Source organism: Cetorhinus maximus, chromosome 21, assembly GCF_964194155.1.
Source record: "Cetorhinus maximus chromosome 21, sCetMax3.hap1.1, whole genome shotgun sequence".
Taxonomy (NCBI): Eukaryota; Metazoa; Chordata; class Chondrichthyes; order Lamniformes; family Cetorhinidae; genus Cetorhinus; species Cetorhinus maximus.
In genome coordinates, this window is record NC_135899.1 from 52,354,301 (window position 1) to 52,498,479 (window position 144,179).

At 43.9% G+C, this 144,179-nt stretch overlaps 3 protein-coding genes across 4 annotated transcripts; 1 reads left to right on the forward strand and 2 right to left on the reverse strand.

The window, feature by feature from the left end:
- Positions 1-4,477: 4,477 nt before the first annotated feature.
- On the reverse strand, positions 4,478-37,184 carry cdca8 (cell division cycle associated 8). 2 transcript variants are annotated; one of them, XM_078566282.1, is made up of 11 exons: positions 37,121-37,184; positions 31,982-32,090; positions 28,334-28,462; positions 22,960-23,000; positions 17,391-17,478; positions 13,004-13,086; positions 11,539-11,612; positions 5,916-6,002; positions 5,461-5,578; positions 5,203-5,289; positions 4,478-4,613 (listed from the first exon to the last, which is right to left on the reverse strand). In XM_078566282.1, the coding sequence occupies exons 2-11, from the start codon at positions 32,082-32,084 to the stop codon at positions 4,578-4,580; spliced, it is 846 nt and encodes a 281-aa protein (XP_078422408.1). In that variant the 5' UTR covers positions 32,085-32,090; positions 37,121-37,184; the 3' UTR covers positions 4,478-4,577. The 2 variants fall into 2 exon arrangements, with proteins under 2 accessions (XP_078422408.1, XP_078422409.1); XM_078566283.1 differs by lacking the exon at positions 5,916-6,002.
- An 8,014-nt stretch (positions 37,185-45,198) lies between these two features.
- LOC144695883 (large ribosomal subunit protein uL15) lies at positions 45,199-45,697 on the reverse strand. The gene has a single exon (XM_078566953.1). The coding sequence runs from the start codon at positions 45,672-45,674 to the stop codon at positions 45,228-45,230; it is 447 nt and encodes a 148-aa protein (XP_078423079.1). The 5' UTR covers positions 45,675-45,697; the 3' UTR covers positions 45,199-45,227.
- A 1,115-nt stretch (positions 45,698-46,812) lies between these two features.
- Positions 46,813-68,289, forward strand: airim (AFG2 interacting ribosome maturation factor). Its single transcript, XM_078566955.1, has 5 exons — positions 46,813-46,864; positions 51,025-51,313; positions 54,090-54,269; positions 61,765-61,883; positions 63,762-68,289. The coding sequence occupies exons 2-5, from the start codon at positions 51,042-51,044 to the stop codon at positions 63,809-63,811; spliced, it is 621 nt and encodes a 206-aa protein (XP_078423081.1). The 5' UTR covers positions 46,813-46,864; positions 51,025-51,041; the 3' UTR covers positions 63,812-68,289.
- Positions 68,290-144,179: the final 75,890 nt, after the last annotated feature.

Here is a 144,179-nt window from a genome sequence, read left to right on the forward strand (position 1 = left end):
GCTCCAAAAACAGTCAAGAAGCTTGACAGCGTTAAGGACAAAGCAGCCCGCTTGTTTGACACCACACCCACAAACATTCACTCCTTCCACCACCGACGCACAGTGGCAACAGTGTGTACCATCTACAAGATGCACTGCAGGAATTCACCAAGGTTCCTTCAACGGTACCTTCCAAATCCACGACCGCTACCATTTAGAAGGACAAGGGCAGCAGATAGATGGGAACACTACCACCTGGAAGTTCCTCTCCAGGTCATTCACCATCCTGACTTGGAAATATATCGCTGTTCCTTCACTGTTGTTGGGTCAAAATCCTGGAACCCCCTTCCTAACAGCACGGTGGGTGTACCTACACCACATGGACTGCAGCAGTTCAAGGTGGCAGCTCACTACCACCTTCTCAAGGGCAACTAGGGATGGGCAATAAATATTGGCCCAGCCAGTGAAGCCCACATTCTGAGAATGAATAAATAAATAAATTGCTCACTTAAGGGCCTCAATTGGCAGCAGGGCAAGAAGGCCGTCCATGTGACGTCCCGCCCCAGACTTAATCAGGGCACAGACAGGGTCCCCACCCTCAACCCACAAACTCACCTCAGGGATGGGCATATGCCTTAGCGTATGCTGTGTCCTCCTAGGCTCTCCTGATAAGTCATTCAGCCTGATAATACGGAAACAGGCTTCAAGAACTGTGGTCCTCAAACTGTGGCCTCGTGTTCACATTTTTTTCAGTCCTTCGCTGGTGGTCATGTCTTCAGCTTTCTAAGCTTTAATTCCTTCTCTAAACCTTTCCATCTTTTAAAGTGCTCCATAAAACCATTATTTTGACATTATGGAAATTAGCTGGCAACAACTTAAATTACTGCATTTCCCAGTTCAAACTATCCTCTCAGTTTGGAAAGGGAGGGAAAAAAACTCAACAATCACTTACCTATTCATCAAATTAATGTCGCGGGGCTTCAGCTCTCAGGTCTTGCTGTCTTTGGCTCCTTCTCACAGACCACTCCTTTTATATAAAAAGATCCTCCTTCACTGTACCAAATTCCCAGAGTAAAGGACTCCGCCTCATTGCACTCAGTCAAGCCTTTTGTGCCACTGAACGTGTGGCTGCTAAAACTCCTGTATTTGTACTAGCTGACATTCCAGTGACCTGAGTCAGCTACTGCTGGCTAGGGAACAAGTTCTAAACTAGCTACCTAATTCATTAACTCTGCAGCATTTTGCTTTCACTAACCCTGTAGCTGCCTCTCAGCAGGGGAGCTTGTTTTTCACTAAGCCTGAAAGAAACAAGTTACTGTTAAGTTAAATTAAATGCCAAAAGCAAACTTGGCTAGATTCTAGAAAGAGATCAACCCTTAATATTCCCTCACTTACCAAATTTCCAGATTTAAGCCCTCACCTTGCTGCACTCAGACAAAGCTGCACCTTTGTGCTTACTTAAATGAGGCATTTCAGTGCAACATGAAGGTGAGACAGAAGAGAAGGGTCCAAGATAAAAAAAAGCAAGTTAAAATAAAAAAGTCCGGGCCTGGCGCAGCAGATAAACTGCACTATTAAAGGGATACAGGAAATTTCAGGTTACCTAGGGTGACACAGATTAGGAAGAGAGAGTAAAGAACAAGAGAGAGTCCAAAGCTAAAGTCAGATGTCATCTGATGGAACATAAACATCTCTGCAAGTAACTGACCTGCCTACTTTTTTCTGGTTTTATTTTTCATTCAGAGTTCCTTTCAATGTGTTAATACAGTAGAACTGTCAGTGCAAAAGTACAATACTGCCACCTACAAGTGAATCAGTGCAACATTTTAGCTCTAGGCTCCTTCAGCTCCATTCATTTCAGCTGAGATCTATTAATCTGGGGCTTCTGGTGCTGTCCCAAACTGATCAATTTCATAACTTGGATGCACACCAGAGATGATCACTTGTGCAACATAAGGTGTGGGATGCTCCGTGAATACCCAAGCTCTAAAAGAACAAGGTTTAAAAAAAAATCCACTCTGCCAGTGGTACTCCACTTCAGTCCTGGGCTTACTGCAGAATCAGTGTGTGGCCTGGGATTACCAACTACATAAAACATATCACATTTCCAGTTTTAGCCCTGGACATTGAAAAACAAGTATGGTGAAGTTCCTGGTATATTTTAAGCAATTTCTGCAAACAATTTCTTCTTTGTCAGGGGATAGTTACAGCACAGAAGCCTATTCAGTCCACACTGCCCTTAGAAGGTTCTCTACAAGAGCAACATAGCTAGACCCAATCCTCTATGCTTTTCTCTGCAACCCTGCAAATTGTTTCTCTTCAGGTGCTTATACAATTTCCATTTGAAAGCCACAATTGAATCCATCTCCACCACACTCAGGTTGTGCATTCCAGATCCTAACCACTCACTGCATAGGTTTTTCTCATCTCACCACTGGTTCTTTTGTCATTAATCTTAAATCTGCGGGAACAGTTTCTATATAAACTCCCTAATGATTTTATCAAATCTCTTCTCAACCTTCTCTTCTCTACAGAGAACATCCCAACTTCTCCAATCAATCCACCCAACTAAAGCCTCTCATCCCTGGAACCATTCTCAAAAATCTTTACTTCACCCTCTAAAGCCTTCACATCCTTCCTAAAGTGCAGTGGCCAGTATTGTACAAAATACTCCATATGAGACTGGACCAATGTTTTATAAAGGTTCATCACAACTTCCTTGCCTTTGTGCTTTATGCCTCTATTTATAAATCCCAGAATCCCATATGCCTTTTTAACTACTTTCTCAACCTGCTTCAACGATTTGTGTATGTATACCCCTAGTCTCTGTTCCAGCACACATTTCAGAATTGTCTCTTATTTTATATTGCCTCTCCTCATTCTTGCTACCAAAATGTATCACTTCACACTTCTGGCATTAAATTCTCTCTGCGCCGTGGCCACCATCTCCATCTCATCAATGCCCTCTTCAAGTTTATCACCATCTTTAAAGTTCACTATACTAAATTTTCTGTCATCTGCAAATTTTGAAATTGTGCCCAGCACACTCAAGTCTAGGATATTAATAAGTCATCAAGAAAAAGTGATCCTAGTACCGATGCCTGTATACCTTCAAACAGGCTGAAGATCAATCCTTTGCCACTACACTGTTTCCCGTTACTCATCCAAATTCCTATCTACGCTGTCATTGTCCCTTTTCTTCCACAAGCTTCAATTTTGCTGGCAAGTCTCTTATTTGGCACTTTATCAAACACCTTTTGGAAGTCCATAACCACCACATCTACCATATTAGTCAACAACCCTCCGTTACCTCAAAAACTCAAATCAAACTAATTAAACATGATTAGCCTTGAACAAATTGTGGTGACTTTCTTTAATAAATCCACACTTGTTCAAGTGACTTAATTTTGTGCACAGAAGCATCATTTCAAAAAGCTTTCCCACCACCAAGGTTAAACTGACAGGTCTTTAGTTGCTGAGTTTATCCTTACACCCTTATGAACAAGTGTACAACATCTGCAATTCTTCACTCTTATGGCCAGTGCCTCCACAATTTCCACCCATACTTCCTTCAGTATCCTTGGATGTATTCCACTGGTGCTGGTGAATTAACTGACTTTTAAGTATAACCAGCCTTTCTAATACCTCCCTCTATCAATTTTTAGTTCTTTGAGAGTCTCCACCACCTCCTCTTTCATTATCATTTCAGCAGCATCTTCTTCCTGGGCAAAGGCATGCAATTCATTCAGTACCTTAGCCAATGTCCTCTGCCTCCATGCATGGGTTGAGAAGAATTTTTAAAGGCAGGGAGGTGAGGAGGTTTTAAGCAGCCCAGAAATGCAAGTTGCTTCAGCAAGTACAACTGTTACAAATTTGAAGACTGCAATTTGAATACTTTTCATACAGGGAGAACTATGGCAGAGCTTTCCAGGGAACAAAAATGTCACTGATGTAATAATTTAGAGAATGTGAGTTCAAATCCCATAATGATAATTTTGTAATTTGAACGCAGTAAAAATAAATACATAAATAAATTTTTAAAAGCTGGTATCAGTAAGTGACCATGAAGCTGTCATCGCAAAAACCCAGCTGCTTCACTAGTGAAGGAAACCTGCTACCATTGCCTGGCCAGGTTTACATACAATTACAGTCCCAGAAAAAGAAGTGTGAAGATTCCAACTGCTCACAGAAGTGGCCTAGAAAGCAAGCTAGTTATATCAAACCGCTGAGTGTCTTCACCACATGGACTGCAGCAGTTCAAGAAAGTGGCCCACAACCACCTTCCTAAATAAGGCATGGCAATAAATGCTGGCCCTTAATTGCTCTGAAAGTAGAAAAAGGTTCATATCATAAGGAATGTAGGCACATGAACCTGTTAGAATACAGATGCTGCATGAAATTCAGATGCAAGAACAGCTTCTTTGTGCACAGTGGTTGACTTGAACCAACAGTGGGTTGTTTCTGATTATAAAAACGAGTATTTATTAACAAAACACAGTTTTAACAAAAACAGTTTTAATCACCATCAAACCATATTATAATCATGTCATACTTTAAACAAGCATTCACACAAATAGAATGCTGGCATCTCCAGTGTTTCATTTTCTTGTCTTCAAGATTTCATTGAGCTGATGCTGCAAGGTAAAAGCAAATGCAAATTATAATGCTGCACTTAAGTGGCATTTATTTCACACTTCTCCAAACTCTCCTTTGCCCACCCAACAAAATTACAATGAGAACTTCTCTCAATTTAATCTTTTGACTATAGAAGCAGCAGCCCAAGTTATGCATTTTTGACATCTATGTGGATGTTACTATATACCTCAGCACCCTAGGTTAGCAGATCTCCTGGGGATGGCTAGAAGGAAAATAAAGGGAGTGTTCATGGCTTCTGTTCCTGGCCATCTAAAGCTTTCATCCTTTAAAGATGGTCCATTTTACACGTTGATAAATTGTTTGTGATGTTTTGAAAGCAGGGCCCAACAATGGAAATTCCTAAATTTATGGAAGGCCCTTCCAAACACAGAAACAACATTTCTTTATATAACGAAAAAAAAAGGCTGCTAGTGGGTCAACCTATTTAATCCCAACATTTCCCAAAAAGAAACCCAATTCAATAATAAATGTTTTCCAAGTACTTTACTTTCAACATACATTAAATTAACATTAAAATAGAACTAGTTGCTTGGTAATACAGAATACTTAGCATAATAAAATACTCACAGATAGTTGCTCAAAACTTTTAAATGTCTTGTCATCCAGTTGAGTTAAATCTGTATTGTTTATTTTGCTGGCCAGAAATTGGATATTCTAAAACATAGGAAAATTTGATTTAGTCTTCACAGCAACTCATTTAAGATTAACTCTCCCTCAGGTTGTGGAACTAACAGAACCTAGGAACTCTCATTTACAAGGTAGATCCTTAAACAATGGGCACTTGCTGCAGAAATGATGCCAAAGTCCTCAGCCAGATCAGCTCACCTGTCCATCCTCAGTTGGGATATTGATGGTCATTTCTCTGGGTTCGGCGAGCGGGCTTCCCGAAAAGCTAAATACACGCTCCCCCATTTTTCGTAAGCGAGTTGAAGTTTTCGGCAACCTGTGAACCATTTTACAAAAGAGATGATCACAAAATCATTGAAAAACATAAAACAAATTCTTGCAGCTACTCGAGCCAGGTTTCAAAGCCTTTGTAATCAGAGATAAAATTGAAAATTCAAGGTTAATTTTAGTGGGGGCAGGGATAGGGAGGACAGAGGGAAACTCTGCATCGTACAATTAAAGCAATGTCTCAAAAGGTCCATTTTTTTTAAAGCAACTGTTTCAGTTTGGATACCAGAGGGAAAAAAAATCTAATATATATAGGAAATACTTCAACTGCATAAAGTAAAATTTCAATTTGATAGTTAGATATAATGAACTCTTAGTAAACTGACCGTGAATCAAATTTAGGCGTTATCAATGGTGTGGGTCCCCATATATCACTATTACTTGAAGAATGGAGGACCTTGGTTCGGCTGGTTCTGTATAATTGAAAGTACACAATTAGTAATTAAATAAAAGCAAAAATTACTGCAGATGCTGGAAATCTGAAATAAAAACAGAAAATACTGCAAAAACTCAGCAGGTCTGACAGCATCTGTGGAGAGGAACAGTGTTAATGTTGCGAGTCCGTATGACCATTCTTCAGAGCTAAAGAGAAGTAGGAATCTGATTAAACTTGTACTGTTTAAGTGGGGTGGATCAGGTGAAGTTAGATAGAAGGCCAGCAATAGGTGGGGGCTATGGAGATTGACAAAGATGTCAGGGCCAAAAAGACAAAGGGAGTGTTAATGGTAGAGTTAAGGTGCTGATAGTGGCATAAAGTAAGAAAGCAGAATGTGTGAATAGCAGAACAAGGGTCAGCACTCTGTGAAAGAACAACATGGATCAAGTAACAGATGGCCCTTTAGGGGTTGGGGTGGGGGAGGGAGCAGTGTTTGGGGAAAAAAGGATAGAAAAAGGGGGGATAAAACAATGAATAAAAATAAATAAGTAGAAACAAAATAAAAATAAATTTTTAAAAAAGGATTAAAAAAAGGGGTGAAGATAGAGATGAGTGTTCATGGTCTGAAGTTGTTGAACTCAGTGTTATGTCCAAGAGGCTATAAAATGCCTAATCGGAAGATGAGGTACTGTTCCTCCAGTTTGCAATGGGCTTCACTGGAAAATTGCAGAAGGCCAAAAGCGGACATGTGGACATGAGAGGAGGATGGTGTGTTGAAATGGCAAGCGACAGGAATGTTTGGGTCATGCTTGCTGACAGACTGAAGGTGTTCCCCAAAGTGGTCACCCAGTCTGTGTTTGGTCTCCCCTATGTAGAGAATGCATTGGGAGCAGTGAATGTAGTACATCAAATTGAAGGATGCTTTACCTGAAAGGAGTGTTTGGGCCCTTGGATGGTGAGGAGGTAAAGGGGCAGGTGTTGCACCTTCTATGATTGCATGGGAAGATGCCGTGGGCGAGGTGTTGGGGGTAATGGAGGAGTGGACCAGGATGTCCCAGAAGGAACGGTCCCTGAGGAAAGCGGCATCATCGGAACAGATGCGACGGAAGCGAAAGAACTGACAGAATGAGATGGAGTCCTTACAGGAGGCAGGGTGAGTGCAGCTGTAGTTGAGGTAATTAAATAATCTTGTCAAAAGTTACAATACAGGGAGAAAAAGCATTCTGCTGCTGTTTACCCATCTCAGGGTACTAAGCCAAATCTAGTGCTTCCAGGACTTATACACAACACAGAAATTTTAGTACTAATCACATAGCTGAACAGAGACACATTTTTTGTTGAAGCTTTTCATCTTACACTCGTCAGAACAATTCACAAGAAATGCCAATGTCAGGGGAATCAAGAAAATTTACTGTATGAGAAGTTTGTGCTGATTGGTTGGCAAGTGGACTCTGATTGGTAGAGATGTTGCCATGGAAAATGCACCAATTTATGGTGACTGACAGTTAGCTGTCAAGCATTGTTTGAAATTTAAACCAGGTAGCTTTGACTCTGATTGGTCAAGAAATTGCCCTGGGGAATGAACCAGTGAATGGCTGTCACTTATTTTGTTCAGCTGAAACAGGCCCAGCGTGTGTATACATGTTTTGTCTGCAAAGAACAGGGCCCCATGTATTAATGTCTGTAGCTTCCAGTACATGCAAATGCACCACACTGCGAGCCCAACTGACAATTTTAAATTGGTTGTCAGTGTAATTCTTAGCACACTGGGGATTATTTAGCAAATATTGTCCAATCATGAAATCACATCTCATGTTGGACACAATGTTTTGAGTTTTGCAACCACGGGCTGGCTGGGTATGGTCTGTACCTTGCCCATTGCCAACAGTGGAAGGGACATGCTGTTTGATACGATCCACCAGTCTTTTGGCCGTAAGGCCTACATAACCAGCATCACACAGGCACTGAAATTCATATATCACATTAATCACTAGTGCGATAGGCAAAACGTCTTATTGGCTTGATGGCAGCATCCTGTTAGTGGCAAATACCACTCGTCTTGCCACTGCATAGTGGCAGCCCTCATCCATGCCTTTATTACCTCTAGAATTGATTATTCCAGTGCACTTCTGGTTGGCCTCCCATATTCTACCCTCTGTACACTCAAGATCATCCAAAGCTCTGCTGTCCCCTCATGTCACGACGTCCATCACCTATGCTAACTGACGTACATCGGTTCCTAGTTAAGCAATGCCTCAGTTTTAAAAATTTCATCCACGCTTTCAAATCCCTCCATGGCCTCATTCCTCGCTATCTCTAATCTCCTCCAGGCCTACAACGCTCAGCACTCTTAATTCTGGCCTCAAGCACCCGGATTTTAATTGTTCCACCATTGTTTGCCATGCCTTCTGCTGTCAAGGTCCTATGATGTGGAATGCCTTTCCACATCACTGACGATTCATTGGCTGTAAAGTGTTTTAAGAAGTCCAGTGGTGGTGAAAAGCACTATATAAATGCATGCCTTTCTTTCTTTAAGACATCCCTTAAACATTCCTCTTCAACCAAGCTTTTGGTCATTTGCCCTAATACCACCTTTTGTGGCTTAGTATCAAACTTTGCTTTATAACGCCCCTGCTTTATTAGGTTAAAAGGCACAACATAAATACAAGTTGATTTTCTCCACGACATAAATACAAGTTATAACTATCATTTGATTTTCTCCAGCAAGTTACTGCTTCAGATCATGACAGAACTTTGGATTTACGAAGATATTCTGAGTAGGTAATCACAACATGCATAATTCAAACCTATTGGATGCTGGCTGCTGAAATTTATTAACTTGATCAGATAATCACCCCAAATCGTCAGAAGATTTTTTGCAAGAGGCACGTTGACATGTCCTTGGGAGACTTTCACCATTACATTATTATTGAAGAGGTTCCAGAAGTGAAATAGCTTATAGCCAGTGGGAGTATAGCAAACCCCACCAAATCAAATAGTTAACTTGGAGAACTCAAACTGTCTGGTAGAGGTCACATACTTAGCAGGAAGTTGGAAATTGAATATGAAAGAGCCTGAAAGACAAGACATCTATAAAAGTGCTTTGAGAGGCTCCATAATTATGCCTTTTGAAAGGCCCGATTAACCTTCAAGGATGACAATTCGGGCTTAAGGGGGAGAAGGACACTGTACCTGCTATTTGCAGAACCTGCCTTTAGGAGCCTTGGGATACATATAGCGACTTGTTAATGTGCTTAGATGCCAGAGAAACCAGGTCCAAGGAATTGTTTTAAAAAGTTGCTTCAAGTGACAACTTGGGTCACAATCCTAGAGGCCAAAGCCTTGGCTAAAAACTGCTTTGAACCCAGCTTAGAGGTTGGCAACAAAAGCTTTGATTATGAAGATCAAATTGCAAATGTTATACCCTCGTTCAAAAAAGGGTGAAAGGGTAAGCCCAGCAACCACAAGCCATTCAATTTAACCTCAGTGGTGGAGAAGCTTTTGAACCAATAATTTTGGACAAAATTAATAGTCACTTGGACAAGCGTGGGTTAATTAAGGAAAGCCAGCATGGATTTGTTAAGGCAAATCGTGTTTTACCAACTTGCTTGAGTTTTCTGATGAGGTAAGAGATGAGATGAGGGTAGTGCAATTGATATGGTGCATATGGACTTCTAAAAGGAATTGATAAAGTGCTCTACAACAGACTTGTGAGCAAAGCTAGAGCTCATGAAATAAAAGGGACAGTAGCAACATGGATACAAAATTGGCTGAGTGACAGGAAACAGAGTATTGGTGATGGTTATTTCCCAGGCAGGAGGAAGGTTTATAGTTGGGTTCCCCAGTGATATGACCCCTGCTTTTCTTGTTATATATTAATGACCTAAATTTTGGTGTACAGAACACAATTAAAAAATTTGCAGGTGGCATGAAGCTTAGAAAGTATTGTGGACTGCGATGAGGATAAGATTAAACTTCAAAAGAGCATAGACAGGTTGGTGGAATAGCTGGACAAGTGGCAGATGAAATTTAGTGTAAGTAGTCAGCCGTGGCTCAGTTGGTAGCACTCATGCCTCTGAATCGCAAGATTCAGGGTTCAAGTCCCACTCGAGGGCTGGAGAACAAAAATCAAGTCTGATACTCAGTGCAGTACTGAAGGGGTGCTGCACTGTCAGGGGTGCAGTCTTTCAGGTGAGACATTAAACAGTCTCCCCTCTCAGGTAAAAATAAAAAGATCCCATGGTACTATTTCGAAGTAAAGTAGGGGAGTTATCCCTGGTGTCTTGGCCAATACTTATCTCTCAATCAACATCACACACACACACAAAAAAAGCAGATTATGTGATCTATTTGAGAGAGCTTGCTGTGTGCAATTGGCTGCCGCATTTCCTACATTACAACAATGTCTACATTCAAATGAGTACTTCATTGGCTGTAAAGCACTTTGAGATGTTTGGTGGTCAGGAAAAAAGTGCTATATAAATGCAAACCTTTCTTCCTTAATCTTTAGAGGTGTGAAGAGATTCATTTTGGTAGAAAAGTAGGGAAGAGGCAGTAAAACAAAGGGTACAATTCTAAAGAGAGTGCAGTGGTAGAAGAACTTGGGTGCATTTTTTAAAAAAAATTAATTCATTCATTGAATGTGGTCTTCACTGGCTGGGCCAGCATTTTTATTGCCCATCCCTAGTTCCCCTTGAGAAGGTGGTGGTGAGCTGCCGTCTTGAACCACTACAGTCCATGTGGTGTAGGTACACCCACAGTGCTGTTAGGAAGGGAGGGTATATGCCCAAATTATTGATGGTGCCAGGGCAGGTTAAGAGCATGGTTAAAATAAAGCACATGGGATCTTGAGCTTTATAAATAAAGACAGAGCCCAAAAAAAGTTATGATAAACCAGCATAAAACACTGGGTCGGCCTCAACTGCAGTATTGCATCCAGTTTTGGACACCACACTTAGGAAGGATGTAAAGGCAGAGGGTGCAGAAAAGATTCATGAGAATGGTTCCAGGGATGAGGAACTTCAGTTGCATAGAGAGATTGTAGAAATTGGGGCTGTTCTCCTTGGAGAAGGGAAGGTGGTAAGGAGATATTCAAAGTCATGAAGGGCCTCGACAGAGTAGATAGGGAGAAATTAGTCTTAGTTGCAGAAGGATTGAGAGCCAGAGGGCAAAGATTTAAGGCAAAAGATGCAATGGCAAGGAGGGAAAAATTTATTTCACGCAGCAAGTGGTTAGGATCTGAAATGTACTTCCTAAGAATGTGGAGGAGGCAGATTCAATTGTGGCTTTCAGCAAGAGAACTGGATCATTATCTGAAAAGGAAAACATTCCAGGAAATGGGGAAAAGGTGGGAGAGTGGCACCTGGTGAACTGCTCTTTCATTGAGGCTTAAATAGGCCAACTGGCCTCCTTCTGCACTGTAACCATTCAATGATCAGTATTCCCATTGTAAAGCCACAACCAGGACATAAATGTGAAAAATTACTAAGACGTACTTGTGAACTGTTGGACCTATCAACTGTAGGATTTATCTTCTGTAACAGGAATAAACATTCTTGGAGGTGAGCAATTACCTTCTAGTCCGAGTGCCTGTGGCACATGCTGATGGAGGTCTACTTTTAACGGAGAAGGTTGCGCCATTTTTACCCTGTTAGGAGAATAGTTTAAAAGAAAATGTTAGTTCAGATCAATATTCCAATAGGACATGGTAATCATCCAGACTTGGGATAACAGGTAACAGAAAACATTTTCACCAGACAAGTCACAGGCAATGATCATCTCTAATACAACCCAACTACCTCTCTAACCTTCAACTCCACCACTATGAAGGGGATCTCCACCAACTTAAAAGTTTAACTGCAGTACCATATTAATGCCACTGGCTACAAAAGCACAGCAGAGGCAGGGTACTTTGAGGCTAGTGGCCCAGCTCTTAATCCTTCAAAGGCAAACACAACCATTTATAAGGTTCAAGTCAGGAGTCTAATTGAATACTCACTAGGGTGACTGCAGTTTCAAAATGTTCAAGAAACTATTTTCAACAAATCACTCAGCTTGACTGGATACCCAATTGAATGCAATATCCATCCATCACTGGTGCCACAGTTGCAGCATTATTTACAGGGCGCACTTAGCAACTCATCAAGGTTACAGCATCTCCAAGCTCATGGGATCTGTCACCAAGAAGAATAAGATCAGCAATTCCCAGGAAAAGTCACCACATGCAAGTCACAAATCAACTTATTTGGACACAAGTCACCGTTTCTGGGTCAACATCCTGGAATTCCATATCTAATGCTATGCTGGAAGTACCTGTAGTACAAGGACTGCAGAGGTTCAAGGAAGCCCAGCTTCTGAGGACAATGAGTGTTTGACAATGAATGAATGAATGCATCCTTCCTAGGACTGACAACAACTTTTTAAAAAGTTTGCCATTATAGATCCTACTTACTTTAGAATTATACTTGTAGGTTACTCTAAATTGTAAGTGGAATTTAAAAAGGCGATTGAGAAGAATCAGTTAAGCACTGAATAGGCTGCTCTCAAATAAATGATAGGAGCACCCTGAAACAATTCCTTTTCAGTATTAGATCAAACAACCACATGTGTGCAAACACAAGTACATGTGAGAAAAGATCTCAAGTAAACCCATGCAATAGAAAGCTGCATGCCAGTCCCCAATCTATAGCAGAGAAAAACAAGACTTAAAAACAGATCAAATCCAGAAACATGTTTATTTAAACCAGACTGAAGGTGATTATTGCCCGAGGGCAGCTTGCAATTTGCTTGACTTTAAGTTTCAACTGACCATTAACTAACACTAACAGAGCTCGAGTATTGAATACAAGGGAAACCCAATCTCCTTCCACCTTACTCTTCAGTTTCCTGTTAAGTAAGCAACAATATGTATATGAAATCTGCAGTTGTAGTTCTGCTAGTCAATGGCTCACTCGCATTGTGCAGATTTTCACTCATTTGCTGGCTACAATTCATTCATTAAACAATGGCTTGTCACAAGATTTTTATAAACACACTGACCTTTCGAAAGATTTTGGTTGAAGGGGGAACATTTTCATCTTCACTTACAACTCCATCAGTGTCATTCTTTGCTTTGTTTTTACCTGCAGAGAATATTTTTCAAATTAACTGAAACATTTACAAGTATTTACTCATAAACAGAGAGAAGAGGGAAAGATAGCCATGCCTAATCATTGCTCACTCTATTCATTAGGCATTGCATTGTTGGGCATCACTTCTTCTAAGCCTAGTAATGCCAGATCTTGGTGGAGACAAGAGAAAAAACTCCAAACTAGCCTGAAAGCCCAGGCAAATTGAACCAATTTGCATTTTGGTTGTTTTTCTGGTTCACCGTGTTTATGATGTTGCGGACCTGGAGCTGTGGAAAGGGCAGTTTGCCACATTGTGCTGTGATCTAGCATCTATCCACCAAAGATCTGTTAGTATCAGCAACTTGATACTGTACATGAGTGAATAGCAACATGTGGGCCAAGATTTGACAGTATATATCTACTTGGTGAACTAAAAAATATAAAGTTTGGACACCTTTCATTCAGCGATATAGCAGGTTACACATTCACCCTCGAGTTTGAAAGGGGTGATTTTTCATTTCCTTTGGCAGTGTGATTAACTTTTTATTTACAGGGTGAGCGCGTCGCTGGCTAGACCAGCATTTATTGCCCATCCCTAATTGCCCTCGAGAAGGTGGTGGTGAGCTGCCTTCTTGAACTGCTGGAGATCTCAATGGTGTTGGTACACCCAGAGTGCTACAGAATTTTGACCCAGCGACAGTGGAGGAACGGCGATATATTCCAAGACCGGATAGCGTGTGGCTTGGAGGGGAACTTACAGATGGTGGTGCTCCCATGTATCTGCTGCTCTTGTCATGCTAGATGGTAGGAGTCGTGGGCTTGGAAGCTGTTGTCTAAGAAGCCTTGCTGAATTTCTGCAGTGCTTCTTGTAGATGGCACATACTGCTGCCACTGTTCGTTGTTGGTGGAGGGAGTGAATGTTTGTGGAAGGGATGCCACTCAAGCGGGCTGCTTTGTCCTGGATGGTGTCAAGCTCCTTGAGTGTGTCATTGGAGCTGCACTCATCCAGGCCAGTGGAGAGAGTGAGTATTCCATCACACTCCTGACTTGTGCCTTGTAGATGATGGACAGGCTTTGGGGAGTGAGGAGGCAAAGTTACTCGTCGCAGGATTCCTAGCCCCTGACCTGCTCTTGTGGCCACAATAACTATGTGGTTAGTCTAGTTCAGTTTCTGGTCAATGGTAATTCTCAAGGATGTTGATAGTGGGGGATTCAGCAATGGTAATGCCATTGAATGTCAAAGACGATGGTTAGATTCTCAATTTTTGAGATGGTAATTGCCTGGCACTTGTGTGGCATGAATGTTACTTGCCACTTGTCGGCCCAAGCCTGGATATTGTCCCGGTCTTGCTGCATTTGGACATGGACAGCTTCAGTATCTGAGGAGTTGTGAATGTTGCTGAAATTGTGCAATCATCAGTGAACATCCCCACTTCTGAACTTATGATGGAAGGAAGGTCATTGATGAATCAGCTGAAGATGGCTAGGCCAAGGACACTATCCTGAGGAACTCCAGCAATGACGTCCTGGAACTGGGATAATTGACCTCCAATAATCACAACCATCTTCCTTTGTGCTAGATACGAATCCAACCAGTAGAGAGTTCTCCAATTCCCATTGACTCCAGTTTTGCTCGGGCTCCTTGATGCCATACTCAGTCAAATGCTGCCTTGATGTCAAAGGCAGGCACCCTTACCTCTGGAGTTCAGCTCTTTTGTCCATGTTTGACCCAAAGCTGTAATGAGGTCAGAAGCTGAGTGACACTGGCAAAACCCAAACTGAGCAGTGAGCTGGCTATTGCTAACCAAGTGCCGCTTGATAGCACTGTTGATGACCCCTTCCATCATTTTACTGATGATCAAGAGTAGACTGATGGGGTGATAATTGGCCAGGTTGGATTTGTCCTGCAATTTTCCACATAGCCAGGTAGATGCCGGTGTTGTAACTGTACTGGAACAGCTTGACGAGGGGTGCGACAAATTGTGGAGCACAAGTCTTCAGTACTATTGCCGGAATATCGTCAGGACCCATAGTCTTTGCAGTATCCAGTGCCTTCGGCCGTTTCTTAATATCACGCTGAGTGAATCAAATTGGCTGAAAACTAGCATCTGTGATGCTGAGACCTCGAGAGGAGGCAGACATGGATCATCCACTTGGCACTTCTGGCTGAAGATTGCTGCGAATGCTTCAGCCTTATTTTTTGCACTGATATGTTGGGCTCCTACATCATTGAGGATGGGGAAACTTGTAAAGCCTCCTCCTCCAGTGAGTTAATTGTCCACCACCATTCACAACTGCAGAGCTTAGATCTGATCTGCTAGTTGTGGAATTACTTAGCTCTGTCTATCACTTGCTGCTTATGCTGTTTGGCACACAAGGGGTCCTGTGTTATAGCTTCACCAGGTTGACACCCCATTTTTAGATGTGCCTAATGCTGCTCCTGGAATGCCCTCCTGCATTCTTCATTGGACCAAGGTTGATCCCTTGGCTTGATTGTAATGGTAGAGTGGGGGATATGCCGGGCCATGAGGTTACAGATTGTGATCGAGTAGAATTCTGCTGCTGCTGACAGCTCCTCATGGATGCTCAGTCTCGAATTGCTAGATCTGTTCGAAATCTATCCCATTTAGCAGAGGTAGTGCCTCGATTCCACATGCACTGTGCAGTGGTTACTCCTACCGATATCATGGACAGGCAGTTTGGTGAGGATGAGGTCATGTACGTTTTTCCCTTTTGTTGGTTCCCTCACCACCTGCCGCAGACCCAGGCTAGCAGCTATACCCTTTAGGACTCGGCCAGCTCAGTCTGTGGTGGTGCTATCGAGCCACTCTTGATGATGGACATGGAAGTCCCCCACACAGTACATTCTGTGCTCTTGCCACCCTCAATGCTTCCTTCAAGTGGTATTCAACATGGAGGAGCACTGATTCATTAGCTGAAGGGGCACAATACATGGTAATCAGCAGGAGGTTTCCTTGCCCATATCTGACCTGATGCCATAAGACTTCATGGGGTCCTGAGTCAATGTTGAAGACTCCCAAGGCAACTCCTCTGGACTGTATGCCACTGTGCTGCCACATATGTTCTGTCAGTGGGACAGGACATATCCAGAGATGGTGATGGTGGTGTCTGTGACATGATCTACGAGTATGACTACGTTGCTTGTCTAGTCTGAGACAGGTCTCCCAATTTTGGCGCATGCAAGGAGGACTTGAAGGGTCGACAGGGCTGGGTTTGCTGTTGTCGTTTCTGGTGCCTGGGTCGATTTCATTTTTGTTTGGTTGCATTCCTTTTTATTAGCTTTTCAGTGGTTTGATACAACAAAGTGGCTTGCTAGACAATTTCAGAAGATATTCAAGAGTCAACCATATTACTGCAGATCTGGGGTCACATGTCGGCCAAACCAGGTGAGGATGGCAGGTTTCCTTCCCAAAAGGGCATTAGTGAACCAGATGGATTTTTACAACAATCGACAATGGTTTCATGGTCATTAGACTTTTCATTCCAGATTTTTCTTGAATTCAAATTCCATCATCTCCCTTGGTGAGATCCGAACCCAGGTCCCCAGAGCATTACCCTGAGTCTCTACCAGTCCACTACTATTCTTCCATGATCCTGAGCTAATCAAAAGGTAAATAGACAGATTTTGATTGACAAGGGAATCAAGAGTTATGGGGACAGGCAGGAAAGTGGGGTTGAGGCCACAATCAGGTCAGCCATGATCTTATTGAATGGCAGAGCAGGCGTGAGGGGCCAAATGACCTACTTCTATTTCTCATGATCTTATGCATTACAGGTACAAGAATTACACAAGGGGCTTACACAAATAACCAGGCACTGCCAAAGGAAATCAGGTTCCTAATTTTGATTATGGGGGTAACTTGCAAGTAGTCAGCTTTTCACTTAAAGCAAAAAACCAAAAACTTTCCAGCAAGAGCGAAAAGAAAATTAACATATTTTCACTATAGGTTAATTCGGCATTTTCAATTCATTTTCTTGCTTATCTTCAAGAAAATGTTGATACAGGATACTGCTCAGCCACACTACTATGGCACATTCTTGAAATCAACAGTCCGAAATGGCAAATTTTCAAGGCAAGATGCAACTTCATATTTGGCACCAGATCTCCTGCCCTCCTAGGTACATCACACAAGACAATACACCGTCACTGATAGTATACGTTTTCATTCATAAAATCTGTACATGTAGAAGACAGTTGACATATTTGTAGGTTGAGTATTTTCCAAATGTATGTATTTTACAGTAGGCAGTTAAATTATTTGTTCATACCATAGTAATGATTGTACCAAGCTTACGTTTTTTGGTTATCCTCAGTGGTGCAGCATCTTTCAAGATTTCAGATTCTATTGCTTCAACTTCCAAACAGGCAGCATCAATACGTTTCTGTAGCAAAGAAACTTATCAGATACAGGAGTGGAACATTTTCCAATTTCAATAGTCCTCACCAAGTCAGAAAAGGATTTGACCCTACATAAAAATTACTCCCGTGCAGATACAATTCTTAAAAAGATTAAAAATAAAATGTTTGCTATTTTTAAATAGATCACTGGGCATTTTTATTTCTAAGAGTAGAATTAGAATACATTTGGTTTCAAATACTTTGATTTGTATTTGTTTCCTTGTATAGATTTAGGAGCACTATGGTCTTCTTGGTATTGTGGGATTTAACAAAAACACACTAATACTTCCCAATTGTCTATGGGAAGAAGGTTAAAAATTGCAGTCTGCCGAGATACATGCACTTTGACTAGGGTATCCATCTTTCATTTCTTTTTCAATACATGATACAAAAATAGGAGCAAGCTATTCAGCCCCTTGAGTCTGTTCTCCCATTCGCGTCAATCATTGCTGCTCTGAATCTCGACTCCACTCATCCAACTTTGATTTATTTCTTTACCTAATAAAAATCGGTCTCTTCCAATCTTGAAAATTTCAATTGTCCCAGCATCCCACCAAATGGGGGAAGAGAATTCCACATTTCCACCACCCCAAGTGTGAAAGTGCTTCCTAATTCCCAAATTGTCTGTCTACTTTAAGACTGTCATTTTCTGGATTCCCTGATTACATTCTTGATATCTACCATCTACTCCATTAAATTATTTTAATGATTTGCCAGGAGCAGCACCAAGCATACCTATAAGTGAGGTGTAAACATGAAACTACAACACAGGACTACTTACATGCCAAATAGCAGAAGCATATACAAAAGACAGAGCTAAGCAATCCCACAACCAATGGATCAGATCAAAGCTCTGCAAGCCCTACCACATTCAGTTATGAATGGTAGTGGACAATTAAACAACTAAAAGCAGGAGGAGGAGGCTCCACAAATATCCTCATCCTCAATGATGGGGGAACATAGCATGTCAATGTGAAAGACAAGGCTGAAGCATTTACATTCAGCCAGATGTGCCAAGTGAATGATCCATCTTGGCCGCCTCCTGAGGGCTCCACCATCACAGATGCGAGTCTTCAGCCAATTTGATTCACTCCACATGATATCAAGAAATGGCTGAAGGCACTGGATACTGCAAAGTTTAGGGGCTCTGACAACATCCTGGCAGTAGTACTGAAGACTTGTGCTCCAGAACTAGCCATGTCCCTAGATGAGCTGTTCCAGTACAGCTGCAACACTGGCATCTACTCGACAATGTGGAAAATTGCTCAGGTGTATCCTGTCCACAAAAAGCTGGACAAACCCAATCCAGCCAATTATCACCCCATCAGCATAATCTCGATCATCAGTAAAGTGACAGAAGATGGCCTCCACAGTGCTATCATGCAGCATTTATACAACGGTTATCTGATCACGATGCTCAGTTTGGATTCCGCCAGGCCACTCCGATCCTGAACTTATTACAGCCTTGATCCAAGCATGGACAAAAGAGCCAAACTCAAGAAGGGAGGCGAGAGTGACTGCTCTTGACATCAAGGCAGCATTTCACCAACTGGAGTCAAGGAGCCCTGGCAAAACAGAAGTCAGTGGAAATCGTGGAGTGCGGGGGGCACGCTCCACTGGTTGGAGTGACAACTAGCACAAAGGAAGATGGTTATGATTGTTGGAAGTCAATTGTCTCAGTTCCAGAACATAAATGCAAGGTAGTGTCCTAGACGAAACCATCTCCAGCTGCTTCAATTATCGACCCTCCATCATCAGATCAGAAGCAGGGATGTTCAGTGATGACTGGACAATGTCCAGCACTGTTTGCAACTCTTCAGGTACTGAAGCAGTCCATATCCATTTACAGCAAGATCTGGACAAAATTAACAACTTAGCCCAAGTCTGGATGAAGAATGACATTAGTACAACGGTGAGATGAACTTTGTTCTAAAGATCCATATGCAGAATCAGTTTGGTAGAGGTAAGTAATAAGAAAGGGGAAATGTCAATTGTAGGAGTAGCTTATGGGTCCCATAAAAGTAACTATATTGTAGGACGAAGTATACAGGAAGAAACAATGGAGGCTTGTAAGAAAGGTTCAGCAATAATCATGGGCGATTTTAACCTACATATAGATTGGATTAATCAGTTTGGCAAAGGTAGCTTGGAAGATTAATCAATAGAATATTCAGGACAATTTCTCAGAGTAGCACATCTCTTGAGCCAACCAGAGAGCAGGCTATTCCAGACCTGGTAATGTTCAATGAGACAGATTTAATTAATAGCTACATAGTAAAGGACCCTCTAGTTAGTCATCATAAGATGATTGAATTTTGCACCCACTTTGAGGGTGAGAAGTGTGGGTCTAAGGTTAGGGTTTTAAATTTAAATAAAAGGCAATTACAAGAGAACAAGGGGGGAGCTGGCTAAAGTGAACTGGAAAATTCAGTTAAAGGGTCAGGCAGCAGCAAACATTTAAGGAGATATTTTATAATTCTCAGCAAAAATATATTCCAGTGAGGAAGAAAGACTCTTATGAGACGGACACACCATTCGTGGCTAACTAAGGAAGTTAAGGATAGTATCAAATTGAAAAAAAAGTGTACAATTCAGCAAAGATTAGTGGTAGGTCAGAAGACTGGACAGAATTTAAAAATCAGCAAAGACTGACCAAAAAAAAGAAGAAATTAGACTCAGAGAAAGTTAATTAGAAATATAAAAAGAGAAAGTAAGAGTTTCTAAAAGTATTTAAACAGGAAAACAGCAACTAGAGTGATGGTCCTCCAGAGAGAGAATATGGGGAATTAATAATGGGAAATAAGAAAGTGCCAGAAGCGTTCAACAGTTGTGTGTCTTTCTTCACTGCAGAAGACACAAATTACATCCCAAAAATACTTAGATAAAAGCAAAATACCGTGGATGCTGGAAATCTGATGAATAGTCATTCAGACTCGAAACGTTAACTGTATTCCTCTCCACAGATGCTGTCAGACCTGCTGAGTTTTTCCAGCCATTTTTGTTTTTGTCCCAAAAATACTTGTAACTCAAGAGGCAAAAGGGAGGAAGGAACTACAATTACAATCACCAGGAAAGGGGTACTGAGGAAAGTATTAGAGCAGAAGGCTGACCTGTCCCAAGACCTGATGGCCTGCAGCCTGGGATCTTAAAAGAACTGGTTGCTGAGATAATAGATGCATTGGTTGTAATTTTCCAAAATTCCCTAGATTCTGGAAAGATTCCATCAGATTGGAAAATAGCAAATGCAACTCCTCTCTTCAAGAAAGGAGGGAGGGAGACAAAGCGGGAAACTACAGGCCAGTTAGCCTAACATCTGTCATAGGAAAAATATTAGAATAAATTATTAAGGCAGTCATAGCGGAGTGCTCAAAATCTTAATACAATCTGACAAAACCATCTTGACTCTGCCTTAGGGAAACTGTGTTTGACCAATTTATTGGAATTCTTTGAGGAAGTAACAAGCAACATGGATAAAGGGGATGATGTGGTGTACTTGGATTTCCAAAAGGCATTTGACAAGGTGCCACATCAAAAGTTAATACACAAAATAAGAGCTCATGTTGTAGGGGGTGACATATCAGCATGGATAGGGGATTGGTTATCTAACAGGAAGCAGAGAGTACGCATAAATGGGTCATTTTGCAGGTTGGCAAGATGTGACAAGCGAACCCTGTGGCACTCCAGTGCTGGGGCCTCAACTATTCACAATCTATTTGGATGAAAGGACCAAATGTATGGTTGCTAAATTTGCTGATGACACAAAGATTGGTAGGAGCGTAGGCTACGATGAGAATATAAGAAGTCTGCAAAGGGACATAGATAGGTTAAGTGAGTGGGGGAAAATTGGTAGATGGAATATAATGTGGGAAAATGTGAACTTGTCCACTTGGGCAGGAAGAATAGAAAAGCAGTATGTTTTTTAAATGGAGAGAACTCTTGTGGTACAGAGGGATCTGAGTGTCCTGGTAAATGAATCACAAGAAGTTAGTATGCGGGTACAGCAAGTGATTAGGAAAATTTAATATTGATGTTTATTGCAAGGGGAATGGAATATAAACATTGGCAAGTTTTACCACGGATATACAGTGCATTGGTGAGACCACATTTAGAGTACTCGGTACAGTTGCGGTCTCCTTACTTAAGAAAGGATATACTTGCATTAGCAGTTCAGAGAATGTTCACTCAACTGACTCCTGGGGCGAAGAGATTATCTTCAGAGAAAAATTGAACAGATTGGGCTTATACTCATTGTAGTTGAGAAGAATGAGTGGTGATCTTATTGAAACAAGATCCTGAGGGAACTTGACAGGGTGGATGCTGAGGAGATGTTTCCCCTTATGGAAGGGACTAGAACTAGGGGACAAAGTTTAAAAATAAAAGGGTCTCCCCTTTAAGACAGAGATGAGGAGAAACTTTTTCTCTGAGAGGGGCTTTAGTCTATGGAATTCTCTTTCCTAGAGAGCATTTAATATTTTTAAGGCTGAATTAGATAGATGCTTTGACTGACAAGGGAGTCAAAAGTTATTGTGGGTAGACAGAAAAGTAGAGCTGAGGCCATAATCAGATCAGCCATGATCTTATCAAATGGCAGAACAGGCCCTAGGGGCCAATGGTCCACTCCTGCTACTAATTCATATGTTAATAAGTGGTAAGTAACATTCGCACCGCACAAATGTCAAGTAAGCACCATCTCCAACAAGAGAACCTAACCATTGTTCCTTGACATTCAGTGGCATTACTATCGCTGAATTCCCCCATTATCAACATTTTGGGGGCTTACCATTCACCAGAAACTGAACTAGGCCAGCCAGAACAGCCATATAAATACTGTGGCTACACTAGGTCAGAAACAGGGAATTCTGAGGCAAGTAACTCACCTCCTGGCTCCCCAAATCCTGTCCACCATCTACAAGGCACAAGTCAGGAGTGTGATGAATTCTCTCCACTTGCCTGGATGAGTGCAACTCCAAATAGCACTCAAGAAGCTCAGCACCATCCAGGACAAAGCAGTCGCCTTGATTGGCATCCTTTTCACTGACTTAAACATTTGCTCTCTTCACCACCGATGCAGTGACAGCAGTGTGTAGTATATACAAGATGCACTGCAGAGACTCACCAATGCTCCTTCAACACCTTCCAAATCTGTGACCTCTACCAGCACAATGAACAAGGGTAGCAAGAGCATGGGAACACCATTACCAGGGCCCCCTCCATGTCACAGATCATCCTGATTTGGAACTATAATTGCTGCTCCTTCACTGTTGCTGGATTAAACTTCTAACAGCTCTGTAGGTGTACCTGCACCAGAAAGGCAACAAATGTTGGCCTTTCCTGCAACGTCCACATCCCAAAGGTTTGTGGCAAGGGCAATGTCTTTTGGCATTTATGAATATGAAATAAACGCAGGCCTTGCCAGCAACACCAACATCCCTTAAAATAAAAGGAGGGGAAAAAAAAAAACTTACTTGTTCAACTTCAGCTACTGCCTTTGCGCTTCCACCCATAGCTTTAAAGAAAAGGAAAAATTCTTTATGATACAGCGAAACTGTCCAAACAGGTACTTACCATAGTCCCAAATAACAGATACAAACTGCCCCTTGATACCAGATCCTCGCAAATTATCAACGGCAGAATGAAATGCAGCAAGTCCATCCACAACATAAAATATGGGACACGCAGGCAAGTACGAGGTGGCAGCAGGTGAAAAAAAGGCTTTGGATCACAGAGGTTTCTTTTCAATATGCATAACAGTCAAAAAAAACTGCTCCTACTCTGGGATTGCATGCTTACATGGCTTCATCACAGTGATAATGGGGATTCTCAGCCATTGTGGCAACTGGATAAAACAGATCTCCAGAACATACAAGTCAGGGACTGTCATTGGAATCACAGGAGGTTGGTGGCAGAGAAAAAAAAATATCATAGTTGTATTTCACTGGTGGCATTCGACACCTCTCATGCTTCCATACTGTTGATTCTGCCAAGCCAGTTTCCTTAGCTGTGATTTGCTAGGTAATGAGTAGGAACATTGGGATCCTCGTTTATCAAGTCATATGTGCCACTATTTAGTGGAGATACTTGGCTATTAATATTACACGCTAAAGTTAATGCCCTTTCCCAGAATTTACATGGCTCTTTACAAGGTCAAATCTGATGAAACACCACAGTTGCGCCAGCAGAGGGGAACAGAAAAAGTGGGTGTTGATTGGGCTCTAGGATAATGTGGGGTGGGGTGGGGTAGGGCTACAAAAAAAAACTTTGGTTCTCCTAATGTCTTGGGGCATAATAATTTTATTAAATGCTGGAATTCACCCATATACAAAGATAGAGCCAGAGCTATTGGTTGTTTGATTATTTGACAAAGTTTGCCCTGTACCCTTGGCACCATTGAATGTTTAATAATTATGGAGCCTATTCTAACTTAATATACATAGAGAGTCTAATAATGCTAACTTACAATATAGTAATGATTACAAATATATTTACATCTTATCGCATTACTACAACTTTACTTAAAAAGTTAATTGAGCTGAAGTAGTTCAAGAACAGTGTGAAAATTTGAAGAATTTCCAGTGACAACAGTGGCCCAACTCTTCTGGTAGGGGGTCGATGCTGAGCATATTGACACTGCGAGTGAAGATTTCTGTGACCGAATCCTTTTACGACTTTTCAGCCTTGGCTTCTGATCCCTGCTGAAGCATCGACGGGTCAGCGCAGCCATCCATTGGGAGAATCATTGGGCACAAGAGATGGAAGAATGAAGGATATGCCCCCTTTGCACATTAAAACCTTACCCGAATAGGGCAGTTATTAAAGGTCTAAGTCTTTCAGCAAGCGAGTGAGATAGTGAATGGACAAGTTCGTGAAAGGGTTGGTGGGTAAGCTTGGTTGGCTAGGAAGGGTGATGGGTTGGTCGGGTCATGTGCGCGCTCAGTTGAGTTGCACCAGGTATTAAAGTGCCTAATATTTCCAAGGTGTTGTGGAAATAAGCCCATTGAAAGTTTAAATTTCCAAGGTACTTTCAGTGTGTGTCTGTGTGTCAGGCCTTCAGCAGGATCCCAACGCACATCTCCCAACTTACATCCCTTTGCGTTCAATGTGGAGACTGGAAAATTTGGGCTTGTAAATTTAACCTGGCAGTTTGATTAGTGAAAGCTATCTTCAATTTGAGTTTTCTGCCCGAAGGCGGGGCTGACCCACAGCGCCACAACCTCAACCAGGAGGCAGGTCCAATTGCACCCAAGCCAGGATGGGGATTGCATCCCGTGCTGCCAGCACCAATCTGATCCACATCGGCCGTCCAGCCAGTGAGCCAACTACCCCCCCCACCTAGGGGGTATGAGTTGCCATGGCAACATAAACATTTTACATGCATGTTATAGTATAGAGCTATGGATAGTGATGGTATCTCAATTTATTTCCATCACGTGGCTGACCAGGAATCTCTCCCATTCTTGCTGCCTGAAGTTGGCATATGTTGGAAAAATTTACAAGTTGATACTCAACCTGTTTGGCCACGTTATGAATGCATCTTCCTTGCCTAAGTCCTGGAGTGGGACTTGAACCCAGAGCTTCAGGCTCAGAGGCAAGGACATCACCCACTGCACCACAAGGCCTCCATAATGAAAGCTAGTGTCTGTTAATTTTGAGGAACTTAAAAAGGGTGTTAAGTTTAATCTAATTGCCTCTGGTTCCTATTATATTTCAAAGAATTTTATGTCGGCCCCTTTAGTCACTCTTCAACTACCATTCATGAGGTTTATTTTGTTTTTGATTCTCCGTCCACATCTTCTCATGATTTGTAATTATTCTCTTAAAGTATTGTTACATTGGCTACGGAAACATGTTTCCTTTTTGGGTGATGATATCATGCTTTCATACTTTGTTGTATGGGCGTGAGTTTCAGCTTAAAGGGCGGGGGTGGTATACATTTGATCTTAAATATTAGAGCATTTACAAAGTTAGTTGTTTCATATTGCCGGTTAAGCTAACCCAATCGTTTGCAGTTTTGTTCTTCTGATAGTAGGGCAGTCGTTGCTATTGGAGATTTGCCTATTTTCAATTCTGAATATATTTTATAAAAAAGGTAAAATACTCGGAAGGTGGAAATTTGAAACAAAAAATGCTGGAAAAACTCAGCAGTCTGACAGCATCTGTGGAGGGAAAGACAGAGTTAACGTCGAGTCTGAAGAGTCAAGCAGACTCGAAACCTTAATTTGTATTTCTCTCCACAGATGCTGTCAGACATGCTGAGTTTTCCAGCATTTTGTTTTTGATCCTTTATTCACTCCCTCTCGTAATACAAGGATATCATTTCATTAGCTTTCTTAATCACCTGCTGCACCTGCACGCTAACTTTTTGTAACTCATACAGAACACCTAGATCCCTCTGCGCCTCAGAATTATGCAGCCGTTCTTCATTTAATACTCTGCTTTTTTGTTCTTCCTGCCAAAGTCAACACCATCACATTTTCCCACATTAAACTCCATTTGCAGATCTTTGCCCACTCACTCAACCTATCTATTTCCATCTGCAACCTCATGTCCTCTTCACAACATACTTTCTTACCTATCTTTGTGTCATCTGCAAATTTAGCTACCATGTCTTCACTCCCCTCATCTAAGTCATTGATGTAAATTGTAAAAAGTTGAGGCCCCACCACAGACCCCTGCGGGACTCCACTCGTCACATCCCGCCAATCAGAAAAAGACCCATTTATGCATACTCTCTGCTTTCTGCCAGTCAGTCAATCTTCTATCCATGCTAATATGTTACCTCCTACACCAAGCGCTTTTATTTTCCGTAATAATCTTTGATGTGGCATTTAATCAAATGCCTTCTGGAAATCCAAGTACAGTACATCTACAGACTCTCCTTTATTCACTGTGCATGTTACTCCTTCAAAAATCTCCAATAAATTGGCTATACATGACTTTCCTTTCACAAAACCATGCCGACTCTTCCCGATTGCCTGGACCTCTTCTAAGTGCCCGGCTATAACCTCTTTAATGATCGATTCTAATAACTTCCCCACGACAGACATCAAGCTAACTGATGATAGCTTTTGTGATACCTGTTGGGTGGATTTTATTTCTGTCTCACATTTCTTTCATACGTCTGTTATATATTTTATATCTGAGAGCTATGCAAGAGATGTCACTAGTTTCTGTGTGTAACAGGTTTTATTCATAATACTTTAAAACATCTACCCAATCAGTCAGCTCCAGTTTCCAGCTCTTTCGGCAGCTTTATTTACTTTTTTTTTTTTGAGTCCACACCCAGATCGAATCAATCAACAACGTGAGCATAGCTGTCAACAGACACACAATCAAACAAAGAACAATTTTTAGTATTGTGTGGGTTTTGAGGTCAACTTCTTTGAGATTGTGTACCTAATTCAATAGATTTTCCTGAGAGATTATTCTTCCAGGGTTATGTATTTCATATATTTGTTGTCAGAGGTCCATTTTTTCCCCATGATTGTATAGGAAAAGACTTGTTCTTGGTTGACTTATGGACCCCAGCAGTCTTTTTTTTTTTAAAAAACACCAATTTTCAACACTGAATCTAAGAGAGTTAATTTTTTTTTAAAATTATCCCAACAGGGAATCACTTAATAATGAACATGCTAGTGGTATGAAATTCTTGGAGGTGCCATTTTTTTGGATCCATACACTTGAGCTATCGTTTTCCAATAACTGGAGTAATGGGTCCATAGTTATGTAAAAACATATGGGGAAAGTAGGTGGCTTCTTTGACCACTTCCTTTTTCCTCTCTCTTTCAATAATAGTTGACATTGGAACATTTTTTGATCAGGTTAACGACAATTGATTTTAGTTTCTTTCATAATGTTTTAGAGTATGGTTACATTCTTGTCACAATTTGGTGACACTGCCATGAAACCCTTCTGACTTGGACTTAAACAGATCACATTAAGTGTAATTATTTGGTCTCCAATTAATTATATTTTTGAGGAGCTCTGGGACCCCTGATTTAGGGGTAAGCCTGCCTGGTTGTTTTTCAAATTATCTGAAAGTGTTTGCGTTTTAAATAAGGGCGACAGTCTAGGTGGTAGAGTGGATTAGGTTCCCTCAAAGTCCTTCAGATTTTCTAGGGAAGTACCATCAATCTCGGACACAACCTTTTTCCATTTCATCCAGGGTGGATTTTATTTCTGTCTCACTTATATCTTTCATATGTCTGTACTGTTTGGTGTTTCAATGCATCCCCACAATTTCTTGATGTTGGCTGGATTGCTTGGTTTCTGTGACATATTTCTAATGCTTTAACCTCCAGCCAAGGTTGGCAACTCTAGGTGACCAGCATATTGACTGCTAACAGCCTCCTTCCCAGCAGCACAAATATTGGCAGCTGCAGCACCCAGAAGGAGGACGGTCTTGGACAGGGGTCCACAAGACATTAACCTTCCTCCAATTTCGCTGAGATCTGGCTGGTTGTACAGCAGCTAACATTGTCAACATAGCAAATCCCAAGATCGGGTCACTCCCTTCCTCAATAGAAACAGTTAATGAACCAGGAAATCTAATGAAAAGAAAATGACCTGAAGTCACACCTTGCTGGCAGAGAGCGTGAAAAAAAGGAAACTGCAGGGGGCAAACCTAGTTTTGGAATAATAGGCTTATACAGTTTACTGTACAAACAATGTACATTTTGAAATAACAATACCCAATGCAAGTCCCTCAGGCTTAATGTGTTATCGATTCAGGCCCTCAGCAAGATAAATTAGAAAAATATGGCAGCAATTTGTGCACAAGGGCCTCATTCAATCTCAACCCTGTAACAGTGTACAGCAGATACAGGGGGAGCAATGCCTTACCAAGGTAATCCTGGAAATCCATCTGTCTAACAGCCAGTGGAAGTTTCATAATTGCACGGCTGTAGTAAGCATCTACTGTGATGAGAAGATTGTTCATTGCTTTTTCCATCTCTCTCTTCCGCCGATCAACTACACAAGAAGAAAAGTCACAATTCAGACCAGAAAACATTTAAGTGCAATTACTGACTTAAAAATTAACCATTGTTCACCTTCATTCAGAATTTAGTGTTCAAGGCTTGGGGCAATATTACTGGAGAAAAAAAATCAGCAGCATTTTTCCCAGTTCACTGCAAACACTGAAACTCTGATAAGTACAAAGCACCTCAGCAAAATGTCATTGCCCAAACTCGAAACTGAATAGGTACTTTGCATCAGTCTTCACGGTGGAAGACACGAGTAACATCCCCAAAGTTCAAGAGAGTCGGGGGGCAGAGGTGAGTATGGTGGCTATTACCAAGGAGAAGGTGCTAGGAAAACTGAAAGGTCTGAAGGTGGATAAATCACCTGGGCCAGATCGATTACACCCCAGAGTTCTGAAGGAGATAGCTGAAGAGATAGTGGAGGCATTAGTGGTGATCTTTCAGGAATCACTGGAGTCAGGGAGGGTCCCAGAGGACTGGAAAATCACTAATGTAACCTCCCTGTTTAAGAAGGGAATGAGGCAAAAGACGGGAAATTACAGGCCAATTAGCCTGACCTCAGTCGTTGGTAAGATTTTAGAGTCCATTATTAAGGATGAGATTTCAGAATACTTGGAAGTGTATGATAAAATAGGGCAAAGTCAGCATGGTTTCATCAAGGGGAGGTCATGCCTGACAAATCTGTTAGAATTCTTTGAGGAGGTAACGAGTAGGTTGGACAAAGGAGAGCCAATGGATGTTATCTACTTGGACTTCCAGAAGGCCTTTGACAAGGTGCCGCACAGGAGGCTGCTCAGTAAGTTAAGAGCCCATGGTGTTAGAGGCAAGGTACTAGCATGGATAGAAGATTGGCTGTCTGCCAGGAGGCAGAGAGTGGGGATAAGGGGGTCCTTCTCAGGATGGCGGCCGGTGACTAGTGGAGTTCCGCAGGGGTCAGTGTTGGGACCACAACTTTTCACTTTATACATTAATGATCTAGATGAAGGAACTGAGGGCATCCTGGCTAAGTTTGAAGATGATACAAAGATAGGTGGAGGGACAGGTAGTATTGAGGAGGCGGGGAGGCTGCAGAAGGATTTGGACAGGTTAGGAGAATGGGCAAAGAAGTGGCAGATAGAATATAACGTGGGGAAGTGTGAGGTCATGCACTTTGGTAAGAAGCATAGAGGCATAGACTATTTTCTAAATGGGGAGAGAATTCAGAAATCTGGAGTGCAAAGGGACTTGGGAGTCCTAGTCCAGGATTCTCTTAAGGTTAACTTGCAGGCTGAGTCGGTAGTTAGGAAGGCAAATGCAATGTTGGCATTTATTTCGAGAGGACTAGAATATAAAAGCAGGGATGTGCTGCTGAGGCTTTATAAGGCTCTGGTCAGACCACATTTAGAATATTGTGAGCAATTTTGGGCCCCGTACTTCAGGAAGGATGTGCTGGCCCTGGAGAGGGTCCAGAGGAGGTTCACGAGAATGATCCCAGGAATGAAAGGCTTAACATATGAGGAACGTTTGAGGACTCTGGGTCTATACTCGATGGAGTTTAGAAGGATATGGGGGGATCTGATTGAAACTTACAGAATACTGAAAGGCCTGGATAGAGTGGACGTGGGGAAGATGTTTCCATTAGTAGGAGAGACTAGGACCCGAGGGCACAGCCTCAGAGTAAAGGGAAGACCTTTTAGAACAGAGATGAGGAGAAACTTCTTTAGCCAGAGAGTGGTGAATCTATGGAATTCATTGCCACAGAAGACGGTGGAGGCTAGGTCATTGAGTGTATCTAAGACCAAGATAGATAGGTTCTTGATTGGTAAGGGAATCAAAGGTTACGGGGAGGAAGGCGGGAGAATGGGGTTGAAAAACTTATCAGCCATGATTGAATGGCGGAGCAGACTCGATGGGCCGAATGGCCTAATTTCTGCTCCTATGTCTTATGGAAATAAAACTAATTATACCAAAGATAACTTTGCCAGAGAGATGGGGATGGGAAGTGTAGATAAAGGGAGAGAAAAAACTGCCTGACCAGAAACGTATGAAAAAAATTAAACCCACAAATCAGAAATAAAAATAGAAAATGAAAGAGACACTCAACATGTCTGGCAGCATCTGTGGAAAGAGAAACAACATTAATATTTCAGATCGTTGATCTTCCACCAGAAGGCTGAAAGTCAAACTTGTCGTCACCTGTCCATCAATTCAAGGATAAAGTCTACTCAGGATCACGGGTTCCTGTTGTGGGTCTTCATGTGACTGAACAACCCCAATTCTCAACACGCATATCTTTGCGCATATGGGGCCAGGCATCCTGAGGTAGTGGGACCCAGTGTGAAGGATTAGTTTCCTTTTCTTTCCTTCTCAGTCACCACTCTGCTCATTATTGAGGCATTTGGACTTAAAGTTGATGGACAAGCTGTTGCCATTTTGAACCATTTGGCGGGGAGGGGAGTTTGCAACCAGTCATTAATGTCAATGCTGCCACACTTCAAGGGGAGCTTCAGATTGTCTTTGAAGCATTTTCTTTGTCCTCCCCTGGAATGCTGGCCATTTGAGGGTTGAGAAAACAGGGCCTGGCAGGGGAGATGCCTTTTGGCCATAAGGACATAGTGTCCATCAAAGTTGATTTTGCAGGAGTTTTGCCTGAATATTTGTGGAGCTGGCTTCTTGAAGGACATTAACATTTATTCAACTGCCCTCCAACTGAATCCTGAGGATGCAGCGGAGGCATTGCCGATGGCATTTGTCTAGCAGTCTTAAGTGTCGCTGACACACAGTCCAGGGCTCACTGTTGGGTGACAATTGCTCTGTATACTAGGTCTTTAGTTGACTTGTGGACATCTTTACTTGGTGTAGCTTTTAGAAGGCTGAGCTGGTACAGCTGATCGCTGTTGCATCTCCTAGTCAATGGTGGCTTTTTTGGAGAGGTGGCCACCAAGGATGGGAAGCACTCAACATATTCTAGAGTCTCTCCTTCAACTTATATGGGAGGTGGAATATTTAGCTCACCAATTGTGGGTTTATATATGAGTTTTGTTTTGGCAACATTCATGGGCAGGCAAAAGCTTCATATATGCAAAATTGAAGAAACTGGGACTGGCTTGCAAATCTACTGCAGAGTGGGTGACGACACTGCTGTCATCCACAAACTGCAGATCATGTACGTCTATAGTGGTCAGTTTAGTTTTGACATGGAGGTAACTGAGGTTAGCGTTTTCCATTTAGGCAGTATTTACACTCCAGATCTTCAATGAGGTTAATAGCCAGTCAGGTGGATTGTAAATAGTATGGGGGCAGAGTGCTGAAAGTCAAATTCACACTGCTTCTCAAAGGAGAAACAGGGAGGTAGGGTAAAGTTAAACATGGATACAATGACTAGGGCTGGGAGACAAGAAAAGATATCTTCACAACAGAGGACACAGGATTAACTAGTTTAAACAAACAGAATCAGGGAGAACTAAAAAATACTGTCTGTACAGACTTCTTTGACAAATATAGTCGTAAAGTTAATTAAACTCACAACCTTCAATGTCAAAATCCTTCAGGAAAGCCTGGAGCTTTTCAAACTTCTTCAATTCCAATGCATTCTTTTTGCGGTTTCCGGTTGCTTTCCGCTTTGAAGGCATTGTTCCCTGAAAGAGAGAGGAATTGGACATTACGTGATACAAGATAATTGATGATTGATCTCACAGTGGAAATGATTATTGCCAAATAAAATGTGTGTGTGGAACAAGTGCTTAGATTTACCTTTCCTTCCTTTTAAGTTTCAGATATCAGAGTGTGTCATCTGTTTTAACCCAGTGTTTTGAAAGATTAGCAACATTATGCTTTAACAGTTACTACAGTTCACTAACTTAATATGAGCAAGTTTCATTCCATCAGGTGGTTTAGGAATTTGGGACTGAGTTTCTTTCTTTCTGGAATACTAAAATAAGTTCAGCTTGAGGCTTGCTGGGACAATAAACTTGATTGAAGCACCCATACAATCACTAATACAAAAAGGCATCACTGATATAGCCACCATCCAGATTCATGCCTTTGAAAAATCAGCATCACCAGAAATGGCAGGAGGACACTTCAATTATTGCTAGTCTTCAGCGTATCTGCAGGCATAGCTTGGTCTTCCCAACTCCAAAAGTTTCTTTCAGTTGCAAAACAGCCAACTTCTTGTTGCGTTACTCCTTCCAGTCTCCAGAAATTTGGGGGAGGGGATCCTGATCACCTGCATCAGGCTGAGTCAGAAGAGAGAGAGATATGTTCCAAGAGCTCCATGACTGATCTGACTGTGGAGCCATTTAGTTGAACCCAGACCTTGAATGCTGCATGCAGCACCAGGCAGAATGGATTGCTGCTGTGACATTAGTCAGCACTCTGTCCCAGCATGCAGCCTTACCCTGGACATAATCTCTTCCTGCTGTACCAAGGGTGGGGTGGAGAAAGACCAGGTCGGTCTACCTGGGAAGGAGGCACAACTGCAGTATGATCACTGCCAAACAGACAGCCCCTGGTGAGCTCTCCAGTTCCAATTACCCTCCTTGCTCTAACTTCCCCTAGTGTAGATTGGGAGTGTCATCTTCTTGCTTATCCACCAACTCAAGTAGGAACTGGCCTTAACATGTTGAGGCCTTACAGTCCATTCTCCCATTTGGTCATCCTATTCCACCACTTTCACTTAGTCTATAATCCATTCTGGATAGGGCAGGCACTTACCAAGTTCATCCTGTCCAGATGTTTTAGACCAATGAAGACATTGAGAAGGGCATTGCCATCCTTGGCCATAAAGGGTGGGATGTGGTTTACAATACAGGTCAGACTAGTGCCCTACATTTTGGTGATTGAGCGTTCTGAACTTCACAGTCATCATTGCTCTTTCTGAGCCCACTGCTTGTACCAAAGACTTTAGCTCACATTGTATGTTTGTAGTCAAGCTTTGCAAGAGGCCAGGGTGCTCTGCAGCCCAGGCCCATCCAACATGTGGCAATCTAAACTAGAGGTTTAATGCTGCAAAAGTATGGAGGGAAGGGATCTGAGCTCCTGGCAGTCATTTCAAACTAATCTATCCACCTTTGAAAGACCATCTCAAAATGCATTCTTTATATTGTTAAAACATTCATTCAGTACATTACCCAGACAACTATGTACTTAGCTTGGTCAAAAGAAATGTGAACAAACTTAGTCATGATAGTTTGAAGCAGATAATCAACAGATAGTTTGGTTATGCTTTCAGCTCTGTAGTATAACATCCTTTATGTATGTTCCCTAATAAATGCCACAAAAACAGCATAACCTAGAGTTCAACAAGGGGTGCCTGGGATCGGTACTCACCAGTTATTGTATTTAAATAACCTCAGGACGCTTTTGTGTCACTGCACAAAGTCAAACTAATTGCTAACAGTTGAGTACTCTATTTGGAACTAGGGCAGTCTGTTACAGTTGCGCCAAGCAGCAATTTAACACCAAGCAAGGGATACCCAGGTGGTATCTGGGGTCAATGTGCAACCTGGTATCAGTGCGGTTGTTCTACGCAGTTGTGGCTTGATGTTACTGTTTCTCTATCACCCAGTGTGGGTTTTAGACTCATTTTTACAAATAAAAAATGATGCCTAGCTATCTAGCTATTGACAAGCATTGACCCACGCAGGTTGCTTCCCCATCGCTTAAGGAACGGGGCCAATGAAAAGCTACCAACATTGGGACATGGGGCAGGTGACATTCATATGCCCAGAGGTTATTACAGTTCAGGTTATTTCTTTGTTACACTCCATTGTCAACCCCCTACCATTTGACAAACTGTTAGTACCCTATCCATGTCTAGCCCCAGACAGGAGTCTCTGTGCAGCATTGTCTACATCAAGGCCATGCTCATCTGTTCTTGGGTGAAAAAAGAACAGCCTGTTTGTCTTTTCTCAGGTATCCAGATCCTATTTATTCAAGAAGCCCAAGTGCTATATAATACTACAGAGCTGAAAGCATATTGAAATAACATTATTGATTGTGTCCTTCAAGCTTTCATGATTAATTTTAATCACATGGCTTTTGACCTAACTAACTACACAATTTTCTGGATAACAATTGAATAAACATTCCAAGATGGTCTGAGGTGAGGCGGCAAGTGGTGGAGTTTGAAATGTTTCAGGTTCTTTCAGGATTAGAAGTGATTAGAACGGGGGCCAGGAGATTAAGCTTTTCAACACCCTTTCCAAGATCTCCTTTGGCTCAGCATTCTTCCCCCCCCCCACCAGATTAAGCCTTTATTATAAAACGTGGGACACTTTTGTCCTAAACTGAAGACTCCGTATTCCAGGTTCATGTAACTGCAGAGCATAATTAGTATTCTTCCCCATGCTCAGTATGGGTAGGGATCATGCAGAGGGGGAAAATGATAAAAGGAGAGGACAAAGGAGAGAATGACTGAAGCCAGACCACAAAGAGCATTTAGGTAGGAAAATAGAAGGCCAACACCTGAAGTTACCAGTGGGATAGAGGGATTAAATTGGAATCCAGGAGACAGACAGACAAACTGATGTTAGCATAGCTTCAGGTAAAAGAAAAGGATTGTCTGAGAGTTGAGATTAACCACCTCAAGAGCAAAGAGGAGCCCCAGCACACTGCCACTCACAGGTCACATTGCCAGTCATCAGGAGATAACTGCCAGTCATCAGTTTTGCTTAAGAGTCTCCACTGAAAGAGCTCTTTTCCGCCCAATCAAGATTTACACTACAAATACATTTATATAGTACCTTCAACAAAGGAAAACCTCCCAGAGCACTTCACAGGAATGTAAACACAGTATCTTTACAGTGCAGGAGGCAATTTGGCCCATCGAGTTTGCACTAGCTCTTTGAAAGAGCATCCCACCTATCCCACTCCCCTGCCTTATCCCCATAACATTGCAAAGTCTCTTTCAGGTAGCAATCTAATTCCATTTTGAATATCTTGATCAAATGTGCCTTTACCACCCTTTCAGGAAGTTTGTTCCAGACTCCAACCAACCTCTGGGTGAAAAATTGTCTCCTCGCATCACATTTATTCCTTTTGCTGATTATTTTGAATTTGTGCCCTCTAGTTCTTGATGTTCTCTTGAGTGGGAACAGTTTCTTACTATTTACCCTGTCCATACCCCTCAGGATCTTGAATACCTCCATCAAGTCTCCTATCAGCCTTCTTTTCTCCAAGGAAAACAGTTCCAACCTCTCCAATTTAAAACGCATAGCTACAATTCTTCATCCCAGGAATCACCCATGATCAGGAATCTCCTCTTCACTCTCTCTCCAATGCCTTCACATCCTTCAAGTATGGCACCCAGAACTGGACACAGTACTCCAGATGAGGCCTAACTACTGTCTTGTGCAAGTTCAATATGAACTCCTTACTCTTGTACTCAATGTCCCAATAATTAAAGCCTAAGATACCATTTGCTTTACTAACTGGTCTCTCATCAAGCCCTGCCATCTTCAATTATGTATGCACTGAGGTCCCTCTGTTCCTGCATCTCCTTTAGAGGCTCTCCCTTTATTTATTATCAGCGATAATAATAATTGGCCAGCAATGTCAATGGAAACAGCAATACAAGTAACTAAAAGCTTGGTCAATGAATTAAGTTTTAAGGAGAGTCGTAGAGAGGAGAGTGTTGAAAACACAGGGAGGGGCTTGGGGAAACATAGACTTGGTGGGCAAGAGAAAGAGGGCAGTTGAACAGATGGCTTCAATCTGAGATAAACAAATCCACAAGCTCCTTGCATGTTGCTGGTGGGAGGCTGGAGGGTCTGGGAGTTTAAGGAGATTGCTAGCGGGGAAAAGCCATAAGTAATCTTTGTAGTGCAGGATAATCTGCAGTGAGCATAGCTTCGCTGCCCATCGTGAGCAATTCCTACGCCCATTTCCCTCACCACTTGACCTTCCAAACAAACAAGCACTTCTGCCTCACTCCACTTGCAAGGAACCCACCACCAAACATCATTCCACCGCCCTGCCCACCTCAAGAGATTCAAATTACTATTAGCAAACTCCAGGCTACAATCACACTGGTGGGAACTGACAGAAACCAAGTACCGGGTGCCCTCTGGCAACGGCAGAGCACGAGGTGGCCATCCACACAAACTACAAAGGACATTTGTTTCCAAGAAAGAGTATCAACAACCTTTCTTCCCATGGGCAATCACATAGTGGAACAAGCTACCAAAGGAAAACAGAGCCTCATCACTTGAAACCTTCAAGACACATTTTTAGATCATTTTTATTGATACTTTTTCCAGGTCCATGGCTACCATGTTGGTGGATTCAGTTATAGCCTTAAAAAGAGTGTTGGATAAGTATTTGGTGCAGAAACAAAAAGTTCTGGGATACGGGGGTGGGGTTGGGAGTTAGGAGTCAGGACATTGCTCTTTGAAGGGTTGTAGGTTGACTGCCCTCCTGCTGTGCTGTAGGTTTCTATTCTATATCAGTAGGTCATGATAGTTCAGCAGATTAAAGGATGTTAGCCCGTGATGGCGACACAGCCAAAGCAGAAAGGAAAGACCCACACACTCCGACCAGCTCCCAGGATTAGACAAGTTCCTTCAGTGCGACGGAAAACCTATAACTCAACCCGGTAAACACCATGTACCAGATTGTGAACATTAAAGCACGAAGGGACCCCCGCCCGCCTCCCGCATTAACTCACCAGCTCCGCTTCTCCTTCCAACAACTCCGCGCCACAACTGTTTAATTTTCAAATCCCTTGGCTCAACCAATCAGAAACACTACCAATCCGCAGCCAATCACAAAGCGGCTACCGCAGTGACAGCCAATTACGCCCCAGCTTATGTAGCGGACGGCTAATCAGACCCAGGCTTCCTCAGCGGCCAGTCAATCACAACCCTTCTGGCTCACCGGACGGCCAATCTCGATTCGGCGGCCTCAGTGGACGGCCAATCACAGCCCGTGAGCGTCAGTGGGCGGCCAATTACGCCCCGGTTCTCAGTAGGCGGCCAATCACAACCCGCTTGCCTCACTGGCTAGCCAATCACGGACCGGCTCTCTCAGTAGACGGCCAATCACGACCCGGCTACTTCACCGACCGGCTAATCAGGAACTGACCGGCTGCCACAGAGGACGACTAATCACAGCTCTGCATCAGTGAACGACCAATCAAGAACCGGCCGTCTTAGTGGGCGACCAATCAGCGTCCGGCTGCCTAAGTTTACGGCCAATCACAGCCCGGTTGTCTCAGTGGACGGCCAATCACAGCTCGATTGAATACCTAAGTCTAAAGCACAGAAATTCTCAAACCTGAACTTCCTTTGAGGCGCCTCTTAAAACTTATTGTTTTTGACCAAGTTTTTATCTGCCCTTTGTGCCTCTTTCAGTGTCATTTTTTCACAGAAGGTGCCATTCAGTTATCATCAGAATTTAGTCCTGCTTCCCAGCTTCATCCTCCTACTCCTACAAATGAATTAAAATACATGTCCAATATGTACCTATGGAATCTGGCTCACTGCCCTCTCATGTAAGTGTGTTCCAGACCTTAATAATCATATAATTGCTTTGGCGCAGAAGGAGGCCATTTGGTCCATTGTGTTTGTACTGGCCCTCCGAATGAGCAATTCCGTTAGTGCCATTCTCCTGCCTTCTCCCCATAACCTTGCACATTCTTCCATTTCAGATAACAGTTTACTTTCCTTTTGAATGCTTCAATAGAATCTGCCTCCACCACGCTCTCAGGCAGTGCGTTCCAGGCCTTATAACCACTCAATGCGTGAACAAAATGATAAAAGCAAAATACTTCCTGATTGGACGCCTTCAACTAGCTTCTCTAGTTGTTTTCATATGCCTGCAGTTGTGCCAGTATATTTGGTTGTTCACATCCACCGCGTATGATCAATGTGACAACTGCTATACACGTGTCCCAAGTTTCCATGTGGGCTCATTCCTGTTGAGAACATTGAAAGTTTGTATTCTGAATGGCTCTCCAATGCTCAACTCTGGAAATTATTTGACAGTTTTGTCAAAATGTAATTTGGATTTCTGCTTTTTCACCTTGAGTATTTCATTCACTCTTCTGACTTCAGTAGCTGTTTTGTTGTTGGAAGAGTAGTTTGGGTGTGGTGTGACATTAGTCTTTGGACTGAACTACTTTCCATGCCTTCAATCAGTGTGTTTTTCTACTCGAGGATTGCCCTGTATACATCTGTGCTAGATTTGCTTGATTTCTACATGATTCCTTTGGCGATTTTCACTGCCACCTCAAACTTTCCATTTGACTGGGGATAGCGTAGAGATGATGTATAGTATTGAATTTCCCAATCCTTTGTGAAGCGGTTGAATTCTTCACTCATGAGCTGAGGGCCTTGTCACTCATCAGAATATCTGGAATGCCATAACAATTGAAGTGTGTTTTCAGGCATTATACAATCTCACCAGGAGACGTTGAAGCCAGCTAATCTAACTCCCAGTAGTCAGAATAGTAGTCTATGGTGATAAGATAATCAGTTCCTTCTAGAGTAAACAGGTCTACTCACAACTTCATCCATGGTCTGTCTGGGATGTCATGCTTCATCAACGACTCTCTAGCTTTTTTTCTAATTCATTTTTGGGATGTGGGCATTGCTGGCTAGGCCAACATTTATTGTACATCCCTAATTACCTTTGAGAAAGTGGCGGTGAGCTGCCTTCTTGAACCCCTGCAGTCCCTGTAGTGTAGGTGCACTCACAGTACTGTTAGGGAGGGAGTTCCAGGATTCTGACCCAGCGGCAGTGAAGGAACAGCGATATATTTCCAAGTCAGGTTCATGAGTGACTTGGAGGGGATCTTCCAGGTGGAGGTGTTCCCATGTGTCTGTTGCCCTTGTCCTTCTAGATGGTAGTGGTCATGGGTTTGGAAGGTGCTATCTAAGGAGCGTTGGTGAGTTTCTGCAGTGCATCTTGTAGATGGTACACACTGCTGCCACTGTTCGTCAGTGGTGGAGGAAGTAAATGTTTGTGGAAGGGGTGCCAATCAGGCGGGCTGCTTTGTCCTGGCTGGTGTCAAGCTTCTTGAGTGTTGTTGGAGCTGCACTCATCCAGGCAAACGGAGAGTATTCCATCACATTCCTGACTTGTGCCTTGTAGATGGTGGACAGGCTTTGGGGAGTCAGGAGGTGAGTTCCTCGCTGCAAGATTCCTAACCTCTTGCCTTTGTAGGCACAGTATTTATATGGCTAGTCCAGTTCAGTTTCTGGTCAATGGTAACCCCCAGGATGTTGATAATGCGGGCTTCAGCAATAGTAATGCCATTGAATGTCAAGGGGTGATGGTTAGATTCTCTCTTGTTGGAGATGGTCGTTGCCTGGCATTTGTGTAGTGCGAATGTTACTTGCTAGGCCCTGCTTGCTAATTTTCTATCTAGCTCCCTAAATTCAGAGTGCAGGACCACATCCCTCTTTCTACCTATGTCATTGGTACCGATGTGAACCCTGACTGCTGGCTGTTCACCCTCCCCCTCAGAGTGCTCTAAATCATCCTCATTGTGAAAAAATCCTCTTGTTCTTTAGCAAATCTTAAAGTGACCTCTGATTACCAACCCATCTGCCAGTTTCTGTCTGCTTGTTCCATCAAACCTCTTCATAATTTTGAATACCTCTATTAGGTCTCTCCTTAAACTTCTTTGCTGTGGGAACATGGCATCAGGAGCGGGACTTTAGCACCTCAAGCCATTCAATGAGATCATGACTGATCTGCAACAGGATTCCAAATCCACATACCCTTAATGCCTTTGATTAACAGATTAATAATTAACAATTGCCATTTGCGAAAGGAAGTTCCAAATTTTTATCACCCTTTGCATATGCAAGTGTTTCCCAATTTCACTCCTGAAAGCTCTAATTTTTAGGCTCTGCCTCCTCATCTTAGCCTAGAGGTTTGCAAACTGTGGCTTCGCGGGTGCATGCAGCTCATTAAGGACTCATGTCTAGTCCCCAGTATTCATCAATCAAACCCATTTTGATGATAATTAAATGACACTTGTTTTTTTATTAAAATTTTATTAACATACTTGTGAGAATTCAATTACCAACTTTTTTGTAAACACCTTTAAAATGTTAATGAAATATTTCTGTCTTGTTTTTCATTATTATTAGCATTTGAGTGACAGTATTGTGGCTTTTAAGATATTGTGTTTTTAACCCCTAAATTTTGAAAAGGGTTATTGTTATGAAGATAAAAACAAAAAGCTAAAAGCTACTGCGGATGCTGGAAATCCAAAACAAAATTTATATTTATATTTATATTGCAAAAACTGCCCTTGGTAAGCTCACCTCATTCCATGTCATCGGCTCAGTTCTAAACAGCGAGCTCGTAAACTCAACAGAGAGACGTTTTTTATAATCCTGTGGTTTGTCTTCAGATATACGGAACAAAACTGCTGCAGCATAGGTAGCTTTATAAATACAAATTAGACTTCATTACGGTTTATACTTCTATCCCATTTGGCATATTCAACACAAGCTCCAAGTGTCATGCATGCACACTTGGGAACAATCTGAACAAACACAAAGAAATCAGAGACAATGTACATCTCATGTAATAGGGAACAGCCAAAAATGAAAAGGCAGCCAATCTGAACCATAAAAACAAATGTTGGTAGGTCAAAAGTACTTCAGATGCTGGAAAGCTGAAATAAAAACAGCACGCCTGCCACACATGTGCAGAAAGAAATAGAGTTAAGGTTTCAGATTTTGATAGAAGGTCATTGACCTGAAACATCAACTCTGTTTCTCTCCCCACAGGTGCTGCCAGACCTGCTGAGTATTTCCTGCACCTTTTTTTTTATTGCCTTAAGTGGGTACCATTCCCAGCTTGGTCTATTGATGGCCACATTGTACTGTGCTCATACTGGCATCGGTCAGAGATTAAATGGCCTGAAATCTAATGTGGTCCATCTAGGAACTTTGTTCCAATAACAGATTCACGTTAGGTCTATGGAATTCTTGATGCTTTTTCACACACACAGAAATGTTAGATTGGCTCAACAGGTTTCAATCATTCTCTCTCAGACAGGCTTTGTACAGACATCAACTACCAAGCCTCATTAACCATGCACCCATTACTCAACAAACCAAGTTTGCCATTTCATTATACTCACATATATTTGCCATTTCATATATCCCTCCGCAAGCATTTCTGTGCACTCTCTCATACAACACACTAGAACTCTATGGGAAAATCTTAAATCAATACATAAATATTGAATTTCAGCTGAAATTTTTTAAAACAAAGCTAAATGTTCTTCAGGAAAATAAGCATGCAAAAACTGCCCCTGGTAAGCTCACCTCATTCCATGTCATCGGCTCAGTTCTAAACAGCGAGCTCGTAAGCTCAACAGAGAGACGTTTTTTATAATCCTGTGGTTTGTCTTCAGACATACGGAACAAAACTGCTGCAGCATAGGTAGCTTTATAAATACAAATTAGACTTCATTACGGTTTATACTTCTATCCCGTTTGGCATATTCAATTTAAATCTCAATTTCAATATTTTAATTAAATCGGTTATACTTCTATCCCGTTTGGCATATTTCAATTTAAATCTCCATTTATATTTCTCCCTTCTTCTAACTATGCTTCAGTTCTGCCGAAGGGCCATGAAGGCTCAAAACGTTAACTGATTTCTTCTCCGCCGATGCTGCCAGACCTGCTGAGTTTTTCCAGGTAATTTTGTTTTTGTTATTGTTATGAAGGTTGCCAATTATTGTTCTGGACTCTCCAATATTTTGTATCTATTTTATCTGTTCCCCTTAATATCTTGAAAACGTTAATCAAATCACCCTTTAACTTTCAAAATTCAAGGGAATACAACCCTAAATTGTGTAATCTCCCATTGTAATCTAACCTTTGGTGTCCAGATATCATTCTGGTAAATCTATGCAGCACCTCCTCCAAGGCAATACATCCTTCCTAAGATGTGGCGCTCAGAACTGCTCACACTACTCCAGGTGTGGTCTAGCCAAGGATTTTTTTTAGGATGCAGCCTTCTAACCCCTTATTTTCTAGTACTCTTAGATATAAAGACTAGAATGCCATTATCCCTTTGATTATTTTCTGTAGCTGTTCATACTTTTTGAATGATTTCTGTACACGGGCTCCCAAGTCACCTTGGACCTCCACTGTTTCTAGCAGAATGCACTTTGTTCTGTCCTTTTTAGATCCAGAGTAGATGACCTCACATCTGCTTACACTGAATTGATTTAATCTATTAATAGCTCTGTACTTTCATGTTTTAATCTACAAGGTACATAATTCCACCCATCTTAGTGTCATTAGCAAACTTGGATATGTGGCTTTCTGTCCCACCATCTCAATCGTTAATATGGTAAATAGTTGAGGCCTTAACATAGATCCTTAATGTATACCACTAGTCATGTCATACCAATTAGTATACCTGCCCATTACCCCTACTCTCTGTTTTTTGCCACTCAGCCAATTTTCTAATCTGGTCAATAATTTGCCTCAATTCCATGTGCATCACATTTAGTTAAGTTTCTTATGAGGGATTTTACCAAATGCCTTCTGGGAACCCAGCAAAATAACATCCATCGGCATTCCACCATGCACTACTTTAATCACCTCTTCAAAGAAATTCAATCAGGTTCATCAGGTGTGACCTATCCTTTACAAATCTATGCTGGCTGTCTCTGATCAACTGAATTTTCAAGGCATTCAATTACCCTATCCTTAATTATAGACTGTAGATATTTCCTGACAACAGATGTTGGGCTAACTGCTCTATAATTCCCCGGTTTCCTGCTTTCAGCTTTCTTAAATAGCACAGTGGTGTGCAATTTTCCAATCTAAAGTAAGAATTTGAGCATCAAGACAACTTTGAAAGATTATAGTGAGGACATCTGCAATGTCTCATGGTATGGACAGGAGTGTGATTAATTTAAACAGCATAAATTCCTCTTCTTGCCACTTGCCTATAAATAGAAAAGTGTTTTGATTTGCTCCCCCCCGCCCCCCTGCCAATTTAAGCAATGGCTTTTTCCCAACCCCTCTGTTTTGGTGTGATCCAATTTTTATTATTAACCCCACAGCAAACTTGAAAGAGGATGAACTCAAAGGGTTAGTTTATTTGCACACACTCAACGTGGTAGGAAGATCACAGCATTGCCTCCTTTGCCTTTGTACAGTAAAGGAGGGATAGAGAAAAGAAATATTAACAGTGCAGAGAGCACAGAGAAAAGAAGTATTGTTTCACATGGGTGCAGAGTCCAGAATCAAAGTCCAAAGAAGTATTCCTTCATGGAGGTCGGTGAGCAGAAAACTGATGCTGGATAATTCACTTTTCTGGTGGTGGTGAATTCACACGATGAGATAGGCATGCAGAGATGAATAAGGCTTATAGGCGATGGTACAGAAGTTCCAGCAGAAACAGTGTAGATGCGGCCAGGTATTCAAGCTGGGTATTCAAGTAGTATGTCATAAATGATCAGCTGTCCTTTTTTACTAACAGGCAGCTTGATGTTTATTCTTGATCATGCACAACTTAGAATTATCAGAAAGAAAAGCATGATTTTCTTTAAAAAATTAAAAAATAAGTTCAGGATTAAGATCATCAGGTTTTAAGTTACAGCCCAAAAGGAACATGAGAGAAGCAGATTTGTTGCTGACATACAGCAGGTTGTGGATGGGGAAGGTAAATGTAGTGTGATTATAGCCAAGCCCTGCATATTCAATGCACAATCTTCAAGCTTGCTCATGTTTGTGTGCCAAAAGCAGGAGACAAACCGAATAATGATTTCACTCGAGTCTCAAGAGGTCTACATCAAAAATCAAAGTAGCATTAGGTAGAATGACGCCAGGGTGGCCAGCAGCTCCATAAGCATAGTCAGTTCTTTTCTGTGAGGCTGCTTGTAGGATGGTAAACAGCAGACTGACTGCCGTTTGCGATTGTCCCGGAATTTGGCTTGATCTCCCGTGGACTTCCCGAGACTCCATTTGTCCTGGATCTCTCCAGACAGCGAGGGAGAAAACTGCTCAAGGTCTCCCCTTGTCGCTGCCCAATCATTGTTGGTGTATGTGCACTATGCTGCCACCAGAGCTAGCACAGGGCTCATGAGCAGACACAGGGTGTAGCAGCACTAGTGGCTGGCACCACTGTTCTCCCAGCTTCAACAGATGGATGGTTGGCATTGCAGTTGGGTGAGTTTGAGTGGGAGGGTGGGTTCGGCAGGCTCCATCTCGCCCGAGTGGAAGGGACAGCAACACTATGGGTAGAATTTTCCACTCGGCATGTGGGCGCGCACCAAACACGTGAAATAGCGTACGATAACATTGGATGAGCGTCCTGATGCCATTGCGCACTCACGTGATATTTCGATCGGTGGGTGTGCGCAAGAGTCAGCAGCGTGCCCGCCGACAATTAAGGGCCTGTTAAGACCGTTAATGGAGCAATTAACAGCAATTTTTCGCTGCCTGTCCAAAGTTACAGTTGGCGGGCGGGTGAATCAGCCAGGCGGCCTTTGCATTTTTGAAGAAACCTCAAACAAGGGCGGGATGAAGTTTCTGAGATTAATTCAAAAAAAGATTAAAGTGTTTGGACAGAATGTTCAGCGTCCGTATGTTGAGGTGCCTCATTCTGAGACCTGCACATTTTTTGAGGATTTTAAATTCTGATTTTATCGATTTTAAATTCGTCAGCTCTGTGAGGCAGCTCTCTGTCTTCAGGGAGCTTTCCTTCCGCACTCTCATGCTGACTTCAGCGTTCGCCCTCCTCCCGCCCCGGCAGTATTTTATTTGTAGACCCAATTATAAAATTTATGCCATCAATACACAGGCTCCACCAACTTCCTTGATCTTCTCTTCAGCCTTCCTGCTGAAGAACTTTGCCTTGACAATGACTGGCTGTTTTGGTAGTCTTCCTTTGCCCAGGACTTTATAGTAACCAGCATGCACAACATCAATAACAGGTGCTGGTCCTTCAGGTTTCTTGGCATAGTTTAATCTGGTCTGTTCACTGACCAGCGTCCACAGCTTATCCAGATTTATGGTCGGACAGAACAACTGATTCTTCTTTAGATGATAATGTCTCATACCAACTTTTCCAAAGTAACCTGGATGATATTTATCAAAGTTGATTCTGTGATGATGCATACCACCAGCATTGCCACGACCACCAGGATGCTTCCTGTGTTTGCCAATACGGCCATGACCATGGCTAACGTGTCCTCTTAACTTCCTGGTTTTTCTCAATCTGGATGGCATCTTGGCTGATGACGCAAAAGAGCTCCCGCCCCGGCAGGGCTGAGCCTTTCAGCGTGCCTTTCACGCTGGCTGGGCGGCCGTTAATTGGCCATCCAGTGTGAAACCGCGGTCAGCGGCTTGTTCCCCAGTCGCCCGCCGGCCCTAAAATTCTACACTGTAGTTCCAGCATCCCCTCCTGTTCCTTTGGTCCCTGGTAGCGCCCAGCCCCAGGGCTGCTTTGGTCTGTCACCAGCCTCCACCTTCCACTCTCCAGGTGAAGGGTCCCTCAATTCCACCCCCCCTCCTCCCCGTTGGTCACCCTGGTTATGTCCTGGAACGCGGTGCCTGAAAGACAGACCAGGGGAAACAAATTCAATCACTTTCAAAAGGGAATTGGATAAGTACTTGAACTGGATAAATTTTGCAGGGTTACGGGGGAATGCGACTAAATGAATAAACTGCACCAAAGAGCTAGCACAGGCACGCTGGGCCGAATGGCCTCAGTGCGGAGTGGGTGGCCCTGTCCCGATGCCCCTGGAGAGGAGGGGGGGTGGCGGGGTAGGGGAGTGGGTCCGGTGAAAGTGACGCACGATCATTACTGACCGCTCAGCTTCTCACTGACAATCGCCGGCCCACGCCACTACAGTTTAAAATTCAAGTACAGCAAATGAGCCAATCACAGTACAGCCGGTACATGTATCCGCCAATCACAGTGCGGCCGGCTGAGGAGACCGCTAGTCACAATGCAGGCGGTTGAGGAGGCAGCCAATCACAGTGCGGCCGGTTGAGGAGACAGCTAATCATAGTGCGGGCGGTTGAGAAGACAGCCAATCACAGTGCGTCCGACTGAGGAGACAGCCAATTACAATGTGGCCAAATGAGGAGCTAGCCAATCACAGTGCAGCCTGCTGACGGGACTGTCATTTACCATGCGCTTTTCCCAGGGCAGGGCCACAAGGTTCAATATTGAAAAGCTAAAATATTTTTTGAGAATTTAAGAGGAACAAAAAAAGCCGAAGAGTCAAACCTACCATCCTATTCTCAGTTTCGATTTAGATATTGGTGCGATAGAAATTGAAATTTTACTGTGGGCAAGGCATTATGGGACTTGTAGTCCTGAAGTGGTGCGGCGGCGGCAGCGCGCATGCGGGAATCCTGCGCTCCGCGGAATCGGATCCAATTTCGGGCGGTGAGAGTGTGTGGTGGTGCAGGTACCGTGTTCCAAACAGGCATTTGGGGTGAAGGCCCATCACTGCAGTTAAAGTCACCGTGGTTGTCACGTGAGCCGGTTGGAACTGGCCAGGGTTAAGCCTGTGTAGGAAAGGGACGGAGCCTGTATGACCTTCTCCCATCTGGGTTTCTCAGGTTCAATGCAGTGGGATATCTTAACTCGTTTAGCAACCCCAGGCAGGACACCTTACAGACTGTCAATGTGCAAGTACAGTACAACTGAAAAACTCGAGGAAGTCTTTCAGAGTGTTAGTAGTAAGGGAATGGGGCTCTGTAGGACCAAATCGTGATTGCATTCTCAGTGCACTTTGTTGCTGACAGCAAATTGCATTTATATAGCTTCCAGGAAAACGGCCAAAGGCACTTCACAGGATCATCATCAGTCAGAGGTTGATAATGAACCAGAATTATCTGGAAAAACTCAGCAGGTCTGGCAGCATCGGCGGAGAAGAAAAGAGTTGACGTTTCGAGTCCTCATGACCCTTCAGCAGAAGTTCTGTTGAAGGGTCGTGAGGACTCGAAACGTCAACTCTTCTTCTCCGCCTATGCTGCCAGACCTGCTGAGTTTTTCCAGGTAACTCTGTTTTTGTTTTGGATTTCCAGCATCCACAGTAGTTTTTTGTTTTTATTATAGAGGTTGATACTGAGCCACGGATCGAGATTTTTACATAGAAGACTTAAAACTCAGAGATAGGCTTTAAGCAGGAGAGGGAGGCAGAGAGGTTTAAGGAGGAATCCCAGATCTTGGGACCAAAACTGTTGCAGAAAGTGATGATTGGGGAGGCTGAAGTTGGAGATATGCTGAGTTCTTGAAGGATTATAGTGCTGGAAAAGGTTACAGAGTTAATGAGGTTAAGGCAATGGAGGGACTTGAACATGAGGATCAGCATTTAAAGTTTGATATGTTGATGGACTGGATGTAGGTCACTGAACACTGAGTGCAAATTAGGATATGGTTAGCAGAGTTTATGGAGGCTGGGAGGCTGGCAGGAGAGCATTGAAATGGTCCAGTCTGGAGGTAATCAAAATGTGTTTGAGGGTTTCAATAACAGACAGGGGTTGAGCCAGATGATATTATAGAGTTGTAAGTAGGTGGCGTTGGTGACGCAGTAGTTATGAGGTAGGGAGCTCAGTTTGGCATCAGGCCACAGGTGTGAACAGTTCAGTTTGGTCTGAGACAGTGACTAAGGAAGGTGAAGGAGTCAATGAGTGAGTGGTGTTTGTGGTGGCAGTTGAAGAGGATTGCTTCGGTCTTCCCAGTGTTTAATTGGAGCAAATTGCAACTCATCCAAGATGGGATATCAGGCAAGTAGACTGAGAACTCCAAGGCAGTGGGAGGTTGAGGGAGACTGTGGTGAGGTAGAGCTAGATTTCATCAACATACATGTAGAACCTGCGGTGCTAAGCTGGGATTGCTCTTTTATAGAGCTGGCATAGTGAGCCAAATAGCCTCCTGTGTTGTAATCATATAACGTACTGCTGCCTGTGAACTGGTAAAAAGATTTAAACCCATCACGCATACTATCTGCAGAGTCAGAACATGCTCCAGAGCTAGACTGCAAAATTTGTTTTGCAGACAGTCTAACTGCAACCTCGACTGCAATGATTTGGTGCGATTGTTTATCTCTGATTGTAAAATTGGATGTGGAGCATGACAAATGGCAAGGGTAGGATCACTGTGGCTTTGGTTCTGTTCTGATGACCAGCCTAACAGAAAGAAAACTTTGAGGGTGAAGCCTGGAGTGCGAGGGTGCTGAGGGTACAAGGTACATGAATCCAGCAGCTTTAGATTTTCACGAATCACTTCTATTACTTAACACAAAATATTTTGTTTAATTTGAATATAAAGATTATGGGCAGAATTTTTCCGTTGGCGATTTGGGGGCGGGGCCCACTTGCTGACACGAAAATAACGCGGGATGACGTCGGGAGGCACCCCTGACGTCATCCCGGTCCATTTAAATATTCAGGAAGGCGGTGGGACAGCGAAACCAGCTGTCTGCCCGCCGACCTGTCAATGGCCAATTGAGGCCATTGACAGGGTAGTTAAATCAATTAAAGGCCCTGCCCAACCAACCTTAAGGCTGGCGGGCAGGCCTGGAGCCCCAGCGGGCTTCAGAAAAAACATGAAACCTCATCCACCGGCGGGATGAGATTTCATGAAGGTTTTAAAAATCTTTAATAAAATTTCTGTGATATTTATTAACATTTCCCATCTCGTGTGACATTGTCTTATAGAAGTGGATTGATGCTCTACCACCTTGCCACTTTTTATCTGTGCTCAAGGTTAAATGTGCAGTCTTGTGCATGTGAAAATGGGCACTGTTTAACAAGTTATTAATGGTACGGTGTCTGTGGTATGGTGAGCATATGGTGATTGGGTCACTGCAGTAGAAAAGAAAGGAGCATGGATCAGTTCACCCTTTATTCAAATAAAATATATGCTATAGTGCCCGTCCCCCTCATTAATTTGATTATCAGTCAGCAAACACTCATGATTAGATCACAATTGCTAATGTGAATGGGAGTTTTGGACACTGCCTTAACTTTTTTCTTTCTACCAAGATCCCAACATTGAATAAGCAAAGTAAACTAAAAACATGACAAAGCTACCATCATAAATCTGTATCGTTTAAGAAAATTTAAATCCTAAGAAAGTGATTTCAAGAATGTCAGGGTAAATTTTTCATTATGGATACTCTTGGTGAAGGAGCAATGCAGAGTGGGATATCTAACTGACTTTACAATGGCTGTTCCTGCCTCAACATCCATCTTTTGACCCTTATTGAATTAAAGTCTATGGCACAAAACAGGTCATTCAGCCCAACTGGCCTATGTTTCACATGAGCCTCCTCCCACCCCTCTTATCTGATAATATCAGCATATTCTTCTATTCCTTTCTCCCTCATATGCATATCTAAATTCTCCTCAAATGTGTTTATGCTATTCGCCTCAACTACTTGTGGCGGCAGCTTCCAGTTCTTCCCATTCTTTGGATAGAGAAGTTCCCCCTGAATTCCCTTTTGGATTTATTAGGGACTCTCATATTTATGGCCCTTAGTTCTGGTCTTCCCACAAGTGAAAGCAGCTTCTCTGTGTCTACCCTATTAAACCCTTTCATAATATATTGTGTCACCCCCTCACTGTTCTCTCCAGAGAAGAGAGTCACAGGCTTTTCAGTCTTCATAAGTGTACCCTCCCATTTCTATCATTTTGAATCTTTTTTGCCCCCATTCTGGTTCCTCCATATCCTTTTCTTGTAACCTGGCAACCAGATGCACAGTACTCGGCAAGTGTGGTCTAACCAAGATTGCTACAAGTTTAACATAACGTCTCTGTTTTTGAATACAGTGCCTGATTATCTCTTTTATTTCCATATTTACCTCTGTGCCTACTTTTAGTGACTTGTGGGTTCGTACTTCTAAATCCCTTTGCTCCCCTACTCCATTTAGACTCATTCCAGCAATATGTAACCTCCTTATACCTAAGAAAATATATACTTGCAATATAGGGAGCGCAATTAATAACCATCAAACTAATTCCTGGGATGGAGGCATTGTCCTATGAGGAAAGATTAAATAGATTGTGCCTTTATTCTCTGGCATTTAGAAGAATGAGAAGTGACCTCATTCAAACATGCAAAATTCCTACAGGGCTCGACAGGGTAGATGCAGGAAGGATGTTTCCCCTGGTTGCGGGGGGCGGTGGGGGGGGCGCGGGGGCTAGGACATGGAACACAGTCTCAGAAGAAGGGCAGGCCATTTAGGACTGAGATGATGAGGAATTTCTTCACTCAGAGGGTGGTGAATCTTTGGCATTCTTTGCCCCAGAGGGCTGGGGAAACCCAGTCATTGAGTATGTTCAAGACTGAGATCAATGGAGTTCTACATATTAAGAACATCAAGAGATACAGGAATAATGCAGGAAAATGGTTTTCAAGTAGATCAGACATCATTGAATGGCTGAGCAGGCATGAAGGGCTGAATGGCCTCCTCCTATTATGTTCTTATTAATATATTTTTAAAACTAAATTTTAATAATTTGATCACGTACAAATGAAGCATGCCCTTTATCTGTTTCATTTCACAGGATTTTTTTTTATTGTTTGGATTTATTATCTTGTGATTCTTTATTACTGTAGGTTTCTATAACAAACTAATGGCTCAGAGACAAGCGGTGCTGGCTGTTCATCAAGCCCTCAAGAAATGTTTCCAGGTCATTGAGCAGCAACAAAATTCATGGGAAAGTACACTGACAGAATGCCTCCCCCTCCTGAGCTCACTGAGTAACCTGGCGGAGCAACTCCAGGCATGCAACAACGTGGTGCTTAAGAATACTCCCTTTCAAGAATTCCCTGATCTGCAACTCCGTCTGAAGTACAAACTCACCCAGGCTATCGAAATCAATTTGGAAAAGCTTGGTGAAAAAATGTAGGCTCTGACATCATTCATCTATTGATAATTAAGCCTAAAGTGCCATCTTGGGACATTAATTTGTACAAGCATTGACTTATTGCTGAAATCAGGCTAGATCTAATGTTAGATAAATTTATGGGCATTTCATTTTTGTGGGAAAGCTGATGGCTTCTGCAGGAAAGCTGGCCTAAAAGGGGGTTAGTGGGCCCAAAATTCTGCAGAACAAGAACAAAATTACTGCTGTTTTCCTGGGCTCCCAGTTGTTGAATCTTGCGTTCGTCAAATTGACATGTTGGCTTTGGAGAATAGAAGACTTGCCAGTTCAGGCATTCTCTGAGTTGAATAATCCCAGGTCATGTATTGCACAGTTAAGTGCTGAGTAAAGCCGCCTCTACTTTGTGGCAGTGATGTGCCTATTTCTCCACTTCAGAAGAGTGCATTTCTTACTTGCCACGTGCTTACTGCACCCCTACACCACCCCCAGATATCTTGTCAATTTGATGCGTATTAATATCCAGTTTGGGTGATTTTGTGAGGTGACAACTCCCTCCCCCCAATGCTGTTTAAGAAATGGCTTGTGATAGCACAGAGAGAAGCGTCACTGGACATGGCCTCAGGTCAGAAATGGGGCTCAGTCCCTAGCCAGCATTCCCCACTAAGGAGGCTCTGCACTAATAGTCCGATGTCATTAAACCATTCCTTCTAATGTCTCCAAGCAAGAATGATGTAATTCGTAATTTTATTTTAAAGTAAACAAGAACGAAAAGATCTCCAGGTGACCACAATATAAAGAGAGTTTTGACAGTGAGCCACAATTTCAGTGTAGTTCTACTGCCTTAAAAAAAACCATAGAAAAGCTAAAAAAAAAACCACTGAAAAGCTGAAATTTCCCTTGGGCAGCTCCAACAACACTTGAGATGCTACACCATCCAAGACAAAGCAGCCTGCTTGATTGGCACCCCTTCCACAAACATTCACTCCCTCCACCTCCAACAATGAACAGTGGCAGCAGTGTATACCAGCTACACGATGCACTGCAGAAACTCAGCAAGGCTCCTTAGGCAGCACCTTCCAAACCCACGACCCCTACCATCTAGAAGGACAAGTGTAGCAGACTCATGGGACCACCGCCACCTGGAAGTTCCCCTCCAAGCCACTCACCATCCTGACTTAGAAATATATCGCTGTTACTTCACTGTCATTGGTCAAAATCCTGGAACTCCCTCCCCAGTGGCACTGTGGGTGTACCTACACCACATGACAGCAGCAGTTCAAGAAGGCAGCTCACCACCACCTTCTCAAAGACAATTAGGATGGGCAATAAATGTTGGCCTAACCAACAAAGTCCACATCCCGTAAATGAATAAAAAAACATACATTTGTTATTATGTTCTCAAATTTGATTCATTTATTTTATTCACATTTTTGTCTCCTTGAGGATAATTATGACTTTGGCTGATGGTGTCATTTTTGAAAATCAAGGGAGATGTAAAATGGGCATCTGATCTAATACTATCTCCCATTTTACCGCCCTCCCTCCCCCACACTCCCCCTTCATGTTTTATAGGGCACTGCCTCATGCCAGTAGGCACATATAGGGCACAGGAGCTGGGCACTCTTCAATATTTGGCCCAAGTGAGGTTAGATAATCAGTTTTGGTGTGTTATTCAGCTTGTCTTCAATGTACACTGATTAAGATTCACTGGATAAGGAATGGGAGCCTTGTTTACTTTCTTCCCTCTCCAGCAATGTGATGCTGAGGCCAGTTACAGGGTGCCCACTGACATGACAGAGAGGTCAGCTAGCTCCATACAGTTTGAGAATTTGAATGGGAGTGTGTCTTTTGTTTTGTACGGGAGTGCTGTCCCCTGATCATATTGGTGAAACTTCATCTTGAAACCTTGTGCACTTTAGTTACAAATTCATAGTTATTGTAAATTTCACCTGGCTTGCCGAACTATCCCCACTCCAAATAATGTGGTGTTATTAACTTTGGTTTGGTTTGGATTAACTGTTGCCTTCTTGTTAATTCTCTTGTTGTTTAATCTCTGAAAGATCATCCATACAATTCAAAGGTTCAGAAGAGGAATGGAAGGTAAAAGCGAAGAAAATAAAACATATTCTAATATTAAGACATCTTATTGAGAAGTAACCTCCATTTACCTGGTACCTTATATCTCTGGGACATCCATATCAAATAAGTTACATTTGAACTGCAGTGGTGGTCAACCAAATGGATGCGCTAGGCTTCACAAATCACAAATTATATGACAAGCAGTCTGTTTTTGGTGGTTGGCTTGGGAACTAGTAAAACTCACTGTTCTTCAAATTGTCTGTAAGATATTAAATCAAACTCAGTTGAACATCCAATCTAAAAGACAGCACCCTATGAAAGTGCAGCATTCCCTTAGTTTCAGCCTAGACGGTGTTCAAATACTGAAGTGGGCCTTGAACCCACAACCTTCTGACTTTGAGGTAAAAGTGCCAACAACTGAACCAAGCTGATTTGCCTGTCAGAACTACTAGGATAAATTATTTAACTATGTAAATTCGCTGTTTTTGTGCACAATGTTGAGCTGAATTGGAAATCCATGATTTTTATAAGTGACTCCAGAAGACTAAAATGAACTTGCAGTGCCGTGGAATCAGGCTTAAACTGTGGTAGTTGTTACATTTCTAATTGAGATTTCACAGAGAGCCAGGGAGGAATATCCCATGTGGCTGTAATTTGAATTTGTTTGGTAATTAATCTTGATTGAACTAATGCTGTTCTTTTCCAACATCTGTCAAGGAGTGCTTTGCAAAGGGTACGGGACACAACGAATAACCAAGTGACAGTGTGCTTCCAAATGTATGAACAACATGCTGATGCCATTGGTTTGACTGCAGTCCTTGAGCGCTCATGTCTCTGTCCTTCTGTGGCAGACATGTTGGAATGGCTTCAAAATATCCAGCGGTTTTACAGAAGCCAGTATCCTTAACGTTGGCCCTTGTGCCTACAGGGCATCCCTCCTGGCTGGTGTCACTCTGCGGTAACTTCACAGGAAATGTAGGATCAGTGATGTGGCAATTCTATGCTGTTCCTTAAGATAGAAGGGTTGGCATCCTAAAACAGGTGTAATTGCAGAGGATTGAATGCGTGTTGTGAGGGGAAAGGGTGGTGGGGGAGTGGCGGTGGTAGGGGTTGGTGGGTGGTGTAGGGTTAGGTGGGAGGTGCAGGCAAGTGGGATGATGGTGGGAGCAGAGGGAATGAACATACGAATTAGGAGCAGGAGTAGGCCACTTGGCCCTTTGAGCCTGCTCTGCCATTCAATAAGATCATGGCTGATCTGATTATAACCTCAACCCTACATTCCCACCTACCCCTGATTCTCAGCACGGACTATAAAATATTCGCTAGAGCCATGTCTTCTCGGCTCGGCACCGTGCTGGACCAAATGATCCACCCTGACCAGTCCTACACCGTCCCGGACCGTACAATTTATGATAACATCCATCTGGTCCGGAACATAATCCACCATTCCCAGAGGGCTGGTCTGTCGAGCGCCTTCCTGTCCCTTGATCAGGAGAAGGCGTTCGACAGGGTGGATCACGAATATTTACTCGGGACTCTGCGAGCATTCGGTTTCGGGACGCACTTTGTCACCTGGATCCGACTTCTGTACACCGCCGCGGAGTGTCTAGTGAAGGTTAACGGGTCCCTGACGGCACCCCTTCGCTTTGGGAGAGTGGTACGTCAGGGCTGCCCCCTGTCTGGCCAGTTGTATTCTATTCGCGTGGAGCCTTTCCTGCGCCTCTTGCGGAAGAGGTTGTCGGGATTGGTTCTGCGCGGGCCGGGCATCGGGGTGGTCCTTTCGGCATACGCCGATGACGTGCTCCTAATGTTTAATGACCCGGCTGACCTGCAGAGGATGCGCGAGTGCCAGGAGGTCTACTCTGCGGCTTCTTCTGCCGGGATCAACTGGGAGAAATGTTCTGGACTCCTGGTCGGCCCATGGCAGATGGATCCCCTACCCAAGGAGCTCAGGCCTTTCACCTGGAGCAGGACCAGCATCCTCTACCTGGGGGTCCATTTCTGCCCTGCCGAGGAATCCTGGCCGGCCAACTGGCAGGAACTGGAGACGAAAGTCACCGCTCGCCTGCGGCGCTGGACAGGACTGCTCCGAGTGCTGTCTTACCGGGGTCGAGTTCTCGTCATAAACCAGCTGATCGCCGCCATGTTGTGGTATCGGCTGGTCACTTTGACCTCTCCCCCGGACTTTGTCGTAAAAATCCAGAGAATGCTAGTTGACTTCTTCTGGGACAAAAGATTGCACTGGGTCGCTGCTGAGGTTCTGAGTCTCCCGCTTAGGGAGGGCGGTCAGGTGCTAGTGTGCCTACGCACGCAGGTGGCAACTTTCCGTCTTCAGACCCTGCAGCGATACCTTTACGTCGAGCCTCCTCCGAGATGGTGTGCCCTGGCGACGTATTTCTTCCGCCAGGTGCACGGCCTGAATTATGACATGCAGCTCCTGTTTATAGAGCAGAGGGGCCTCGGTGGCTCCTTCCAGGTGTTGCCCGTCTTTTACCAGGACCTGATCAAAGTCTGGAACGTGGTCGCCTCGCGACGCAGCTCTCCCCCGTCAGGAGTAGCGGCTATCGTCAGAGAGCTGCTGCTCAGGAATCCGCCCCTCCGTCCCTTTCAGTGGCTGGCGGAGAGGAGGACTGTGGCTGCCGGGGTGACCAGGATCGGGGACGTACTGGGTGGCGGAGGACTGGGCTGGATGCTCCCACAGGAGTTGGCGCGCCGCGCGTCAGTGAGTGTCCAGGTCGCAGCCGATGCCATCCAAGACCTAAGAACGGTCGTGCTCGGACCCGAAGTCATTTTAGGTCTCGAGGTGGCCCAGGTGCGCGGTGATCTTCCGGCTGAACGTTCCCCTGTTCGGACGGAATTCCACATTGGCCCCAAGCCCCGAACCCTCCCTCGGGTGCCGGTGCCCCGCAATAATATGAGCCGCCTCGGGGACATGCCCTCCGTGCCATTTGGCACGGTGCGGAGGGGTTTTCTGTACGGTCTGCTGCTGCACACCTTCCATTTTCTCCCCCTGGTCCACCGCCCGGACACGCCCTGGCGTGCCTTGTTGCCGTCCGGCGGTGGAGGCCCCCGATGGGAGGCCCTCTACGGAGGAGTTCTCCCTCTTTCTATCGGGGACCTGGGTTGGAGGGTGTTGCATGCAGCAGTCCCCTACAATAGGAGGATGTTCAGGTTCACGGACTCCCAGGACACTTGCCCTTTTTGCGGTCTTGTGGAGTCCGTGGACCATGCATATATAGGGTGTCTTAGGCTGCACTCCCTTTTTAGTTATTTAAAAAATCTTTTATTACTATTTTGTTTGCACTTCAGTCCCACGCTCCTGATCTACGGACACCCGGTGCGGAAGGGGGTCGGGAAGGAGGAGGACCTCCTCGTGAACCTGCTCCTGGGCCTGGCCAAGTTGACCATCAACAGGTCCAGGCAGCAGGCGATCGACGGGGGAGTCCCGCCCGATCGTTTGTCCCTCTTCCGCGGCTACGTTCGTGGCCGGGTGTCCCTGGAAAGGGAGTACGCGGTGTCTGCCGGCACCATCGAGGCCTTCTGTGCCCGGTGGGCACCGCGGGGACTGGGGTGTTTTGTTGACCCCTTTAATCACACCTTAGTTTGATGTTTGTAAGGTTCCTTTAAAGTTTTTCCTTGATTTTACAGCTGACCTGACTTAGGGGCTGTGCTTGATTTCTCCCTTGTTTTTGTTAATTTAGTTTATTGTTTTGACTCGAAAAGAGTTACCCCTGATAACCTTTCACCCCCTTGTTAATCAAGAACCTATTTAGTTCTGCCTTAAAAATATTCAAAGACTCTGCTTCCACTGCCTTTTGCGGAAGAGAGTTCCAAAAACTCACAACCCTCACAGAAAACAAGTCTCATCTCTGTCTTAAATGAGCGACCCCTTGTTTTTGAACAGCGAACCCTAGTTTTAGATTCTCCCAGAAGAGGAAACATCCCCTCCACATCTACCCTATCAAGACCCCTCGGGATCTTAAAGGTTTCAATCAAGTCACCTCTTACTCTTCTAAACTCCTGTGGATACAAACCTAACCTAACCTGCCCAACCTTTCCTCATAAGACAACCCGCCCTTCTCTGAACTGCTTCTAATCCATTTACATCTTTCCTTAAATAAGGAGACCAATAGTGTACACAGTACTCCAGATGTGGTCCCACAAATGCCCTGTGCAAGTGAAGTATAACCTCCCCACTTTTGTCATTAATTCCCCACCGAATGAATGATAACATTCTATTAGCTTTCCTAATATCTTGCTGTACCTGCATACCAGTCTTTTGCGATTCATCCACCAGGACACCCAGATCCCTCTGCACCTCAGAGCTCCACAATCTATCACCATTTAGATAATATGCTTTTTTGTTCTTCCGGACAAAATGGACAATTTCACATTTTCCCACATTATACTTAATTTGCCGGATCTTTACCCTCTCACTTAACCTATCTGTGTCCCTTTGTAGTCTCTTCAAGTCTTCTTCACAACTTACTTTCCTACTGTTATGGCACAGCTGATGGCAAATGCTGAGCTGCTCAAATCCCAAAGGGCAACTTGAAACAACTGCCACAACTTTCTATAAATTTCGAAATGTGCGCCTTGAATTCAGTAATAGTAAGACCACCAAGTCTTACAGGTTTCTTACGAAACTAAATTAAATCTTTATTAATAGAAGAAATGATTATAATTACATGCATAAATCTACAAATTACTACTATGATAACTTCTAAATCTCCTAATTAATCTAACTCCCAGTTACACTTTTATTAAGGCAACAGTAAGACACGCAGATTTTAAAAGACCCAGGCAAAGAAACACGATACCCTGAACAATTCAATTCAAAGTGAGTTTTCCTAACTTCAGTTCTTTGTAGGAAGCAGCTTGAGGCTTTGATGCTGGAGGTTTTCACACTTGTTAGATCTTAAAATGCCTATTCTTACACACAGCCTTCTCTCCTTTATACATATTTTCCCCTTTGAATGCAAATTCCCATTGTTTCACTATGGGCATCATTTGCCACCCGTCGGGGAGCGGAGGGCGGGTTGTGCGGGTGCAGGCGAAGGTGGGCGGATTTCAGATCGGCAGCCCCACTCAGGGGTGTGCTGCCATTTTATGTGGGCGGGCCAATTAAAGCCCACCCAGCGTGACGTCTGTCCGGAAGCGCTGTGCACTCGCTGTCCAGGCGGGGAGGTGGTGGGGAGGGGAATTCCCTGAGGCAAAGTGCTGCCTCAGGGAGCTCGGCTCAAGTTTGAAAATTTTATTGAAGGGGGACAAAATATTCCTGACATATCCCCTCATGTGACACTGTCACATGAGCAAGGACATGTCAAATACTTAAAATTTTATATACATTTAAAATATACATATACATTTTAAATCCCTCATGAAACCTCATCCCACCTGTGGATGAGGTTTAATGTTTTTTCTGAAGGCTGCTTGTGCTCTTTGTATGCCCACTAACCTTAAGGTTGGAAGGGCAGGTCCATTAACTGGGTTAATTACTCTTTAAAGGCCTTAAGTGGCCATTGACAGTTGGCTGCGCGCCCGCCGAACTGAAAATCTAAATGATGTGCAGTGACGTCAGGACGCACACCCGATGTCACTGCGTGTCATTTTACATGTCGGCGAGCGGGCCCCACCTCCCACCCACCGATAGAAAAATGCTGCCCTATGTCTTTGGACCTTACCTTTCTAACAATAAAAAATCTATCATAGTACCAATTTTACCAGTAATCTTTGGGAAAAATAAACATACTGGGCAGAATTTTCTGCCTGTCGGGCGGGCAAGCCCGACCCAATCTCCGGTGGGCGGGGAACCAATCCCCGCTGGAGAAGCGGGCCCTGCCGCCATTTTATGTGGGCAGGCCAATTAATGCCCGCCCAGCGTGACGCCCACCAGCGCTTCCTGCGAGGGCAGCGGTGGGGGGATTCCCCAAAAGCGAGAGTGCGCTCTTTCGCGCATGTGCACATCTCCCTGAGGCTAAGCGCTGCCTCAGGGAGATCGCTGACAGTTCTAAAAACATTAAAAATAGAAAAAAATCCTTAACATGTCCCCCTCATGTGACAATGTCACATGAGATGGGACATGTTCATAATTTACACTAAAACTTTAATAAACTTTTTAAATCCCTACGTGAAACCTCATCCCACCGCTGGATGAGGATTCATGTTTTATCTAGTTGCCGCCGGGGCTCCTGGCCGACCCGCCAGCCTTAAGGTTGGACAGGCAGGTCCTTTAATTGTTTTAATGATCCTGTCAATGGCCTCAGTTGGCCATTAACAGGTGGGCGGGCCCACAGCTGGTTTTGCTGCGCCCCTGCCTTCCTGAAAATTTTAATGGGGCGCAGTGACGTCGGGGGTTCCGCCCGGTGTCATCCCGCGTCATTTTACGCGTTGGCGAGCGGGCCCCGCCCCCTGCTCACCGACAGCAAAATGCAGCCCACTGTTTCTTAAATTCTGGCTAGGTGAAACATTTCACCCCACCTTTGAATTCAGGCTACTCTAGTTTATTTAAAATGCAAATATTCCCTTTACACCTATGTTTACCTACTAACATTTCAAACCTAGCTTACTTCTGTTACATCAAAGCCTTCAGACCAACTGCCTTTAATTCAATTAAATAGACACAGACATAGACCCATAGACACAGACCCCACTATTACTCTACAATAAATTCCAATATCCAGGCTTGGGCTGACAAGTGGCAAGTAACATTCGTGCCACACAAGTGTCAGGCAATGACCATCTCCAACAAGAGAGAATCTAACCACCGCCCCTTGACATTCAATGGCATTGCAATCATTAAACCCCCACTATCAACATCCTGGTGGTTACCATTGACCAGAAACTGAAATGTACTAGCTATATGAATACTGTGGCTACAAGAGCAGGTCAGAGGCCAGGAATCCTCCGACAAGTAACTCGCCTCCTGACTCTCTAAGCCTGTCCATTATCTACAAGGTACAAGTCAGGAGCGTGGTGGAATACTCCCCACTTGCCTGGATGAGTGCAGCTCCCACAACACTCAGGAAGCTGACACCATCCCGGACACAGCAGCCCACTTGATTGGCGCCACATGCACAAACATTCACTCCCTCCACCACCAACTCACAGTAGCAGCATGTGTACCATCTACAAGATGCACTGCAGGAATTCACTAAGGCTCCTTAGCCAGCACCTTTCAAACTCATGATCGCTACCATCTAGAAGGACAAGGGCAGCAGATAGATGGGAACACCAACACCTGGAAGTTCCCCTCCAAGTCACTCACCATCCTGACTTGGAAATATATCGCTGTTCCTTCACTATCGCTGGGTCAAAATCCTGGAACTCCCTTCCTAACAGCACTGTGGGAATACCTACACCACATGGACTGCAGCGGTTCAAGAAGGCAGCTCGCCATCACCTTCTCAAGGGCAATTAGGGATGGGCAATAAATGCTAGCTCAGCCAGTGAAGCTCACATCCTGTGAATGAATAAAAAAGAATAACATGAAAATTATTATATCTTCCTGACACCTATCTTTGTGTCGTCAGCAAATTTAGCAAGTGTACCTTCGGTCCCTGCATCCAAGTTATTTATATGAATTGTAAAAAGTTGAGGCCCCAATACTGATTCCTGTGGCACACCACCCGTTACATCTTGCCAACTAGAAAAAGATCCATTTATGCCTACTCTGTTTCCCGTTAGCTAGCCAATCTCCTATCCATGCCAATATGTTACCCCCTATACAATGAGCTTTTATTTTCCGCAATAACCTTTGATGTGGCACCTTATCAAATGCCTCTGGAAATCTAAGTACCATACATCAATTCCACTTCTTCCACAGCACTCCAAAGAACTCCAATAAATTGGTTAAACTTGATTTCCCTTTCACAAAACCATGTTACACATCTAAACGTTGGGATGGAAGTGTGAACACTCCAGGACGACAACTGGAGTCCTATGTTTGTCAGAGGATTCCCAATTAGTAGTTTAAAAGGGCTCACATCAGAATCAGGGCCCTCTGGCCTTGCAGCAGTAGGGCTGAGTGAACGTGCTGCAGCCACAGTGACTATGGTAACAGGGCTCTGGATTACTGCCCCTCCGCCCACATTTTCAAGGCACTGCCCTGTTTTTGCCAGGAGGGAGGCCTGAAAATGAACCCCTCTTTTCTGAAATTCCTTCCCTTGCCATGTCTCTCCCCACCTCCAATCACCTTATTGCCGCGCTTTCAGCCGTCTCCCTTGATTTTCCATAATATCCATACCGGACCTCCAATTGTTGGTATGTGTTAATAGAGTAAAGATGCTATATAATTGTAAGTTCTTGATTGTAGAAGATTAAGTGAAAGATCCATCTGACCCTTGAACTGCTTGTCACTCTATCACTGTGCTTTGATTAACAACCATGCAAGATATCTATCGAGGAAACTCTTACTTCAGAGTATCAACCCTGATAATCTGCCAAATCTTCGAGCTCTCCCCCAATCCTGGAGCAGTGTGTTGGAACAGATGGATCAGGACTTGGTTCGAGGTAATTTGTAGTCACTTTTTCATTCTCCTGTTCACACCTTGCCTGGACCATTTCCTCCAGCAGATTAAAACAATAGCAATTTGGGCGGGTTACTGCTTCTGGAAGCTGTGGAACTATAAGCCAGTTAGCACCTTTTGAGAGGCAAAGGAAGACAAGAAGCAGAGTTGGAAGAAGAGACAGGAGGGGAAACAAAAGTATAAATCTGAAACCTTGAGTCTGTACCACAGAGTAATGCTTTTACTTCAGCCATTTGAAGAAGGATGTCATTGAAAAAAAATCTGGAAATCAAATAACTGCAGGCCGGTCAGTGATGGGTAAGGTTTTAGAATTAGTAAACAGGGACAAAAAAAAATCAATAGACACTTGGAGAAGTTTGAATTAATTAAGCAGAGCCAGCACAGACTTTTAAAAGGCAATTATGCTGGATTAATCTAATTGTATTTTTTGATGAGGTAACAGAGAAGATCGATGAAGGGAATGGAATGGATGTTATCTGTGTGGATTTTGAAAAATGTTTGATAAAGTACCACTTAAAAAGCTCGTTAACAAAATTGAGGTTCATGGAAAAGGACGGTTATTGTCAGCTTGGATAAAAAAATGGCAGAAGGACACATAACAGTGAATCATGGTAAATGGTTGTCTTTTGACTGGAGGGTGGTAGACAGTGGTGTTCCCCAAGGGTGAATGTTAGGACCACTACTTTTGTTGATATATCTAAATGGCTTGGATATTAGAATATAGGGTAAAATTTAAAGCTTCTGAAGATACCAAACTTAAAGGTGTGGAATACAGTGGCGATGATATCAATCATCTACAAAAGGACATAGGCTAGCAGAATGGGTAGACAAGTGGCAGATGGAATTTAATGCAGAGGAATGTGAGGTGATGCATTTTGGCAGATGGAATAAGGAGAGGCAATATAGACTTAATGGCATAATTCTAAAGAGTGTGCAGGGTCAGAAGGAACTGGGGTTCATGTGCATAGATCTTTTATGTGAGAACATATTGAGAGGTTGTTAGCAAAGCATATGGGACCTTGGGCTTCATAAATAGAGATATTGGAAATAAAAAGTTAAAAATGGAAGTTATGTTGGACCTGCATAAAGCTCTAGTTAAGACACAACTAGAGTATTGCATCCAGTTCTGGTCACCACACTTAAGGAAGGATGTGAGGATCCTTGAGAGGGTGCAGAGCAGATTAACCAGAATGGAAGACCAAGAAAAGCTGTTCCCAAAAGCTGATGATAGAAGGACTAGGGGACTCAGATTTAAGGGCAAGAGATGCAAGGGGAATGTGAGGAAGAGCTTTTTTACACTGCAAGTGTAAACTTGCTGCCTCTGATGGTGATGAAAATGGAAATAATCAATGATTTCAAAAGGAAATTGGATAGGTAGTTGAAGGAAATAAATTGGCAGGGCTACAGGGACCAGCATGGGCCTAATGACCTCCTCCTGTGCCATAATGACTCTCTGACTCTATCCAAAGCTGGTATCAGTAAAATAGACCATGAAGTTGTTAGATTATTGTAAAAAAAAAACAATCCGACTAATATGCTTTAGGAAGGAAGCATGTCATCCTTATCCAGGATTGGCCCATATGTGACTCCAATTCCACAACAATATGATTAATGATTAACTCTTAACTGTCCTCTGAAGTGGTCCAGCAAGCCACTCAGTTAGAACAGTAGGGATTGGCAATAAATGACACCCTTGCCAATGATGCCCACACCCTGAAAATGAAAACAAAATCAGTAGCACAAACCATATTATTAAATTTGAATTGCTAGAACTTGCTTTTATACTTGTAAGCATGAAAGTTTTGCTTGTCTGTGGTACTCAAAGGATCACTGATGTTGCATCTTTGTTTTAATGGTGCAGATACTCTACTAAAATTGACATACTTCGTGGAAACTCACCAAGGCTCCTAGCATGGCCGCACACTTTGCTGGAACTGCCAGGATTTCGATTTCTACTTGAAGCCATATGTTCTGAAAAGGGACAATTCACCAACATCCCAATGTGGAAGGTAGTTCAGGGGTGATTTCCCCTACCCTGTGCATACTGTGAATGTGGCCGAAACTAATCCTCAAGAACGGGCTTAGTTTGTATTTTTACCTCATTTTCAGCCTCTGGAAAGGAAAGCCTCATTCCTTTGCTGATAACACCAGGCTTTGATAAGGTTTTAGGATATAGGGGGATGTAAGCTTGCCCATTCAACCTTGAAGGCGGCAAGTCAATGTGGCTCTGAGATATGGAGATATGTACAAAAGGGGCCACTTCTGCAGTTGTTCTGTAAGTAACTCACTAGTATGTTACCTCATTGTGTCTAAAATCCCGTGGTGCCTTTGTCTGTCAAATGAGGCTAAGCAGAGTCACATGATGTTAGATGCTGAAGTCCTTTATTGGTTACAGTTTAAAAGGATAACATACTATTAGGTTAATCGATTATTATAGTTTGATTGTGTGTAAACTAAGCTAAAACTAATCATTAAACATAAATTTCCATACACATTCCCCACCTTGAGGCTAAAATGCTTAGGCATTTGATGCCTCACATAACAATTCTATCATTGTTTTTCAGAGCAGCCCAGCTCAAATCAATGGTGTGCCTCCGAAGCCTCTGGGTGAGGTGTCTCAGGTAGCAGAGAATCCGTATTATCCTGGTAATTGTCACTATTTGTACTAGGACAAATATTGTGGACAGCGTTCTTAACCATGGATGTTGGCCTACATTTAAAATAATTTCCCACCAGTGTCAGGCTCCTAATTCTCTTAATTCCTCATTCTTTTTCCTCATTGTTTTGTTGCATCTTTATCAAGTGATTCTGAGATGTAGTAGTTCTTTCTACTATGGACCTCAAATTTAAGGATAGAGGGCGTATAGGGTGTCCTAACTGAACTATCGCTTTTAGTGCTTCCTCTTGCGTCCCAAAATTAACTCGGAGTTTGGTGATGTTATGTACAGGTACTGGAAACAGAATACTATCCCCAATACATCTGATCTGTATAGGTTTAAAACAGAATGTGGGTTTCAAAATAGGACACCATTTTGCTCCATGCTTCATTCGCAGGGTGTTAGTTGTGACACAGTAAATTCACATTTGTAAATATAAATACTTAGCATGTTCCTCTTCCCACTGTTGAATGTTCATCTCACAATTTGGTGAATCTTGACCTAAGGTAAACCCACAAACTGGTTTCCCAGAGTCCCTAACATCACAACGGCAGATGTAAATGTCTTGTCTTCTGAGCAACACTCAAGATTGGACTATCTCAAGTGTCGTTGCATTGTATTAATATAGCTGGGTGGGATGCATAAGAGACATAAATGTGTTGCTTCAGAATTCCTATAGATTCTACTCTGAATATCTCCCATCAGGTTTCCTCCTGTGGGTGTGGTAACCAAAGGGCCACAGGTACCAAGCCCCAGTGTGCCTGACTTCCCTTTACTAAATACAAAAGCCTATTTGTCAAGCTCTCTTAATGTCACTGTAACCCGTGAACCATTTACTAATCCTGCTACCATTTATAAAAGATTGTATTAGACCATTTTCTACGATATTAAGTTCATTCATTAATTCTTATGAGGATCAAATGTCATTTCAAACTTGAGTGAGTCATTGAAAGAAAGATCCCAATTTCCACAGGACAAGTCCTTACTCCTTCACCCCTTGTCCCATTATTGTTCTTGATCACTCTTGCTTTTCTCTAGCCCTTGAGTGGGGTGATCTGCACAAAAAAAATCAAATTTTATTTTTGTAAGATTTCAGTTTCCTGTTCCCATAACTTGTGTTAAATTTCATTTTCCACTGTAACTTGAATGTGACCTCTAAATAATATCAGCTTAGATTTATGCTCCTTTCAGTCTGACACTCTAACCTTACTTGCGACTTGGTGGGACTTAGGGAAACAGATAGATTTACTTTATGGTCAGACACACAAGCAGCTGGTGTGTCATCTCACTGATGCCTTCTCTCTTTTCAGCATGGACCAGTACCTGTTGCCTGTATGGTTAAAGTTGCAAATGAACAAAATTGGAATTTAAGTTCAAATGGCACCTAGAACTTACAATATCCCTTTTCAATTAAAGTATGGGTGACACCATGTTCTAACATATTGGAGCTCCAGCCCGCTGCAGCAGTGGTCTGCCAGCCATTTACAGTAAATTGATTATTTTCAAAGCATAAATGCTAGCAGCCTCTTTTAAGTGGTTTCTACTTGGTTTGCAATCAGAACAAATTCACTGAAGAATGGTTGCCTCCTTGACCTAATGTCCCTGCAATTTGCTAGTGATGATTGTGTATTCTAGCCAGATTAATTGCTGCAATAAATAAAACAGTGATTACCATAATCCTATATATATGTAGTAAAAATCATACAGAATTATCATTTAAAATGTGATTTGAAATAGATTTATTTATAAACCAGAATAAATATATTAAACTTGGTATCTCAACCGTATTGCTCTGGTAAGGCTGTGTCCAGCAGAATGTGAGGGAACAATGGAGTGGAAAGTTGCCTCACACTGTGCCCCTGAGAGATTAAAGTGGCATAGAAAGATGTGGAAGCAAAGGTCCTGAAAATACTGGCGGAGCCTGGCAGTGGGAGTGGGGGCTTGGGGGAGGGAGGGGGTCAGGAGTTACAAATCAAATTGGAGAGGAACTCACACCTGCCCCATTGCCTGTGACCCTAATCTATCCAAAACCATGTGATGGGTGTCGACACTGTTGATGCTGCAACTAGGGCACCCGTCTGAGTGGGGTAAGTGGATTCAATGTGGCATGTGGCCACAACATAAAAGGACCCTGGCAATCTTAAGTTCAGTTTCTTTATGCCACCAACTTTGGCAATACAACAGATTACTCTAGTTAAAAGCAGCATTTGAAATTTTAAATTCCTCAACCCCCTGCTCCCAAAGCTCGAGGAACACCCAACATCAAGGATGCACAAGCATCCCTGCGCCACAACATTGCTCAGGGCCTTAATGAGGAAAATGGTAAACTGCTCATTCACATTACATTGTGATACACCTGTCCATTGTGGCTGGACACTTTATACACAGACCCATCAAAGTGGCAAGATTTCTTGGGCGGGGGGGAGGGGGTGGGTGAGGGATTAAGAGTGGGGTCATGTAAAGGGAGAGAATCCTTTTGTGGCTTCAGGCTCTGCCCCAAACACCCCCTTTCTCTGCCATTGCAATTTGGAAAACCAAACCTCTGACTTTAGGAATATTGGAGGCAATGTCCCTGGTGTAGTGGAGAAAACAGGAGATACAAGTGAATTGCACAAAATTGTTGCATGGTGCAGTGTATATACGTCACAAGGAAGAAGAGAAAAAAAGCAAGTTAGTCTGCAATAAAATTAAATTATGTATCATAAAAGGGTTTAATATATTTAGTGAAATAGATTTATAAATAAATCTATTTTAAATCACATTTTAAATGATAATTCTGTATGTTTTTTACTACATAGGTATAGGATTATGGTAATCACTGTTTTATTTATTGCAGTAATTAATCTGGCTAGAATACACAATCATCACTAGCAAATTGTGGGGACATTAGGTCAAGGCAGCAACCATTCTTCAGTGAATTTGTTTTGATTGCAAACCAAGTATAAACCACTTAAAAGAGGCTGCTAGCATTTATGTTTTTAAAATAATCAATTTACTGTAACTGGATGTGTGCCTAGGTGAGTCTTAGGAAGTCAGTTCTTTGATTTGACAGCATTTTGAAGGATGCTTTGTTGACTGACGTAAATGTTGGACTGGAAAAAGACCAGCTGGCCATGAGACAGACGGTCCCTACCCCACCCGGAGCCAGGTAATCTCCTGGGAGAGGTGAAAAACCAGTTAAAAATCCAGGCCAATTAGAGTGGAGGGAGTTGGCGGGGAGGGGTGGGACAGGGGGTGGTTAGAGGTGGGTGGAGAATTTGTTAAGTTTCTCTCTGCCCCTTTTAGGCGATTTAAAACCAGCCCAGGAGGATCACCTTGACCTTGATTTATATTGCAGGATACCTAGTTCTTGTACAATGTAATCTCGGTCCCAGCCAGAAATGGAGCCAGCTGTCTGCTGAAGCAAGGTGTATAATAAATCAGTATTCACTGCATCACAGGTTAAATGGAAAGGAGAGGGGATATATTTGTAATTTACCTGGTACACCTCTCTAGTTCTTCTGGGTCCATTGAGATAGAGATCAGCAATTGGAGACTCCCTGACAATAAGCCAAAGCTTGTATGTGTGTGTTGTAGGTTTAGACCAGAGTTATTAGAAGTCTCATCCATTATTTTTAATCCAAGAAGGAAATTTAATTAAAAAATGCTGTGTTCAGGTGAAATCTGTGACACTGATTTTCTACCAATTTAATTTTTGCCTTTTAATAAACCTGAATCTAGTTTACAGCCTGATTCACATTGCCTGGTATTTATTCCCCTGTTTCTTGAAGACTAGTAGAGGGCTCTGCCAATTGCAAGCTGTCAGAAATGATCCCTGGTACAAGGCACACCATCTGAAATCTAGTGACATTCTAGATATCACAATATTGGGATCATACCTGGCATGTGAGAATTTTGGGAAAATGTGACCTCAAGCTGCAAACCTTCCTTTTACAGAAATGCGTCAGAGTATCACATTCTATCCACTGGTTTGTGTTTTGTTGTGCTTTCTGAGGAACGCCAATAACATTGGACAAGACCAACTATCACTGTTGATTTGCTTTTCCAGCAGAAGTAATAGCTGCATCTGGGGGAACCGTCAACCATGGGCAAAGGGTTACAAGTGTAGCTACCAAGATGAACCAATTGCCCCATAATAAAGAAAATGCACTGACCAGTTAACAAGTGTACCTGTCATCCAAGAGATTCATTTGGATTGTGTGAAGGAATATCATTCCACAATCTCCTTCCCAATCTGTTAGATTGAATGTTTTTCCCCACCTCTCCCTGCACACTGTCTCTCCAACTCTGATGACTCATGGGGCTGGATTTCATGGGGCCCTGTTTCCCACCCACTATCCTGACTAAAAAGCTGGTCGGGAGCTTGCCCACAAAAAGCCAGCTGCCCTGCAGCCATTTTATGCTTGGTGGGGCGCTAGTTCGCTCAGGGTGAGATTTCTTTCCCCCATTTAGGAAGGAAGTCCTGCCGTAGCTGTTGGCCAATCGGATTGGCCAGTAGCTCTGTAGTCCCAACATCACCAGGTATTTTTAATTCTTTCACAGGGTGTGGGCGTTATTGGTTAGGCGGCCATTTATTGCCCTTGAAAAGGTGGAGTGAGCTGCCTTCTTGAACCGCGGCAGTCCATCTGTGTAGGTGCACACACAGTGCTGCTAGGGAGGGAGTTCCAGGATTTTTACCCAGTGACAGTGAAGGAATGACGGTGATATATTTCCAAGTCAGGATGGCGTGTGGCTTGGAGGGGAACTTGCAGTTCATGGTGTCCCCATGCATCTGCTGCACTGGCCCTAGATGGTAGAGGTCACGGGTTTGGAAGGTGCTGTCGAAGGAGCCTTGGTGAGCTGCTGCAGTGCGTCTTGTAGATTGTACACACTTTTGCCACTGTGCATTGGTGGGGGAGGGAGTGAATGTTTAAGGTGGTAGATGGAGTGCCACTTATCAGCCCAAGCCTAAAAGTTGTCCAGGTCTTGCTGCATGTGGACAGTGCTTCAGCATCTGAGGAGTCATGAATGGTGCTGAACATTGTGCAGTTCGAGCGGCCACTGCTGGGATTACAGCCAGTTTCTGAAGAAGGAGAGGCTATGGAGGCTGGACTGAAGATAAATTTGAGGTATCAGCAGGGCCTATCTGGCACACTGCAGTGAAGGGAGTAAAGGGTGTGGAGGCTTGGTTTGAGTGGCCAGGGAGGAAGGTAAAAGGGGAAGCGTGATCTTGGGGGGCAGGGGGTGAGGTGCCTCAGATGGTTACATCCAACCCCTAAAGGAGGTCCCGCACCTCTTGCCCGACACCAGCCTTCACAGTAAAGGCAGCCAGACTGCCTGCTTGGCGTGAGCTTCCCCATGATGTGGGCAAAATAGCGGCAGAAGCAGGATGAGGCCCTTAAGTGGCCATTAATGGAAAGGAAATAAAATGGGAGACAGTTGAGGGATGAGTAAGAAAGAGGCGGTAAGGCCATGCGCTGAATTTTATGAGCTCACTCACCTTCAAACTCGCCAGCAGGGGAGTGTAAAATGCAGCCCATGGTTGTCCCTAGATGTTAGCATGCCAGATTAAGAACAAGAGGAGGCTATTCAGGCCCACTCCACCCTTCAATTAAATCAGAGTTGTTCTCTACCTCAGCTCCCTTTATTCACCTTTGTCCCGTATCCCTCAACACTTTTACCTGACAAAAACGTATCTATCTCAATCTTGAAAGCTTTTTAATTGCTCCCCACCTGCCCTTCTAAACAAGAGGGCAGCCAGGTAATGCTTCTAATAGATGGCCAGTCAATTAACAAGCTGCTGGCTGGGCCCCATCCTATTTCTGTAATCTGCTCCAGCTCTACAACCCTCTGAGAACTCTGCACTCCTTCAACTCTGACCTCTCCTCCAATCTCCCTCCTACCGCTGCTCCTTCTTCTCACAACTGGCATCTGTGCCTGCAACCATCTAGGCACGAGGCCTCTGGAAGCCCTTTTCTAAACTCCTCCACCTCACCTCCCTTGAGGAGTTCTTTGACCACCTGACCTGATATCTCCTTTAGATCGATATCAATTTTTGTCTAGTCATGCTCCTGTGAAGTGCCATGGGAACTTTTATGACATTAAAGGCGCTATGAAATTGTAATTTGTTGTAGTTGGACAAACATAGGCTGAGTTTCTTCATTCTGTAAGTTTTTGTATGTCCCATGCCTATCCTCAGCAGCTTACTGCCTTCCCTATCCCACCTCCAAACATGTTGATTAAGTTCAGAAAATGACTGAAAAGTGAGCTATCACTGAACACATAACCAGTGAACACTTACACCAGGAAACAACAATAGCTTTAACAATGCGGAAGCCAAGAGATTCACTAAAGGCACAGAGAATCCATTGTGTACAAGATTGATTTAGAACGTACAAGGCATTTGCTGAGAAAATTTTAAAACGTGGCATTTTGTGTTACACAATATGTGCAGGGTAGCAAATATCAGACTCGAAGAATTTGCTTAAGAAAAATGAGAAATAAAAAGATAGGCTGCAAATTCTGGTGAAGTGGCAATTGAGTTGGATTGCCACTCTGCTCGCAGTTACTAACCTGGAAGCCCAGACGCCCCTATCTCGCCCGACCTGCTGACTCTAATGGGGCGAGATCCATTCAGCACAGGGTGTTCTCACGGCCTTCTGTCCAGGGCTGCAGCGTCAGGGGGAAGGAGGACACGCCTCCTTTTAAAAGGCACTAGCTGCCATAACGCAGGTAAGTTTAAAGGTCTAGCCACTGAGCAGCCAGGGAGAAAGTAGGTTTATAAGGTTGGGTGGGGGGTGATATGGTTGGGAGGGTTGCAGGGTAGCCAGGGTGGGGGCAGTGGGGTGTAATCGGGGGTGTGGGGAGTGCAGTCGGGTTGAGGGTGTAGTCGGGGGAGTGGGGAGGGCAGTCAGGGGAGTGGGGATGTAGTCGTGGGTTGGGGAGGGCAGTTGGGGGGTATTGGTGTGTAGTTGGGGGGTGGGAGGGGTAGTTGGGGGTGGGGAGGGCTGTCGGGGGTGAGGGCAGCAATGGGGTGGGGTGAAGTTAGGGGGTGGTGAAGGCAGTCGGTGGGTGGAGAGGGCTGTTGGGATGAGGTTGCAGTCTGGGGGATGGGGAGGGCAGTCAGGGTGGATGTGTAGTTGGGAGTGTGGGGAACGCAGTTGGTGGGGTGGGGAGCGTAGGGTTGTAGTAAGGGGTTGTAGAAGATCCCCTAGGAAACAGTGACCATAACGTGGTACAATTTAGCATTCAGTTTGAGTGAGAAACTTAGGTCGGAAACAAATGTGCTGAACTTAAGTAAGGGTAATCACAAGGAAATGAGGGCAGAGTTGGCTGGAGTGGACTGGGAAAGGAGCTTAGCAGAAAAGGCAGTTGATGAACAATGGCAGACGTTTAAGAAAATAGTTCATGACTCTCAACAAAGATATATCCCAGTGAGGAAGAAGGATACTAGGAAGAGGGTAAACCAACCATGGTTAACCAAGGAAGTTAAGGATAGTATCAAATTGAAAGAAAAAACATACAATGTGGCAGAGATTAGTGGTAAGCCAGAGGATTGGGAAAGTTTTAAAAACCAACAAAAGATGACCAAACAGACAATAAAGAGGGAGAAAATAAACTTTGAGGGCAAACTAGCAAGCAATATAAAAATGGACAGTAAAAGCTTCTTTAAATATATAAAAAGGAAGGGAGAGGCCAAAGTGAACATAGGCCCCTTAGAGAATGAAGCTGGGGAAATAATAATGGGGAACGAGGAAATTTCAGAGGCATTGAATAAATACTTTGTATCAGTCTTCATGGTAGAAGACACTAATAGCATTCCAAAAATACTAAATAATCAAGGGGCAAAAGTGGGGGGATGTGGGGGAGGAAATAAATACAATAACTATCACTAGAGAAAAAGTACTAGGGAAACTAATGGGGCTAAAGGCCGATAAGTCCCCTCGACCTGATGGGTTGCACCCTAGGATATTGAAGGAAGTAGCTGCAGAGATAATGGATGCACTGGAAGTAATCTTTCAAGAATTCTTAGATTCTGGAAAACTCCCAGAGGATTGGAAAACTGCGAATGTAACACCTTTATTCAAAAATGGAGGGAGACAAAAAAACAAGTAACTAAAGACCAGTTAGCTTAATGTCTGTCATTGGGAAAATGTTAGGGTCTATTATAAAGAATGCAATGACAGATCATTTAGAAATGCATAATATAATCAAGCAGAGTCAGCATGGCTTCATGAAGAGCAAATGTATTAGAATTCTTTGAGGAGGTAACAAGCAGGATAGATAAAGGGGAACCAGTAGATGTAATATATTTGGATTTCCAAAAGGCATTTGATAAGATACTGCACATATGGCTACTTAAAAAGACAAGAGCCCATGGTGTTGGGGGTAATATATTAGCATGGACAGAGGATTGGCTAACTAATAGAAGACAGAGAGTTGGGATAAGGCATTTTCAGGATGTCAATCTGTACCAAGTGGACTGCCAGAGGGATCAGTGCTGGGGCCACAATTATTTACAATATAAATGACTTGGATGAAGGAAATGAATGTACTATCACCAAGTTTGCGGATGACACAAAAATAGGTAGGAAGGCAAGTGGTGAGGACGACATAAAGAGTCTACAGAGGGATATAGACGGATTTAGGAAGTGGGCAAAAACTTGGCAAATGGAATATAGGCCAGGATTTTTTAGTCGGTGTATGGGGGCTAGCCTGACATGCCGTGCGTAAAATGACACGCGCTGACATCGGGTGTGCGTCCCGACGTCATCATACCGTTTTGCGATGTTTCTTTTGGTGGGTGCGCGCCAGCCGATAATTACAAGGCCTGTTAAGGCCATTAAGGAACTAATTAATTCCAATTTGACGCTGCCCTTCCAACCTAATGGTTGGTGGGCAGGCGAAAAGGCCAAGTGGCCTTTACGTTTTTAGGAAACCTCATCCATGAGCGGGATGAGGTTTCCTAAAGCTTTAACAAATTGAGTTAAAACATTTTCTGAAATATAAAAACATGTCCCATCTCATGTGACACAGTCACATGACGGGACATGTTTCATTAATTTTTTATTCCATTAATTTATTAATTTCAAAGGTGCCTCAATCTCCCTGAGGCAGCTCCGTGTGCGGAAGAGCACTGGCTCTGGCTCTCCCTCCTCCCCCCGCCTGCACAGGTAGCGCTACCGCTCGCATTTTACACTGGGCAGGCCTTAATTGGCCTGCCCGCATGAAATGGCAGTGTGGAGCCTTAGGAGCTTTGGTCTCCTTATCTAAGGAAAGATATACTGGCATTGGAGGCAGCCCAGAAAAGGTTCAGTAGGTTGATCCTGGGTATGGAGGGATTTTCTTATGAGGAGAGGTTGGGTTGGTTGGACCTGTACTCATTGAAGTTTAGAAGAATGAGAGGCAAACTTAATGAAACAGATAAGATTCTTAGGGGGCTTGACAGGGTAGATGCTGAGAGGTTGTTTCCCCTTCTGGGAGAGTCTAGGATCGGAGGGCATAATCTCAGAGTAAGGGATCGCCCATTTAAGACAGAGGTGAGGAGGAATTTCATCTCTGAGGGTGGTGAATCTGTGGAATTCTTTACCACAGAGGGCTGGAGAGGCTGGGTCGTTAAGTATATTCAAGGCTGAGTATTTTAATCAGTAAGGGAATTAAGGGCTATGGGGAAAAGGCAGGAAAGTGGAGTTGAGGATTATCAGGTCAGTCATGATCTCATTGAATGGCGGAGCAGGCTCGATGGGCCGAATGGCCTACTTCTACTACGTCTTTTGGCCTTATACTCCGTTGAGGGTGTGGTGGGGAGGAAATTTGGGGGAGTGGATTTGTAGTCGAGGGAGTGGGGAGGGCAGTTGGGGGAATGGGGTTGTAGTCCGGGTGGTGGTGAGGGCAGTCGGGGGCATTGGGGAGGGCAGTGGGGGGTGGTGTGTAGTTGGGTGGTGGGAGCAGTAGGGGGCCAGGGCTGTAGTCAGGGGCTAGGGAAGGCAGTTGGGATAGGAGTGTGGTTGGGCTGGGGAAGGCAATCTTGGGGTGAGGGTGTAGTTGGGGTATTGGGGAGAGCAGTGAGGGGGTTGGGAGGGCAGTCCGGGTGGGGGTTTACTTGGGGGGTGAGGAGGGCCATCTGGGGGGTGGGGGTGTAGTTGGGCTGGGGAGGGCTGTTGGGGAGTGGGGGTGTAGTCGGGACGTTGGAGGGCAGTCGGCGGGATGGGAGGGTTGCCGGGGTTTTAGTCAGGTGAGGAGGGCAGTCAGCGGGTGAGGATGTTTTTGGGGGGTATAGTCGGGGTTGGGAGCATAGTCGGGGGGTGAGGAGGGCAGTCAAGGGTGGGGTGTGGTTGAGGTATGGGGAGGGTAGTTGGGGGATGAGGGTGTAGTTGGGGTGTAGTCTGGGGGGGTGGAGGTGTAGTCAGGAGGTAGGGAACACAGTCGGGTTGTGAGGAGGGCAGATGGGGCTGGGTGTATAGTTGGGGGAGGGGGTCCCACGAGTGTTCGGTGTTTGGGGCTGTGCTCAGGGAGGAGGGGGTTCTGTGGGGGATTGGTGTGGTGGGTGTCAGGGGCTAATGGGTGGAGTCCTGTAGCTTGTAAGGGGATTGCAGGTGTGTGGGGGGGGCTGCAATCCCGAGGTAGGGACAGTATGGGTTAGAGCTATAGTTATCCTCAAGCTTGTAGTGGTTTTAATTCTTCTAACTTTTTCTGGGTAACTATTACTGTAACCCAGTCAGAATCATCTGAAGTTTGCGATTTAAATCGCATGATTGGATGTTTTGCAGTTAAGGGAAATTGGCCATCGGAGGTTTGCCCTTGTCCTAGGTGGTAGAGGTTGCGGGTTTGGAAGATGCTGTCGAAGGAGCCTTGGCGAGTAGTGACATTGTTCACATTCTGTACTAGAACAAAACTTGCATCTAAATGTCAACTGTATCTCACTGGCAGGACTCTTGTCTCCAATACGATGGTTGGGGATTCAAGTCCTCTTCCAGAGATTTCAGCATAAAAGCAAGGTTGACACTTCAGTGTGGTTCTGAGGGAGTTTTGGCAGAGGTGCCTTCTTTTGGATGAAATGTTAAACTAAGACCCCCTCTGCTCTGGCGACCTGTCAGAGATACCTTGACAGTAAGAGCAGGGGGGGTTCTTCATGGTGTCGTGGTCAATGTTGATCCTTCCACCATGTTGGAATACAGATTATCTAGTCATTATTGTATTGCTGTTCATGTGACATTGCCCTCACACGACACTGGTTCCCTTTAAAAATATATAATTCGCTGTAAAGTGCTTTGGGACAGCCTGAGGTTACAAATAATGCTATATAAATTGCTGTAAAAATGTTATTAAAAATTGCTACATAAATGCAGGACTTCCTGTCTGTTTAAGCAGTGCTTTTACAAATGCAAACCAGTCAGAATTGTCCTAGGGTCTTGGAATTTAAGTTTAATCTGGGGACTGCTGCGAGCAACTCAGGAGAAAATTCAAAGGGTATTAAAAAAATTGTTTCTTCATTTTCTTTGATTACTTCCTGTACTGAGTTATAAAACTATTGAATGTCAAGAATTGGGGGCAGAGGAGGCTGCTGACATTCAAGAATCATCTAATCAAGTAAGGAAGAGTTTGTACCATTCAGCATGGGAAGACTGTTGGGCAAACAGTCTCACAATACAGAAGCAGTGGATGAATGGAGAGAGATGGTAGAGTGGGGTGCCATCAGCATATGGGCGGAAGCCAACTTTGTGTATTTGGATATCACCAAGGGGGCAGCATGCAGTTGAACAGAGCATGAGCCAAAGGTAATGGTTCAGAGGCTAGGGAGAAGCTAATCTTGAAGGCGAACACTCAACATAGCCAATAATGTACAGCAACAAACAGCAAGGCATGTAACTGCTGAGGAAACAATGCTCAAACTGTAGAGTGCTCTGGTCAGACTCAATGCATTGCAAAAATGGGCTCGGGGGCAGCACTCATCTTTAGAATGGGATGTCATCTTGTCTAATGATAGCTAAACTGCTGAATAGATATTGTTACTATTTTATAACACCCTGCACTCAGAATTTGTCTTGCACAAATATATCCAAAATGAACAGCCACAATTCCTTCTAGGCATTGTAATTCAAATGACAGACATTCAAGTGTAAAGTTGTTGTGACTGATGGGGCAGTTTGCCAAGAGAGCGGGAAATCTGATTCAAAGCCACGCTGACTGTTCCAAGCACTGATCAAACATTCCTTACCACATTTGGGTGTAACCCTGAAGACTTGAATACAAAATCTAGGGTGACACTGTTGCAATACTGAGGGAGTGATGCACAGCTGAAAGTCCCATTTTTTGGATGAAACATTAAACCATCTGTCCACTCGGGTGGATGTAGAAGATTCCATGGCACTGGAAGATGATCAGGGGAGTTTTCCCTCATTTTCTGGCCAATATTTAACCAGCATCATTAAAATGGAGTATCTGGTCATTATCACACTGCTATTTGTGGGACCTTGCTGTGCAAATTGGCAGCCATTTTCCTTCAGTACAACAGTGATTGCACTTCAAAAGTACTTCACTGGCTGTAAAGCTGAAGTCCCAAGGTTATGAAGGGCAAACTATATTAACAACAAAGGCAAATTTAGAGCTAATGCCAGTATGCTCTACACAAAGAAAGGTGATTAACATATGGAACAACTTCTGAGTAGTGGAATCATTTAAAAAACAATTGTGTGGAACTGAAGGTTCTTGGTGGATGGCTAAGCCAAGATGGGTCAACCATCCTTCCTTCCTAATCCATATTTATCTTGAGATAAATCATTAAATATAGATCACTCTGGAGGACTGCTCTCAGTCTACTCTCCTGAACACAATAGTTCCACACTGCTCTCTCACGGGCAGAATTTTATGGCCATGTTGTGGTGGGGGCAGGGCTGTAAAATGTGGTGAGCCGTTCAAAACTCCATTGACTTCAGCAGGGACTGAAGGTGGGTGGGGGGTGGGCAGTCAAATTCCTGGTCTTCTACTCCCCTCTCCCCAATCTATGAGTGTATTTTTGAATACCATCCAACTTTGAATCACAATACTTAAGTCACTTGGAAAATAAAGGGAAGTTCCCCTGCAACAATTGATTTAAATAATTTAGTTTGCTGACTGCACGGTGGTTGGACATGTCAGGAGAGATTTTCCTCTAATTGCGCTTGGGCACAGAAGTTCCCTTGAACGCAACACTTGAAGGGCAATTGGGGGGTGGGGTTGGATGAGGAGGTTTAGGGTCACACACCAACATGGAGCCCACCACACTTCCTGCCCTTTAATCTAACCGATACAATAGCGGACAGCCTTCCGTACAGTGATGCAATCCTCGCCATCTAATTCTCCTCAGGTATTGTGTCCGGGTAGATCCTTACACCCAAGTGGTAAGGAATGCTTGCTCAGTGCTCGGGACAGTCAGCGTGCCTTCGAATCAGATTTCCCGCTCTCTTGGCAAACTTCCCCATCAGTCACCACAATGACTTTGCACTTGAATGTCTTGTCATTTGAATTACAATGCCCGGGAGGAATTGCAACTGCTCATTTTGGATATATTTGTGAGGGGTAAATTCTGAGTGCAGGGTGTTATAAAATAGTAACAATATCTATTCAGCAGTTTAGCTATCATTAACACCCCACTTGATTGATGCCAAGTCAAATTCAACTGCAGCCACAGTAGGCTATTTGTATTCATATCATTACATTGTCATTAGCTTTTCATTTGGTTTTCTTTTTGAGACACTCCTTGCAGTGTTCTGACAGGAAATGAATAGTTACCTCTGGTGTTATTATTTATTTTTGAAGGCTTGTGGAAACTGTCTTCCAAGAAGTTGAGTTTATACATTTATCATACTGAGCTCTGGTCACTGTTGGGAAAATAGAATCCAGCTTTTGTGTTGCAGCAAAAGAAACAAACAAGATCTCAGTGGGAATTGACTTGGGTGGGCAAGAAAAAGAACTTGCATTTACATAGCGCCTTTCACAATCTATGAACCTCCCAATGGCTTTACAAAAATGTGCAACCCGCTACAACAAGGAGAAGTCAAGACAAATAGCATTTATGGTGACACTAGACAAGCATGTGAGGGCGTAAAAAGGATATATTGATGGGGGTTGATGAAGAAGGGTAGGAGGAGGTGCGAGGGAGCATGATCATCAGCATAGATCTGTTCAGCTGAATGGCCTGCTTCTGTGCTGTAAATACTTAGTATTACAACCAGAGAAGTTTTTTTTTAAATGTAGTCATTGTTGTGAGGCAGGGAAACACAGCAGCTAACTTGGACACAGTAAGGTCTACAAAAAGCAATAAGATAAACGAACAGGTGATCTGGTTTAGGCATTTGTAATGGGACAAATTTAAGCCAGGACATTGGTAGCTGCCCCTGCTCTATGAATAATGCTGCAATATCTTTTCGGTTTAACCCCCTAACCAAAATACAGAACCTCCAACAATGTCCCACATGCCTTCAGTACTGCACTGGAGTGTTAGCCTGTGCTCAAGCAAAAGAAATACTGCAGATGCTAGAAATCTGAAATAAAAACAGAAAATACTGTAAATACTCAGCAAGTCAAGCAGCATCTGTGGAGAGAGAAACAAAGTTAACTTTTTAGATTTGCCAAACCCTTATCCTGCTACCCTACCCTCATCCCAAGCCTCTCTGTTCTGTATTTCTGCTTTCAGCTACCCAAGAACTGCCACCTAGCCAGTCAGTGCAGCCTTATTATGAATGCCCAAGAGCTACACTTAACCTCATAACAAGAAGTACTGTGTTGACCTGACAATTGCAGTTCAGACACTAGCACCATGTGAACTTAAAAGGATAGTACAGCATGGGGATCGATACATTATGAGTCACTGGACATGAGTGGGCTGCAGCCTGGCCAGAGGGAAAGGATAGTTTGTGTACCAGCCCGCTGAAGGGCAAGGTCCCAGATTAGTTCTCTTGTAGAGGGCTCTGATGAGCACTTTGATGAGGCGATGTACAGGAGATTGCTGATGGGCCTGCACACAGAGATCATGGTGCATTGGCAGGCCTGCCAGACAGGCTGCTGTCACTGTCATGGAGTATGGAGGAGTCCAGCTCCATCTTGTCACAGGGTTTTGTGCAAAACTTGGTGTCCATCCTTTCCAGCATGGAAGTGGTGGCCAACTCTATGGTAGCATTTGCAGACCCAACCATGAAGCAATGCCTGGTGGCTGATGCCTCAGCTTCCATTATAGCACAAGAAGAAGACACCCAATGTCTGAGTGCTGTAGTGAAAGCTCAGACTGAGATTTCTGCTTGGTGCTATGCAAGACCAGCTTGGTGCCATTGAAGGCCAGATTGCTGCCACCATGTTTACACATATCAGTACTCAGCAGCAGTGACTCCATGGAGCACAATCCCATTGTCGTATCTCAGGATGACAGTAATCATGCTCCTAATGCTGCCAGCACGCCAGTCCCCCCGCTGTTATCTTTCAAAAGCCAGCTCAGACTACTGCTACCCATGCTGAGGTGACACAGTATGAAGCTGGGCCCACAAGGGCCAGAGCTGCTCAAGGTCACCCTGCAAGGCCATCCAGCAAAATTGCTGATCGCTAGTTTTCATTCACATTTGCTGTGTGTTGAATGGTACTTTCCATATCTTTTCAATTGTGATTCATCGTTATATGAATACAAAATTTCAGCAAATCAGGTGCATGTCTGACACATTTGCAGGAGCTACACAATATGATGAATTCTGACAGACAAAAGATCTGCTTGGCACAAAAACTTATATATAGATATATATAGATAGATAGATATGTAGCCTCTATTTACAAAACCAAGGATGTTGTATGTTTTTTTAATAACTTGGTCGACTTGTCCACTCAACTTCAAAACACTTGTGTATATGAACCTCCAGGTGTTATAATCCAATTCAGCACCTGCTACAAAAGAGAGAAAAGATTGGATGTTTTTTCTATGCAAAGTGCTCGACCCCAAGACCCCACATCTGGAAGATATAAAATGCTACTTTTTCAGAGATATCCATACTTCTCCATAGTATTTTTGGCTTGTTGAACTTTCTGTCTCATACCATAAAGGAAACTTGCAAACTCCCCAGTGTTGATCAATTGATCTTAAAGCAAGCGTGCTGTCCACATTGGCATGTGTCCTGACCCAGAGCCAATAAAGTAGCATATAGTCATTGTAGGCTACACAGATTCTATGCTATCCAAATCTGAGACACTAGAGTTAGGAACGTAGAAACACAGGAGGGCCATTTAGGCCCTCGAGCTTGCTCTGCTATCAATTAACTCAGGACTGATATGTCTCTTAACTCCATTCACTCATCTGTATCCCTTAATAGTGTCACAATGATGGAAATTGTGACTGAGTGAGATCTAACTATAACTTCACCAGTCAACCAAAAACCTATTTAACTGTTTAAAGAGGACCTTCTTTTTAAAAATATAAGAAAAGACACTGACCAAAGATGGCTATCACCATCTGATGCCTGGTTGTAAGTTGACCACTTTTCTGGAAAGTTCCTATATGGAACTGAAAAGGCTGTGGGGTGACCTGATTGAGGTATACAAGATTATGAGGAGCCTAGATAGAATAGACAGGGATGCCCCATTTCCCCTAGCGGAGAGGTCAATTACCAGGGGGCACACATTTAAGGTGATTGGTAGAAGGATTAGAGGGACATGAGGAAAAACCTCTTCACCCAGATGGTGGTGGGTGTTTGGAATTTGTTGCCTGGTTTGGTTGGTGGAGGCAGAAACCCTCAACTCATTTAAAAGGCACCTGGATCTGCACCTAAAGTGCTTTAACCTACAAGGCTTCAGACTGGGTGCAGGAAGATGGGATTAGAATGGGCAGCTAGAGTTTTTTTCTTCTTTTTCGGCTGGCGCAGACATGATGGGCTGAATGGCCTCTTTCTGTGCTGCAACTTTTCTATGGGCACGATTGTGCAGTCCCACCAAAAGTCAATGGCTGCCAAATCTCCTGTGTCAGGTCCGCCATGACTGGGTTGGAAAATCCTGGCTTGTGGTTCCGCTAACTTGAAATGTGTCAAAAGTTCCTGAGATGAAAGATCAAAAATGCGATTACTTTTTCTACAACAATGACTGCAAGACCTGTTAATCAAATTTGTTCTTGAAATATACAGACAGGAGGCTTAAGAATTGATTTTGCTCAGCCAGAAATAGAGAGCAAATCAAAGTCACCTGGAAACACTGCTGAAGGGATCAGTAAGGAATCTCTCTCTCCCAAGCTAAAATTAACTCCAGCAAGGTGCAGTTACCTGAACTTCAATTCAACTCCAAGATTTTAAAGTAAACCTGTTAACTTCAAATGACCACAGCATGCAACCGACTATACCTCACTGACAAGCAAAGAATTTAACCGTTTCTTCTTTTAACTTTTATTTGGACTTTAATTTTTCTTACTTCTGAGATCTGTGTGTGTGTGTGTGTGTGTGTGCGTGTGTCTGTGTGTTTGTGTCTGTGTTTGTGTGTGTGTGTGTGTGTGTGCGTGTGTCTGTGTGTTTGTGTGTTTGTGTCTGTGTTTGTGTGTGTGTGTGTGTGTCACCGTATTTTTCATTAATTCTCTCAACTTTATCAAGTAATAAACTTACTCTTTCTTTGGCTCCAGAAAATCTGGTTTGATTAGCTCCTAATTAAAAGGCAAATACTTTTGGATTGGAAAATGCATTTACGGGGAAAAGAAATTTTGAACAACCTTGCCACCAACTGAGGGAGCTGAGTAAAGGGAAGCCAGTTTCCTCCTCCCCACCCAGCCATAACAATAGTCTAACTAAACAAAAACCTATCAGTCAACACTTTTGGAATGAATTGCTTCATCCAGCACAATGGAACCCAGAAATAGAAAATGTGTAAGGAAAATAATCTAGATATACAAGGATATCAAGTTGGTAGTATGCATGCATCTTATTAAATATGCCATATGGAATACTTAATACAGAAAACACTTCCTGTAGTTCATCCTCAGATTTGAGTACAGAATTTATCTGTTATGCCTTTAGCAGAAAAAGTAGTTTATATTCATACCTTTCCTGAATAAAGTGGGTTTTTTGGGAAGTTTTTGATCAATGAAGATTTGCTCACCTCTATGCTGCAGCATGGATAAGCAGCAGATGGTGCTATTGCACTATGCTGGCAATACAACAGACTATCAATAACAAGCCTGCTAGATCACAACAAAGAAACCTCATTTATATAGCTCGGTGGCTCTCAGACTTTTTCACCTGTGGACCATTTAGGCAGGGAAAAAGACCCTGTGGACCACCTACTTGCTGTATCCCACCCACTTTTGCTTGCCACTGCAAAAAATGCTCATCCGAATTAACACCTTATATAAACCAAAGATTTTTTGCTATTAAATGTAATGGATTTATGTGCATTATTTTTATATTAAATATCATAAATAAATTATTAATTCATACCAGAAACAAAAGTATGGACATTTTCATATTATAAACATTTACACTACTCGACAACACGTTTATTTCAAACATTCTAATATGTTATAACAGCATCAAAATAATTTTCTTCTGAGAAACTAATGCTTATCTCACATCTATATGAATCAAACAAACTCAACAGTAACATAAAGCTTGCTTACAAAAATACATTGTTGTTGCTTGCACTTATGATGACTCAGGCCGTGCACATCGGAGCCAGTCTGGTTATGTAACATGACGTGAATGGTGAGGATGAGGATTCTGGTCTGTTTTCTGGTATAGCCTCAGCCGTGGTGTTGTGTGTCTTCCGTTTCAGGTCAGCCTGTGGGCCACCTGGAGGCCCCTCCGGACTGCACTTTGAGAACCATTGCTGTAGTGCTTTTCAGAGCTTCAGGACATCCCAAAGCATTTTGTAACCAATTAAGCTTTTTTGAAGTGTAGTCAGTGTTATAATGTAGGAAACACCGTACTGTAGCCAATCTGTGCTTTGGAAGGTCCCGCAGACAGCCTAGAGCTAATGACCAGATAATTGTTTTTCAGTGATGCTGGCTGAAGGGTAAATGTTGGCGAGGGCATTGGAGAGAAGTCCTCTGCTTGTCTTTAAAATAATGTCATGGGATCAGTACGTCCTGAGAGGGCAGGTGGAGTTCAACATCACCTGAAAGATAGCTAACAAATTCAGAATTCTCTCAGTATGACACCGAAGTGTCAGCCTACATTATGATCTCAAGTCTCTGGAGTAAGATTTGCACCCAAAACCTGTGACTCAAAGCTGAAAGTGCTATCCACAAAGTGTGAGCTGACACCAAACTGAGTTCTTTAATAACAATTCTAATGTAGAGGGAAGTGAAAAAAACATTCCTGAAATAAATTTATTTCAGATTTCCAGCATCCACAGTATTTTGCTCTTATCCCTAAAATAAAGAGTGGTTAATAAAATTAAAGAATCATATGAATGTTTATGGTGAGGAAAGTACTGCAAGTATTCCAAAGTAAAACATGGCTCTGATTAGATTGAGATTAAACCTCCTGTTCTGCCCCAATCATATTCCTCAATATTAATTCTTGGAGAAGCACCTCCACTTTATCATTTCTTACACCAGTGCTTATAGCCTTGCCTGGAAATGAATTATCAACAGTTCTGTGGTCGTGGGTGCAAGTCCACACGGGATTAGGTTGAGACTTTTCTCCTGTGGCATAGATATGCTGCCATTTCTTTTTAAAAAGGAGACAATAGGGAGCGCATTGTAGAAATAAATGGAACTGCATCATTTGAGATTTTCAGTTGAGTTTCACAAATTTAAGCACCAAGGAGAAGATGGCATGGAAACTAATGAGGCATTAATCTTTCAGAAAGCTGCACAGTTAAGCTGCATAGGGATTGACTACTGAAGTGAATTTTATTGTTGCCTTTGTGATAATTCACATAGTGAAAACAGGTAACAGATGGCTGGGATGGGATGGCTGGAGCGGCTTATACATTGGGCTTGATATTGATCAGAGACAGACAGACACTAAACACATGCTGCTGGCATGTGTGCCAATTCCCTGGCTCCCTCCTGCCCCGGGCCATTTTTGCAGAGGTGGGATGCGGGTAGTCGATTGGACTTGTTAACGGCCACTTATAGTCAGTTGGAGGAGGTGGACTGGGATTTTCCAGTCAGTCTTCAGCTTCCCACAGATGGCAGGGGGTAGTTCAGCTGCCTGGAGGTGGCCTCCCGGTGGTAGATCAGGGACAGAACTCCAGCCAAGCCGAGAGACCCTCCCTGCCTGCCTGGGTGCTGCAGCAGCAGCACGCCACTTCCCATCTCAGCCTCCCCACCCCTCCCCACCCCACCTCAGTGGTGGCCTAGCTGTAAAACCCATTTTTAAGTTATAAATTTGAAAAGTTGGAGAGAGCGTGCTTCCATGTGAAGTGTCCTCTCCCTCAATTGCCTTCCATTGCAGCCTCCAACTTCGAGAGCCTGCCCACTGTCCTTAAATGGATGGCAAGCTCAACCTCTGGCCATTAATTGCAGAGTGACTAACCCCCCAGGATTTTCCAGAACCGTCCGGTAATTTAGCCTCTTGTTCCGTATCCCGGGTCAGGCCTTCCCGGGATGTATTTTCCCCTGATTTTTCTGTCACGGATTTCAATTGCAGGTGTTATTCCTGCACATGTGCCAGGCACGGCAAGGCTGATGGTGTCTGTTCGGGCCTATCCTGCGATTGTTGAATGATGGTGTCTGAGCCAGCAACATCGGAATCAGAGTGGGACACGTGGCTGCGGGGTGCGCCCCCACCCCACCTCTGCTGGCCCACTCTCAAGGACCCAGCAACACCCTCACCCCACCCTCTTCGCAAAGACTCAGCAGCACCCTCCCTCCCCGATTCTCATAGACTCACCTGCATCCCCAGGCCCACTTTCAAGGACTCAGCAGCACCCACCATCAGAAGCAACCCCCTTACGGCAGGAGTTTCCTGCAAACTCTGTCCTTTGTGTGAGATTCTGAGTCAAACTGGGGACACTGCATGAATAAAAATTGTACCTATGAGTGTGCGAACCTAAAGCTCATAAGAAACCCCACAACATGGATGCCAGCGTATTTACTGCTTCAGGCAATGGCAAAGAACCTTGTGCATTGGGGCTTCATGGTGAGTAAAAACTTGGAAGTTTTCTGAAAGTACCTATGTTCCGAAAGACCTGAATGGCTGGTCAGTTCTCCAGAAACCTTTCAAGTCACCAGCTAGTGCATGGAGAGCTCGTGGCATATTAATGAATCAACAGTCAAAGCAGAGTGGGATTTAAGACATTAATGTTTCCCCACCACTACGTAGAATCTGTGTTGATTTGTAAACGCCTCGAGAGAGCTTAATTGTTAGTAATTTGATGGTCTTTTATTAAACAGAATAATATGCTATCACATCAGGGTGGCAGTCAGACTGATGTGGTGACAAAAAGGAGCATATTTGTGCTTTCGAATTTTGCAAAATTATAAGAAAATGATTATAGATTGAAGCAAAACACAATGGTGTGTTTTTCAGTGAAGGAGAGTCATTTTGTACATTAGTTATTAAAAGTATAATTATTCAAACGTGATTTACAGACCAGCAGCAGCATTCAGGATCCTTAACTGTATTTGAAGACTGCATGGAAATTCGAATGCCCATTGAAATATTATACATTTGTAGGGGAGGGAGATTAATCTCCTGGACACTGGTGCAAGCAACTCCCTCCACCACCACCCCCCCACCCCCAATCCTCACCCATTCACCCAGCAGAAAAATCAACAGGACTATTAAATAAAATTGTTTTTTTTTCCTTAATTTTACTTGAACACTTACAATTATTAGCAATAAAAATACCTGAGATGCAAAAAGGAAAGGTGGATTAACTGACAGTTGAGAATCATCAACTCAGGGTACTGCAGGGTACCAGGCTTTCCAATTGGTTGGAGGAGGTGGAGTGCCATGCGGATGGACATGTCAGCAACCAATGGCGGGAGTGTGGGGGAGGAGTGGTTGGAGGTGACAGATCAAGTGATGAAAACCATAGAAACATATCCGACTAGAGTTGTCCATCTTAGTAAAAAACTAGACTAGAGTTGTCCATCTTAGTAAAAAAGCATAGATTGGGTCTCTTTTTGGTTTAGACGCTGGCTATAAAACATGTGCATAAACATCCTTCAGGTCTCTCACTCTAATATTTCTCAACTTGAAAAGCATCAAATGTACACATAAGCCAGCAAAAATTTAAACTGCACAGATTTGGCAGCGCACGCATCTACTAGAGCTAACAGTTCTGTTCCTATAAAATATCTATGTGTGCTTATTTCATGAGTACAGTGATCCCATCTCAGTAATGCCTTCTGACATTAATTAGATCTAAATGAATGCCTCTGGGCCATGCACAGTTAAAATCTTGTGTCTTTGAAATGATGCACCCAGGATGTTGGCACTTTTCACCAACCACAGAAATACTCACAAGACACATCCTAGAGTGGGAAGAGAGCACTCTGCTGATAGGTGAGCAATGTCATGCTGCTCATGTTAAGCAATGACAGAGACATTGACAGTTACCTACTGTGCAGTGATGTCTCAAGGCTGTGTGTAGAAAATGTCCAGACAAATGACAGCCGAGGGTACTGTTGTCACTGTGTATGTTTAAACTGCATTGAACAAGGATAAGATTGAAACTTAAATCACAGATCTGTACGTATCCCGAATAAACACACAATGCAGGTAAAATGCTGCATTAATCTTGTACCAATGAAATCATGCTCGGTTTCATTTCTGGCCCAATTGCAAGAGATCATGTGAAGCTGAGGAGGAATAGGCAACAAATCCAAACAAGGGGAATGCTGTAATTCTATCCTTTTGTGTGAGATACGTCACATATAACGGACTTTGATCATGCATGGATAACTAGTTCTAAGTGCTGGTCTGTGGGGAGAATTTGGGTGGACTGGGATACTGCTGCACTTACAGCCTTCCTTTACATTCCAGTGTCCAAAGACTATCGACAGATCTTCCACTGCCCGATATCCAGGCTCTGGGTCTCAGGGAGCTGCTGGGATCCTCAGCCATCAGCAAGCCTCAGTCGAACTCATATCGGCAGACAGTGTATGGGTACCAACTCTCGAGGATCACCCTGGAGTCTAATTTTCTGGACATTGAGATGAGTAAACCATGAGAAAAATCATAGGAAAATCAAAAGCAAAATCAAAAAATCTTCTTTGAATACTTTCATTTATTAATTACATCAGAAAAAAGGCTGATAGACTCCCAAGAACCATCCAGTTATGTAAGGAACAGTCTATTAATTTTCTCCTTGGCGTGGGAGGGTAGTGTGCCACAAAGATGGATCTGTCAGGTGACCAACAGCAGGAGTATGTGGGCAGGGCCGTTGGGAGTCAGGGGGTTATAGGATGAAACATCCAGGATTACGCACAATCAGCATTAGCCATCCCAAACCTGTAGAAGGGCCAGAAGGGCATAGTCTTCAGAAACAAAGCACGTGCTGGAAATAGAGATTGTTCTGCCTTTTTGTTTCTTGACCCAAAAGAACTGTGGGACACTGCATGTGTAGTGTAGGGCACCACTGAGCACCCTTGTCCTGATCTTTTACCTCTGAAGGCAAATTAAGCCTTGATTTGACATCTCATCCTCTAACAGCGCAGCACTCCCTTGGGGTTGCACTGAAGTATCAACATGGATTGCATGTTCAAACCCACATGTTTCTGGCTCAGAAGTGAAAGTGCTAAGTGTTGTGCAACAACAACCAACTCCTGGATCCTGATTTTTCCATCCCAATGCTGAGCAAACCCGCATCAGGCAGCTGAAAATGGAAGTGGGGGGAAACCGTAAATTTAAAATTTTCAGCCAATTCTCGCTGGCCACCATTTAGATTAACACAGAAAACATGACCTGACGTGCAGTAAATTGATGTCAGGTTTAGCCTTTTAAATGACTGCTTCAATTTTGCATTTTCCTGAATTGCATATCTTTAGTGAGGCGGGTGAGTTCCTAAAGCCTGTGCTTTTATTTTTACATTTATTTAAAGCCCAGACATCTGTTAAACCTTTGAAAAACCTAACCAGATGGCTAGCCATCTGTTTGGTCAACTTCAAAAGCTCTATTATATTTGGCTCTGGAGGGTTTGTTTGTACAGCTGTGGAATCTCAATATGAATGCTTGTGTTACGGACAGGAGGGGGTTTAATTTAAATAGCCCCGATTACTCCTCTCACTACCTGTCCATAAACAGGAAGGTGTCTTTGATTTTTGATTTCCCCCTTTATATGTGGTGACATATTTTCCAAACCCCTCAGTTTTAGTGTGATCCGATTCTCTATTCATAACTGCACAGCAAACTCGATATAAGATGAACTGAAAGGGTTAATTTATTTGTTCACACTCAAACACAAGAAGAGGGTCACAACATGGCCTCCTTTTCATTCATACAATAAAGGTGGGATAGAGAACAGAAAGAGGTACAAGGCAAAAGCAACAGACAAAATAAGCATTATTGTTTTACGGGAGTCCAGAGTCCAGAATCAATGCCTCATGACGTATTCTTTCACAGAATTGGCAGGTTGAAGACAGATGCTAGATAATCCACCTTTCCAGTTGAGATGACTTCCACTATAGATAGGCACATAGAGATTAATTAGTTTTATAGGCGCTGGTACAGAAGTTCAGAGGTTCCAGTAGAAACAGCATAGATGGGGGCCAGGCATTCAAACCTGGAACAGAGATCTGGTTCTGCTGCTGCCTGTTAGATGTTAAAATGGCAGTCTTCATTTTGCAGCTCCACAAGGCTTGTTCTACCAGTTCAAATAATGCATAACCCTTGTCTGGATTTTTGAGATGGTTGATGTTTCAACCATTAATAAGTTCAAAAGAGGGCTCAGTGTCCTTTTGTCCTTGCAGACTGGTCATCTCCATTGACCAGGGCCGGGCCTTAGAAATGTAAAGGGCCTTTACAATTCTTTGGGATTTGATCTCTGCAGTCACAGAGGTATTAGTACATCTTTAGAGATAATGAGGTTGCTACTGTTCAGAAGGCCAGAATTTCCTTTTGTGTGAGTCATAGCCCATCATGGCTTCAGTCCGTATAAAAATACAGAATGAGGTCTTAGCCCCTGACATCTGGCTGAGCTCCAAGCCCTACAAATGGACTGGGATCTTTGTTTGATAGACTGTTTTATGACCATTTAATAGATTCTGTTTCTTTGAAGTTGTTTTTGAATAGCTGAGTGTTTGACTGACTGTTTTATAAGCTTCTAGGTGGAGAATTTTTTAAAAGTGGAGTTTGACTTGATAATTGTTCATTCATGGTGACACGATCATTTAAAAGACTTCCCAGTGTTATTATAGGGATCATGAGTTCTGTCCATAGCAGATAGCGGATGAGTGTTATGGAGGATGCATGGTGGGTATGGAGGGGGCATGGAAGATATGAGGGTACATGAGGGCATGAAGGGAACACGGGGGTATGGAGGGGGCATGGAAGGGGGCATGGAGGAGACATGGGCCATGGAGGAGGCATGGTATGTTTGGGGGTGTGGGTGAGGGGGATGAGAAGTGAGGGCTAGGGAGCCTAACAGTCATAAATAGAAGTGGGCCAATGTCCCAGTGAATGGAGGCGGCCCTTCTAACCTGGAGGTCTCAACTTACACCTGCCTCAGTTCCCATTGGCTGTACAAGGCTGCTGCCCCGACTCCAGCATGACTCGGTCTCCCCGAGGAAAATAACCTGTGTGCACTTGGCTTGTACAGGAGGCGGGAACATGACATTGTAAAATGACTGACTCATGATTCCTGACTCTAATATAACAATTCAGCCCCAGGAGTTCTGTGCTCTCAAACCTTTTCCGAAATATTGAAATTGGAGCTAAGCAGTATGTGGGACCCTCAACCGTGAATTCACAGGCCCTGATCCTGTAACTTCAAATGATATAAGCAGAATCATTGGCAATAAGTCCCCTGTTCATCTTCATAATAGTGCCATGGGCTCTTTTATGATCACCTGTGAAAGCAGACAGGACCTCCGTTTAACACCATCTGGCAGACAGTACTTAAGTGTAGAACCCCTGATCCATGCTGCATTGCAGTGTCAGCCTAAATTTTATGCTCAGCTCTCTGGACTGGGGCTTGAGCTCATGACCGACTACCTCAAAGGTGAGAATGGCACCACTGGGCCTGGGGCATACACTCAGTTTAATAACATGTCTACCCAATCATGTGATAAACATTCCTGATTCAGGTGGACTTCAGCATTGAAGGCTCTACATAATGCACTTTCACACAAACACACTTTGATTGCAGTCTTCAGTTGAATACTCAATTGAACCAGATAAGTATCATTTCAATTGTGCCTGATTATGTACAGTGCATAGGTTTAATGTAATTGATTATTGCTAACAGAACCAGGTGTATCATAATTCACAGTGACATATAAATCAGGTTTATATGATTGATGTTGCTTTAATGTCTGCATTAACCTATATAAAATAAATTGTTTGGAAAATCAGGGTTGCGTAGTTTTCAAATACACCATTTTCTATTCAATGCAAACCCACATTGTAGATTGCGATGTTCGCATCAGGATGGAATTCCTGCTGGCTTGTGTGCGTCTCCATCAGATAGTAATCAAGCTGCCAGCCTGAGCCCTCATTAACTCCTTGCAGAATTTAGGAAAGGAGAAAGCCTGCTTAATGAACAATTGAAACTTCCCAGAGCTAACTGATGCAGTGAGCAGCAGGAATCTGACCGATAAATTTAATATTATGTATTCCAGAAATGCAGCATCTTTGCCAGCTGAATGCAGGTAAATAGAATTGAATGTTGCTTTATCCTGCAGTGTCCATTTGATCTCTCCCTAGTCATCAACACAAAGTTCTCCTGGAGGTCAAAACCTGAAGACTCAGGGATAAATTGGCCTCATGCCTTGTAGTTCTATTTGATACAACTCCAGTTAAACATTGGCTAATAAATGTACAAACTGCTTGATTCAGACAACAGTGAAGTTCCATTTTGATCTGAAGACGTTAACATTGCATCAATTGCTGTTAGCTGTCAGCAGATCCTGAGAACTGCAAAGCTCTCAAGACATGTTTTCAACCCCACTCGCACAATGCTGAAGCAAACTTTAGCTCATGAAATGTCAGGAGTATCTTCATTAACGTAATATTGCTGGATCTTCCGAGATGTTGCTCTTTGTAACTTGATGTACACTGCTGATATTTGCATTCCTACACTACCAAATAAGGCAATGGTAATCATGAATTAAAAACCCCTATGCAATTACAGCAGTCAATTTCTTAACATCAATTCTGACAAAACTCAGAAATATGTGGTGTATATGTATATTATACATTATGTATATAATATCTACCGATTGATAGAAAAGTTAAAAACTTATTTTTTTATTGCTCCTATCATAACATCAAGACATTCCAAAGTGTTTTACAGCCAATGAAATACTTTAGGGGCAGAATTTTACGTTGGGCATGCGGGCATGCAGCCAACGTGCCCGAGTGTAATATGATGCGTGATGACATTGGGCATGTGTCCCGACGTCACCGCGCACCATCGCGATATTTCGGTAGGCGGGCGCACTATGAGGACGGAAGTGCACCTGCCATTAAATAACGTGCCAGTTAAAGCCCTTGAGGCACCAATTGTCTGGGAGTTTAAGTAGCCTGTGTGATTTTCAGTGCATCACACGGGCACAATGGGCAGGCGGGTAGGCCAGATTTTTAAAAACCTCATCCACGGGCAGGATAAGAGGGGTGAGTGGGCTTGCTAATGCAAGTTGTTTGTACTTTAGTTTATAACTTACTGCTGCTTGCTTGTGTGAACAGGACAACTTCATTTCGCTTCAGAGCTGCTCTGACAGAAATAACAGGCTTCAGTTCAGGACTCTGGAGGAGTCAAAACACTGGGGCCTTCCAGGTATCAGAGATCCTTCCCTTACCCTGGGAATGGGGATTGTGATCTCTGCTGGAGGCACGTCCTCTGGGGAGGAAGAGAGGGCCAGAAGGGGGAGGAGGCCAGGTATCCCTATTCAGCTTCCAGAGGAGCCACCTGTGGGACTTTGGACCTCCCTGCTCGGCATTGATGGATGGGCACCTAGCTGGGATACTGGGTGCCCAATCCATCTCCCACACTGACACTGACCAGCTGAGGTCATAGTCGCTGTGAGGGTTTGCAGGTCCGAGCGCATCCCCAGGAAGCCCTGATTGAGATCCTAGAGCAGCCTCTCCATGAGAGTCGCCACTCTCTCCATGGAGGAGGCAGTGCGCTCGGCCATGAGGGTCATTGAATTGCTCATGCTCTGCATGGACTCCTCCACAACGGAGACCATGGCACGCATTCCCTCATGTATCTCCGCCAGATCCTCCCGCACACCCTGCTGGACATCCAGCATCTGCTGCCTCAGGGACAACTCCATTGGCCCATCATCAGCCACAGACTGAGCTTGTTCCTGGTCCCCAACAGTCCTCTAACTGCCGGCGCCCAGGGCACTTTCTGCCTCCGCCTGCACCTCTAGCAAGTGTCAAGTGCCCTCACTGCTGTGCACCAAGATACTATCCACCGATCTAATGCCCACTGAGGTGCTGGTAACTGCGCTGGTGCCTGCCTGGCTGAGAGGGTGTGATGCAGGTGTGTTTTGATGGTTGCTGTCCTCTGGGGTCAGTGGTGGGCCTTAACGCTCCTCACCCTGATGGGCTGCTGGTGAGCCTGAAAGGAAGAACAAGGACATGTCATTAGTTGAAGTCATTACACTGTTACTGTGCATGCCTGGCATCCGGATCAGGGTGCCCTCGTCTTTCCATTATCAATGGGGATTCCATGTTCAGGGCTCACATCAATAAAGAGACTACAGTGGAATGGTTGCTATTACAGACATTCTGACCTCAGTGTAATGCACCCTTACCTCCCTGTGGCACCCCAACCTCACCGTGGCCGGTTGACCTAGCTGCATGGTGCCTCTCCTGCTGCAGGGCCTCCTGTTCATATCGACTTAGGATTAGTAGCGGGGCGGTCCTCTGCCAGTCTGCAACCCCTCGGCATTGTTAAGGGATGTCTTCTCCTGAAAGGATCGAGGAGCATTGATTAGTCCACCCTGTACCTGCATTGCCATTGCAGCCTGGCCAACCCCACCTGAGGAAGACCTCGCAGGGCTCAGCCGATTCATGACGCTGGAGCCGCAAGGCACCCAGCCCAAGTAGCCAGGGCTCACCCCCTTGCCCAGATGCTGCCTCATTGATATTTGCCACTCACACCCCAAGACCTCTGAGGTCCAAGGTCAGGGGGGTGGTGGGTGCAGGCAGCTCCTAACTGCTGTGCTAAGTGACCCATGCTAACACGGTATTCACCCTTACCCATCGCAGGAGATAATTGGGGCGCTTGCGGCACTGCACTCACGTGCGACTCACCACATCATGGGGGCTCACCTTGGATGCCACCTCCTCCCAGGCATTTTTGGTGAGGTGGGGGGGGGCTCTTCCTCCCATCCCTGGGGACAAGGATCTCTCTCTGTGATGCCACCTCCTCCAGGAGGGCAGCAAGACACTCATTGGAAAAACGCAGGGCTGAGTGCCCTGCTGACCTGCCCTCCCGCCTGCCGTGTCCACCAGGAACGAGCTCCATGACGAGGTGCGTGTGCTACACTGGCAGCTTTTGCATGTCTGCTGTGGTTGCCTTTGAATCGGCCACCAGGTCGCCATTGGACCTGGCAGACATTGAGCTCCCGCCCCCACCTGCCCCTTCTCGCTGTTGCTGCTGTCACGTCTTTCACTGGGTGGGCCTTAATTGGCCCGCCCGCCTAAAATCGTGGTGTGGAGCCGATTGTGGGTGGTGGTCGGCTTCCCGACCGCCCTTGTCTGCTCTCACCGTGCCCGCATGCCGAATGTAAAATTCTGGCCTCGAAGTGTGGTCACTGTTGTAATAGAGGATATGTAGCAGCCAATTTGCACACAGCAATGTCCCACAAACAGCAATGAGATAATGACCAGATAATTTTTTTTTAGGTGTTGAATGAGGGACGAATATCAGAAGGATACCAAGGCAAACACCCTTGCTCTTTTTTGTATAGTGCCATAGGATCCTTTCGTCCAACTGAGGGGATGGAAACACACAGGGCCTCAGTTTAACATCTCATGCTCAAACAATGCAACACCCCTGCAGGAGTGTGGTGGTGACGTGTCAGCCTAAATTATGCGCTCAAGTTTCTGGGGTGCACCTTGATCCAACAACCTTCAGCCAAGTGTTTTACCAACTGAGCCACAGAGTGCACTTTAACTAAGAGAAGGGATATTAACCTTTTTATTACCACTTGCCGTAACTTTCCTTCCATCTCCATTCCCTATTCTTTATTCAATTCTATAATTTTAATTTTACTTTGCTTTATTTCTGCTGCTATATTATGATCTAACTTTGTTATATCTATCCCCTATTTTACTTACGTTAAAAGCTTCTTCTGTTCTGTTCCCTGAGGTTGTCACTCTGGACGTCAGGCCCACATTGCTCAGCATTGGTCTTTAGCTACAAACCAGTTCCAAATTTGTTTTCTTCTCAGGAGTCAGGATGTGAAAGACAGACCTGGCTCTTGTTATGGATGCTGGTGGTTACAGATGTTGTATTCATTGAGTAAAGCTGGGCCCGTCTAAACTGATTTAACTTTGGAGGGTCTTTTGCAACTACTAGGGAAGTTTTCACCCACATTAGTCTGATTCCAAAAATGAATGATGAACATTTTAAACTCTATTACCCGTTAGTCATGAAGGAGGTGACTTCCTATCTTCTCACCTGGCCTGAGCTTGAAGTTAAATACCAGAAGAGAAAGGACAGCATGCTAATGCAATCCTGTTTCCTGAATCCAGATCTTAGAAGCAAAATGGAGTGTTCCACCAAAACTGATCTCCATTTGAAAGAGACATTCAACTAGTCAATGTTGGCCAGATTGGATCACAAACCCCAGAGATCAGTGGATAATATCCTCATCAGAGAAGAAGATTTTCAGGTAAAATCAGCAGAACCAGATGTGCCACTGGTCCCAGCAGGATGCCACAATCATTTCAATGCAACCATGTTATTGGAACTCTGTGTAGGCCTGGCAACCACAAATTTTTGCACTTTTGTATTTATGAATTTTTGCTTCTGCTTTGCCCACGATTTTACGTCTATAGTGAATATTTAAAGTCATTTTGTATTTAATCTTACTTGGTAGACATTGATCTTAACCCAGCTATGATTGTGCTTTAATTAATCCATAATAACCAGTCTGTTTTCCCATAATTTCCCATAATAATAATCTGTTTTTCCAGACCTTTTTTTTCATACAGGTCATGCACAGCTGGTATTTAGACTATATCTTTGTTTTCTGTTTTTCAAGCTAGAATACTAAGATAAGTTTTCTTTTGCTTATCAGAAGTCCTTTTCCTTACTGCATTCAGTGACCCTTGAACTACAGGCCAGGGTGATGATAACCTTATATGGGGTGGTCACTCAGTGTAGTCATCATGAAGTTTGATTGTTGGACATAACATTTGATGGGTGGCAGATGGGATGACACCATCAAAAGATACACAAGCAGCTCTGGATATTGTGAAATCTGCATGGCCTTGCAGCGCCTGTGAGAAGAATTGATAACAACTGAGAATTGTTTTGAGAAAGGACCATACCAGACCTCGGAAAGCTGGAATGGGGCCAGAAATTTGGCTTAAAGGGACGCTGCTTTGAGGACTCACTGCTGCAGCTGTAGTGGAATAGCCACCACTGAAGATGGGAGGAAGGGCCAGGAATGGAGTGACTGATCGTAGTGCCCACCTGTATGGTTACTCAACCACTTGGTAATGTATGCACCATGGAGATGATAACATATGTACCAATTTAGGGTGTTGTCATGGAACAGACCAAATTGGGGTTATTGTTTGTGTTTTTACAAAAATCTGTTTTTCTTCTTTTCTTCTGATATATATAAAGTGCTTTCTCCTTTCAATAAAGTTACCTTTCTTTCTTTTAACTGATTTTTCTCTCTTTTTATATAATATCAATTATAATTGTCATATCATTATTATTATTATAATCGTAATTCAATATTCAATAAAACTGTTGTTTTAACACATTACTTGTCATAGTCGCTCATTCCTGTTACATCCAGAGTATGGCTCCAAACCTAAGTGAGACTCCAAAAGGGACTCTTACGCCCGACTCCCTACATCTACCTATTGTGAGAGCATAGCACTTCAGTACAACAGTCTATATGGTATAGTAGCCTGGACTCATGTGTTAGCCCACTGTTCCCCCAATCTTATATGTTCCCTTCACCAAAACAGATTAACAGGTCATTCCCTCCACCACTGAAGGTGGGCAGAGGTATTGTTAGTTTACTTATCTGTAAACCATAACAATTAAACCATAAACATCCACCTTAAGCATTCACTCCATTCATCACTGATGCATAATAGCAGCAGTGTATACCATCTACAAAATTCACTGCAGCAACTCACCAATGCTCCTTCGATAGCACCTTCCAAACGAGTGACCTCTACCACCTAGAAGGACAAGGGCAGCAGACACATGGGAACACCACCGCCTGCAAGTTCCCCTCCAAGCCACATACCATTCTGACTTGGAACTATATCAGCATTCCTTGAATGTCGCTGGGTCAAAATCCTGGAACTCTCTCCCTAACAGCACCATGGGAGTACCTAGACTACATGGACTGCAGCGGTTCAGGAAGGCGACTGAACACCACCTTCTCAAGGGTAATTAGAGATGGACAATACATGCTGGCTTAGCCAATGATGTCCACATCCCGTGAAAGAATAAAAACATTCTCAAAAACTAATGGATGGATTTCAACAAGACTTGGTACACATGGGTATGGACCATGGAAGGAGTGATTAGTTTTTGGCAAAAATGTGGATCTGAATCCTGGAATTTTTGAAAGGATCCCTTAACATTGGGACTTTGGGAGAATTAGCTTTTTTTAAAGCGTATTTTGTGTTGTTTTATTTAGAATGTTGTTAGTTGCTTTAGAAATTTGTGGATTATCTCAGCTGCTTGGGGTGCAATTTGTCACAGCTGTCAAAATGTGAGCAGAGTTTTCAGAGCAGGTTGTTGAATGTGGATTGGCCTGAAGCCTCCTTAGTAAGATGGCAGCTTTAAATAAAATTATTTCTTATTTTCAAATATATAGTTACAGAGCATCAACGAGGGAGGAAAAAGCCTCAAGGAAGATCTGTATAAATATAATAATGAGTTAACACAGGATGGCAGAGGTATGCAATGTAGCGAGTGCCCTTCTAATTTTTCAATAATAAATTGCTTATATGCTTTTAGTACATGTTTTCATGTTTTTATCTTACAAATAAATGCAGCTTAATGTGAATCAGTGACTGAATATGAACAAAGGAGCTTTAAACTTAAGGGGAAGCTAGTACATGAATGAGGAAAGAGCAGCATATGCTGTTAGCTTTAGAGAGGTAAGGTGGGAGGAGGCTCATGTAGAGCATAAACATTGGCATTGAACAGTTGGGCTGAATATTCTATTCCTGTGCTAGAAATTCTATGTAATCTCACTGCTGTTTGGGGGACCTCAATGCATACAAATTGGCTTCCATGTTTGCTTACAAAATAACAGGGACTACACCTCGAAATTAACTGATTGACTGTAAACCAATGGTAGGCCATTCAGCCCCTCAGGCTTGCTCCCCATTGTTTTAGTTTATGGCAGATCTGCACCTTGACACAACTTTCTTACTTATGCTCCACATCCCTTACTGCCCTTACCTAACTGAAATCTACCTGAATCAGCCTTGAAAGTCTCAGTTTATTTAATATCCACAGCTTTGGTGGGGAAGAGAGTTCCAAATTTTGACCGCCTTTTGCAGGAGAAAATGTTGATTTCACTCATGAATGGCCAAGCTCTAATTTTAAGATCGTGTCGCCTTCTTCTTGAGGACATGAAAGAGGGTAAACAAATGCAAGCTCTTTACTTATTTTCTTTTATTCATTCATGGGACGTGGGCATCGCTGACTGGGCCAGCATTTATTGCCCATCCCTAACGGCCCTTGAGAACTGAATGGCTTGCTAGACCATTTATGAGTCAACCATGTTGCTGTGGGTCTGGAGTCACATGTAGGCCAGACCAGGTAAGGTCGGCAGATTTCCTTCCCTAAAGGACATTAGTGAACCAGATGAGTTTCTTTTTTTAAAGACAATCGACAATGGTTTTATGGTCATCATTACCCAGCATTACCCTGGGTCTCTGGAATACCAGCCCAGTGACAATACCACTATGCTGCCACCTCCCCATCTTACCATTTTGGCCTGGAAACAGTTAATGATTAAATAGTAGAACAGTATGTTCTTTTTTTCAAAACTTGAATTGATTTGGGAATTCCATTTAATTCAGTTTCACTCATCTAGTTAGAGTAATTGTTTCAGGTCTGCTATTCCAGTAAATGTGCACTGATGCACAAGGCCAATAATAATTTCATTGTTTCTACATTTTTATTACAGAAATTGATTTAATAAACTCATAAAGAAATGTGACTTCTGGAGGGATTAATATATTCCACTGTCACTGTTTCCGCTTCAATGCTGATAGAAATTCTGTCAGAGGGGAATAACAAACAGCAGTTGGTAGAGAATTCAGCTAAAAATGTGATGTAGCCTGCGATATGACCCAGTATTTTGAATGTAATCTAATGTATAGTAAATACTGCTGGCACTCGTCTTCAAGGCCTGCCTCTATTAGCTGTGTAATTCATGCAAATTAAACTCTTTAACTGTTGCAATGCCGATTAAATTGTAAGCAAATAATCTTTCTACAATAAGAAAAACAATTTCTTATAGGTAGAGTCTGAAATGATGATGCTTAAGTATGTTGTTATGTATCACAGGGTACAGCTCTTAAAGGAAACTTGATTTTGTTATCCATTTAAACTAGAAAAGATATGAAACCTCCCAAACCACCTAGAAGGATAGGGGCAGTATGTGCATGGGAACACTACCACCTCAGTTTCCCCACCAAGTCACACCACACTGTCCCGGCTTGGACATATCAGTGTTCCTTCGTGAGGAAAGGCATCATCATCCTAATCTACAAGTGGGAGGGTGAGAGGGAGGGAATCAGATATTGGCAGCCCATTTCACTGCTTAAAGTAGAGTATAAAATTCTTTCTAAGGTCATCATCAAGGGTCAAATCTGCTCTGGAGTTGGTAATCCACCCTGACCAGACCTGCACTGTTTCAGGCAGGAATCTCAGGCATATGATCACTGACATACAGGACAGGGGCGGACACCTACCTCATCAGCTTGGACCAGCAGAAGGCCTTTGACAGAATATCACACACCTATATGATAGACATACTTTCCAAAATGAGGGAGGGAATTCACAATTGGATCCAACCACTTGACACAAACATCAGTTTCATTCAGTGGGTGGCAATTGGAAAGCTTTCTGAACAAACCTGGAGTTAGGCAGGGTTATCCTCTTTCCCCTTTCTTGTCTGTGTGCTGCTTCGTGAAGAGGTATTAATGTCTATAATGTTATTGGAAATTATTTTAAAGTTGGAATTGGAGTGTGTGCCCATGTGTGTCTTAATTGGATTAAAGCCAGCTAGCCTGGGTGCTTTGATGTAAGGTAGTTTTGAGATCTTAGTTAGATAAACGTAAGGAGGATAGAAGGTAAAATTTAAATGTGCATTTGTTGAATAAAGCATTCCAGAGTGGGAGTAAAATCTTGCACCTAGTTGGGAGACACCAAGCAATGTGTTTATTTTTTTTAAGCTTACTAATAAAATTGCTGGAATGAAAGGATATTATTGTTAGAAGATGTGGCGTTAAAAGCCTGGTGATACAATGGAAAATTTACATTCAAAGGAAAAGCTAGGTATAAACAAAAAGGAGTTTATGTGTGTGATTTAGAGGCAGTTAAGATCTAACCAGTGTGTAAGCCCACAATTGTGTCACCAAAGGAAACAAATTGCAAGGAACCTTATTTTGAACCTGTAAGGTCAAATATGCTTTGCCCAGTGTCTGTTTCAAGTCTAAGGGTTATTGTTGCCTTGGTGGAGATTTACCTGGGAGTGATTAATTTGGGGATTTGTTTAAAAGCTATTATTGTAGTAATTTGTAGACATATGTGTTTAATTTGTTGTTAAAGAAATAAATGTTTAATTTAGTTTTATATAAAAAACCTCTTGAGGCTTGGTGGTCTTATTCCTGAATTCAGAGCTGCATCTCAAACATACCAATTGAAAATATAAGTTATGGCAGTTGTTCAAGTTTCCCTCTGGGGTTTAAACAACTCCTCCTTTACCAACTGCTGTGTCATAACATGCTGTATTGAACACTTTGTGGAGTCCATCAGGAAGGATGTGGGCATAAGAGGGGTCATGATCTCAGGCAGTGGAAGCACTCAGATCAAAGCCTCCCTCTACATGGACCATGTTGCCATTCTATTGCTCAGATCTGCTGTTGGTTTACAGGCTGATGAACATCTGCAACCAGTTTGAATTGGCCTCAGGAGCCAAAGTGAATCATGGCAAGAGTGAGGCCATGTTCTTTGGAAACTTGAATGACCAATTTTTTGTCCACTTCACTGTCAGGCCAGGCTACATGAAGGTGCTGGGGGTTTGGTTCGGAAGGGCTGGGACATGTCCCAAAAACTGGGAGGAGTGAATAGCCAAGGTTAAACTGAAAGTGGGCATGTGGGAGTGAAGCTCCCTCTCCATTGCAGTTAAGAACCTGGCCATCAGATGCATGGTGCTCTTGGTGTTGCTGTATGTGGTGCAGGTTTAGCACATACCCCACCCCTACATCACAGTGGTCAGCTGAGCCATCTTCCACTTTATCTGGAGATTGAAAATGGACTGTGTCCGGAGGCATGCCATGTACAAATCTTTAAATAAAGGAGGGAAAAATGTACCCAAGGTCACCCTCATCCTGATGGTGCCAGCTTTGTTCATGGCTGCATCAAGCTGCGCATAGACATTGGTACGCAAACACCAAGTGTCACTATCAGCCTCTGGTGTTGCAAAGGATGGGTTTGGCCATTTTGCCATGAATACTTCATTCAGTTGGACTGTGCATACCATGTGGAAAGGTTCGTGCAAGAAAATATCTTTGACCACATCAGGCAGTGGTCTGCACTTACTGTTCTTCAGACTCTGCAGGAAAGCAGATAGTAGATCCTGTTGTATGTTTCCCTGAGCAGACTGTCAAAGTCATTTGGCAGGATGCTTCATTGTCAGAACAGTCAATCATGTGCCAAGGCATAGTGTGGCTGTTGGTGAGAATGGCCCACCCCTCCAGATCCTTGCTGCATACCCGGAGCCTCAGTGCCACAGCACACTGCTCATGAGGCGGCTGAGGTGGGGAAGAGACCATCACCCCCCTCCTTCTGGAATGTGCCTTTGCAAAGCAGGTTTAGAAAGAGTTGCAGTGGCTTTTGTCGAGCTTCATCCTCAGCAGCCCTGTGACACAGGATTCTGTACTCGTGGGCTGCTCACAGGGACACAGACAAAGACAAACATCAACTGCTGCTGTTTGGTTTGCTCAGAGCCTGTTGGTCTTCCAGTGCAAACAGCTGTCAATGACAGGGTGTTGCAGACTGGCACATTCCAAGGTAGAGGACTACATGCTGAGGGATGCACTAAAGCTAAGGAGAGCTGTCACAAAGGCTCAATGGAGCAAGGCCACCTTCTACAACCCTCCTGCCTTAGTATACTGAGGGGCTGGGACCCGCATAAAACCTCTCAGGCTGTACCCATCAGAGAACATTTGACATGGAATATATATTGTAAATATAACATGTAATTGTAAATGTAGTGGGGCACCTGAGGGTGCCAAGTACTGTTTTGAAAGAAATTGAACTGTACTGCACTTTACATAATGTCAAATTTGGACTACTATGTAATGTGCCTGTGCAAATTTTATGAATAAAGTATGTAGTTTGCAAAAAATATCAGCGTTCCTTCATGGTTGCTAAATCTGTTCTAATATTTCTTTAAAGGATAGCAGCATAACATCACTAAAAGGGAAATGTTTCATGTGATCCAGTCTTAATTTCACTTTTGCTTGGGCAAAGCACACACACACATACAGCTCTAAGGTCTTCAAGCTTTATACCTGTGTAAAAATGTTCTCATATGCTTTGTCTAAATACATAATGGGCAGAATTTTCTGCCTGTCGGTTGGGTGGGCCCGACCCAATCTCCGGTGGGTGTGGAGCCGATCCCCGCCAGCGAAGCGGGCCGCACCGCCATTTTACATGGGCGGGCCAATTAAGGCCTGCCCAGCATGACGTCCGGCGGGAAGCGCTATGCGCTCCCTGTGCGGGTGGGGGGGGGACTCCCTAAAAGCGAGAGTGCGCTCTTTCACGCATGCACACGGAAGAGCACACGTCTCCCTGAGGCTAAGTGCTGCCTCAGGGAGATCACATGGACTTTGAAAAATATTAAAAAAAGAAGAAAAAAAAATTCCCTTACATGTCCACCTCCTGTGAAAATGTCACATGAGTTGGGACATGTTCATAATTTGCACAATAACTTTATTAAAATTTTTAAAACCCTGCATGAAACCTCATCCCGCCACTGGATGAGGATTCATGTTTTCTCCAGTTGCCGCCGGGGCTCCTGGCCGACCCGCCAGCCTTAAGGTTGGACGGGCAGGTCCTTCAATTGTTTTAATGATCCTGTCAATGGCCTCAATTGGCCATTGACAGGTCGGCGGGCCCACAGCTGATTTTGCTGCACCCCCGCCTTCCTGAAAATTTAAATGCGGCGGGATGACTTCGGGGGTTTCACCCGACATCATCCCACGTCATTTTAAGCATCGGCGATCAGGCCCCGCCCCCTGCTCGCCAACGGCAAAATTCTGCCCAATGTGTTTACCTAATCCCTTATGAGTGATTAGGTATTGTATCATTATAATAACACAACATGGTGCTCAGCAGTGGTAGCAAGATTAACTACAGGTATGACATGGTGAATAGCCTTTAATCATGCTACATGGCATGAGAAGACCCTCGATGTTTTGGTCAGACCACATCAAAGTCGCAGTATTGGAAAGTTATGAAATCACAGCGGATGACTGTGAAGAAAGGCTTTGAAGACACAATGCCAAGATAATGTTCAAATAAAGAATTAACAAGTAGACTGATCCCTCTTGATGTGATTCCAGTGCATAACTTGTCAGTTCAGTGAGTGAAACAGCATGTCGAGAGGACATGAACTGGGTTAACTCAGTTGGGAAAGGTGAGTGACCCGGGTGTGGGCTGGATCAAGAGCGAGCAAGGGAGAGACAAACAGAAACAAAAAAACTCCCCAAAAAAGTCATAAAAACCTGGTCAGAGAAGGTTGTGATTATAATGGGTAGCTTCGGGAGCTGCTGAACAACAAATTGAATAAAAATAAAAGGGTACATACTGTGATTTTTCAAATGCAGAACTAACAGACAGAATTGTTGAGTCAGTGATCACATCCACTCCCATGGAAGCATTCCAGAAAGATCTGCCAGACAAGCTCAAAACATATAGCATCGAGGAGCTACTCAGGGATGGACATAAGTATGAAGTGATCCTTGCAGCCTGATGAAGCATACAGGTACTAAATACGATGCCAATTGTTGACACACGCACGAGTACACCCACACCTAGGAAAACCAGAAAGGTAAGGACTTCTGCATGCACCAAGGAAATTCTCAGCTTGCCATCAATTCTGCAAGGCATGTGGCAGAAAGGGCTTAAGCAAAGGCTGTTTCAGCTACAAAGAGCCATGCAAACAGACAGACTGTACACAATGGGTACCGTCAAAAAATAAGAATGACCATCCGGTATCCTGTCAGAAACATATACATGAGGTGATTGAGAACCAGAACATGATGTTGATGTGCACAATGAGACAAAGAGCGGTGAACACATGCTTCACACCATCAATTTCATGGAAAACAAAGATGCCATCTCACGTCCGAAGTGTTTGTCAAGAGTCAAATTATCCGCCCTAAGAAAGTTGGTAACTATTCGTTATTGGCCAAGATTAACACAGGGTACCAGGAAGATATAATAATTCTCATAATGTTATTGGAATTTATTGTAAAATAGAGTAATAGTGGGATGTGTCTATGTGTCTATATATATGTGTGTGTGTGTGTGTGTGTGTGTGTGTGTGTGAGTGACTTAATTGAATTAGTCTGGGTGCTTTGATGTAAGAAGAGAAGTTAGGTTTGAACTGTTAATTAGGTAAACATTGGGAAATTTAGAAACATAGGTGTCAAGGGATATATTTGCATTTTTAAATAAACCAGACTAGATTATTTTCAAAGGAGGGGTAAAATGTGTCACCTAGCCAGGTGAAGTTTAGAAACAGTGTGTTTATTTTCCCCAAAGATTACTGGTAAAATTTAGGGCAGAATTTTACATTCAGTTTATGGGTGCATGCCTGACATGCAATATTTTGTTTGGTGGGCGCACGTCAGGGTCGGCTGTGTGCCCGCCGATAATTGAACAGCCCATTAAGGCCATTAACTAAGTAATTAAGTTGAATTTTATGCTGCCCGTCCAACCTTACGATTGGCAGGCAGGCGAAAAGGCCAAGCAGCCTTTATGTTTTTTAGGAAACCTCATCCATGAGCGGGATGAGATTTCCTAAAGCTAATACTGATGAAATAAATACTTTATTTTGAAAATAACATGTCCTATCTCATGTGATGACACAGTCACGCGAAGGGACATGTTTCATTAAACTTTTAATGTCCTTATGTATATTTTTTATAAAGCACTTCAATCTCCCTAAGGCAGTTCCGTGCCTCAGGGAGATTGAAGTGCTCTTTCGCGCATATGCACGAAAGAGCTCTGGACCCGACTCTCCCTCCTCCCCCCACACTCCGCTACCGCTCGCAATCCACGCAGGGCGGGCCTTAATTTTCCTGCTCGCGTGAAATCGTGGTGCGGAGCCGATCACGGGCGGTGGTTGGCTCCATGAACACCCCTGCCCGCTCCCACTGAGCCCAACCAACGACTGGAAAATCCTGGCCTCAGTGCTGTGGGAAGGTTTTATTATCAGGGAGATAAAGCCCAAAGAAATACTGAAACAATGGGTACTTGCATTCAAAGAGGAAGATATGTATAAAGAAGAGAAGATTGTTTGTAAGGGAAGGCATTTTTGAGACCTTATAAGTGTGTGAAAAGCTTTCAGCATCTATGCCTCAAGCTTGTTCAGGGTATCATGTTTCTTTGCCTGGGTCTTTTAAAATCTTTGTGTCTTACCATTGTCTTAATGGAAGCGTAACTGGGAGTTAGATTGATTAGGGAAATTTAGAAGTTACCATAGTAGTAATTTGTAGATCTATGTATGTATTTTAAAAATCATTTCTCTTGTTAATAAATGTTTAATCTAGTTTACTAAATCCTATAAGACTTGGTGGACTTTTTACTACTGAATTCAAGGCACACAATCGAAATTTATACTAATTGCAAAACAAGTTGTGGCAGTTGTTTCAAGTTTCCCTTTGGAATTTGAACAACTCATCGTTTAACATCGGCTGTGTCATAACAGGGGCAAGTGCCAAAATACTGCCTCTGCGAATTCTAAAAGACATGTATCCACAGACATTGGAGACCATGGTGAAGCTTTCAGCATACAATGATTCACTAATTCCATGTGCAGGGTCCATAGTCCTGGAGTGCAAGTACAATCAATCCTCCTGGGTGTCACAGATGTTCTACATCATGGAAACTAAAGGCCCCCAGCGATTGTAGGTCTACCGACATGTCATGACCTCACACTAGTAACAATCCATGAAATCAGTCAGCTATCACAAGGCAGATCAACCTCCGAAACTATTCTTATCACCTCAGTTCATGACCTAACATTGAAATACCCAAAATGGAGAATGACAGAAATATTGGAAGATCACAAGAGCACAAAGATTGGTACAGGTCAATCATGTGTAATAAAGAAGGATGGATCATTGAGACAGTGTCTCAATCCATGACGTTTAAATGTAGCTTTGAATCATTGTCCTTACAAAATACCCACATTAGAATAGTTAAATATGAGAATTGCAGATGCCAGGATGCATGTGTCATTGATGACATTGCAGTTGTGGGAAGAACAAAGCAAGGACATGACCATAATCTGTACTTATTGATGCAGGTGGCAGGCAATGAAGGATTGGTGTTCAACAGCCTAAAATGTGACATAAACGTGCATCAGATCAATTTCTTCAGTTCTATTTATTTCAGTGCTGGGATACATACCGATCCAAGTAAAATAAGGGACATTAAAGCCATGCCAGTTCTTCAAGATAAGGACAATCTTTGAAGATGTCTAGGTTCCTTTAATTTCCTGTTTTCATACATTCCCAATTTCACACAAAAATCTTCATCGCTAAGGGAATTGTTGAGAAAGGATGTGCCTTTCTTGTGGCACGAAGACCATCAATACCTCTTCGAAGCTCTGAAACAGTCATTAATGGAGCATCGACATTGCAATTTTATGATCCCAGGGAGACAACTACCCTGGAGATAGTTGCCTCACAGAAAGGTCTGGGAGCATGCATACTACAAAAAGGCAAACTTGTTGCATTTGCTTCAAGCTCTCTGTCTACAATGCATCCAACTACTCCAACGTCAAGGGGAAACATTAGCATTAGTGTTTAGAATCATGCGTTTTCATACCTATTTAATTGGCAGAAGATTTGTGGTAAAGACCGACCACAAGCCACTGGAGATGATTTGGTGAAATCCATTGGCCAGTGCACCACCGAGATTGCAACGCCTCTTGATAAAGATTCAAGGTTACGAGTGTGAAGTTAGCTACAAGGTCACATTGATGATCACATTGGATACACTTAGTAAATTTCCTAACCCAGTGAAAACAGAAGATATATCCTTAGATCTACAAGTTGACTCCATTGACATTGAACTTGAAGATATTCTCCAAATTATTCTGGCACAATTTGTACAATGCAAATGCCAGCAGATACAGGGAGAAATGGTGAAAAATTCCACAATACAGAAACTGTGGAAAACCATAATTGAAGGTTAGCCTGATTCAATCCAACATGTCCACGAACACGTGACACCATTTTGGCCTTTTTGGGATGAGCTAGACATCTACCGTGGAGTCATTTTTAAAGGCAGGCAGGTCATCATAATGAAACCTTTGCAACCTGATATTCTGCAGCAAATTCATCACTCACATGGGCATAGATCAGACAAGAAGACTCGCAAGAGAGACAGTCTATTGGCTGGGAATGAACAATGACATTGAAGTCATTGTCAAGAAGTATGAGGCATATCATATGCCAAGTCAGCACAAAGCACCATTGATTCCATATGAAGTTCCTTGGTCCAAATTCACATCTGACCTCTTTCATGTCCATGGCATTCATTTTATCATCATCGTCGACTACTTTACCAAGTGCCCCATTATTCGACAATTGCACAATATGTCAAGCACAACTGTTGCACAGACTCTAGGTGCTATTTTCAGTTTACGTGATGTTGCCTAAAGAGATCACTATGTATAACGGACCTCAATTTATTGGTAAGCCATTTCAGGATATGTGTGAGAATGGAATATCGATCACACTGCTTCTTCTCCTCACCACCCTATATCTAACGGCCTAGCTGAACGAATGATTCACACAATGAAATCCCTCATTCTCAAATGTAGATAGGCCAAGCAAGACCTAGACATTGCAATGATACACCTGAGAGCGGAACCTTTGACTGCAACTATTCCATCATCGGCAGAGCTCATGTTTGACAGACTAGCATACCAATTTACCTACTCTTATCCATTCTACTCTCTCAGAAACTAGAGAGCAACTTTTAAAACTACAAGAGAAGATGACCAACCTGCGCTATAAAAAAAATAGGCACAGACTTGCCAACTTTACAGTTGGGACAACAAGTTCACATCCAGGATCCCATAGAAGGTAGGTAGCAACCAGCTGAGGTGGCAAGGATTTGTTCAGAACCAAGTTCCTATGAAGTCATTCCACACAAAGATGCAACCGTGAGATGTAACCATGGACAAATCAGATCCATTCCAGCTCCTCAATTACCAGGCAGTCCTATTGCACCCAGGACAATATCCAAAATGCAACCAGGAACAACATCCAAGAATGACAATCTCACAGATCACTATGAACAATTAAAGAAACCTCCAGTCAAGGTTACCATTACAAGACCTGGGAGCACCAGCAGATTACCTCTATGCTTTAGAAACTCATAGATCCACCAGTTCTATACACTTATGTAACTAAACACAAACCTGTATTGTTAATAGCTATACTTCTTTGGAAGGGGGTAAGATATCTTTAAAAAGAAAGGGGGATGTTGTAATATGCCTTTAGAGGATAGCAGCATGACATCACTAGAAGGGAAATGTGTAATGCATTCCAGTCTTGGTTTCACTTTTGCTTGAGCAGAGCTCACACACAGCTCTGAGATCTTCAAGCTTTATACTTATGTAAAACTATTCTCATGTGCCTAGTCTAAATAAATGAACACACAACATGTTTACCCAATCCCTTATGAGCGAGTAGGTATTATATCACTATAATGACATGACAAAGTCAAAATCCTGGAACTTCCTATTACAGCACTATGAGAGTATGTTCAGCACAAAAAAAAAATCAGCATGAAGTTTCGTCACAACCTTCTCCAGGCAGTAAACAAAGTTTGGAAATAAATGCCAGCCTTGTCATATCCCAAGAAACAATTTAAGGAAAAATATTTTAAGAAATTATTGAGGGCCATTGATGCCATTCATGATGGACACAATGGGGCTTATAATGCAAATGGTCCCAGATAATTAGGCATGGACACCAAGAGCATGTACCAGGCCTGAGGTAGCCATTCAGTAACAGGAGCATGTGGAGCCTGTGTATTGAATGGGCTTGAGGCTCCTTCATGTTCTAGAAAATAAATTAAATAGTTTCCCTCATTATGCACCTAAATACCATCCCACAACAACCAAAGCAACTTGCATTTAAATAGCACTATTAACATAGTAAAACATCCCAAGGCACTTCACAGGGGCCACACTTCACACCAAACCACTAAAGGAGATATAAGGACCAAAAGCTTAGTCAAAGACATGATTTAAGGAGCCTCAAAGAGGAGAGAGAGGTGGAGGGGTTTAGGGAGGGACTACCAGAGCTTAGGGCCCAGCAGCTGTAGGAATAGCCGCCAATGGTGGACCAATTAAAATTATGTATGTGCAAGCCAGTAGAGGAGCACAGAGATCTCAGAGGGTTGTAGGGTAGCAGAAAATTACAACGATGGAGGGGCAAAACCATACAGCAATTTCTACACAAGGGTGAGGAGTTTAGAATCAGGTTGTTGTGCAAGCAAGAGCCAATGTAAGTCAGCGAACACAAATGTGATGGATGATCCGCTAAGCATTTATTTGGAAAATGTGTTTAGAGTAGAGCTATGAGGGAAAGGTAAAATTTACATACAGGTAGGCCCTCTGTTTTTATAAGACCACTTAAAGCTTCCCTCAACTTGCCTTTACTGGACTATTCATCAGTCTGGACATGATACTTCATCAACCAAAAGAGAAACACAGTGATTTGCAGGTGGTTGGAAATTCTTCACTGTGTATTGGTACCCAACATTCTGGCTCTGATCACCATGGCGATCCTAGTAAGTTATGCAGTGGCCTCTACTCTTTAGATGAACAGTTGTACAGGGTCAGGTCCTACAGCTGCACAGTGTCATTCATCCTTCACTGAGCCAATTTTGTCATCACTTAACCACCACTATGCAATTCAATTCATCTCCTCTCCATTGTGCTCAGCCTCAGCATATCCTGTGCTTTATCAGTTCTTTCCTCTCAAGGAGCAGAAGCAGTAAAATCGAATGATTTGCATTTTTAAGGAGCCTTTCATGACCTCAGGATGTCCTGAAGCGCTTTACAATCAAGTAATTATTTTTAATGTGTCGTAATATAAGAAACGTAGAAGCTAGTTTGTGCACAACAAAATTCTAAAAACAGCAATGAGATTATAACTAGGGGTTTAGGGGTAAGTATTGGCCAGGTCACCAGGTAGAACTCGTCTACTCTTCAAATAATACCATCAGATATTTTCTATGTACAGGAGAGGTTAGATGGAGCCTCAGCTTCATGTCTCAACAAAAAGCAACACCTCCAACAGTGCAGCACCCCTCAATACCATTACGGAGAGGAGGGGAGTTAATTTAAATAGCACCAATTTCGCCTCTCATCAGCCATCTGTAAACAGAAATGTGTTTTGATGTATTTCCCTCATTATAAGGAGTGGCATATTTCTCAACCACTTGGTTTTGGTGTGATCCAATTTTCTATTATTAACCCCACAGAAATCTCGAGAAAGGATGAACTCAAAGGGTTAGTTTATTTGTACACAGTCAAAATGTGAAAGAGGGATGGCAATGGACCATCCACCTCCCATGTCATATTCATATAATAAAGAGAGGGACAGAGATAAGAATGATTTGCAGTGCAGAGACAACAGAGAAAAAAAATATTGTTTCACATAAGTTCCAGAGTCCAGAATCAAAGTCCATTGAGGTATTCCTTCACAGAGGTTGGTGGGTTGAAAACCAATGCTGGATAATTCACTTTTCTGGTTGTAAGGAACATATTTTTTTATTTCTGTTGGACTGTTGTAAATAACTATCTTTTATTTTCTATTGGACTATGGATTAGAATTATAATGGCTACAGGTTGAAAGACATGTCTACTGGAACAGGATGAGTTTATATATACAATGTTGCAGTCCTAGAACAGATTGTGCCATGAAAGACAGGATGGTACTGGAAAGGAGTCCTGGACCAAGGGAGCTGCCTGACAACAGCATTTTAATTGGCTCCTGACTAGGAGACTAGGTTTTATGTGAGAGAAAGGACATTTGAAAGGGGATTAGAAATGGAGAAGTTAGAAAAGGAAAGAGAAAAAGAGAGAATTACAGTTTAAAATGCTGGCAGTTAAAAAAGAGACACCAATAGGTGAGGCAGGACTTATTTCCAAATGAGAACCCAGCAGGGAGATGTTTAAATTTGTACAAGTGCTTCCAAAATTTGAGGAAAGGGATGTTGAAGCATTCTTTATTTCATTTTAGAAGACAGCTAAACAGATGAACTGGCCAAAGTAAAACTGGACCTTGCCCATGCAAGTTGACAGGTCCAGCACAGGAAACTTATACTTCACTGTCAGAGGAGGTTTATAAGGATCATGGTGTGATGATAAAGGCCATTTTGAGTGCGTTTGGGTTGGTCCATGAAGCATATAGACAAACGTTTCAAAATTTAAGGAAACAGCCTGGGCAAACATAGACTGAATTTGAAAGGATTAAGATTGGTAGTTTTGACAGGTGGATACTACCTATGAAGTTCTCAGAGAGACCATTCTCTTGGAGGAATTTAAAAACTCTCTATCTACTGTAATAAGAACCCATGTTGAAGACCAAAGAATGCAACTGCCAGAAGACAGCAGTAATGGCTGATGATTATGAGCTGATCCATAAAACTAAATGTTTTTTCCATCACCCCAAAATTTTGAAAAGGATAGAAAGTGGGAAACTGAAAGGAACGCAAGTAGCCAGGGTAAGGAATGGATAACTGAATACTTTGAGGTCTCTTCTCCAGATCAGGAAGAAAGGTACTGAGGGTGGAGGTGAAACTTGAAGGCCTAAGTATTTCCATTGTAATGAAGTGGGACCCATTCGTTCAGAATGCTGGAAGTTGCGAGGGAAGTCCATGGGACTTATTGGAGTTCATAAGAGTCAGTCTGAAAAGGGAACTTAGAAAGAAAATGCCACAGATCAAATTGTAGCTTGAACTACAAACAAGGGCCTGGAGGTAAACACTGTTGTGAATGCAGACAAAGTGAATAAGGTAGGTGAGAGATATTAAAGGTTTTAGTCTAAAGGAAAGATTTTTCATCAAATGATGCAGCTAAACCCATAACTATATTAAGACACAGGAGCTACTCAAACTCTTTTGCTGGAGAAGGACCTAGTTTTCCTTCCAGAGAGTTCAATGAAAGCTAAAGTATTGAGAAGCAGGATAAGTGGAGAGTATATCCCAGTTCCATTCTACAAAGTGCAATTGGAAAGTGATTTGTTGTCTGAATCGGTGGTCGTAGGAGTGGTTAAGAAATTACCCGTGGATGGAGTTGATTTATTCCTGTGGAATGATTTGGAAGAACTGAAGGTTATGACTCCGCCCATAAGTACTGAAAGTCTGAGAGAGGCTAAAGAGATAGACCAGTTACAAAACAAGTTCCTGGTATTTTCCCATTGTGTGTGACGACTAGAGTAATGGCTAAACAAAGTCAATCACCAGAGGTTGAAGTAATACCATGAGCACATGTTAGACTAACCGGAACTTTCTTTAAGGATGAGAATAATTCAAAGGAAGTGTTTGGCAGGTCTTCATTAATTGAGGCTCAGAAAGCAGATCCAGAGTTTAACAAGTTAGCACAGTCAGCTCACACTGGAGCTGAGGCTGAAGGAGCTTCGGAGTGCTATTACCTTAAAAACAGAGTTCTGATGAGGCAGTGGAAACACCCTCACAGACCTGTGGATGAGGAATGGACGGTTGTTCATCAGATAGTGGCACCGCCCAAATATCGTAAGGCGATATTGCGAGTAGCACATGAAATTCCTATGACAGGACATGTAGGAATATGGAAAACCCAAGCATTGATAAACAGGCATTTTACCTGGTCAAGACTTCATAAGGACGTAGTGCAATTTTATAAAACATGTCATACGTGTTAAATATTAAGTAAACCTGAACATGTAATCAAACCAGCACCTTTAATACCTATACCAGTTTTTGAAGAGCCATTCAGTCAGGTATTAGTAGATTGTGTAGGACCATTACCCAAAACGAAAGCAGGACGTCAGTACATCCTTACAATCATGGATATGACCACCCAATTTCCAGAAGCTATTCCTTTAAGGACAATTACAGCTAAGGTGGCAGTGGAAAAGTTAACTCAGTTTTTCACTCATTATGGCCTAACACTTGAAATACAATCGGACCAAGGTTCTAACTTCATGTCAGGACAGAATTAGCAGTTTGGATATCAGACAACTAAGGTCTACCGCCTATCACCCACAGACACAGGGAGCTTTAGAAAGCTACCATCAAACTCTCAAAACCATGATTAAGGCCTATTGCCACGAATACCCAATTCCTCGGTTAGAAGATTGCATCAATAGTGAGGCAGTGCCTCATTTCTTTCAAAAATTGATCTATTGAAGGGGTGCTGGCAAGTGCCATTAACGTCAAGGGATAAAGAAATATCCGCCTTTGTTACACAAAGCAGATTCTATCAATGTCAAGCCATGTCGTTTGGGTTTAAAAACGCCGTAGCTACATTTCAGAGACATATGAATCAAGTCATAGCTGAAGTATCTAACTGTGTGGTTTATTTAGACGATGTCATAATATATAGTAACACATGGAAAGAACTTGTAAAGCAGTTAGAGGGCCTGTTTAAGCAATTACAATTGGCTGGCTTAGTCATAAATTTGGCCAAAAGTGAATTTGCAAAAGCAAGGGTAACTTACCTATGTCACATCATAGGACAAGGGCCAATGTTGCCAAAAACAGCAAAAGTGAACGCTCTAAAAGAATTTCCCATTCCTAAAACTAAACGAGAAATCATGAAGTTTTTGGGAATATGTTGGTTTTGTAGGAAGTTTGTACTTAACTTCAACACATAAACTGTACCTCCACCAATTTGTTAAGAAAACAGGCAAAAGTGGTATGGTCAGCAGAATGCCCAGCAGCCTTTGAAAAGCTGAAGGCAGTCTTAATAAATGAACCAGTGATGGCCGCCCCTGACTTTACCAAACCTTTTAAAATGGCAATTGATGCTAGCAACTTGGGGGTAGGTGCAGTCCTATTGCATGATGATAAATTAGGAATAGAAAAGCCAGTGGGGTACTTTTCTGAGAAACTAAATCAACATCAGAGGAAGTGCGCTACAGTAGAAAAAGAAACTCTAGCATTATTGTTGTCTCTTCAACACTTTGAAATTTATGTTCGACACAATAACAAAGAAACACTCGTTTACACTGACCATAATCTGCTGGCGTTCATTTAAAAGTTTAAAACTCAAAATACGAGGCTGTATAGATGAAGTCTATTGTTTCAACCATTCAATGTAAAGATTGTTCACATTGCTGGTAAAGATAATGTGATCGCGGGTTCTTTGTCCCAGGTGGAAAATACTGAAATAAGTTAAAAGTGTAAGAAATGCTGAGGAATGTATAAGATTATATAAGGGGGAGGAAGGATGAATAAAAGTAAGTCTCGTGTTTTGTTGTCCATGTGGCACATACCTTGTGATGAAGCACATTTTTGAAATAGCGTTTCATCTCTTTTAAGAGTGGAGGCATGTAAGGAACATATCTTTTTATTTCTGTTGGACTGTTGTAAAGAACATATCTTTTAGTTTCTGTTGGAATGTGGATTAGAATTACAATAGCTGCAGGTTGAAAGACGTGTCCACTGGAACAGGATGAGATATATATACAATGTTGCAGTCCTGGAACAGAGCATGCCATTAAAGACAGGATGGTGCCAAAAAAGAGTCCTGGACCAAGGGAGCTGCCTGACAACAGCATTTTAATTGGCTCCTGACCAGCTTTTGATCAGGTGGCTTCATTTTGTGTGAGAGCAGTGTGCAGAATAGCTCCTAGCCTGAAAGGAACAAGACCCAAAACCTCTTTCCCCTGTGTGTGGAAGATTCCAGTAAGTCCACAAAAAGAGCTAGCTAATTTTTTTCTCCTCATATCTCTATAACCTGCTCTCTCTCTGAAAACCCCTGTCAAGAAAAAAGGGGAAAATCACTGTCAGAGACATTGAAAGGCAAATGCTCAACCAGTGAACTAAATACTGAAAGTGCTGGAAGACCACCTCGTGTCATCAACAGGAACTGAAAGGAATTTGGGATCAAAATCAACCCATTGAATCCTGTACTCCAGATTGGTGCTATTGAGCTGTTTTATCCCACCCTTAAAATCCATATTTTGTGTATCGTATCATGTGTGTGTACAGGGATTTAAGAAGGGTTTAGAGTTTAAATTAGTGTGTTAGAAGTTAGCAGTGCATATTTCTTTCTTTTGCCACTCGTTAAATACAATTTGCTCAATAAACTGTTATTTATTTATTAAGTTTACAAATTGGTGCTCATATTCTGTTAACCTAAATTAAACAGTTAGGTAGAATTGGGGCAATCTGGTGGTTTGGTCAAGCTTTTCAAAGTTGTCGCAACTCAGGGAACAGTGGGGCTTGATATTACAGTGCACTATCCCCAGTGAGTCATGACATGATGATGTTGACGTCACACGATGAGATAGTCATGCAGAGATGAATCAGTCTTGTAGGCAATGGTACAGAGTTACAGCAGAAGCAGGGTGGATGGGGTGAGGTTTCCAATCTTAGCCAGAGCTCCTTCAGCGTAGCCTGCTAGTCAGATGTTTAACAGCAGACTGAGTTTGGCAGTTCAGCAAGGCAATGCTACCGGTTCCACAAGCCAGAGGCCCATGCCACATGACTCCCACCTCTCCGTACTGTCTTTGACAAAGGATGTGTATCCACTGTTTAGGTCCTCGAGATTGTAAATGTCTCAACCATTAAGAATTGAAAGGAAGGTTGTGGCATCCTTTGTCATAGCAGATGAGCAGACTCCTGTTGGCCAGCCTGGGCTATGAAATGCAGATTGCCTTTGTATAGCTCTCTTTGAATTTGACCTATGCACTAACAGAGATTCATTAGTGGCTCCCCAGAGATAATGCTGTGTGAGTTTCCCAGATACTGCCAGGCAGCTCCTTTCATGCAGGTATCACAAACAGACATAGATTCAGCCATTTTAAGGACCTTTGTTCAGTTTTTTAAAATTTAGAAATAGTCATGAAGGTATTTATATATATTTTATAAAAGTATACAGTGTGAGGCCTTAGTCCCTCACAGTACTGAGTATCAGCTTAGATTTTGTGCTCCAGCTATGGAATGGGATTTAAAACTACAGCCTTCTGTCTCCAAGGTGAGGGAGCGATCACTGAGCCACAAGACAGTTAATAGAATAAGAGTTTAAGAACTATCTGCTACATTATGAGCATCGGGGGGCAAAGTAAATGATGCTGGAGTCGTGGATAGTGGAAGACTTTGCAATACGTCCGAAGTACACAGTCATTATTCATTGTGAGGCTGCCACATGGTATTTATTAATGAGCCCCTTAATCACAATATAATGCTCAGCCTAGTACAGATATATAATTTTAGAACAATTCATGACATTTTCTGTTGCCTTTGTCAAGTAATTGGAATGTGCAATGAAATGGAAAGTATGGAATTAACCCAAGCAAGGGCTTGGAAGGATAAGTTCCAACTGTAACCTTTTGAAGGTGGTGGTGGAGTATGGGCACCTGGGGGTGTGAGTATGGATGGGGGGGGAACAGGCGATGATGGGTTGGGTGGGGGAACCAGACTCACTTTTTTCCTCCTTTGGGATTAAAATAAGTATAAGCTGAATTTGAAATAAGAAACAAACAGCATATTCCACAGGGCTGCTACAAATGGTGCATGGTTATCTTTTTCATTTTTAGTTTGTGCCAGCAAATCTCCCACGGGCTCATTCTCAGTCAGGCAAATAGTATTGTGTTTGAGTACCATCTCTGGAACAAAAATAACAGGCATTACAATTATCATTAAAGCATTAACCATGGATTTTAATGTACAGTGGGGAGTAACAGTGTTGCCAACTCAAGAGTATTGTAAATGTCTTTGTATCACATTCTGCTCTGCTACCCCCTCTTCATGTGGAATATGTCAACAGGGAGAGACCTCAAAGCACATTGCAAAATCAGACTAAATGGGCCAAATGGCCTCTTTCTGTGTTGTTACTTGCATGCATTTAAGGGGCTAAGTTGATACAATTCTAGAGCAAAAAGAATGTGAGGATGTACTGAGAGATTGTGTAAGTGGGTTGCGATAAATTAAAATGGAATAACTTGATGGAACAATAATCCAGGGGCTTGGACTAATACTCTAGAGAATGCGAGCACAAATCCAATTGGGGCAGTTTGAAAATATAAATTCAGTTTAAATAAAAAAGTAGAAATAGAGAGCTGGTGTCAGTAAAAGTGAAGCTGTTGGATTGTCATAAAAACACGATTGGTTTAACTGTCTTTAGGGAAGAAAATTTGTTGTCCTTACTTAGCTTGGTCTATATGGGCAGATTTTTACAGTCGTTGCCAATGGGTATGCAGGCGGTGGGGGAGGGCTGGGGCTGTAAAATTCCATGAGTGGCCTCCCCACCATCCTCCTGCCTGCCCCTGACCTGTCCACAATGTTACAGGGCCAACGAGGCCCAGGATGGCTCACCTACCCTCACCTCAATCGAGGTTTTTCAGTGGCCAATTATTGGTTATTTAAAGGCTGCTTACCAGCCGGCCTCAACTTTGAGGCTGGCAGGAGGAGTTCAAGGCAGGAGGGCAGCCAGACAGGTCACCCTGCTTGGGCCTCAGGAGGGAAGGGGGTGGTGGGGGGTACCTCATTTCCACATCGGGCACCACCCCATAAGATCTGCTCCCCCTTCTCCCCACCCCATGGTGGGGGGTTCCCTCCGGCCTTTCCTTCAAGACCTCCACACCCCCTCTCTCCACCCTCCCTGCCTCAGCAACCACCGCCCCCCCAACTTCCCCTGGGCCTCCCCACCCCACCCTGAGACCTCCTGCACCTACCTGCTTCTGAACGCCGGGATTTAAAATGTGGGGGCTGCATAGCCCCAGTCCTGGCCACTGCTGCCAGTGGTGCTGCTGAGACTACAGAACGGCTGGCCAATCAAATTGACCCACAGCACTGTGAGGTGGGGCTTCCGCCTGAGCGAGGGGTGGAAATCCTATCTCCAGGAGTAATGGTGGTGCCGGCTCCTCGGAGCTGCGGGGCTGCCGTGATTGGTGGGTTTGCGTTCCCCACTGACTCTTCGGGTGGCGGGGCGGGAAACCTCGCCATCCAAAAAAATCCTGCCTTAGGTGCTTCCAGTCCCACATTAATGTGGCCTCAGGCCACAAAAACCCTCACCAGTGGTTCACTGAGAAGCCCCACGGGCCCCACCTGCTCAAGGGGAACTGGGGTTGGACAATAAATGTAGCCTGGCCAGTGGTGTCCGCAACTCAAGAATGAATAAGTTAAAACTTAATGGACATTTGTGTTGCTAAAAATTCTTAGATTCTTTAAATAAGGCTTATGTCCCATAGATTCTGATGCACAGCATTGTTTCCCTTACCTTAATTCGCTGTAGTTTGTAAGGTTGAGCCAAATTCAGTGAAATGACCCTCATGTTACGAAGTTTGGCACCAATCAGTATTAATTCAGTATTATGATTGAATCGTGTCGGGAGAGGATGTTACAAAGGGATTCAGTGAGCCAGACACTGATGGAGTCTCCAGGTTACTCAGCCTGTGAGTAATCAGTCTATCTGTGATTGATGGGCAAAACTGCAAAATAAGTGGAAATGACAAGATCAAAAAAAAACGTGAAGAAATGAAGGAACAAAAATAAAATGAGTAACCATTAGGGAAAAATATCATCTAGCTCTTATGCCATTTTTCCTACTATTCCCATACCCCTTGACATGACCTGCCTCAGTATACCTGATGTTATCCTACATAATCGACCCTAATTTACATATCTTGACCCTCTTCTACATACCTGTCCCTTTCTAAGATATCCCAACCCATCAGTATGCACTCCAGCCCTCTCCAAATTTTGTCCCACTCCTATAAAGTCCATCCCTGTCCTACATTCCCCAAGCTTCTCTTATACCCCCAGACCCACCGATACAAGCACCTTCCCACTCACCCATTGCCTGAGGTTCTCTACACACCCAAACCTTCTCAAATGTACTTAAACCTTTTGGTACACATGCTAACCCTATCATACACACTCCCAACATTTTTCCACATGCGTAATCCCACTCACACATAACCCGCCTCTCTCTCCACACCCGAACCTCCTCCAACCTACTTTGATCCTCAGCTACACTGTAGCCTTTTACCCAGTTGCCGAAACTCAAACCCTTTCTCACTGTTGTGAGCTCAATTCTGTCGCACCTTCTCATGATCAGTGGGATCTGTTGGTCCTATAGATGATCTCAGCATCTTACTTTAATGGGAGATGAGCCACATTGTCTTTTATCCACCTGTATGATAATGTGATTTGGGGGTGCCCCAATACATTCCTCTGTGATCTGGATCGAATATCCCAGGTCCTTTGCTTGTGTGTTTCTTAATTTGCTTTGAACATGTACCAAGCTAACACCTGGTTTGGAGACCATGCTGTTTATTCCACAGTAAAGTGAAATATGACTAACAACAGGCATGACCAGCGTTTCTTAATTCAAATGGTATGGCTTGTTTTTGTGTATGAGTACAAAATAAAAAACATATGGTACATAATCTTCCCTACACACATTAACTCTGCTGCTAACTTCCTACTTGAAAATGTTCATACATCACCCCTCCAACAAAACTCAACCCTCTCTTTACATCCAGCAGCTCTCTTGCACAATCCCACCATCTGATTTACATCCTGAACATTTCATACACACTCCAATCCCCTTCTACATATCCTTCCTCTTAAAGTTCAGCCATTTCCTTGATTCCCCAACCCCTCCCCTACACACTCCACTCCTCTCCTACTCCCCCACCCCCTCTCTTACACCCCCACCCCTCCGCTACACCCTATTCCTTCTCTTACACATTCTACCCCCTCTCCAACACCCCTGCCCCATCCCCCACACACTCCACCCCCTCCACTACACCCCACTCCCTTTCCTATACACCCCACCCCCTCTTCTATACACTACAACCCTCTTACACCCTGACTCCTTCTCCTACATCTCCAACCCCTCTCCTACACCCCACACCCACTCCCCTACGCACTGCACCCCCTCCTACACATCCACCACCCTACATGTTGGTGATTTATGCCTTGGAGATATGCAGAGATGGCACACCAGGTTCTATGTTGCAGCAGGATTTTCTTTAATGCTTTAAAATGTCCACTCTCATGCTTATAACAGCTTGCCTACAGTTTAGTATTTTTCCTAAGTTAGCACATCCAGGATTAACTTATCATGCACGGTGAGCAGTCAACCAACACACATAATCAAACACTGAACATTTGAACGCTACACTACATACTTCATCCCCTTTCCGCCATCCCTACCCCTCTCCTATATCCCTACCCCCTCTCCTACACCCCCACCCCCTCTCTTACATACCAAACTCCTCTTTTACATCTCCACTCCCCTCTCATACACATCTAATTCCGCTCTTACACACCACATTCCCTCTCCTACAGAGCTAGCTCCCTCTCTTTAACACCCACCCCTCCCCTACATTCCCCAAATGAAAGGGTGTGAAAATATTAACCTTGAAAAAATGCTGGTTAACCAGTGACAAGTTGACTTTAAAAGTTTGATTCACTGCAACTAGATCAGTACCCTGGCAGATCCACACCCACTTACACCATCTGATGTCTGATGAACAATGTTCCAAGGATATATTTGTAGCTAATCCTTTAGAAAATTATTCATCCTTAAATCACGGTATTTTAACATAATGCAATATAATTGCCCAATGACTGTGCTAAATACCCTTATTAAATATTTATCATTCAGTGGCTGCACTGTGATATGCTGATCACTTTATTATTAATGCAGCTGTTAACATATTCTTTTCATCTGCAGATGTTCCAACTTGAACCTGTCTGAGTGGCAGTTTGAGGTTAGCGAAGCTTTCCACAGGGTGGGGCCAACTGTCATCCTCTCTTTCTATATTTCTATCATCTCGCTTGACTTTCTTCCTCATTAACTAAAGAAGACCCTGTCAGATTTGAGTAAAACAACTCCATCCCCAACCATACATACCACAGTCAAGGCTGGAGATGCAACTGATTCAACATTTTAGTTCACGGGCACCCAGGGACAAAGCCACACTGAAGGGTTAGCCAAGAAAGAACATCCCCATCTGCCTAGTTATTGCTGGCCTCTGATTATCTGCTTCAGGTTAACTGTGAGACTTTTCTATTGCCAAGTGAGACAAGGTGTGATTTTCAAATGATTTATCTGTTCATTTTACCAGACATCTTTCTTTTAGCATTTTTTGCTCTTTTTTATTTGAAGGCTGCATTTATTTGTGGCGCAACAATAGGGGGCGATCTTCCTGCACATGCGCAGATACAGGTCGGGGTTTTCCGGCTCCGTCATGGCCGGACCGCCATGGAAGATTCAGCAGCCCAGCCAAAAGTCCATTCACTTTCGGCGAGACTGGATGATTCCGACACCGGGGAGGGCCGGAAAATCCCACCCGCAGTGTCAGTCGCAGTAGATCAATCTGGAACTTAATCACTTGCAACTAGACAGATATCCAAAATTAAGTCTTGGGGTGTAAACTGAAGTCTGGTACAGTCAACTTGCACCATTCACGACCCCCTGTATTGCAAATCTGTCTATTCCCGCAAATGTGTTTGTAACACCCAATCGCGGTCCCAAAACTCCACTCTTCTGCATTTTAAAATCTTAAACTTTTCACCTTTCCCGTGTAGAAAGCGTACAATGCACATGTGCCACATCTGCACATTCTCTGCTGTTCTCAATTCTCTTGCTGTTCGCAATTTCACCCTTTGCAAGATTTCACAGGGACGGAACCCACGCTAACAGCAAGACTTTACTGTACTAGGGAGCAAAGTAAAACAGAAACAAAAATAAAAATAAAAATAGCTCGAAAAACTCAGCAGGTCTGACAGCATCTGTGGAGAGGAATACAGTTAATGTTTTGAGTCCGTATGACTTCATCAGAACTAAGGAAAACAGAACCATGTTAGATTGACTGTTCCCCAAAATGTTCTTTTTTCTTTATTATTTTCATGGGATGTGGCTATCACTAGCAAGGCCAGCATTTGATGCCCGTGCCTTGAACTGAGTGCCTTGCTCGGTCATTTCACAGGGCAGCTAAGAGTCAAGCACATTGCAGTCGGTCTGGAGTCACGTGGTCCAGTCTAGGTTAGGACAGCTAATTTCTTTCTCTGAAGAACATTAGTGAACCAGGTGGGTTTTTACAACAATGGCTGATGGCTGTCATGGTCACCATAACTGAGATTAAAGCCAGAATTTTCCAGTCCCATTGGCGTCAGGCGTCATAGTGGGCGAGGCAGGACAATATGACGAGAAGGCCGAAAATCGGTTTCATGCCATCGTGAAACCAGTTTGCGACCATCCACTCCACCCTTCAATGGTGGGCTGCATTCCTGTTGCTGCACATTGGGAATCTGGTTTCAATACTTTAGCATCTCATTATATGCCCTGCTCGCTGGAATCATCCCCCTGCGCTGGGTCATGTCAGTGTGCCTGTTTTACAACTGTACATAAGCGACGTGCACCTAACATGCAGGCATCATGACAGGAAAACCTGGAGAGCGTGCAAAAGTCAGTTCCCCGCCAATGTAAAAATAGCCAAGTAGCACGCCGCGCCATGTCGGGACCCACACTTACATGTATTTGAATATCGTGAATACTCATTAAAAATACAACTCGCTGGAATCAGACACCCACTCTAGATTAAATGGCCAAGCTTGTGGCTAATTAGTCTGCCATGATCCACGACCGGATACAAGTGACCCGCTCCCGGCAAGCAGCACTTCATTTGCGGCCTTGAGGCTTGTGTGTACATCATTCTCCTACCTTTCACTGTGCTGCACTCATAAGTGCTCTGATTCTGTGCCAAGGCTGCGCAGGCAATTCCACCGGGGAGGCAAGGTGGGGTGTCAGGGCCAAGGCTTCTCATGTGAGACCAGCGGGAAGGCAAAGGAGGATGGGGGATTTGGAGGGTAAAAGCTTGACTGGGGGTGGCGGGTAGGATGAGACAAGACAGAATCAAGGGGAGGGGCTGGAAAGCAAAGGCTTGCTGGGGGTTGGAGGGGTTTGGCAAAGGAGCCTGGGGGGAAAGAGTGCACAGAGACACATGGCTGAGGGGGTGAGGGGGGAGGTGAGAATGTAATTGGGGCCAGAAAGCAGAGACAGTTCTGGGCAATAGCACAAGAGGTCATCGGGGTCAGAAAGCATTGTCAGTCCGGTCCAGTGGATCTGTCCATCATTTAGAGGGTTGTGTCTGGCCCGGCTGTCCTGGTCTCAGTCCAGGGATGGGAGGCCTGTCTGTCTGGGGAGGGATTCGATGGTCACGTGTTGGGTTGGGGGGTGGGGTGGAGGAGGTGTGGAATCTAGTCTGGTTGTAAAACCTCAGCACCACCATTTTTCAAGCTGATCCAATGACGCAGTTGAAAAACAAGCCAAGAAAATGTTGCCGGGGGAGGGCTTTCAGGGCTTGTGGGAGGAGTTGACTACTGCACGTGTGGGCCGCTTGATGGGGTACCCTACTTGTTTCTGTTTTTCCAAATGGAGCAGAAGGCACAGCTACCTGATCGGGGCCATTGTAGGATTGGCTTCCAAAGACCCTTTGTCCCTCTTGTGAGGAATCATGAGCATCAGAAGGAACCGACTGAAAAGGAGCAATGGGGAAAAATGCACATGCCTAATGCCCCAAAGACCTCTAAACCTTGCAACTGGCAGGTTCAGGATTTGAATGTCCCCACCCTACCGGTGATCCATATGGGGACATAATGGTTGGGATGTAAGCAATCCATGAGCTTCACAATGACTCCCTAGTTCCCAACTGAAGCACGACCATGGTAGATTGTTGTTCATTCATGTTTCTGTTCAATGTTTCTGCAGAGGGAAGCATAAATACCTTATGGATGGAGCAGCCAATGTTGTGTTGGCAGCTATGAAGGAGGAGAAGCAGGACTTTTTGCTGCCTGTCAGGGCAAAAGAAAGAGCCTCGCCCTGATGAACAATCGCCAGCAGGGCCCCCTCAAGGCCCTGAAGCAGAGGCTGACAGGCCCATTGAGCGGAGGCGTTTGGCACGACCAAGAAGATGCTTTGTGTACCTCCAGATGAGCGGGAGGCAGTGCTGTAGATGCCTTCGCATGTCAATGGATGTCGTGGCTCACATCTGGCAATTCTCCAGGAGGAGTTGATGCCGCAGGGACAGGGAGGCTGTCCATTGTCAGTGGCTCTCAAAGTGACCGCCACTCTGAAATTCTTCACCTGTGGCTCGTTCCAGGGCTCCAATGGAGACCCCTGTGGAATTTCTCAAGCATCTGCTCACAAATGCGTCCAAGAAGTTACCAACACCCTATTTAGCAAGGCGCATAATTACATCCAGTTCTCCCTAGATGAATCCAACCAGACTGCCAGAGCAGTGGGATTAACAGTGATCTCTGGATTCCCACAGCTACAGGCTGCATTGACTCCGCCCATGTGGCTTTAAGAGCTCCCTGGCAGCGGCCACTACAATTTATCAATAGGGAAGGCTTCCACTCTCTCAATGTGCAGCTGGTCAGCAACTACCACAAGCAGGTTATGCAGGTCTTTGCGAGATACTCTGGAAGCTTGAGTCACTCACAGATGCCACAGATCTTCGAGGGCCCTCAGCGCATCCAGGGTTGGCTCCTGACAAAGGCCATCCACAAAAGACATGGCTGATGACGCCCATTCAGCAGCTACAAAGTGCGTCAAAAGAGAGCTTTCACACTGCTCACTCTGCACCACACTCATTGATTGAGCAGACCATTGGCACCTTGAAGATGTGTTTTCGATGTCTGCACAATTCAGGTGGCACTCTCCAGTACTCTGTACGGAAGGTCTCCAGCTCATCGTGGCTTGCTGCGCTCTACACACCCTGGCACACCAAAGTAGGGATGATTTGGCAGAATGAAAGATGGAGGAGCTGCATATCTCCTCAGACTTCGAGAAGGCTGAGCTCGTTGAGGGCTAGGAAGCTGAGGCTCCAGAGGAAGATGCCATAGCATGGACCAGACAAAGCAGGCATGCACATGAGATGCTGAAAACCACTGGATTCCAGGAGGATGATGACGACTAGCTCACACAGGCCACTTTCACCAATGCTTTCCATGCTGTGTCCACATTACCACCTTGGGTGCGATCCCCATTATCTCAATGCACCACATCAACCTCTGAATGAGTAGTTAGACTCTTGCGTCTCACTGTCCTCATCCTTGGAAGGCAAGGCAGCCTCTAGTGCATGTGGCCTTCCTGTTATGGGATAACAACTGCAGCAGCATGTTTGATGAGCAGAGTAGAGATGGTGTAGCCTCTTCAAGCTTCTCGTTAAGAGAAGTTTGGCAGGAGCAGTACTTCAATCCTCAGTGCACTCATGGCCACATGCTTGCAGTGTAGCAAGGTGCCTCATGGAGAATAATCATCACTCAGTGGGTCTCATGTCCATGTCTCAGATCTAGTCTGAATCTGCACTGTGGTATCTCTGCTGAAGCAATCGTCCATGCAAGACAAGTGTTCAGGCCTCATTATCATACTGAATCCCCAGCATGAGATATATCTTCACGGCGCAATCAACTCTAACTCTCAGCAATGGATGTGAGGCTGCACTTCAGCTCACCTTTCAGTGGAGCGTGAATGATTCAGCAGCAGCAAAGTTTGATATCTGTCAAGCACGGACGACCATGGCTCCGTTTGGAGTCTCTTAAGTTCCTGAACAGCCTAGTCTTGGCATCTTTAGGCCCAAAAATGCTGACACTCCATCTAGGCATTACATACTCTCACCTTTGAGAATAAAGAGCACACATAAGATGTATTGGAACTTCACAATGATCCTATTTGAGGCCTCCATGTTTTCATTAAACCGGCTTGACATATCCACATGGAAACCAGGCACACCGATGCCATCATAACTAGCACATAACCATGGCGATTGACCGTCTGAGAGCTGGCACAGGGCTAATGTCAAGAGACGCTAGCCTGACTTTCTGGCCTGGAACAGTATCCTCCCATGTCAAAGTTCAACATCTGGGGCCTTTACACACAACTCCGATCATGCATAGTTTTAATCAGTTAGCAGGATTGGCAAGGTTAAATATGAGGTCCATAGCTCTGCACCACGGAGGTGGGAAGGTGGGATTAATATTGGGGTGATCTTTAGATGTAAAAGCTGACATGAGGTAACGCTGCAGGCCATGAGGAGTATATAAGAGCCCCGAGATTTGGTGCATATGTAAAGCACACACACGGCTGATGGAAATTACATGGAGGAAAGATGTCCATTGTCATTCTATCCTCCAAGATTCACATTGAGCACTCGACAATGCAGGGACTAATCGAGGGACTAAAGCAGCCTCCAAGTTCTAACCTCATGAAGCAACATTAGATGAACCTCTGAAGCAGGTCTCAGAGATGCCTTGGCCAACCACCAAGTTCTTAGAGTCAGTCACTTATGTTGAGACTGCACAGAGAGTGGTCAGGCACTGTAATCAGATGGTTTGAGTCACCATAGACCTGAGGCAAACGATTGGATATCCGGGAGGAGTGGGGTGGGGGTTGGCGTCTCTGATACTTGACTGACCATGCAGCATATTATCAGATGGAAGAGGCATACACTACATGAGAAGTTGAATGAAACAACTTCCATTTACATTTGTTCTAATAATGTACAGGTTGTGAACACCCATGCTGTCTTTGTGCTCCTAGAATTTCTTAATTTTTCTTACCCTACCACTCCATCTTGGTACATCCCTGACATCCACAGCGGAGGTGAAGGCAGCCTGCTGAATGCTACACCCTGTTGTCTGTGTTGACCTTGGTGTGTGTCCTCTGGGGTGCCTAGGCCTGGAGGGCCCCAGCCTGCTTTGGGTCCCCTGCTGTGGGGCAGGCGCACTCTCCTCGGCCTGTGGAGCTAGAACTGCTGGGGTCACAGGCAGAGGAGACTGGGAGTGGCTGGACACTCTCAGTCACCTGGGTGGATAGCCCCAGGGTGTCTGGCTGATGGTCCTCCTCCCTATGGGTCCCCGAGGGCCCCTGCCTGACTCCTTGAGGAGAAGGGGCACCTGGAGTAGGACAAGGTGCCCCAACCCCCTCTCACCTAGCTGCTGATGGATCCCATCTATGCCTACCATGATGGAGTGCAGGTTCTGGTGCAGATCAGGTGCAATGTCCTGGACCAAGGTCTCCAGGGCAGTCGCCACCCTACCAGAGATAATTGACCTCGGTGCGCTGGCATGTCAGCGCAATGACATCAGACTGAACGTGGATGGACTTCTCTATCGCCCGTTGCAATCTGGTGACAGCATCTGACAGCCCTGTCTGATGTTCCCATGTCTGTCTTTGCAGCTCCATCATCTGTGTTAGGGCCGAGTCCAGTGTATATGTATCATATGTATCATATGATTCAGGCTCTGCAGGGGCCTGGCCTCTATCAGTCCTCTGTGTGCTGGTGAACTTGGATGTCCCTGCCTCCTCCTGCAGTGGACCTGAATCTGTGCTGTGCTCACCAGATTGTGACCCCGAGCCTGCTCTTAAACTACGTTCCACCGAGGTGTGTGTCTCTGCGCAGGTGGAGGGTGCTGGTGAACCCTGTGACAGGTTTACATCTCATGAGTCCTCAGGATCCATATCTGAGGTGGTGTGGGGGCTGGGACTGATGGGTTGGCTGCCTGTGGACTTCTTCCTTTTCCTGCTGGTGTCTGTTAAGGAGAGAAGATATAATTAATGACTGGCAGCATTGTCACCAACATTACTAAGCACTCATAGTTTTGGTGGGTGTCTGAGGAGCTGTTAATGGGTTCTCACTAGCTTGGGAGATGCCAATCTCACCCTCGACGCAGGCATGGTCCCGGTCCTTTCTGGCTCTGCTGCTCACCCTTCATATATAGTGAAGGGCCTGTGCTCAGGCAACGCCCCTCCGGTCTGAGATCACTCTCTCTTCTTCTGACCGATCTTGTCCTGCATTAAGACATATGGACAGACTGTGAGCAGAACGGATGCCAATGCAGATGATAAGGATGCCTGCCTTCTGTGGGTGCTGAGTGAACCTGTCTAAGGGCTGAGAACATGAGGTGCACAGGATGTGAGAAGAGTTGAAGATGTCAACGTGTGTGTGAGAGTCGGTGGTGATGTCCCTTGTGCTGGCTGTGTGTGAGATCCCTGTGGGCTGTAACCCTGCGAATGCCTGATGGGCTTGTGAGAGCGTGAGCTGAGACTGAGGAGAAGGTTGATTTACCCTGGTGGAGTGGATGAGATCATTCATCCTCTTCCTGCACTGGATGGCGGTCCTCCTCTGAGGAGTGTTGGCGTTGACCACCCTGGCGACCTGCTCCCAAGCCGGCATGGTGAAGCTGGTGGACCTCCTTCTGCCATCACGGGGTAAAGGATGTCCTGATGTTCCTCCAACTGCTTCGAGAAGTGCCCCCAGTGAATTGTTGCCGAACTTGGCGGCAGTCGGCTTCTTCTTTTTTAGAGCCATCACCCACCCAGTCCTGGGCTGCAGACATTGATGTGAATGATGTGCATAGGTGTGGTTTAAATATGACGCCTGGAAAGATGATCCGCTGAGGGGAGGGCAGAGTGGATGAATCCCAGCCCGTCCTGCCAAGAGATACGATGTGTTTCATGTGCAAGCGTATATAATGAGCAGAAAAGCAGATGATTTGTTGCATAAACCCGCCACTCTGGCTGGCAGGAAATGCACCATCTTTTGCGCCTGCCACCGTACTTAGGGCAGAATCATCCCAGATTTGCACAAACTGTGGCAGCGGGTGGGAAAGAAGTTGTTTTTCGCGCCGGCCACAGTGGCGGGTTTGTGCACTGCATCATTTCATTCCCGTCTTTTTAATTATGCAGCCAGAAGAAACACGCTGTCTCGCTGGCGGGCGGCCTCCGATTTGCCCACCATGTCGTTACCTCACTGTTTCCTCACTCTGGGCGCCACATTTAAACTGCAGACATGCGCACACTTCGCAATGCTTGCAGCTCAGGACTGCTCCAGTGGAGACATGGCCCCAAAATCCAAGAAGAGTGCAGCCCCCCACCGATTCAGTGACACATCCCTGGGATGCCTTCTGGATGCCATGGAGGCCCACTGTGACATCCTCTACCCCTGCTCAGGCCACAGGAGGTCCAGCAGTCTCACCACTCCGGCTTGGGAGGTGGTGGCAACGGTGGTCAGTGCCCAGTGCTGCACACAAGAGGTTGGCCATCCAGTGCAGAAAACAGATGAATGATCTCATCTGTGCCACCAGGGTAAGGCAAACATCTTATCACTCTCAACTCACACACTTTACAAGGCCATCAATCATTTACTGGCATCTCATTCACTGCAAGCTCAAGGGACTTCAGCACTCAGTCTCTCACACACCCTCGCATCTCCATCTGGCCTCATCTTCTCTGGAGACTGCCTCCTCAGCCCCCACCATCCTGAGGCCACTTGCACAGGTCAACATGTGCCCCCACACAGCTCTTGTGATAACCCCCTTCCCAATACAGCCCCCGACCTGCAGCCCCTTCCCTTGCCTGTGGCCACTTCCCCAAACAAGATCTAGCCCTGCAGTCATTGAAAAGCCACCCCTGCCTTACAGGTGGCCTGGTAGGTAGAGCCCTGCCCGTGAGTTCCCCTAAAAGTGACGTGGAGCTGTCTGTGAAGCCTGGCGCTGATGACTGCGAGTGCTGACCGAAGCAAGATAGACAAACAAACCTCGAAGTCCTGAGCAAAGTGCAGCTCACCAGGGGAATGTCACTTAAGTACAGTTGTGAAATACGTCGGTATGCAATCACGCCGATGTACCCGGATGATCCAGTGTGGGGGGAAGGTTCCGGTGAGCAGGGCTTATAATGAGATGCTAAAGTATTGAAATTAGGTTCCCAACATGTGGTGGCGTGAAATGTGGCCCGCTATTGACGGGTGGAGTGGACGATGGCAAACTGGTTTCACGATTGCGAGAAACTGATTTTTGGCCTTCTCGCCATATTGACCCCCTGCACACGTCACAACTCCTGGTGCCAACGGGGCTGGAAAATTTCGGCCTTAGTCTCCAGAGCAGAAAATGCCACCCTTAGACTTTGGAATAGATGATTCTGCACCATGATTCTGGGTTTAAGAGCCCCATCAACTACCAACTGAACTAGCGGTGAACTTCTTCCACAAAGTCTTCCCAACTTTCTTCAGAAGACTATAACTTAAGCCCACAATCACTATTTCCATTTTGTACATCTCCTATGCACTGTGAACTTCACAGGTTTATCCCCGATAGTGAAGCAGAAATCTAAAGTCAGGTTTGATGCTCTGCAGCCACGTGCCACTGATGCTCCTGGTGCCGAATAGACTGATGGTATAATGGAGCTCCCAGAGAAAGCGCTAAACACTCTAGCACTCAAAATGCTTGGCAGCAACAGGACACCGGTTCTGCTTTTCCAATTCCCTGATCAATTGGCACTTATAACCCAAGACCCCTGTGGAAAATGACTAATGTTTAATAAGGGTCAAATGGTGTAAGTGGGTGTGAATCTGCCTGTGCAGCTGTAGTGAATCAAACCTTCAAAGTCAACTTGTTCCTGGTTAATCATTTCCCAGTTCTGGATGAACCAAAATTTCTTCCTATTAAACATTGGGAAACCATTGTCTTTTGGTCCCTTTCGCAAACTCCCATTCCCTAACCATTGCCTCCATTCCTCCCTGACATCACTGTGAAGCTTAAGCAGGTTATTTGCAACCTTGGTGTCAGGGTTGATCTGGAGATGAGCTTCCGACTACATATCAGCGCCATCACTATGACTGACTATCCCACCTCTGTAACATTGCATACCTCCGCTTGTGCCTCAGCTCACCTTCTGCTGAAACCCTCATTCATGCCTTTGTTACCTCGAGACTTGACAATTCAGGTGCCTTCATGGTTGGCCTTCTGCATCCCTCCACAAACTTGAGGACATCACAAATTCTCTTGCCCATGTCCTAACCTGCAGCAAGATCCACTCATCCTTCAACTCTGTGTCCATTGACCTAAATTGGCTACCAGTTAAGCAATGGTTTTTAACATTTTAAATCTATTTTCAAATCTCTCCAAAGCCTTGACCACCCCTCATGCTATCTCTGTAAGCTCCTCCTCCCCCACAACCTTCCAAGATGTTGTGTTACTTTAAATGCTGGCCTCTTGTGCATTTTGTTAAAGCTGTGCTACACATTTCACTGTAGGACTGAAATAAACAGCCTGACATGTGTGTATTGTATATTTTGGGCTGTAACTTCCAATGGAGTGGCAATTGAGTCAGATTGCCACTCCGTTCAAAATGACTTGGCTAGAAATCCAGGCATTCCTATCTCGCTCGACCTCCCGACTCAGGCTGGGCAAGATCAGTGCAGTGCAGCGCGCTCCTGGGGCCTAAATCCGAGGGCAGTTCAGTCGCAGGTAAGGAAGCCATGCTCCCTTTTTTATGGCACTAGCTGATGCAAACCAGGTTAGCTTAAAGGTCCAGCCAGGTTTAAAGGTTTTTGACAAGCCAGAGAGAAGTAAGTGGATAAAGTAGGTGGGTAGGATTTGGTGGGGGGGAGGGTGGTGATTGGCTGAGGTCTGGAGAGGGTAAGGAGGTTGGCAGTTGGACCTTGGGGGTGGTGTCAGTCCTAGATTGGGGGAGGGGAGTCATGCCTGAGGGGAGAGAGATGGGGGGAGGAGAGTTGGACCTGGCCGGGGCACCGTGGAGGGAGGGGTGCCTCTCAGACTTCCCTAGACTCAGGGAGGTGCCAGAGGACTGGAGAATAGCAAACATTACGCCCTTGTTCAAAAAAGGTTGTAAGGATAAGCCCAGCAATTACAGACTGCCAATTTAACTTCAGTGATGGGCAAGATTCTAGAAACAATTATTCGGGATAGAATTAGTAGTCACATGGTAAAATGTGGGTTGATAAGGAAGAGCCAGCATGGATTTCCAAAGGGGAAATCATGTATAACTAAATTGCTGGAGTTTTTTGAAGAGGTAACAGAAAAGGTCGATGATGGTAATGCTGTTGATGTGGTGTACGTAGACTTTCAAAAGGCATTTGACATAGTGCCACACAACAGACTTGTGAGAAAAGTTATCACTCATGGAATAAAGGGACAGTAGCAACGTGGCTGAAATTCAGCAATTTGGCTGAAAAATAGGAAGCAGAGAGTAATGGTCAATGGATATTTTTTGGGCTAGAGGAAGGTTTGTAATGGAGTTCCACAGGGGTCAGTATTGGGACCCTTGCTTTTCCTGATATACATTAGTCATCTAGATCTTGGTGTGCAGGGGACAATTTCAAAGTTTGCAGATGATACAAAGCTTGGGAGTGTTATAAATTGTGAGGAGGACAGTGTAAAACTTCAAAAGCACATCGGTGGAGTGGGCAGATAGGTTGCAGATGAAGTTCAATATGGAGAAGAATGAAGTGATGCATTTTGGTAGAAAGAACATGGACAGACAATATAAAATAAGGGGTGAAATTTTGAGGGGGGTGGGTGCAGGAGCAGCAAGACCTGGGTGTGTATGTACATAGATCATTGAGGGTTGCAGGATAGGCGGAGAGAGCATTTAATATAGCATATAGTATCCTGGGCTTTATTAATAGGGGCATAGAGTACAAGAGCAGGGAAGTTATGCTGAATTTATATAAGACACTCATTTGACCTCAGCTGGAGTATTGTGTACAGTTCTGGGCGCCACACTATAGGAAGGATGTGAACACATTGGAGAGAGTTCAGAAGAAGTTTACAAGAATCGTTCCAGGGATGAGAAACTTCAGTTACGAAGATAGATTGGAGAGCTAGGGACTATTCTACTTGGAGAGAAGGCTAAGAGGAGATTTGATTGAGATGTCCAAAACCATGAGGGGGCTGGACAGAGAAGATAGGGAGAAGCTGTTCCTGCTCGTAAAATAATCAAGGATGAAAGGCACAGATTTAAGGTGATTTGCAAAAGGAGCAAATGTGACTTGAGAAAAATTTTCTTCACACAGCGAGTGGTTTGAGTCAGGAATGCACTGCCTGGGAGTGTGGTGGAGGTAGGTTCAATCAAGGCATTCCAGGGAGCATTAGATGATTAGTTGAATAGAAACAATGTGCAGGGATAAGGGGAAAAGGCAGGGCAATGGCATTAGGTCATAATGCTCATTTGGACAATGGGCGCAGATACGATGGGCTGAATGGCCTCCTTCTGTGCTGTTAAAATTCTGATTCTGGGAGTCGGGCCTGACAGAGAGCTGGGGGAGGGAAGGGGAGTAGGGACTGGCCGGAGGGAGGTTGGGCCTGGCAAGGGCAGGGTTGGCGGTGGGCGGGGGGGGGGGTGGTGGTCGGACCTAGCCAGGGGGAGGGGGGGCGGGGGAGGGGATGGAGAGTCTGGCCTGACTGGGGGCAGGGGTGGAGGTGGGCCTCACCGGGGGGGGACAGGGTTGTGGGGGGGAAGGGGAGTTGGGCCAGGCTTGTGGGGTGGGTGGGGGAGGGAAGGAGGTAGTAGAGACTGGCTGCCGGGGGAGGAGGGCTGGCAGTCACACCTTGGTGGGGTAGTGGTGGGAGGTCAGGAGTCTGGCCTCGGGGAAGGGAAGGGGGTGAGGTATGAGTCCCGTGAGGCTGGGGATTTCCTGTGGGAGGGGGGAAATGCCCTGTGGGAATGGTGACTCCTGTGGTTGGGGTGGTGGGGAACAGGTGGGTGTTATTCAGGGCATAAGGGCAGTCCCCAATGGGAGGAGAGTCCCGCGGGGCTGGGGAGTTTTTGTGGAGGGAGGGACATTCCCTTGGGGATGGGAAGTCCCATGGGGGCGAGTAGTCGGTGGGGGGGGGGGCTTGTGGGGGAGTCTGGGTGGGGGCTCCCCGGGGGTTGTGGGGGGGGTTAGTCTGAGATGGGAGTGGGTGTAGGCCCCTGGTGGTTCAGGGGGTTGGCAGCAGTCCCGAGGGTGGGGCTGGTCTGGGTCTGTACAATAGTTACCCAGAAGCCTGAAGTGGTTTTAAATCTTCTAATTTTTTCTGGGTAGCTATTTATGTAACAAAGTCGGAACAATCTGAAGTTTGCGATTTAAATTCAGATTGTTCCCAGTGCAGGGCAATTGCACTTCCTGGGAAATTGCCATGCAATCCTTACCTGGGGAATTTCCGGGATGGGGGAAGTGGGGCTGTTCCTCAGTGCACCTTTGGGGTACCACTCACTAGTTACATTGCCCTGCAGCTCGGAAGTTACAGCCCTTTATATCTCAGATCAATGCAGAGATGGCACTAGTTCCTATGAGCAGGGCTTTCTGGCCCCGTCAGCGGCGGGCATCATCGCGAGTGCAATGGAAAAATTTGGAGACCCCTTGGCTTTTAATGGCTTTCCAAATTTTCCTGTCCTGCCTGCAACGATGCCCACCACTGGTGGGACTGGAAAATCCTGCCTATGTGTGTAACAGGTTTTAATCACAGTGCTTTAAAATGTCTACTCCATGCTTCAGCTCTAGATTCCAGCACTTGCTACAACTTTGTTTACTTTTTTCTGAGTCCACACCCAGCCTTTATCAACTGTAAATAGACTCACATAATCAAGCATAGAAAAGTTAAAACAGACTACAGTGTGGTTGGGTTAAATCTAAGTAACAAATGTTAAGACCCAAACCCAAACAATGAGCAGAACTGCTCCTTCTCACCATCATTGATTTCCTAGACTAGCTTGGCAGTTGACATGCGATGGGTCGATTTCTTTGTGAGACAAGGGGATGGGGGAAAAGAAACATCCATCATTTAAGCATTATCTGTGGTTCAATTGGCAGCATTCTCACCTCTGTGATGACACTTGAGCATAAAAATTTAGGCTGACACTCCAGTGTAGTATTGAGGGAGTCCTCCACTATCAGAGATGCCATCTTTCAGATAAGATATTAAACTAAGGTTCTGTCTGTTCTCTGAAGTGGATGTAAAAGATCCCATGACGCTGTTTTAAAGAACTGTAGGGGAGTTATCCCTAGCGACCTGGCAAATATTTAACCCTCTATCATCTCAAAACAGATTATCTGGTCATTGTTGTATTGCTGTGTGCAAATTTCTGCCACGTTTCCTACACTACTATGGTGACTACACTCCAAAAGTAATTTGTTGGTTTAAAGCAGTTTGGGACTTTCTGATGTTGTGGAAGGTGCTACAAAATTGCTAGTTTTACTTTCTTTTCTTTCTTTCTATTCACCAGAAAGGGTCTTGACATTGATAATGACCAGTACATTTTTCACGTCCATGACGATGCGCAGTAACCACAAGGTGGCAGACAATTCACATGTCAAACAATCTTTGAGTGACACTTTCTGTTACAGGACTTCGGGGATTATTTTGGTGAAAGAGTAAAAACAGGCGCTAAATGGGTACTGGTGCTAACAAGATGCCTCTGTTTGAAAGTCTGGTTTTAGCACACAATTTTAGTCCTAATTGCTGATTACCATAATCTGAATTTGCCTGGGGGTACTAAAACAGACGTCTGCTGTTTTGGCACCCATTCAAGTGCTGCTTAGAAGCAATTTTTGTGGAATTGCCATACTCCCACTGATGGTATGGCATGCTCTGGCTGGCGTACAGCAGCATGTTGCAGATTGGCTCAGGGAGTGAGGGAGGGGGGGGCGCAAGGTTCTGGAATGTAACACTGGATGTCCTTATTTGGGTTTTGGGAAAAGCAGTCTTTACGAAGTGTACTACTTTGCTTGCCATAGTCATGTGACTCTGCCATGAGGCAAGCTCACTGTAGGCTGCCATGTCTGATCAGTTTAATAAAGCCTCTCACTGGCTTTATTGAAGGGAAATAGATGTCACCTCGTACTCCTTGGCCTCATGTCCTTCTTCCCATCAGCAACTGCGTGCTTCTGCCTCTCGTCCTCCCATTCCTCGCCCTTTCTCCTGGTGACCCCTATAAGTTGTTCAATAAGCAAGCACTTACTCTTTCTAGGTGAAGTCCTCACAGAATTTCCAGAGTAAATGTTGATAGTGTTGGTGAAATCTTGAGGAAGTATCTCAGAAAATCTCCTCATGTGCTTCAAAGATTGTCTTCAAACCTCCAGTTGAAAGACAGAAGTAAAAGACAATGAAAGCAAAATGCTGCAGATGCTGGAAATTTGAAATAAAAACTAAAAAAACTGGAAAAACTCAGCAGGTCTGGCAGCGCCTGTGGAGAGAGAAACAGTTTGAGTCCGCATGACTTCAGAGCTGAAGAGAAGTAGAAATGTGGTGGATTTTATACTGTTTAAGAGGGGTTAGAGCAGGTGGAGCAAGATAGAAGGTCAGGGATAGTTGGGAGCTAAGGAGAGATTGACAAAAATGTCATGGGACACAAGACAAAGAGAGTGCAAACAGTAGTGTTCAAGACTAAAGAAGGTGCTGATAGTGGCATAAAGATAAGAGCAGCATGTGTTAATTGCAGGCAAGGGTCAGCGTTCTGTGAAAGCACAACATAGAAACCAGTGACAGATGGCCCTGTGGCGGGGGTTGGGGGTTGGGGGGTGGGGGGGGGGGGGGAGGGTGGGTGGGTTGGGTTGGGGGGGGTGGGGGTGGGGTGGGTGTGGTGGGGGGAGGGGGGGCATGGTTGGGGAAAAAGGATTTTAAAAGTGAATAAATAAATAAAAATAAATGCATAAAAAATTAAAATTAAATTTGAAAAAAGAAAAAAATAAACAATTGGATTAAAAAAGTCAAGTGTGATGATGCTTTCAGCAGTCAAAATCCTCTGCAACCAACTTGCGATGAGGATGCAACAAACCAGCGACAAGGAAAAAACAAGGAAAAAGCGAGGCTAGAAGAAAGATACAATGAGCTAGCGTCGAGAGTGAAATCACGGAGGAAATTTCCTTTCCTTGACTCTTGCAGAATTATTAATGAAATACCACCTCAGGACGAGATTGAGCACAATAATGCCAAACTTAGGGGGGAAAGTGGAAAGGAGCCAAGGAAGTCAGAAAACTGGACATGACTGGCATAGTCGTGAGAGAAAATTTACCATAGGAGAGACAATGTATGTGAAGAACTTTGGAGAATGACCAAAGTTGTTACCAGGTGAAATAAGTGCAGTGACTGGAACTCTATCTTATCATGTGAAGGTGGAAGGCTGAGTAATGCAGAGACATGTGGATCATTTGAGGAAGAGGGAGACAAATCATCAAGAAATGATTCCACCAGCGTTCACAACCAAGTCAACGTTTCCGATTGAGAGAACTCAACTAGTACAGATGTGTACTGTTGCACCTACTAGAGTTGAAGAAATAGACCTGCATGTACCTGCCGAAGAACCTGATGTTTAGACAACCCCAGAAAATGAGGTTTCTAACAAAGCATCTGAAGTTATAGAGCTGAGATGTTCTACACACCAAAGGAATCCCTCATAAAGATTGAATTTATAAATTACTTATCAGTGTAAATAATTTGCTATTTTGAAAAGATTGTAATTGTAAATGTAAAAATATGTTTCCGAATAAAGGGGGAGGGATGTGTTAACTATAGTTTTATCTAATGTGTAGTAGACCTTTAAGAAGAATGTTATAAAGAAAGATCACATGATCTTGTGTAACCAATTGTGGAGTAGCGCGGGCTAACTCTGTCGTTAGTTGGAAGCCAGTAGTCTGCAAGTGAGCGGCATAAGTATGTAGATAGAGTTTGCTGCTCTACACTCGTGGAGCTGCTGAGTAAATAAACAGAATGTGTTCCACCTAAGAAGTGTTTGCAGAGCTACTCTACCTAAAGTACCAACTCAGTCACCTTGCAACTAGCATGTAATTGGGACTCACAAGTCACAACAGATCATAACCTCAATTCCACATTTCCGCCTACCCCCGATAACTTTTCACCCCCTTGCTTACCAAGAATATATATACCTCTGCCTTAAAAATGTTCAAAGATTCTGCGTCCACCATCTTTTTGAGGAAGAGAGTTTCAAAGACCCATGAGCCTCTGAGAGAAAAAGTTCTCCTTACGTCTGTGCAAAATTTATCTGGTTGAGAATTCAGGGATATAATGAGCATGAACAAAGTGAATATTAGATATTTATACCAGTCAAGTGGGTTTTAGTCTGTTGAAAAATTTAGTATAAATTGATTTCACTTTGTTCCAAGCCTCAACTTGTTTCTACAGTTTCGAGCAGACTATATCAAAACCTGTTCTGAATCATAGATGTAGTCACACCTTGTTCTGATACAGACAAAAAAATAAAAGATTTGCAGTTATAGAGCATCTTTCATGGCCAGCAGATGTTGAAAACAGCTTTTATAACCAATGAAGTACTCTTTTGAAGTGCAGTCACTGTTGTAATGTAGGAAACACGGCAGCCAATTTGTGCACAGCAAGCTCCCACAAACAGCAATGTGATAATGACCAAATAATCTGTTTTTGTGGTGTTGATTGAGGATAAATATTAGCCAGGACACTGGGGATAATTTCCCTACTCACATTTGAAATAGTGGCAAGCTCAGACCATCGTCAATATTCAGAACCTTGTGCTCTTGTTATGATTGCTCCTTTCGGCTTGATGTAAAAAGGCGGCTAATGCTTTCAACAGCTTCTATGTGCTTTGTACCCTAGAGGAGACTGCATGATCCACTCAAAACTTAGCAGTCATTTATTTTTCCAAACAGCTGCCGTGTGACAACATCCAGCTGTGCAAATTCTTCCATTCCTGAAGGTGGATGCACTGAGCGGAGGATACCTCCATGCTTCCTGACTGTGTAGGAAGATTTATTCTCTAATTACAAGGTTTAGTCGATAATCAGTTTAAGAGACAAGAGAGTGTTTTAATCCTCCATGTGTGAGAGTAAGTTGCAAAATGCATTTTTGGCATGTTCAAGGATGCTTTTAAATATGTTTTTAAAATTTACAATACACACCTTCCCACAGATTATTTGGAAATTGCATTGTCTGGCATTGTACAGACCAGGAAGGATCGAGGTTCGAGTTAGTTCATCATAACAGTCTGATGCCATTATTAGTTGCTTTGAATGAGAACCGTCCCGTTTCCCACTGTTGATTGTTCTCCAGGGGACTGTGCTGGATTAGAGAGCCCAGGTGTTGGGTAAGGACAAGAGCAGACCTGGCTGCGATCCTCACCATTTCCAAAAAGCTGTCCATACAAATTGTGCAAGCTTTGTGTGACGGACAGATCATCGATAGGGCGAGGCAATGGAGGTTGTCCGGTGCCAACAAATCCAAACGTCACCCTAAGTCAAAAGCTTCAGCAGAGGCAGTAGAGTGTAGGGTGGGGGCAATGTAAAAGATAGACTAGAGAACCTTTGAGAGATTTAATTGAAAAAGCATGTGGCAAATCAGGGACTCATGAGAAACAAAGACTTCCTATAGCACATTTCATAACCTCGGGATTTCTGAAAGCATTTTACAACCAATAAAGTACTTTTGATGAGCAACCATTGCTGTAATCACAGTAGTCAGCTTTTGCAGAGCAAGCTCCCACACACTCAAGAAGGTTAGTGCTGTGAATAAAAACAAAAAGCTAAAAGCTACTGCGGATGCTGGAAATCCAAAACAAAATAAAAACAGAATTACCTGGAAAAACTCAGCAAGTCTGGCAGCATCGGCGGAGAAGAAATCAGTCAACGTTTCGAGCCCTCATGGCTCTTCTCAGTTCTGCCGAAGAGCCATGAGGGCTCGAAACGTTGACTGATTTCTTCTCCGCCGATGCTGCCAGACTTGCTGAGTTTTTCCAGGTAATTCTGTTTTTATTTTGTGCTGTGAATTGTCTGAACTGGGGAGTGTTAGTCCTGTGTGTTGTCTGAACTGGGGTGTGTTTGCACTGTCCATTGCCTGAACTGAGTAATGTTTGCACTGTGCATTGTCTGAACTAAGGAGTGTTATCACTGTGCATTGTCTGAACTGGAGATCGAGCGTTAGTGCTGACAATTGTCTGAACTCGGCAGTGTGAGTGCTGACAATTGTCTGAATTTCAGTGTTAGTGTAGCACATGAATGCAGCATCTTTCCAGGTGAAATGCTGCATGAGGCTGTATAAATTCAGCTTCCACTTCATTGTGTTGTCTGCACACCTGTACACGTGTCAATACTTTTAAATCCTAGGTCTAGAAATTATGATTTGAGATATTAGCCTATGAATATGCACGGTTCATGACCAGTCATTTGTTAATTCATCTCTTCTCTATTCTCATGGAGAATCTGTGAAGAGACCAACAACTTGGTTAAAAAAATGGACAAAAGAAATTTCCCACAGTGATGTTGATGATTAATCTTTCACCGACTGGCCCCCCCCACAATGTATCTCGAGGTCCTGATACAAAGTTCTCAAAATGGAATGCTTTTTCCCCCTTTTGTCAAATTGATTTTGTGTGATATTTCAGTTTTAATGGTGTATCTTAGGAAGAGGAACAGCAGAGTATCCACAACAAAAATCCCCCAGACTAAGTGAGAAATGCACTGTTTTTCTTTTATTGTGTTGCTGTAATGCTGCAACCCCACTGTGAGAATTAGAGACTCAACATTGACTGGTCAGAGTTCCCTTTGTATATGCCATCCTTACGGAATATAATGTGGGAAAATGTGAATTTGTCCATTTTAGCAGGAAAAATAGAAAAGCAGTATATTATTTAAATGAAGAGAGATTGCAGAACTCGGTGGTACAGAGGGATCTGGGTGTCCTGGTACATGATTCACAAAAAGCTAGTATGCAGGTACAGCAAGTGATTAGGAAGGCAAATGAAATGTTGGGCACTTATTGCAAGGGGAATGGAATATAAACAGAAGGGAAGTTTTACTGTAGTTGTACAGGGCATTGGTGAGACTACATTTGGAATACTGTGTACAGTTTTGGTCTCCTTATTTGAAAAAATATATAATTACATTAGAAGCAGTTCAGAGAAGGTTCATTGGACTCATTCCTGGGATGGAGGGCTTATCCTATTGAGAAACGTAGAACAGGCTGGGCCCATACCCATTGGAGATTAGAAGAATGAGACTTGATCTTATTGAAACATATAAGATCCTGAGGGGACTTGACAGGATGGACACCAGGAGGATGTTTGCACTTGTGGGGGAGTGACAGTTTAAGAATAAGAGGTCTCCCTATTGAGAGTGAGATGAAGAGAATTTTTTTCTCTCAGAAGTTCATTGATCTGTGCAATTCTCTTCCCCAGAGTGCAGTGGAGGCCGAGCCATTGAATTTATACAAAGCTGAGTTAGACAGATTTTTGATAGAGAAGGAAGTCAAGGTTTTGGGATGCAGACTGGAAAGTGGAACTGAGACCATGACCAGGTCAACCAACATCTTATTGAACGGTGGAGCAGGCTCAAAGGGCCAAGTGGCCTAGTCCTGCTTCTAAGTCCTATGTTCCTCTTATCTGAGGCCTCCCACTGCAATCTCCAATCTGTACTGTCCTCTTCACTGAATACTTTCAATCACGCATTTGAACTGGCCTGGAGTTAGTTACCTCAACTGCTACTTCATAACAGAAAGGGCCAGCCTTTGGTAAAGGGTGACTGGCAATTTCTCAAGTCCCCCCAGTACCCTGTCACTAACCCAGCCTCTCAAATCACCATAGATATTCCATGCATGTACTTTACTGGGCAACTGAAAATGCTTAACATTTACCAGTAAATTGCTCCTGTTCAGGGAATCACCTCCACACATGGTACTGCCCCCTTTCATATTGTTTCAATCTGGCAGCAGCCCTGTGTTCTGTTCTAAGATAAAGAGGTTGGATAGTTAATGGCATTCCAAGAAACCTGCATTCCTCCAACTCTGTGTGCACCCTCCATTTCCTTCCCTCCCATCATTGGCAGCTGTGGAATTCCTGGAATTCCTGCCCTAAATATCTCCATCTCTTTTTCCTCCTTAAGATTCTTTTTATAGCCTAATTCTTTGATCAAGATTTTGATCCTAAAGGGGTGTCAATTTGTCCCCGATTATGCTCCTTTCAGATATTAAAGGTGCTGAACTGTAGGTTGCAATTGTTTTTGAATGCACTTCTGAGGGAAAGGCTTCCTGCATTACTTTACAGAAAAAGGCTGCTTTGATGTATTAGTGACTCTCTGATATTCATGGCCCCTAGTTCTGGTGTCCCTCACAAATGGAATTATATTCCCTATGTTTACCCCATTAGATCACCACTCAATTTTCACATTTCTGGAGAAAAGATTTGTAGCCTGTTAAATCGTTTCTGATCGGTAACGTTAAGACTTTCATATTAGCTTCCCTGCTAAATCCTGAGGCAAAGCAATCATTTAACATTTCTGTCATTTCTCTGTCATTACCTGTGAGTTTATCCCAAAGTGGACATATCTCTATCTGGATTTTTCTTTGGTTATTTGTTTGTCTGCAAAATGCTTTACTATTTCTTTTAATGTTTCTTGATAATTTAATCCCATAATTTCTCTTTGTATTTGGAAGTGTTTTTAACATAATTCCCTAACATTTTCATGTTCCCCTTTTTCATTTTCTCCTTTATTGTCTTTGTAGTTAGTTTTTTAAAATAATTTCAATCTTGACTTATTTCTTTATTCATCCATGGTGTCTCATTATTGGTTAGTTGTTCTTGCTTTTTAGTGGAATGTATTTCTCCTTGACTCGATGGACCGTATAGCCTCTTTCCATGCTGTAATGACTCTGTGGGCTGGATTTTACGCTTCTATGCCAGTGGGTTTCAAGATGGGGTGCGGTGGGGAGAAGGGATGTAAAATCCAACCTCTCGACACCTACCCGCTCATTATACAGGAGAGGGAGGAAGGGGAGGCGTCAGGCGACCCGCACGTCCATGGGCCTATTGAAGCCCTTATGTGGCCAAATAATAGTGGTCTCATCTTGGAGCTCGAGGAGCAGCTGCTGTCACTGAGGTGCATTCATGAGGATGAGAGCTACATGGATAGCATGTTTCAGAAGGTGGTCACCCCACAGCTTAAGAAAGAGCAGGCAGAGAGGGATGGGGTGGCCGTCAGATAGACAAGAAAGGCAAGGCAGGAAGTGCAGCAGACCCCTGAGGACATCTCACTTTCTGAGTGCCAATGGGGGAGCGGATTCCTCTGGAGGGAGCAGCAAGAGTCATGACCAGAGCTTCATGGGTGGCTCAAGCAGTGCAGGAGGGGAGGGGAAAAGAGAGGAGAGCAATCGTGATAGGGGATTCTATATTTCAGGGAACAGACAGGTGCTTCTGTGGTTACAGATGTGATTCCAGGATGGTACGTTGCCTCCCTGGTGCAAGGGTCATGGACATCACCGAGCAGCTTCAGAGCATTCTGGAGGGTGAGGGTGCACAGCCGGAAGTCATGGTTCACATAAGTACCAACGATATAGATAGAAAAAGGGATGAAGTCCTGCAGGCTGAGTTCGGAGAGTTAGGAAAGAGATTAGCAAGCAGGACCTCAAAGGTAGCAATCCCCAGATTAATTCCAAGGTTACGTGCTAGTGAATATGGAAATAAGAGAATCCACCAGATGAATGAGAAGCTGGAGAGATGGTGCAAGAGGGAGAGCTTCAGATTTCTGGGGCATTGGGACTGGTTCTGGGGAAGGTGGGATCTGTACAAGCCGGACTGTCTACACCTGAAGGGGACTAGGGCGAATGTCCTTGCAGGGAGATTTGATAGTGTTGTTGGGGAGGGTTTAAATTAGATTGGCAGGGGGATGGGAACCTGAGGGCAGATTCAGATAGGACAAATTCAGAGCAGGGAATGGGAGACAGAAAATGAGCAGGTGACTCTGAAAGACAGGCCAGAATTTTACGTCACATGGGCGGGTGCGCGCCCGACCCGAACGGATGTGAAATAGCGCAAGATGATGTCGGGCGAGTGTCCC

Bases quoted from the DNA above. Each gene is read 5' to 3' on its own strand.
- airim (XM_078566955.1), top strand. From the start codon at position 51,042: ATGGCTCAGAGACAAGCGGTGCTGGCTGTTCATCAAGCCCTCAAGAAA. The intron at 54,270-61,764 runs GTATCCTTAACG...CAACCATGCAAG, and splicing joins CAGCGGTTTTACAGAAGCCA to ATATCTATCGAGGAAACTCT. The intron at 61,884-63,761 runs GTAATTTGTAGT...TTAATGGTGCAG, and splicing joins GGATCAGGACTTGGTTCGAG to ATACTCTACTAAAATTGACA.
- cdca8 (XM_078566282.1), bottom strand. From the start codon at position 32,084: ATGCCTTCAAAGCGGAAAGCAACCGGAAACCGCAAAAAGAATGCATTG. The intron at 17,479-22,959 runs GTAAGTTTTTTT...TCTTTGCTACAG, and splicing joins CAGTAGCTGAAGTTGAACAA to AAACGTATTGATGCTGCCTG. The intron at 6,003-11,538 runs GTAATTGCTCAC...TCAATTATACAG, and splicing joins ACAGGCACTCGGACTAGAAG to AACCAGCCGAACCAAGGTCC.
- LOC144695883 (XM_078566953.1), bottom strand. From the start codon at position 45,674: ATGCCATCCAGATTGAGAAAAACCAGGAAGTTAAGAGGACACGTTAGC.